This window comes from Indicator indicator, chromosome 10, assembly GCF_027791375.1.
Source record: "Indicator indicator isolate 239-I01 chromosome 10, UM_Iind_1.1, whole genome shotgun sequence".
Lineage (NCBI taxonomy): Eukaryota > Metazoa > Chordata > Aves > Piciformes > Indicatoridae > Indicator > Indicator indicator.
Genome location: NC_072019.1, coordinates 4,111,365 through 4,255,543, shown reverse-complemented (window position 1 = coordinate 4,255,543; position 144,179 = coordinate 4,111,365). Strand labels below are relative to the sequence as shown.

General features: G+C 40.4%; 1 protein-coding gene across 1 annotated transcript; it reads right to left on the bottom strand.

Annotated features, from left to right (window-relative positions):
- Positions 1-47,253: 47,253 nt before the first annotated feature.
- NR5A2 (nuclear receptor subfamily 5 group A member 2) lies at positions 47,254-124,669 on the bottom strand. Its single transcript, XM_054384092.1, has 6 exons — positions 124,551-124,669; positions 123,204-123,345; positions 119,882-120,528; positions 85,183-85,302; positions 72,142-72,289; positions 47,254-47,501 (listed from the first exon to the last, which is right to left on the bottom strand). The coding sequence occupies exons 1-6, from the start codon at positions 124,653-124,655 to the stop codon at positions 47,254-47,256; spliced, it is 1,410 nt and encodes a 469-aa protein (XP_054240067.1). The 5' UTR covers positions 124,656-124,669.
- Between the last annotated feature and the right edge of the window lie 19,510 nt (positions 124,670-144,179).

Sequence of the window (144,179 nt, the reverse complement as noted above, 5' to 3'; positions counted from 1 at the left end):
AAAATGGAGATCAGCCAGGCAATTTAATATGTGTTGCTTTCTTGCAGATCCTGATTTCTGCAACCCTTACATGAAACAGTATTTACCTGAATGAATAGTGCCATTGTACTTATTTGCAGAAATAATTGCTCTTTGGTTTAGTGAGGGTGACAAAGTTGAGCTTTAATTTACAACATCTAGGACATATGCTAGTGATTTTCTCTTTGCTGCATATAAAGAGAGTCAGCACAGAACTATATGGAGAGTTTAAGGTTGTTCTGTGTTGGTATCTTCTGTCTGGTTCTGTGGTGTTAAAGGAAAAATGTTCTTAAGGCAGCATTTCCATTGTATGAGAAGGTTTGTCTAGACTTGTTAAAATAAGGATATATTTCTGTCTCTTCTTTAAAGAAGCAAACATCCATGCCTGAGAAGTTTCTGATGCTTGGAACTGCTTCTCATTTTGAGGAAAAAAAAGAAAAGAAATGGGAAAAAGCAAGTATAGATTTGAGAGAAAAAAAATGTTGATAAAAGGTTAGAATGAAATACTAGCTTTTGAAGAAACAGTGAAGTCAAGGTTTTTATTGAGATTTGCAGTGACCATTCTTAAGCATACATGTTGTGATAAAGCCCTACTCCTTTATCACACCTCTCAGCTCTATCTGTTCAATTTATTCATATCTGTGGGTAGGCTCTTCCTAGTCACTCCTTCCTCTCCATCTTTCTTGAAAATATCAGGTAATAGTGTTGGGAAAAAATCCCGTTTGGGGTAATAGAATGTGATTGCTTCTCGAAGCAACTCAGAAGTGATCATATGTGTGACTTTTTTAGATAAGGCAAACCACTATGCAGCTCTGTTTGTGAATGGCAGGCAGCTAGTTACCTGCCAGAGCTTTAATAAGATGTTTTAGTTTTAGGTGTAATTACTGAGCCAGTAATATGCTATTTGCTAATTGTTGTGAAGCTGATGAATGCTATTCAAATTCATATAAAAATATCCAAATTGTTATCTAAAAAAAGTTCCCAGAGCTGAATGATGAACATCAGAAAACATTCCTTCACAACAGTTTCAATTTTCTTAGCCACTTTACACAATTTTTTCCATTGCCTCTAAGAAGAAATGTCTGAAGTCATGAGATAAGAAAATGTAGGGGTTTACCTTGGGTAAAACCAGAGTAAATTATATAAACAGGGTCATTGAGGCTGCAAGAATTCCTATTAACATTTGAATAAATGAAAGAAAACTGTCAAGCCTTTTGCTCTCATGATAAGTGATGGGGGCTTTCCTTTTTGATAGACCAGAAATACTTACTCTCAAAACCTAGTTTCGTATTCTTGTTTATGGAAGAATAGAGATTATTGAGAGAGCAACAACATGTGGCAGTCTGGAATTCTTGCTGTTAGGTGCTCAGAACAGAGGCACCTAACTGTAACTGTTGAGTTCTGTTAAAAAAAGAAAATAAGTTTTTCATGGTGGGAGAACTTCTGCCATTTTTGTTTGAGTGAAATGCAGTTCTGAGCAACTGTGCTCTTTGTTTTGAAGTCATGGACTCACCAAAACCCAGACACGAATGAAAGGAAATCTTGTCCTGTCCCAGTAAAAAAGGCCTTCTTTTCCCCTCAAACTCTGCATACTTACTTTGTCTAAAAAGTCAACTTTAAATAGTTTTTCCATTGTGAAGGAAAAATACAACATAGAAACAACAATAACAATCAGTGACACTTAAAGGTGCTATTTAAGGAGACATGCAAAACAGTGCTGCAGCAAGGAAAATTTAGGTCTGTTTCTGAAAAAAATTACTTTATTTGTCATTCTGCTTGCCATATCAGCTGTCCTGTATCACCGAGTTTGCTCTGTAATTTTAGCAAGCTGGCCAACTACCTGTTTAGTATTTGTTTAAGATGATAAAAATTTACATTTAAATTAAATTTAGATAATTTCCTTGTAAGTATTAGAGCATTTGGAGAGATTGGAATACAGTGGCATACTCATGACATCACAGTAAATGGTAATTTGGTCACTTTTCAGAAATGCTGTACTGTTGAGACATGTTAGACCCCCTGGGACTACAGGGGTTCAGTTGCTGACAGTGTGCTGCATGGCAATGACAGCTCTATTTCCCCTGTGTGTCATGGTATTCAAATACAGACAAACATGATGTTCATGCTGAACCTACCTCCTCACCTGTACCAGGTGTGAGATCATCTGTTGTTATGTTTGGGGAGGAAAAGTGCCATTCAGCTCCAGAGGTTGAGTAGCTGCTGTGTTTAGTGTTTTTCAAGAGTTGCTCCTTCTGCCTGGACCATTCTGGGAGCTGCCCTGAAGGAATAAGCATGGAGCAGCAACAGTATGCCGAATACCATGCTGTGAACCGTTTGGACTCCTGCTTACTTGGGAGTAGAACCCTGCTAAAGCCCTGCCTGAAGGGACCAGGTAATTTTGGTAGAAACATCCCTTGAAACTCTGTTTATTATGCATGCAGATGAAATGTTTTGAGACAACGAGCGCCTATTGAAACTTAGACTGGAGAGAGCATTCCCTTAGGTTGTCTTTTGCAATTGCAGGGAAAACATGCTTTTAATTCTTAGTATTACACATCTTTGAAGCAAAACTCTTGAAGATGTATGTTTAAAGCTATGTATCTTCCTGGGCTTTCATGTGGGCAGAACTTTAGCCGCAGTGTGTAACACGATTTCAAATTCAGATTGTCCCTTAAGAGACTTCCAGTTCTACTGCACTAACTTGGTTGTGAGCAGCCTTTTGCCTGTGAGAATCCAGGACAAATGCATGGGCAACAGTGAGGAATAGTGAACGCTAAGGCTTCAAAGAAAGAAGTGCAATCCTCTAGCTATGAAAGTATTAAATAAATCTCTGTGGCGTTTCTAGTAAGTGGACTTCCTTGTGCGTTAAACTGGTTTGTAGGGGTAGAGGTACATTTTATTGTCCACGTTTGCTTCCCTTCTTCTGCTGAGACAGTGGTGTACCTGTTATGATGGGAACATTTATTCACTTGGACTGAAACCATCAATTCATTTTTGCAGAGGTCACCAAAAATCCATCAGGTGGTAATGACACTCAGTCACTACTGATGTGGGCTGGACGTGAGCCAGTGATCTAGAGAAAGGCAGTCTAACCCATTACCGATCCCCTGGAGCCATTGAGGCCCCCACTTCTTGCTCATCTTTCTGCTTCTACAGCTCTCATAGGTTAATCTTTCTTCTTCTATGTCTAATGTGATAATCTTTCTTTTCTTACATATCTGCTTTTGACTTTCATGACAGTATGGCTGACAAACATCCTCAGCATTTTTCCTTCTGATGCAGAAGATATTAGTCAGTAGTGCAATGGTCAATAGGTGGAACTTAAAATGAGATTAAAAAAAAAAAAAAAGATAAAAATGAAAGAAAGAGCAAAAGGTAAAAAGCCCACTAGACAAAGGGAACTCCTGATTCTAGACTTGCACACTAGAGAATAATTCAGTGCTTTAAAATGTGTATCTTCTAGTAAGAATATGCATACGAAGTCCTGCTGCCTATATGCTGTGCCTGTGGTACAGTGTAATGTAGTTCAAGGTACCCCATAACAGGGAAGCAAAATAACTCACCTCAGCTGCTAGCACCTTGGCTTGTGCTTTTCAGGCTCTAGCGTTCTTGCCAGTGATGTTGAAATGTTCCAGGTCAACTGAGTGCTGAGAATAGTCCCACTAAATAGCAACAGTCTTTCAGCCTGGTGGGAACTGGGTTAACTCAGGTGCAGTGCTGTACTTGGATGCCTTGTGGTGTTTCTGTCAGATTGTTCTTTAAGACTTTGCTGAAAATCTATGTGTCTATGGCCCAGGTGATAGACTTTGCTGAAAATCTATATATCTATGGACCAAGTGATTGATAGATTTTGCTGAAAATCTATGTGTCTATGGACCGGGAGATAAGAATTCAGATTTGGGTTCAAAACTGATTTGCCTGGGCTGTGCTCATTTTGAGAGAGTAAAACCCAAGAAGTTTTCCTGGTTTTGTTTGTTTAATTGTTTGTTCTTACTGCTGTACTATATAAATGCACCCAAAGGAATATTTCTGAGAAAAGTTGCAAAAGAGGCTATAAAGTATTGAATGGTATAAGTACATCTTCACTCTGGAACAGGGTTTACAGCCATCCTGAGAATACTGTGTTGCTGCTGGAGTCTACCTAGTTAGGAAGAGAAATATCCTGTGAGGAATTAATAACTTGCAGGAGTTGTGTGAATACTTTGGGAAGAGTATGTGTGCTGCAATGCTTAGCCCTAGCAAATCCAAGTCTATTTTTATAGGCTTTGTCAACATATGAAACCTCCTTGAATTAAATCTTGATGCATCACCTAGGAGTAAAAGGGATCCTTTGACCTTTATTGTGCATTGTTCCAATGAGCATCTTCCTTTGTATCCTGTACCACTTTCCTCCCCTCCTTCCCTTCCAAATTGAAGAAACCAGGGCCTACTCTTTATTTAACAGAAATTGTTTTAAATTAGCCTGGAGGTGTGGTTACTCCTGTAATTCAGTGCTTGTAAACATATGATCTTACCAATAGAACGGTGCAGGGTATTTTAAGCTGATCTGAAGTGGGCTGATGCCAAGAATCTTTTTGCAGGAATAATTAAGTCTATTTTTCAATGTCATTCTTTGCTCTATGCAGCCTCAGTTATGAAACAGTCCTGAAAATTATCTTAAACCTTCCGTGAGGAAGTAAGTTGGGACTGCTGAAAATTAGTGCTCCAGCAAACACAGCAAGACTTCTTTCACTGTGTAAGCAGCCTGTTATTGGAAATTTCGTTTAATTTACATATAAGAAATCTGAAATGACTATAAATGAATTGGTGCAAAGCTAATATTATCACCGCTTCCCTTTGGCATTTTAGTACATCTTGTATCTTTTCAGGAACAGTTTGCACTTATCTGTGGAGCTTTAAATACGGTCCCAGCAAATAAGCATTTCATTTCAGTAAACAATCCCCCGAAATAGAATTTTACCTCAGGTAGTTTGTTTTTAATAACACACGCTGCTTCTTGGAGTTAGATTCCTAAAGGAGCCATAAAATGAATTTCTATCGCAACATCTGACTTCCTTTCTTTCTCAACCTTTTAATTGGGTTCTCTGTAGTTGCAGGTTAGCTTCTGTTTATTCAAAACAAACCAAAAGAAAAACAAACAAACAAACAAGCAAAACAGTGGGGAGGAGTCGGGAGAAGGAGTGCACACACACCGAGATAGGTATTCAAATTCTAGACTGAAAATTTGGGCTCCAAATTGACTTTTTAATTTTTTTCTTTTTTAATTTTTTTTTTCCTTTTTAATTTTTTTCCTTCCCCCCACTTTTTTCTTTTTTCTTCCCCCTTTAAAAATTTTTTCCCCCTTTTTTCTTTTTTTCCTTCTTTGTTCTTTCTTTTTTCAAAGACAAAAGTGCTGACTTCTAAGGCATTAATTTCAAACTGAAAGTGGTGTGAAGATTGGTGTTGGGAAGTAGTGTGAAAGGATTTTCCTGGAGAGGTGAGAATATGCTCACCTCAGGTTCTGCAGCAGAAAATTCCCCTATAACTTGTATCTTTTTTTTTTTTTTCCCATACATATTTTTGGAAAACACCTCAGCCTGCTGTTAGTTTTCTCGCAGGAATTTCAGCTGGGAGATTTTTCTGAACGAAAGGGGGAAAAAAATCAATTGTCTGTGGATTCATAGTGTTTGTATATGAGGATTAGGCTGATGCAGATTCACAGGCAAAAATCAATATAGATTTTGGAAATCTCTTCTGCTAACGATGGAACTGATCATGCAGTTCACAGACTTAATTATGTATCTTTTTTATGACACAATAGCAATAGTTCTTTACATGGACATACAAGTTGAATTTAACCTTCACTCTGTACTAATTTTTTTTTTCTTGCTGGGAAAATATAAGTAAAGTCCTAAATATTATTTGTTTGGTCAAGGAGTAATAAACATGATAGGCTGTTGTATAATTTGTTCAAAATAATCTTACCACAAGGAACATAGAATCAACCAGGTTGGAAGAGACCTCCAAGATCATCCAGTCCAACCTATCACCCAGCCCTATCCAATCAGCTAGACCATGGCACTAAGTGCCTATTCCAGGCTTTTTTTGAACATCTCCAGGGACAGTGACTCCACCACCTCCCTGGGCAGCCTATTCCAATGGGCAATCACTCTGTGAAAAAACTTCCTTCTAATATCCAGCTGTGTCGGTGTGAGCTGAAATTCCCCCCCCCCACCGACAATAACCAGGCTAGCCCAGTCTGGAAGCAAATGAAAGCTATATTTACAAGCAGAGAAATGCAATGAATATGTACAAATATACAAAATTCACAACATTTACAATATATGTATATAATCAACAGAAAAGCACAACCAATCTCCCTTTGCTTCCCCCCAAGGGGACCCTCCCAAAGGGGCCTCCCTCTCCCAGGAGCTTCCCCCTCAGACCCCCCTTGGACAGAAAGCAGAGTTAGTTAGAGCAGAAAGTTGTTAACTTAGCTGCCAAGGTCAGTACGTGTTATCTTCAGCCAGAAGAGAAGAAGAAACAGCAGCCAGACAGCCCAGCAACTGCCCCCACTGCCGAACGCAGAATGTGCAGAGTGCCTACTTTGTTTTGGGTAATAGTTCTTAAACATTTCTATCTATCCAATGGAAGTGTTTAGAACAATCAGTATTTTGCTTTCTTACACCCAATAGTGACTTATTTATACTCTTTCACTTTCTCTGTTCTGAACTTTGCAAGGAAATATTAAAAAGACAGTTTCAAACCATCACACCAGCCTACACCTCCCCTGGCACAACTTGAGTCATTAACTTCTCCTATTTCTCGTCTTCCAAACTAACAGATATAAAGAGTATTTCCAATGCAGTGTTCTCTATAGAAGTTGCTGCATTAGACAGAGGGTTGTGCTAATTAGAATTATTATTGCTCAGATTTTATGCTCTTATGCAATAATATTGCAGAGGCCTTGTAATTTGTGTCTTAGTTTAGGGTGAGACAGATTTGCTCTTTTACCTCTTCCAAAAGGGGTAAAAAAATCCCCTTCTCACCCAAAGGATTGGATAGAGTGGGAAATTTTAAATGGAAACGCTATTGATAATTACATAAAACAGTGCAAAGCATATAAAATACATAGAATGCATAGTCTGGGTTTAACACAGAAGCTCATTAAGCCAAATCTCCATACAAACCTCCCTTTAAACCAGGCCAATAAACCCAAGCCTTCATGCCCGACCTCCTTCCACCCGTGCCTCTCTACCCCTCATACCACACCCATGTGGTGCAGCTAAAATTTGGCTTGGCAGCTCCAGGCCTAATTGGTAGCATTGCCAAGGCCAACACCAGGCCTCCCTGCGACCCTGTGCATCCTCCTGGGAGGAGAGAGGGAGGGAGAAAGGGAAGAAACCTGACTCTGCAGCCAGTTTTATAGGGAGGCAGGACTTATGGGAATGAAATACACCTTCTGGTCCACCTCCTGGACACTCTGGACCTCCTGGAGTTCTGTACTTTGTGGTTTCTTAAAGGCACCCAGCCTCTAAACCATCACAATCGGAGAGTAACAAACATTTCTCAAGAGGAAAGAAGGACCTCCTTCTTTTGAAGGGTTGTATGTTTCATGTGGGATCACCCACCTTATAGTGACGGTTACAGAAATGCAGTGAAAATGCTGGTAGGTTTCTGCGCCCACAGACTGCAGGATGGTGCTCCAGGATGGAGCTGTTTGAAGGCACATAGAATGTAGACGTGATACTCACCCCAGTAAACACTCTGTTCACCATAGGCATATTGGTGGTTGGAACAGAAGGGGCAGCCCTGGTGACTGCTTGCGCTGCCTGCCATGCTTTGTTTTGAGACACGTGAGCCCTGTTGGTATATGGCAAATTTCTCTTCCCAGAAAAGGTTTTCCTTCCTTCTTCCAGTTTTTGAGTGAGTAATCTATCCTGAGTTCCACTGCATATTCTGTTGAATATCAAATGATAAGTCAAATTTCTACCTTCCCAACCCTTTCATCTCTCTTTCTTCTACCTCTCATCTACCCACCATGGTAATAATCACTTCAGCTGTTTCTGCAATGGTATCTGATTCAGCATTAAGGTGAAACATTCCCTATGGTCTTGAACAAGGTGGATATATTTGAAGCCAGTGTCTCTTGTGATGTTCATAGAACAAGCTGAGAGATTTTGTTGCCAGCTTTTCTGCTTTGATGCACCTGAAAAAAAAGATAGTTTAGTTGGTACTCTTTAAGGGACGAGTAAGGTTCCCAGCAAGCATATATCAAAGAAACAGATTTTTGCCACCTATGAATGACATTTTTTGGCTTGCGTATTGTTTTTTAAATGTAAAATGTATGTGAAAAGAAACATCTGGGTTAATTTAATGTGTTGCTGAGCTGGAGATGTAGCCATTCTTTGTTGCTCCCAGAATAATGCAGCATATGGCAGTTATTGCTGGATTAAAGGAAAAGACCCCATTTTAATTCCAGCTGTGATCATGTGATGGTTTGTGGTTTGTTTTTTGGTTTTTTTGTGACTTGCAAAGGCTGATGAAAAATGGATTTAGAATATGGGATTTGAATTTTATGACCTTGATATTCTCTTAAAGGGGAGCTTTAAATTGTCAGGTCTTTATAGATTGTGTGACTGCACTGGAGCTATAATGTTAATGGCAATTGGGCACAGCTGTTGTTGGTTAGGATCATCTTCTGGAGGACACTCCACCATGTGACTGCACAACAGAGAGAAATATAATTTGTTACGTGTTTAGAGTAGTTGAAATTCACCAATTAGGCCTGAAATTGTCATTTTGAGATGTAATGTGTTTATAACATAGAATGTGCAAAAGATGTTTTAGCTCATGATTAAGAACTAAAATGAGGAGGGAAACCTTAGAGATGATGATAATTAAGCTCAGATGGAGGAAAACTTTAGATGGAAGAAATTTAAAGCTCTACAGCCTGTTCAAAATTGTAGTTTGAGTTTTCCTTGTATCGTGCCATGGAGTGGCTGAAATGATCAGAGGGACATTTTGCTGTTCTGGTAAGGGGTTTACAGATGAAGTAAAGTGAGCGGATGGGAACTTCTGTGCATTTTCAAATATACTTGACGTTGTCCAAAATGGATGCTTCCAAATACTTTTCCCATTTCCTTCCTACACTTTTCAAGCATAAACTTCTGCACTTGATTTTGCTTTTTTCTTACTAATTTTTGCATAATGAATAGTCAAATTCTTTCTCTCTTCACCACAATCAGATTTTCCTCGAATGAGGTCAGTAGCAGATTCTTTAAGGTAAAATGTTCCTGGTCTGTTGCTTATTTTTTGGTGTGCATGCACTATTGTCTCTCTTTAAACTTTCATTCTAGTGTATCCAATGCTTTTCTGTTGTTCTTTGCATGTTTTTCATAGAATAGAATCACAGAATTGTCCGGACACGAAGGGACCTCAAGGATCATCTAGTTCCAACCCCCCTGCCACGGGCAGGGACACCTTACACTAGATCAGGTATTTTCTTCATTTTTACTGTTACTTATTCCTTTTCTTCCCTGTCCCTTCAGAGGCATCTTCTCTTCTGCCCCACGAAGGTTAGAACAAAAGGTCTACATGGTATTAAAAATAGTATTTGTCCAAAAGAGGCGAATCTGTTTTATTGCCCTAAGTGATATTTTAAGGGATATCTGTGCAATTCAGTAACTTGAACAGGAAATTTTCCACCCTTGTAACTTGTTATTGGAAAGTGATGAGATGACATTCAAGGATTCTTATGAATAATAACTTACATTTGGGAGTAATTTAAACTCCAGCGATATTTAAAAAAAAAAAGAAAAAAGTTTATTCTGAATTGATATAAAAGAATCAATGAACAGAACAGAGAATGTTTAATAAGCTTACTGGAGGTCTGCAATGCTAGGACTTCTTCCCAATGATTTAAAATGGATTTCTTGTTGCTTTTCCAAGGTTTAGGGGGATTTATAACTGAAACCAAGAGCCTTTTTAATGCTTATTTCTTAATACTTGGCATCTCCTTACTGTGGTTACAATGCCATCTATTTGGATTCAGTACAAATTAAAAAACACAAACAAAACAGAAGCAAAACTTCTATTTTCATTCTAAATGCCTCAGTGGTGTTCTAGGAGTATGTGCTTTCTTGTTTAGAATTCAAAGCAGGTTGTGGTTAGTAATTGTGGCAGAACATTTTCCTCTGCAATAGTTGTTGGATCATCCTGTAGTGAGTGGAGTCCCTGCTACAGTTTACGCTGCCTGCGCAAGGATGTGGAAACTGTGTGGACTCTTATTCACAGGAGAGTTTCCCATGTGCAATTATTTTTGAATCAGGTTTTATACCCTCCACCCTCCTTTTTCTAATTTGGGCACGCTCTTAGGAAGGGTAGAAATGTAGTGTATAAGCTTTCACTTGAGAAATGCCAAAACTCCTAGAACTGCTTTGTCTGAAGAGCTGGGGCTTGAAGAAGAAATACAAAGCTAGAAGGAGTTGAAAGTGAAACAAACTGGGCAACACATGATAGCTTCCATCTGAGACTGTCTTATGGTTCTGTACATTCAGGAAGAACAAATATAGTAAATAATGTAAATATATGGTAGTGCAAATGTTGAAACACTGTATTACCTTCCAGCATTTGTATTGCTTGGCTACCCTGCACTTAATTTAAATTTAGAATCTGCTTATTTATTTTCTGTTTTGCTTAAATCTTATGGGCTTGTGAAGGTCTGAACCCTATAATATTGTGTAGTAAAAGTAACTCTGACCGAAAACCACAGGCTTGGGGTGCTTGTGGAAAACTAAGCTAGTTAGTTTCACTTTTGTATATTGCATTTTAAATTTATTTGTAGCATACATTTTCCTATACAGAATATTTTCCAGATAAGGATTGTAAAAAGCTGCCAAAAAATATGTTTTCATGTGCAAGCATACACGTGTTGTCATAACTGCCTTGGATAGTCCCTATGTTTAATGTCTTCTCATTGTGCCGTGTGAGGCAGGCATTCAGTGATGTGGCAGCTTTAGGCTGATGCCTAGGGAATTTTCCACAGATTGAGTAGAAAGTGGTAGAATGTAAACCAATTACCACTGGACATAAAGGGAAAGTAATGATAAGGCCTAAATAATCCCATTGCACTGATAACTAACATAAAGTTAGTTGTATAAACTAACTCTCTTTCTCAGCTCTTCACTTTAGCAGATACTTGCTGGTTGCTTCTGCTGGCTTGCTGCCCCTGGCTGTGTTTCTTTGTTGTGGCTAAGTACTAACAAGCTACTCTCTGGTCTTTTCTCTCTCTTCTCCCTTGTACAGGGGTAGGGGGTGGAAGGGAGATTGGGATGGGGAAGCTGTTGGTAACCCCCTGGTTGTGTCCAGGGGGTTCTTGTGCTGTTTATAAATTGTAAATACATGTACGATACATGTAAATATTGCATATTTTGTACATATTCATTGCATTTCGTATTTCTAGATTTTAGTCTGCTTGTAAATAGAGCTTCATTCGCTTTCCAACTGAGCTGGTCTGGCAATTTGGTTTTGGGAGGGTAATTTCATCCCACCACAATCTTTTGCAGTCACAGTCTTTTACAATGGGATGGATGTAATTCACTTTCAGGAGGCTAAAATGCACAAATTTGAGCGCTGCTGCAGCAAGACTTCCACTTCTACCCAGTTTTGCCTGTGATCGCTGGTACTGATGGTGTGATCAAGAGCTGTGTGTACTGAGATGAAGCCTCACCCCTTGCTTAATGATTTTGGCTCTGGCCTGGTGACCAGAGGAGGCTGTGGAGATCAGAGCCTAGCCCTACACTATTCAGTCATCATGTGTGAAGTGGGGAGGTCATTTTTCCGAGTGTATGGAGTATAGGATGACCTGAACCAGCCATCTAGGCTGATCCCTCATGGATATTTTACAATTAAAAGTTAATTTACTGTTGAAGTCCTATAGGAAAAAAAAAAAACAAACCAAACCAACCAACCAACCAAAACCCCAAACCAACATGCAAAATGCTAATGTACAGATTAGTGTTGTGGGAGGAAAGGCAGCATAGAAGTGAGTCCTAACTGACTCATGCTGCCTCTTGCTGGCCATCAGAGATGTCCATTTTGTGTAGCAGCCATGTGAATGTTGATTAAAAGGAAGCATAAAAAAAATTAGCAGTAGTTTGTTAAAATGGCATTGAAGGAATTGCTAAATTTGCTTAAGACCATTTCATTAACTGTTGTGTGTCATTTGGAATTACCTGATACTACCTAGATTTTGCAGTATTTCTATTGTAAAGGTGACTCATTTCAGACACTACTTTAGCTCTGTCTGCGCCTGGATTCAAAGTGTGTGTGGCGCCTCCTGAAAACCTACCTGCTTTGCAGTAGACACTTCTCTCTTACATTTACTCACATAGAAGTGGATATAGTGTTCTCTTCTGAAATTTTTGGTCTGACTCCTGTGACTCTGACTCCAGTAAGTAATGCCAGTAGCATGGGTAGATGGATCTGACAGGGTTGAGAACTAACAGCATGTCAGACGCTTTTCTCCAATGAAGGCTATAGATCAGAGCTAGGAATCTGCTGGAGCCGGAGAGGGTGACAGGGGAATAACATCCCTTTCTCTTCCATCGACAGGGGTAATAACTCCTGACTCTCTAGGGACAGATTGTAAAAGCCAATAGCCAGAAGCTGTGAAGCAGGGAGGGTAGAAGAATTGAAAATTAAAGAGGGAGTGAAAATTTTGTGTAAGGCTTTAGTGAGATGTTGGAATAAACCATCAAGTGTCATTCTTTTAATTGCCTTGTTGGTTCTTGCAATATTAGTTTTTATTACTTTATAAATATAAAATATTAGTAAAAGACTAGTTTAAATTATTAAGATGTACTGTGCATGTTTTTATGTGCAGCTAGGTATCATATATTCTGTGCTAACCGTTGTCATTGAAAGTGTGTAGAAAAAATGTTTTACAGGTATTGCTTTAAAAAACTTTTAAGAGTAAAAAATGTTAATATTATTACTGTATATAGACATATTTTGAGCCTGACGATGCTGTACATTGTATACAAATCAGATCATGAATTCAAGTGGCTCTGTGATTTATAGTTGATATCTCCTCATATGTAAAACTGCACATTGTTGAATCTTCCCTAGTTCACAAGCATCTAAACTTTGCTTGTGTTTATGTCCAGCAGGAGTGTCCCAGTACTACTAGATTTTACTAATATTATGATACCTGTGTTATGCCATGATTCTTTCATTCATCTCTTATGGGGAGCAGTAGCTTTTAACATTTTAATGACAGGCTCTTAAGGATGCAAAACCATAGTAAAAAAGCACAGCTCCCTGACTTTTAAGCAATAGAAGTGCTTAGAAGCATTTTTTATATGAGTTGTTCTTGCTTAGTTTTTAAACTGTGACTGGTGTTTAGTTAAATCTTTTACAGACTCAGTTCACTGAAGGTGACAGAAGTACTCACTTGAGCTCAATGAAAAGTAGACATGACAGTAAATTTTTCAGTCAGAGACAGGAGATCTTGTTATAGGAGTCAGTATGGGGGTCAGGGCAGAGCCTGTTGATGATTGAGGAAAAGAGAAGTAAATTCATTCTGCTTCAGGCACTTTGTCAAGTGCCAGTAGCTTACCATTGAGAACTAGTCACCCGTTCTAGTCTTACGGCCCTAGAGGTCACTCATTTGATATAAATCATAGCACTGCATAGGCTCAGCAACCTATTGCCATTTGAGATGAAATAAAAAAAGAGAGGAATGCTTCATTCTGAATTGAAATGACTGTGAATATCCCACCACATGTTGCTGTTTAATGCAATATGTGGCTAGATATTGATCTCTAAAATCAAGTCATTAAAATGTGCAGTTTTTGTTTATTGGAATGAAGCAATTAAATGGTTCAGTTATGCCAGACCTTACCTTTTCTGATGAAAACTATTGATTTCTTGCCACAGCTTTATAAGCGACAATGTTTTTGATTACTCTTGACAAACCTCCTTGGAGTGTTAATTAAAATTGTACCAGATGAGCAGGTGTGGGAGATCATTAGATCGCCCGGATCACACACTACACTTCATATTCTGCAGACTTGCATAATGAATAGGGCACAAGAGGGGAAAAACAATATCTTCATCAGCAGAATTAGCATCTTCTCTCTCTTTTCTTTTTTAACTAGGTGACATTACATTTTACAGTACATCCATTTGTCAGCTATTGAATGACTCCTGCTGCATCCGGTTTAATTCAGTTTCTTTGGAAATATTACATTGCTACGCAAATGCAAAAAATATTAAGTACTTGGCTGGTTTGTGTGTGAATGCTTACAAAGTCATGATACCCACTGCATTCTTTCAAAAAACAAAGCAGAAACTTTAGACTTTTTTCCTAGATAAGACATTTTTAACAACATCTGGATTTTTCCTAGCCTTAACTGCAGGATGGTATCGAATAGTGTTGAGAATGACTGATTATATTGGTTTTGAAAGAGCAAATTATTTCAGAATTTATTAATTTACAATAGATTTCTTGTCTGATGCAGTATTAAGAAGCTGATAATTTCTCCACACCTTAATATTATGCTAAGACAATAGCAGTGCATTGCATTTGTTGTACAATACAAGGATGGAGTGCACTGCTTATTATGAAGCCTGCTGTGATGGGTAAGCTCGGTTGGCTGGATAACCGTAAGGGCAAAAAAAAGGGAGTTAAAGCAACTAAGAAAATTAAAGATGTATTGTAATTAAAGATGGGATGTGCGTTTGGAACAGCGGAGAGAAATGTGCAAAACATCTGATCACAAATGATTTGGCTTGCAAATAAATAGCTTCAATTTCCATTAACATCACAGTTGAAGCTAGACATCAGCAAGCTGAAAGGTTGTGTGATGTGCTTGCAGCTCAGCCTGAAGTTTTACTGAACTGACCGTTTGGGTCTTGCTTTTTTTTTTTTTTTTTTTTTGTCTTTTTAAACTAAAAGGGGGATTTTGTTTTTTAAAGATAGCAGCTTCAAGTAATAATTGGCAAAGGGTAGTGCTTAAGTCTTAGCAGCATTGGAGCAGGTATTGAATAGAGCCAAAGCTAGACATTATATGGCCTTTGAATTAAGTTGCCTTCTCTATGGCTATTTATCTTTCTGAAAATTAGATAAAACTTGTGTATGGCTTTCAGTTCAGTGGTATTGCATCAATTATTTAATGTTTATAAACTGATTTGAAATCCTAGCATAAACGTAAATTCAAATCACAAATGTGATCTACATTCCTTAATGCTTAACTGACTGTGCATTATGCTCTCCAAAAACTCTCCAAAGTGGAAGTAATGGTGAAAAGAGGCAATCTTGTGTTAACTGCTCTGAGTGCAGTATTGTAAAAGCTAGCACATTACAATGATGGAAGAGAAGGTTTAGAAGTTACCTACACATTGAAAATGTAGATATATTATTGTCTTTCAGCAGAAATCCACCTGAGTAACTTGAGGTGTCCCATTGATTTAGGTGAGCAATATAAATGAGCTTGTGGTCTATATTTCAGTGTTGGGATTTGATTGTGTTTTTTTTGAGCTTGAACACAGAATGTGTTGATCACCTTTATCTTTTTTTTGGACCTGATTCTGTAGGATGTGGATATTTTTGAAAGTAAAGCATTCTTTGAACTAATGAATTTACTACTTGCTGACTTCACTCAGAGACATTGCTGCTTCTCATTTGAAAAGGATGACGCTCATTCAAATGCATGTAATTTGCAGGACAATTTTCTGCAGGCTTCAAACATAATTTGGAGGCTTCTCTGCAATCCTTTTAGAAGATGGTATTTCTGTTCCTGGACTGTAATTTCTTTTGGGTTTGACTGGGGAAAAAAAAAAAGGAAAGAGGAGGTTATTTTCAGACAGTGACTGAAATTGGAATATACATAGTATTTGCTCGGTAGCTTCAATGTGGATTAAACAAGACTGACTCTTGCAGGGTGGTTTAATGTGGATACCTCTGTAACAAACAGTATCACCTGGTACCTTTTGCAGTAGCCTTCATGAGAGGCTGGTAAACAAAGTGGAATGGAAACTTTAATACATCCTGTCAGCCCATGTCAGAACTGAGGTAGAGAAAGCTTGGAGTGTTTCTGCTTGTGTGCTACCTTTATGGTGGATAAATAGGTTACTGCAACAGCTTGTAGGAGTCAGACTTACAAGAACTAAACTTTGCAGCAAAAAGCTACTTACAAAGGAAAAAAAATATTAAATAATCTAACAGTTATCTGAAATCTAACTGAAAGAGAAAGAAGATCATATACTGTGAGCATCTAGGGTATATTTTTCCATGTTATTCAATATTTCTGTTCCTGTTGATTTGAGATGTGAAAAAAAAAAGATGAATCATATTAAAATTTTCACTGACATTACAGAGTCATCACATGATTTATTAAATAATAATACTTCTGGAGGTATAAAAAGAGTTTTGCACTACACGATCAACATCCTAAGGGAAGGCTGAGTGAAACTATTTCGCTTTTGTACTCTAAAATTGAAAATACCTTTTTTTTGGTATGTGAATGCATCCAAATAAGCTTTCAGATTTCTGCCTTTTCTGCTCTCTAAAAGTATTAACTGTATAAATCTGAAGAGTTTATGTGAAGGTGCATAATAGTAGTAGTAATGATGATGATGATGATAATAATAATAATAATTCTCCTTTACATAGTTTCTTTCAGTTCAGAAGTTAAAGCTCACCACAATCAGTGATTAAACATGAAATGGTTAGTGTGCCTGAAACAGAACTTTGATCACCCACAGGGGATGCATCTCAAACTATCCAAAAAGTAGGTACCATATAATCTAGTATATTATTAGATAAGGAGGGGGGAAAAAAAACCACAACCCTCTGTGCTTCTAATTGTTGATTTTTCTATGTTCAGGTGACAATTTCATCATTGTGTTTATTAGTAACTTATTTTCTTTTGTGTAACTTATTTTCAAACGACTGCTAGCCACATTGCATGTGAAATTAGTGAAACCTGGAATCTCTCAGGATTAGTGGTTCTCTTTATTCTTTGCTCCATATTGAAAATCGTTCCTGTCAGCTGATGCGCTCCCAGCTGCCTAGAAGAACTTTGGCATAGTTTTCCTAACCTTTCAAACAGTAAAAGCAAAACTCTGCTTTGATTTTTTTTTTTTTTTAAATAAAATGGGGGAGGGGGAGAAAAAAAAAAAGCCGGAGGACTTTGGCCCAGAGCCATTAAGGATGCAGGCAACTGTGCTGTAGTCTGACAGCATATTCCACAAAACACTGAAAAGTTCTCCTCATGGTCCCTGGAGTCGGCTGAGGCACTTTGCTTGTACTTAACATATATCAACTGTCACCCGACGGCAGTCAGCGTTGAACTGAACACAATGGAACATCCAGATGGTCTAAACAAAGCGAACAAATGTTCACTGCTATTAAAAGCTGTTTACATCAACTTCCAGTATTTCATGTGCTGAAGTTTATATTGTGTCACTGCTGGGGTGCTTAGTTCCATCCTCGGTTCGTATCGGGGATTTCTAACCTATTGTTGCTTACGTGTTAAAATAACATTGGGAATATGCCTTAAACACAAGCCGCTGCAGTGACGGAGGGGGGTGGGGGGGGTTTAAATAGGAAATTGGTCATTGTATGCTAATCACAGGCTTTCAAATATTGTAATTGACTGCCCCATCTAATTTCCTCTCGCTTTTCTCCCAGCGTAGCCTCCTTCCATCACCTCCCCCACCAATCACGCGTGGAGCCAGTACCGTGCGCCGTGTCGGCTCCTCTTGGGCACGCAGCTGATGGCTGCCCGCCCGCACCGCCTTGCTGCCTTAGCAGAGCACCACCGGTGCTCACCGGCCGCCCCGCAGGCGTGTTAATGCATGGCAGTTTGCTTTCTTAAGACCCTGAAAGACTCTGCTGCTGTCTTATTAGTGATTAAGACGTGTAACTGACAAACGGACACTTTAAACCTCCTTCCTCTGACCCTTGTTCCTGGTGACCACTGCACTTGAAGTCCCTATCCCTGCCTTCCGCCTGCTAAAAGAAATTAATTGGTGGGACACAAGCTTAGCTCAGTCTATTGTTTCTCATTGAGCTGCAGTGAAATTCTTAGGAAGGCTGTGAATGAAGAACCATTTCCCAAACAGTGCTGCATTTTGCAAGCCTTGTTTCTGATTAATTGTAGATATACCATTCTTGAGAGAATGACCAAAAATAGAATCATAGAACTGTTAGGGTTGGAAGGGACCTCAAGAATCATCTAGTTCCAACCCCCCTGCCATGGATAGGGACACCTCCCACTAGATCAGGTTGCTCAGAATCGCATCCAGCCTGGCCTTAAAAACCTCCAGGGATGAGGTATCTAGAAGCCACCTCCCTGGGCAACCTGTTCCAGTGTCTCAACCACCCCTCATGGTGAAGAATTTCTTCCTGACATCCAATCTGAATCTACACATTTCTATTTTTTGCTCCTTTCCTAGTCCTATCACTACCTGACACCCTAAATAGTTCCTCCCCACCTCTCTTGTAGGCCCCCTTCAGATATCACAGATACTCCCTTCAGAAGGCCACAGTAAGGTCTCCTCAGAGCCTTCTCTTCTCCAGACTGAATAGCCCCAACTCTCTCAGTCTTATATAATAAAATGAAAAAAAAAACCAAAGCACTTGAAAAACATTTCTAAGCCACAAGAATATAATATTGAAGAATATAATATTGGCATTCACTGTTTCCTTATAATAGCAGTTGTTTTTATCCCAGCATATGACATTCAGCTGCTTGTCAGTGATAGCACTAGCTTCCACAAGATGGACAAAAATGGGTAGATTTTTTTCCAAGAGAGAAATTCTGTCACACTTCATAGGTGTTGGATAAATAGGGCTCTGCAGCACCATGCAGTGCTACTCTGAACATGTTCTGGAGGTCTATGGAGTACACTAGTGAGATTATTTCTAAGATGTTTATACCATGGAGAAGTATTATAATTCTCATGGTTAGTTCATTTATAAAGTGGTTAGGGAAATTATCATCCTGAATTCAGGAGATTTCTTTAAGAAATGATTGATATTTAAAAAGGCACTCCTTTTTTTTTTTTTTCCCCTGGTTTACAAATAGTAGTTGTTACTCTCTAAGGCTGCTAATTACAACACCGAATACGAGAGTTTGGATGCTACAAGACTTTTACTGTAGTATTGAGAAATATGATGTGATTTGTTACGTTGTAAGTGTGATTTTAACTGCCTCTGTAAATGTCTGAATGAACAACTGAAGCTGTCTCAGTTTTGCTTGGTGTTTTTAAACACTCACGAAGCAGAAGTACTTGTAGCAAAACATGTCATGTTTTACAGAGCTTTTTCCCTTCCCAACAACAAAATGGAACCATAGTTTAAGAGAACAATACTGAATTTGCATATCTAGTTTCACTTTTAGTTTTGAAGGTGGTATGGCAAATAATGCATTTTCCTGGTGTGTTCTACCTGACAATCCCTGTGTTGAATACAAGACCAATGCCTGTTCTCAGAAGCTTTGTATAGGAGGTTCCCAGATCCCAATTTGGTACACATAACTTTTTCAAGTCAGTTCCATTTCATTCTGAGCTTTAACAAAATATTTCACTTCAGGCTATTGATTTGAAAATCTTGTTTGTGGGCTTGTTTTTTTTTGGTTTTTGTTTGTTTGGTTTGGTTTTTGGTTGGTTGGGATTTTTGTTTGTTTTTGGTTTTTTTTTTTCCCTAAAATGTTGTAAAGAACCAGAACAAACTCCATGTTTTTCACACTTTGTTATTTTTCTGTTGCATGGCTGAATCTCCTTTTCATAGTACTGTTTTACAAAGACAAAATCCTTGGCTTGGCAAACGTCCTTAGGAATAAAGATAATGCTGGTCATTTCCTTTTGAGTTCTGCAATACCTACATCATTACAGAGGTAAAATGGCTCCTTACAGGCATCTTTGTCTGTGGAGCGTAATATAAGGGGTCTGATACTTCTCTGTCTTCAAAGGTCTGTGTTTCACATTACTGTCCTGAGATTTTTCTTTCATTTTCATGTTCCCTGCATCCTTGAACCTGGAAGATATACAGCACTGCTCTGCACAGAGATTGCCTCCTGGCATAGTGGTCAGCTTTGCTTGCAGGATACATGCTCTTGTAACAACAAGGTAAGGTTTTGCACAATGAACTTGCACAACGTTGAACTTTTTTGGCATTGAGGCACCAGAAACATATGGAGTATACGGAAGTAGTATGACCTAGTGACAGTGGTGGATATAGCATTTGAGATTTCTTTTCTAGGAGGTCAAGCTAGTTCCTGTGTTATGTTGGAACATGACAACAAAAAGACACTAATATTATTCTGCATTAAAAAATGATTAATCTCTGATGTTTCCATTCCAGAGGGTCTGTTGCCAAAACTATAGCAAGTGGATACAAAAGGAAGTGTTTTGCAATAAAGGTGACATCATTAATATAAGTATTCCACTAAGCAACACCTTTCTTGACCATGCAGAATGTTTGATAAAGAAACATTTTACTTTACAGGAGGGAGCCTCGAGAGGTATCAGGGTAGAAAACTCTTACAAAACCACAGTTCTCATGTTTGACAGAGGTCAAACATTGTGCCCGCTGTGGATGAGCCATTTGGAGCCAGATTGTCAATCCAAATGCAAGCTGCTCTGTTTCCTGTTTATGCCTGTGCAGAGTTACACATCCTGAGTCGCTCGCCTTCAGCTGCAGGTTTTTCCGCACTCCCTAGGAGATTTCTTCCTTAAAATGGCTTGTTATTTATCATTTAAGAAAGCCATTGGAATTTTGTTAATTCCTGTTTTACTTAGCACATGCAAAACTGTATCATTAGCTAAAGGAAGGTAGCGTTAAGGTAGTAAGAGTTACTGATATTACTAATTAAATGACCGTTGGAAAACAACGTCTGATCAGACTATGCCTGAACATGGAGAACTGATGCCAAGTTTACTGCTTCACAGAGGCCTGGCCTATTGTATATCTGACCTGAGGTTATCAGCAATTAAAACCTGGTCTAGTAATTTAAAAATAAACTTTTTGTATATTACATATCTACATTTTGCCATCTGTCATGAGATTAGTTAAACATGTTTGCACCATAAAGAGACATGCTTAGCAGAGCAGTTTGCTTTCTATGTTTATGAAATTCCTCCATGGACTGAGATTGTTAGGATTTTTTCGTTATTCAGCAGTATAGCTCCTAAACACTTGTCCATTTGGCTGTTTTTTGACTCCCCCACCTCCCATCCAATAAAGCAAACTGAAAGTCAAACATACTTGAAAGTTCACTGTGCTTTGTCTTTTCCCCTTAAATCGGAGCACAACAGAAATAGTTCTGCTTATGGCCAGGTTAGTCTTGTCAGAGTTCTGCATTCACTGCCAGGCCTTTCTTTAAAGCTTGAGTTCTACTAAATTTAGTGGGCTTTCTTATAGGCAGCAAATAGCTTCTGTTAATTACCTGCATGGCAGGCTTAAAAGCTAAAAGAGGGTAGTTACTGAGGAAGGAGATTGCTAATTATGCCTCACTTCCAAGCAAATGTGGATGTTATTTGATGAAATGACTGACAATGAACTACATACACATCCCTCCACCTCTTTTGTTACTTTAATGTAATTAGAAATGTAATCTTTAATGCATGCTACACTGATTTATATAAAAGCACCAGGTTGAAGTTGGAAGAGATTTTATTATTCTAACAGTAGACTTCCATGCAAAACAGCTGATATCTGGCATGAACAGCATAACTATATAATAAAAAAGGCATAACTGCAACAACAAAAAGCATTTTGCATATTTTCCACAGAATTAGGAGGAGTCAGATTTTCACCATACTGGATAGGAGCAGGATTGGACATGATCTTCAACCAAGGTGAGTTGATCTAGTTTGAAACTTAATGGATCTTTTGCCTTTCACACTGTCAAAGAATATAGCCTGTGAGATACTGATAAAGATTTTGACAAAAACATCCAAGCACTTACAATGAAAATTAAGTACTTCCTTTGATCACTTATTTCTAGTTTGTGAATACCTCTGTTAAAATTGGTAACCCTGTCTTAGCTTTCTAATATGCTGTATATCACTACGGTATCTAAATACTTGCCAATTATTTGGTTTAATTTCATGATACACTGTTAGAAAAATCTCATTGTTCCCATTTTACAGACTGAAACTGAGAAACTTTGTATGGTGATGTAACAGCGTGAGACTGTTGAAACATGGTTTAAGCCCTTCATTTTTCCAGTCCCAACTGTGAGATGGGCTCAGCCATTCACCCTGCAAACTTAAGTACCAAAGATTCACACCTGACTTCTGTTCTGAACTTTGTCCCCAGTCAAAACTCCCTCCCTCCCCAACAAAAAAGAAAACCCAAAGTAAACAAAAATGCCCAAACAAACCACCCTGAGCCACAAGTCAGCATTGGAAAAGTCATTACAGAAAATATCATTCATATACACAACTGAATGAATTCCTTTTCTCCCAAGGGATGATTATATTTAATGATAGAGTAGAGCTGAGGTTTGAAAATTTGATTTTAATAGATGTTAAACTAATCATTAAATGCAATCAAGTTTATTTCCTATGTTATTTGAAGGCAAAAGGGTGGTCAGAGTCTCTTTCCAAACATTCCCTGTTGTCTTGATAAATTTTGTTGAACAGCAGCTGATGAGAGTATTTCTGTCTTGAGTTGAGTGAGTATTGTTTGACTATAATTCTCTATTTTTATCATTGTTTATTGTTTGTTTCATTATAGCTGTATTCGATGTAAATTGCAGAAAATAACACTTTAAACCTTTTTTCCTCAATTGTCCTCTCAGTACTTGTAAGACCATGAAAACACTCTGCAGTAGTGCCATTAACTTTAGAATGGTTAAGCAGCGATTCCCTTGATGACCATGTTGGCGTTGTGAGATGCATTGACACAGATGTTTTGTCCATCAGGCCAAAAGAACATCCCCTTTAGGGCTTTTCCCCACAGCAATCAAAGCAGAAGGCAGCAAACCAGCATTCCCTTTAGAGGATGTAGCACAAAATGGACTCAACATTTGTTAAAGACCAAGACCTGGTACTAGTTCCTTTTTGCAAATATGTTGTAGCGTGACTGGTTTCCTACAGGGAAGGCAGCCAAGGGGAAAAGTACCAGACTGCAGTATCAAAAATGCATTGCTGCGTGTAAAGCTCCTCAGGTGTTCAGAGTTATTGCTGGTGGAAGCTGGCCCATTGACCCTTGTGCACTCTAGCTGGGTAAACCTGCAGGCCTTTGCTAGAGTATGCTTGCAGACTGAAAGGACATTGTGGAGAGGCTGGTGCTGGTCTCTTCTCACAGGTAATAACTGAAAGAATAAGAGGGAATGACCTCAAGCTGCAACTGGGTAGGTTTAGACTAGACGTTAGGAAATTTTTTTTCCCAGCAAGGGTGGACAGGCATTGGAATGTGCCGCCCTGGGAGGAGGTGGAGTCACCAGCCCTGGATGTGTTTAAAGGTGGTGCTTGGGCATATGATTTAGGGGTGAACCTTGTAAAGTAGGGTTTTTGGCTGGACTTGGTGATCCTGAGGGTCTTTTCCAACCTGAATGCTTCTGTAATTCTGTGAAAGGTCTCAGGCTTTAATTAAATCCAGAATGCATGTAAATGGCCTTTCCAAAAGTTTTAGTTAATGTAATTAATATCAATCTGAACATAATGCCTTCCTTTATTTAGGAGTGAAAGAGCTGGTGGGAAATATTTGTGTGTTTGAAAGTTTTAAAACATGGTATCTGTTTTCCTCATGATTTTCACTAATATTTTTCTTTCACTTGCAGCAAACCCCATTTTGCCTACAAGAAGCATATCAGCTGTCTTTTCCTGGAAGAAAACTGGCTGGCATAAAAGCAAAGAGCCTGTGGATTTGGCAAGGTGATAAACAGAAAGATTGTCACTAGTTTTAAAAGATTCCTCTTCCTTTTGCAGTGGAATGTTGCGTGATGCCTCTGGTTGAGAAATTTGAATAGCAACCTTATTTCCGTGTACCTTGGGATGGCTTGCTGGAGACCACTCGAAATTTTACTTTAAAAATCAGGCAAACAAAAAGCAAGGCAAGCAAAGCAAGTTATGTTCACAGCTTTGTTTTAAAATATTATAGATGTTTATTTAATAAGGACTCAGTTTTACCAGCCTCTTCTTTGTAGAATTCTCATCTAATCCGATTATTTGACAAAGGGTAATTTTGTCAGCTTGCTTTGCCTTTGTTTGCTGTCTTTTTCCTTTTTTTCCTTCTTCTTTTCTTTTTAATTTTTTTTTCCTTACAATTCTTAACCTTTCCATACTTTCAGTGTATTTTTAAATTATTGCAAAAATCCCCCTTCCTTCTCCTGTGGCTAGCAGGAAGCCAGCAGGATACCAATACTGCTTACTCACGGAAATTAAAAACAAAACAATAGGTAAGAAAAATAAAGAAATGGAACAAACAAGAGACACTCTCTTTTCTGTTAAGGCTTAATGTGTTTTGCATTGGTTATTCAATATGCTGGAGCTTAAAAGATTGTAACTTCTCCATGAGAGTTTCTGCAGAACTTCTCCTTGTTCTTTCAGTTTCTGCAACTGAAATACGGTGTTAAACTGCTAGTCCTGTCTGTATGCCCATAAAGTGGGTGGAAAAGCATTAGGCCAGCAACAGTAACCCTGCAGCCCAGAGTCCATATTCAAAGTGTGATAGTTCATAGGAAAATGTGATCTGTGTAGTAAGTTTTTTATTCATATACCCCTACAGACAGCAACATTGATGGGACTCACCCGGTAGGCACAGGTGTTGCCAGGTTGTCTGGATATGTGTATTTATCATACCTTCAACATGTGGTGGTCTCTGTCATGCTCCTGTCAAGTCTTTCTTGAGGTGTTTGGGCTGTCCTGTGCTTCTGCTCCCAAGCAGAGCCTCAGTGCGTGCCTGGGGAGCACTTTTCTTTGAGTACACAAGCCCGGTCAAGGGCACAAAAACCTCCATGATCATTTTGAGCATCAGGCTTCAGGTGATGAGATTCATTAAGATTCATAAAATTCCATGGCTCTCCTTGTTTATGTTTTGTTTTTGTTTACTTGCACACAACTGCTTTAGTAGGCAATAGATCTCAGAAAAATACTTGAATCACTACCCCCCCCCCCAAAAGGAAACCTCAGATTTTTTATGCAAGTAAATAGTTTCAGGGTTTTGCCTAATATTATGTGAATGCATTCAAATCAGATGAGACTCCAGCTGTGCTACAGTTTTTAACCAAGTCCAGGGCACAATGGTCTAATTAAAGTTCCCTGAGCTGATGGCAATACAAGTTAGATGATGTTTAAAAATCAGCTGGGTAAAATGCAGAGTCAGTGGTACATCAGTTGCAGATGTCCTCTGGGCTTACAATACAGAAAACACCTCTGCAGAAAGCCTTGGTAGCTCCTCCAGAAGTTTGGAGGTTGTCATCAGGCCCCATTCCCTCTTCTGTGCCAGTCTGGGAGCCTGGGCCAGGGGAAGTAGGGGAAGCCTCACGTGGCACATCACTGCTGTTGTGCTCATGGCTGCAGGCCAGAGTCATGGGCTTAAGACTGGACGGATTGGTCTGAGGAGTTGTCCCTCAGGACATGAATTTTTCATGAGCAGTAAAACCTTTTTATGGCTTAACTTTGTTCCCTGAGCTTGCAGATTGCAGAGGAACAGGATGTTTATTGTATATATGCTGGCTGTTCCCACTGAAGAAGGGATGCCTCTAGGGAGGACACAGCTCCTTTCTGGAGGCTGTGCAACTGTGCCTTGCAATGGTGTCATGCAGACACAGGTCCTGAGGACCTCCAGCAGGAATGGGGTCTACACTTGGGAAATCTGTGCCTGGCTGTCTTTGTTTCCTTTTTCAGCAGCAGGAGGTATATTCTTTCCTTCCATGTTTGGTACTTGCCTTTTCCCATTGTTGGCAGGTGTGTTGCTGAACTCCAGATCCCTGTGCCGCTCTGCTCAGAAACCTGGGTTTGATATCTGACCCTGCCACTAAAGCACCCCAGGATAGTTTCATTCCCTTTGCCTGTTTTAGCTCAATTATCTCCTTTGAAACAAACAAACAAACAACAGAAAATCCCCCCCAAAAAAACCCAGCATCCCAAAACATTATCACTTCCACCTTTAAAAGCTCATACTGCTGGTGGTGGACTCTGGGCTAGGAGCAGCATGATTCAGATGAGGATTTCATTAAATTCCAGTCCTGCCTGTGCTTGTGATAGTGCTTTCATACAGCTTTTCAGGAAAGTGCGTGCTTGTTCCTCTTGAATGCACTAAGAATAGATTTTAATGCAAGTCAGGTTGCCTTGTTTAATCCTCAGGTCAGCATTGTCAGATGATGTTTCAGATATGGGATGTGGTCAAAGCCTTCTTATCACTAGCTGATGGGCTTGTGTCACATGTACTCTATAGGTGACTTCATGAAAAGGAGTAAAATTTTCTTTTGAATTCAAAATCACAAAATACAGTTGTTGGAGACATTAATAAGTCTTGGCCACAGGTTTTGTGGCATGGGCCAGCCTCCTATTAAGGCAACCTAGAAAGTCAACTTTCATATGTATCTCATGGGCTGAAAAAACAAGCTTTGTGTTTTCTTGATAGCTGGGCAGTGTGAGGGGGGTAGAATTCAGTGCATAAATCTAAAACCCTCTGGAAAACATTCTTTATAGCTCCAATAAAGTCCTCTAGCTAGTTCAGTGTTTGCTGTTGACACCAAAGACACCTGAATATTCCTTAATGCGCTGAAGTGTCCCAGAGGGTCACCAGTAAGAATTGCACATTTTCTGGTATGGCACACTGTTTTAAAAGGTTCCTCTCTGTTATCATCTTCACTGCTGTCCTGCAGATGAGAAACCAGGCAATTCCCTGTTTGCTTTATGCCCTGCCTCAATGCAGTGGATGTGCCCCAGAGTGATGCACTCCAAGTATCGAGTACAAACCCAGCACCGGAGAGAGAATTCGGCAGGAGCTATAAATTCTCTCTTCTCCAGAGGTTATTTCTGCTCTCACCCTTGCTGTGCAAAACTTATTTCTGTGCTTGGGTTAATGTTTAGGTTTTCTTTGTAAGTTACCTTTTATTCTAAAAACCACATTGAAATCCTCCTGTTCGCCTGTTAAATTTGTGGGTTCTGTGGGTTCTGTATATTGTACAATATCTTTTAAGGGGGGGAATTCTTTTTTGAATTATAGTTCTTCAGGTGATTTTCTCTATAACCTTCCCTGACAATACTTTCAGAAAGACAGTCCAGCATTGGATTAGGTGCTGCTATTTTATTATTTAGTGTCCTGTATTTAAAGTGCAATTTCCTGTAATTTTAGTTTATCCTGCATGTATGTCAGACTATGCATCTTGGTACAGTATCTGTTGGCTGCTAAGACGCTGTAATTCGGTAGTATCTGAGCTGTTCTACATTTCTTTCACACAGATGTGTCTTGATGATATTTCTGTTGGTATTTATTCTCAAAGAGTTTATTTGTGTAAAGATTAGGTCCTGGAGTTGGTTGGTAGATTTCAAAAGTCATCACCTTGGAGACAGTGATACTTTAGATGGCTCCCCAAGCAAAGAGCATCTTCTGAGCTGGGCCTGGACCCAGGAAAGGGATATAGAGGACAGGACTCTGTTGCCCACTGGTGGGTGGAGAGTGCACATCTTGCCTACTGCCTCCTGCCTTCACTCCAGCTCTGCTCTCAGGTGTAGCTGGAAGGACAGGACTCTATGGATCACCTTGCCCTGGGATGCTTGTTGAATGTTGAGGACTAAGCTACTGGACAAGGTAGGAGATGAAAATAATTTATTTTCCATTTCTGTTCTGCACTTCCCAAATTACCCTGTAGCTTCCCCCAGAGTCTCTTAGGTTGGCTATGTTTTGTTCCTCACTGTTCTCATATGTGTAAAGTGAGGATTCACCCAGGTGAAGTGTTTTGGGGACCTACAGGGAAAAGAGGCTGCATGGATGCAAATAACTGCTTTTTTTTTTCCCAGGTTTGTTACACAGCAGTTGATTTTATACTAAGCAAAGATATTTTTATGGGGCTTTTCCCAGCCTTTGAAAATTGAGCTGTGTTTTCTCACGAATCCCTTACTCTTCTGTTGTGTGGGTGTTGTTTTTTCCCCTCTGTAAAGACTTGTGGTTTTCAAATGTGTATTAGTAGCATTTATCCCCCTTTCCAGTAACCTTATGACTACCTGTGTTTTATGTTTCTGAAAGACTCAGCACTATGGGAAAATACAGAATGCTGTGTACCAAAGCAATAGAAGAATATTAATGCAGTCAAATAAAGGGAAATAAAAATTGAATGCAGACTCACATTTGCCTGCAAATTATTATAATGTGTACAAGTGTAATTTAGTAGTGAAAAACTTAAGCATAGCTTAGTAATGATGTATTTTATCCTGTATGCAAGAAAACTTTTTTCTTCAGAAATACAGTTGATATATTAGGCAGGGACAATAGTGTCTCTTACAGGTAATGTTAGACCATTTAAAAACATTAATGTAGAGAATCTTATAGATAAGACTAGAAAAAAAAATGGTATTGATAAAATTGGGTTATTTATCTATAAATGTGTTTCTTTATAGAGACTGAGTGTTTGTGTCTTCAGGCAGACCCATCCAAGAGAGGAGCTCTGAACTGGGGATGCAATTGGAAACCGTAAACATTGACTTCTCTCGGAGGCCTCTGCTTGGCCTCTCCTTGTCTCCTGTTTCTCTTCTCTTCTCTTCTCTTCTCTTCTCTTCTCTTCTCTTCTCTTCTCTTCTCTTCTCTTCTCTTCTCTTCTCTTCTCTTCTCTTCTCTTCTCTTCTCTTCTCTTCTCTTCTCTTCTCTTCTCTTCTCTTCTCTTCTCTTCTCTTCTCTTCTCTCTTCTCTTCTCTCTTCTCTCCTCTCTTCTCTTCTCTTCTCTTCTCTTCTCTTCTCTTCTCTTCTCTTCTCTTCTCTTCTCTTCTCTTCTCTTCTCTTCTCTTCTCTTCTCTTCTCTTCTCTTCTCTTCTCTTCTCTTCTCTTCTCTTCTCTTCTCTTCTCTTCTCTTCTCTTCTCTTCTCTTCTCTTCTCTTCTCTTCTCTCTTCTCTTCTCTCTTCTCTTCTCTTCTCTTCTCTTCTCTTCTCTTCTCTTCTCTTCTCTTCTCTTCTCTTCTCTTCTCTTCTCTTCTCTTCTCTTCTCTTCTCTTCTCTTCTCTTCTCTTCTCTTCTCTTCTCTTCTCTTCTCTTCTCTTCTCTTCTCTTCTCTAGCCTCCCTGCCTTGTGCCTCTTGCTTTCCCCCTCCCTCCTTGGTAGTCCTTGCTCCTCTTGCATTGTTTCAGGTCTGCTTACCTGCCCATGGAGGTGGATCCCAATGCAAGCACATGGCACTGGCTTCCACAAGACTGAATGTGAAGGCACTCCAGAAGCACTGAGCTGAGGATTGCCAACACAGATAGCATTGGGCTCTTACCATTTTCACAGTGGCTTTGTGGCCCAGTGTAAATTCTACTGCTCTGTGCAAGGACAAAGGACACACAGAGAGGCTACAGGAGCTGCCAGCACCATCAGCACATGCCACACAGGCTGCAGGAAGGACTAGAGAGAGCTGTTGAGCTGCAGTGACCTGTGTGCTGAATTCAGCTGCCTCTTGACAGCAGGAGCTACAGGACCAGGGAGAAGGAGGGCAGAAAGAGTCTGTAGTTTATAGGAAGCAGCAGGGATGTAGAAAGAGACCATGTCTTCTCTGGAAGGAAAAACTTGCTGCCTTGGACATGCTGCGGTGTTGAGTGAGCAGGGGAAATGTGCTTGAGAAGGGGGGTTCTTGGCTCAGCTGTAGGGGTGCTCATGGGAACTTCAGCCAAGTGCTTTGAAATTAACTGTTCTTGTTTCCTGTCTGGGAAGAGCTGTGCCCTTAGGAAATGGGCAATGCTTTGAATTTAGAGGCCTTGTGTCTAAGCTAACTTCTCTGATGCCAGAAAAGGAGGAGCCCAGAGAGTGTGGGGTTGAGCAAAGGGAGTGCAGCTGAAGGCTTTGTCTAGGTTACTATTGTGTTCTGCAGTAATTGAAACACCTGCATAATTGTGTTTGAAGTACTTAAGGTGAAATTAATGAACAATTTATGAATAAATAATAGGAGGAAAGATTCACATTGTGGCCATAAACATAACTTTGGATGAAGTTCTTAAACTTTCACCATTGTGTGTTGGGCTCTGTAGTCCCAAAGAACAACCAAGTGGCTTTCATTAATTTTTATTTTCCTTTTACCATGCAATTTGCACTGTTTGTCAGGGGTGGGACATTAGTCCATGGAGTGGTGGGCACCTTTCCTTGTTCAACCCTTGTGTGGAATTCCCTTCTGCCACCAGTCTTTGAACCTGGGATATAAGGGCTTCTGCTGTCCCCGCTTCCTGTGAGAATCTTGATGTGTTTCAAAGCCCCGCAGGAGAGAGGGAGAAAAAATAGAGGCAAGCAAATATTAAAATACCTGAAACCTTAACCTGTAAGACCTTAACTAAAAAAGAGGGAGCTTCAGGTACAACATTTGCTGTTACTGATTCTTTTAGGAGCTCCCTATCCATGCTCTAGTTTCTCCTTTGGCTTATGCTTAAAGGAGTAAGAGCAACAGAGAATCCCAGGTTTGAAATTTTCCATTGTTGATGTTGCTTTGGTTTAGTTTTTATGAAAGATTTTTGAGGAAGACACTTTTTCCCCTCATTTTCCTTCACGTTATCGGTGAAGATTTTTTCTTTTTTTCTTTTTATTTTTTGTTGTTTTGTTTTCGCTTGTGTTTTTAACTATTTTTCCTTTTGTTGTTGTTGATTTTTCCCCTCTTTGTTTCCATATCATAATTTTATTTTTAACTTTCTGTCTTTATTCTACTCCAAGTACTTTAACTTTTAAAGCTTCTGTTATGGTTCACTGTGAATTCTGCTTTTGACCTTTGAACTTTTGCAAAATCCTCTTTCCCAAAACACACTCACCTGATCTGATTTACAGTAAATCTGATTTATTTTACTTTTATGATGAGGCATGCAGCCTCATTGGTCAGGCTGGGTTTAGTGTAGTTTTTGGCAATCATGCAAAAAACCCCATCTAAAGGACACCTACATGTTCTGGGTGAAGAGTAGAATGCAATTCTTTCATATCAGAGAAACTAGAGAGTGATTTATCCATGCAAACATAACCTGTATTGCTAAGAGGTTGGTATTCCTGTCTGCACTGACTAAGGTGTCATAGTATCAAGGGAAAAGATCTGATAGAGATCATCAGTTAAAGGTTTTCTTACAGGAATGGAAACAGGGTGAAAGTTCTCTCTTTTTAAGACAGTTTTTTCACCCCTGTCTTTCTGCAAATGATCTGTTAGTAATTTAGAACATGCTAGTGAGCCATATGTCGTGTTGCTGTCATGAAGCAGGTAAATAAAAGATTGAATTTTCATTTCATTGAGGTTTTACATAGATTGCCAGCAGAGGAGAGTGGCTGGTGGGTAGTGGCTGGTGTGTACGTAATCAAAGTACACATCTCTGGGTGGGGCTCTGAGCAATCTGATCTAGTGCGAGGTGTCCCTGCCCATGGCAGGGAGGGTTGGAAGCAGATGATCCTTGAGGCCCCTTCCAACCCTAACAATTCTATAATCTCACTGATTTGGTGGAGTTTTTCTTATCTCACTGCAAATGTGAGAAGAGCAGGGAATTTCTTGGAAATAAATTCCATCTCTTCTCCAGCAATGCTTTTTTGAGCAAGGCTGTCTTTTAGAAACTCTTTCACAGAGCCTTTGCTGGCCATTTTAAAGAGGAGATGGCTGTGTGTGGCATCTTGCTGTGACTACAGAGTGGATGGTCACTGTGTGCAGGGGCATAGGGCAGAAAGCAGGTACACACCCTGTAGCAGGTATCACTCCCTTCCTCCCCAGCTATATGTACTCCAGCACAATTCACAGTGTGGCTTAGGGTGTATTAGTTGTGGGCTGTGAAATAACTTCCTAGGAATATCAGCATTTATCAGTGCATTAACTACAGTCTTCTGTCCCCCACTGCTATTTCTGAGATAATTACAAAATATAACCCAAACTCAAATGATGTAAATAAGTTTAAAACCCCATGAGCTTATAATGAGAGCTTTCTGGCTGTTGCTATGTTTTGGAGCAATACATTGTCCAAGATACAGCACTACTATGATGCATTAAACTAATATATCATAAGAGTGTCATAGCTTTGATGATGTATTAATGTAATATATCGTTAAGGTGCCATTGCTCTTATGATGCATGACTCAAAACATTACCAACTGGTTGAGTTAGCACACAAGCACATCTGTGTGCATGAAGTAGTGTTTCTATAACTACAACTACAATGAAACTTAAAAAAAAAAAAATCTTTCACATGCAAGGACAAGTTAGGGAGATCTGAAAACCAGGGGTTTCAAAAGAGAGGGTTGAACTGTGTGTGACCAAAACCTGAGGTTGGAGCTGCATGCTTTGAAAAATCTTTGTCTGAATGTACAGAAAATACAGGGAGGGGAGGAGAAACTGCCTTTAGTGGAATCAATGGCAAGTTTTCATTCCTTTTCAAAGAGTAATGTGATATGTGCTATAATACACAAAGCAGTTCATCATTTTTCTGAAATGTCTTGATGTGATTTTTTTTTTTTCAGAGTACTTTTTGCAGTTTGCCTTACACCTTGCAATTTGCCACAATATTTTCTGGGGAAATTAGGTAGAAGAGGTTTTATGCAGACAGAAAAACTCTTTTACCTTGGCTTTTATTTTTTTGCTATTTTTTTTGTTGCTGTGTATGTCAGCTATTTCTGGTTTTAGAAAGAGAGTAGGATAGGTTCTGGTGAGCTGACCAGAACCATCTTTCAGCAAGGTTTCTTTTTGCCACACTTCCAGACATATCCACTTTTGGACTAATGTTGGAGAAGCATTCTGAAGCAAACTGAAAAATCCCCCTCACTCTGAACTTGATACGGAATTTGAACAAAAGTCATTACAAACCATGTTAAATACTTATGATGATGTTAAATACTCATCACCTTGGTTTCTAATGAAAGGCTTTAGGTGTTAAGTGGGGCTTTATTCTTCTTGCTTCTTCAACTGCACTGTCATGTGGTGGATGTTATTGGCTGCATGTATATCTGAGTGGACTGTATTTGTTGCCTGCTTTTATTGAAAATCCAGCTCACAAATGCTCTGATCTTGCAATGGTACATAATTACTAAATTTAAATATTGATATTTAACCTAATTATTCTCTCTTTCTCTTTTTTTTTTTTTTTTTTTTTTTTTGCCATTCATAGAGTTCAGTGCAAGGTTTGTCTCTTGAGAATTTTTTTTCTTTCTCTACCATGTTTAGAAACAGAACAGAGGCAGATGTAAGTTACCATTATTTGTTGAACCCATTGAGTTCAGGAATATTTCCAGATGCTAAAAAATCACCTTTCCAGTGTGAATTGCTCTTTTGGTCTTTATCATGAGAGGCCTAAAGCATCCACTATAAAAATCTGGATTTCTCAGGTTTCGCCCCAAGCACTATTTGCAGAACTTTGCCCACATTCTTACAGCACAATATCTTGACCACTACATGGCATTGACATTGTTAGGGTTAAGTGGGGAGGAGATGGTGGATGCTCGGACCTTTATTCAGTGGCCTTCATCTTCCTTTGCCATTCAAGAAGCCCAACCATAGCAAGTACTGAATTTTCAGGAGGTCTTCATGAAGGAGTGTGTCCAGCAGATTGAGGGAGGTTCTCCTCCCCCTCTACTCTGCCCTGGTGAGACCTCATCTTGAGTACTGTGTTCGTTTTGGGCTCCCTAGTTTAAGAGGGACAGGGACCTGCTGGAAAGGGTCCAGCTGAGGGCTACGAGGATGATTATGACACTGAAGTACTGCCCTATGAGGAGAGGCTGAGGGTCGTGGGGCTTTTCAGTCTGGAGAAGAGAAGACTAAGAGGGGATTTAATAAATGTTTATAAATATCTGAGGGCTGGGTGTCAGAAGTGGGGGGACAGGTTCTTCTCACTTGCTCCCTGAGATAGGACAAAGAGCAATGGATGTAAGCTGCAGCACAGGAGGCTCCACCTCAACACAAGGGGGAACATCTTCACTGCGAGGGTCACAGAGCACTGGAACAGGCTCCCCAGAGAGGTTGTGGAGTCTCCTTCTCTGCAGACTTTCAAGGCCCAACTGGATGTGTTCCTCTGTGACCTTAGCTAGATTGTATGGTCCTGTTCTGGCAGGGGGGTTGGACTCGATGATCTCTTTGGGTCCCTTCCAACCTCAGACATCCTGTGATCCTGTGACTACTTCACAGTCATTGCAGAATTGTTGACCCAACCTGTATGGCAAGATCCTACTACTGGGCAGTTTTTAACTGACTGTACACAGCTGAGATTGGACCTCCAGCTACGCCAAACATAACCTGGAGAAGACAGTGGTGAATGGTCTTGCCAGATACTGTGTTACAATGCATTCACAGTGCTTAGCAGACTCCTTTTTCTCTTGGCTTCATTGTCTGGTATTCTGACACTCTCTGTCGTAGTTACTGCCATGGTTCAGTTCTCCTGATTCTGTCACCTACCATTCTTGCTTATTTTACTGGAAATTATGATGTTACTGTGTATTTCAGGTATCTGTCATAATAAGAAGCAATTATAGTTGACATTACCAGCAAGGGATGCTAAAACAGATCTGTATGCATAGGTTTGCATCCCTTCAGGCCAACAGAGCAGTGTTTTGTAGCATGAAGGCTGGTATTTTAAAGTGATGTTGCCATATCCCAAGATATGGCTGGTTTTGTGTAACATTTTTGTCTTACTTACAAAAGCCTAGATGAAGCTTGAAGAAAATCTTGGGAAGCTGGTTGTGAGAAGTAATTTCTCTGTAATAAAATGTTATGAGAAAAATTGTATTTAAGGTACATTTCTTTGGATATTTTTGAAATTGGGATTCCAGCAGTGGGCTCCAGCCTCTGCAGCAGGACTGTGCTCTGGCTGCTGCATGGGCCTCACACCCTCCTCCCTTAGGCAGAAAGGGAATTTAGATTTAGGTTCTTTGGTAGCACAGAACCACAGACTTGCTTGTATTTAGTTTGGGAAGCCATAGATATTTTCTGCCAACCTGTGCTGTACTGGAGGAGTGCTTTGTTGGCTGAAAGTTCTAGGAGAGATTTTTACTGTAATGATTGTCACACTGTTACTGATGTGGAAACCAGAGACAAAAGATACAACCCCCCCGAACCTTTCCCAGTGGTTTCTTCAGTCATGATGTCTTCTGCGTTTCTTGTTGACTTTGATGGCAGCTCAAGTAGCATAGCTGAGGTTGTTGTGATAGGTCATAGGCAATTCAAGAGTCTGGCATATTTTGTGTTAAGAAGCAGTTCCTTTCACTCTGGTTTCACAGATTAATGTTTCCAAAACTTTTGCTGCGTGATGATTTCCTTCCACCCATGGCTCTCGGCTGCAGGTGGGCACAGTCAGACTCTCCTCACTGCCCCAACCGGTGCTAGGGAAGCACAGACAGGCAGTCTCCTGAGGGGACATATCAGAGCAGAGGAAGGGGGCAGGGGGAAGAGACTGGTGGCCTCTGTGACTCCTTACTTGGAGATGTACCTGTAGTAATCATAGAATGGTCTGGGTTGGAAGGGACCTCTGAAGGTCATCTAGTCCAATCCCCTCTGCAGCAAGCAGGGCCATCCTCAACTAGATCAGCTAGTCAGCAGCTGCACTGGGGCTTGCACATTGGCCAGCTAATACCAAATTTTCTAGTGATGGCTACACTCCATTTAAAGCTCAAAAATCAAACCAAAGTGATGTTGATGGCTACTGAGTTAGGTCTGAGCTAGGCTTGAGCGTTTGTGGTGCAGATAGGTGGGAAATGAACAGGACAAAGGTTAGAGGAAGAGTGGGAAGCACAAATTTTTGTCAACTTTATAAGGAATATTGTCTCATTTTTGAAAAGAAATTGTGTAACTGGTATGTTTCAGTTAATTTGTCTGTCTCCACTCCAAGGCTGCAGTGGATTTGGAGAGTGAATGCTTACAAAATCTGTGTACAATAGTACTAGTACAATGCAGGGTCCTGTCAAATTTCATAACATAAAGCCGTTGATGTCAGTGCTATTTGTACATGCCAGTGTCCTAAGTACCATTACAGCTCTGAGAGTGGCAGTGTGTGGTCTTCCTGAAAATGTCATAAGTTATTATGCATATTATTAGAAACTGCCATGTACCCCTCTTTAAAAAGAGAGGCTGGTCTTGGAAATCAGAAGAGCTCATTTTTTTATCTATTAGCTACACAAGGAGTTCCTTATAACTATAACCACTGACCCAATGAGCCAAGCACCTCCATCAAATGTTTCACTTAATGATGTCTTTTAGTACAGTTCAGCAACCCAATAGACAGAGTACCTGCATGGTGAGCTAAATGCCTCCAGCAGTAAAACTTCCTGTGCATCAAGTGCTGTGAAAATGCTCTCCTGTGACTCAAGGAGTTTTTTTTTTCCTTTTTTTTAGTGCAGCTTAAAAGAAATTACAGAGTAGCAAAACAAATCAGGAGAATCATTGACCACAAACCCACAGGTAATAATCAAAGATCGATGTGCTCAAGAGAGATATTCATTAGCGTGTCAATATCACCAAGCACATCTCTATGCCCCCAAATTCAACAACAAATACAGAATAGACCTTGTCTTAAAATAACTACTGAGTGATTGTTCTCTTAAATATAGTTCAACTTGGGTCGCTTTTCTTTTTCTTTCTAATTTTTTTTTCCTTTCTTTTTTAATGACTCCACGTAATCCTTCTCCCTCCTAGCTCTCGCAGAAAAACACACTCTGGGATTGATTAGCTGATGGAGTTTACATTTTGCAGTGCATTAGAGTGACCGGAAACCAAATGAACTGTTATGTGAATGGCCTATGGAAATAAACTTTTGTTTAATAAAGTGAGCAATTTTCAGCTTCTTTCCCTGCTCTAATTGGAATTAATTGCTTGTTTACATTTCTGTTGTGGCTTTTCATGGCTTCTCATAAAGCCTTGCCTTTTAACTTTTCTGTTCTAACAACTTATCTGTGCAACAGGTCTGCGAACTACCTTTTAACGGTTCAGCCTGTAAAAGGAGAAATATTTCCATCAGCAATCTCATGTTGGTTGTATCCATCATACATGTGCCATGTAAGTGTAAACCAGCCTGGGCTGAGGCACAGATACCCTTTTGTAGTTTCTGAGGTACCTGGTGCCTGTAGGAATGAAGCATGGCAAAGGTCTAAAACTCAGGGTTTTAATTTCTGGGGAAGTTCAGAACCTTAAGATCAGTTTTGCAATGCAAGCTCAGTTTCTTGGAAGAGGGCCTACTTAGTTTTATGTTAATAAAAGATGTGTATTTGGCTTTGTGTCAGAAGTAGGAATTCAGAGAGTTTGAAAAACCTTTGAAGACTGTTACAGCTGTAATTGGTGTGTTTTGTCTTGGGTGGAGAATCTGAGAGGTTTATTTCTAGAATATACACTTTTAAGGGCAGGAACTGTTACTCATCTGTGTTTGGAAAGCAGCACCAACACAATCTGGGTAACGATAATACCACAGAAAGCTGAAAGAACAATTAAAGAGTGGAAATAATGACCTAGGGGAGGAACAGTTAGCATGCTGGCCACTCCACATTGTGCATTTGAGAAAATCAGAGGGGAGAGAGAGACCAAGAGAGTTGCTACAGAAGCTAATATTCTCAGAAGCAGCACATTGAGATCTCTGCTTACGTTTGATTGAAATGATATCAAACAACTTGGGGAAAAATCCTTTGAAACAGAAATAGGGAATTTGTCCTCATTTGTGTTTCCTCTCAGGAGAGCTTGCCTCTTTTTTTAGGTTCTTTCTCCTTCCTTCTTTAGCACCTTGGGACATGGGGAGTCTGTCAAAACTCCATCCCCAAAACTAGGCTTTATTTGTCAATGCCAGGAGACATGCACAAAAGCTGCCTGCTAAATCCCACCTCTCAAGGCTACCCTTCTGGAGCAGCCTGGGTACCCTCGAGGCAGCCAGTCTCCCTCTACAGTGGATAGCTACACTAGTAACACCTCACATCCCGATGCCACTTATCAGCTCTTCCTTGTGTTTATTAAAGGTTTTTAAATGTTATTGTGACAAATGATCATGTTAGTGGAACGGGGCAGGATGTAGGTCAGCCTCAGTTGTGCGTTACAGGTGAGAAAATAGAGGCAGGGCATCCCAGGGATTTTCCAGGATTACAAAGGAGTTTGTGACTGAAGAGAATGAGGGATTCCTGGGTTGTCTGCTCTGCATTTCCAGGAAGCATCTCTCATACAAACTGTACCATGCATCTAAGCCACACACAGCTCATGACTAACAGGTCTATTGAAATAGATTATTATTATTATTATGATTATGATTATGATTATTATTATTATTTAGTATTATAATCATTTATTATTGTTGTTGTTGTCATTGTTATTGTCATTAATATTATTATTATTATTATTATAATTTATCTTCAAAAAAGAAAAAGATGCAATGAGACTTTTTGCTTCTTTATCTTCTGGAACATCTCAAGTATGTCTGTGCATGCTTTGGAATGCACAGGTTGTTTTTATTTGCATGTTGTTTTTATTTATTCCCCCCCCCAAAAAAAATAATTCTTTAAACTACAAACAAATTATAATTTTCTTCCTGGCTACATTAGTTTGTATTGTATTACTTAGGGCTTTCATGACAAGGCATGAAAACAAAGCCAAATAACTACAAAGTAACTCCCAGGAAGAAAGCAGGGTTTTTCTGGTGTCCTTGGCATCCATTTTATCACCTTAAAGCGATCACTTCCTTTCTGAAGGGTTTTGTTTGTTTGTTTGGGGTTTTTTTTGCTGTTGTTTATTTGTTCTGTGTATATTACTTCTGTCTGTAGCTCTTCACATGAAATCTACTTCCAAACAGTGCCAAAGTATTAATGTAACAAATGAGGTGTGCAGTAAGTTGGGGGTGAAGCTTACAGTTACTAAGTGATTCTTTAATAAATTCAGTTATAGTCTACAGATTTGTCCTTGTTTGATACAAGAGCTGCCCAGGGCAAAAAAAGGACAGAAAGTATTTTACCCCACAGGAGTAAATAAAAACACTCCCACAGAACTGGAAGTTAAATGGAAAATACTATTTACAAAAGTAACCAGAAGTACAAAAGATAAAAATGCACAAAGGAAACATATACACAGAATCAGCCTCGGCCCAGTTCTCCACCTGGGCCAACCAGGCCTCACTATGCCTTAACCAGGCCAAAACCTTCTCCCCCACACTCAGCCTCAGTAGGCCCTCAGTAGGCCAAACTGCCATTGGCCTCAGTAGGCCCTGTGGCATAGCAAGAAATTATCTTGCTGCAAAGGCCACAGAATGGCCACCCTCCCCCACAGGCCAAAGAGATAACACTGGGAGGAGGGAGAAAGAGAAAGAATGGGCTGTGAGGTCTGCTTGTATAGGGATTGCAGGATTATGGGATGGAATAACAAAAACTAGGATATCCTGCACCTCCCCCTGGACTGTCTAGCCCCTGGAGGACTTTTTATCTCTATGGTAGGACACTTAGTCCTCAACCTATAATGATATTTGAAAATAGCTATTTTCTTCACAACTCCCGCACCCAGTAAATGGACAATGACTCTGTGTTATTGATTACTTCCAAGTGCATAGTTGTAGAGCAGCAGGTAATCTCACTCCATCTACCTGTCCATTCACAGGCTGTGCAGTGCTCACTGGCAGTGAGTGCCCCTTGATGGTCCCTCCTTGATGTTGTTGCTCCATCCTGAAAAAATGCAAGATGCTGTTGATGCTGCTCCACAAGACTTCCTCAGCACACCAGGTGAGGCACCAGGCAGTTATGACAGCAAGGAAAGGTGTCTTTATTCTGTTATACCAGAAAGTACAGTGGGTTTCCTTTTTAGTTTCCTTTTTTTTTTTTTTTCCTGCAGGATGTCCAAGGGGTAAAGTTGTGGCAAAGTTTGGAATATATTAAAAAAAAAAGAGAGAAAGCAAAATTTTGTTCCCTTTTCTCTTTTTGGCAAGGCCTTTTTTTCTTGATAATGTTGAAAATTGCTAAATGTGTTGCTGGAGAAAAAAAAAAGTCTGTCTTAATTTAATACCAGTCCCAATGCCGCTCCTCTGTTTAGATTGCACTATTAATGTTGATGTGCTGTTTGTGAACTAAAATGCTTGGATGTTTCCTATTTCCCTCTGAAAACATTGTTTGGTAAGAGTTGTTGATTATTTAGGGCTGTTGAGTTGGTCATTGTAAACCAAGACATGGACTGACTGGTGACCTTGTCTTGCTTTTGGCTGGGGTTACTTCAGCCTGATCTGAAGCAACTGGTCCAGCAGATGCTTTCCTGTTTTGACACTTGTGGTCACTTTGCTACTTCAATACATGCAGACAATATTGTGTCCTTGACTTTTCCCCCTTCCCAACATATAGGTAACTGTCCTGAATATTTTCATGCATTTGATAAAGCTGACTTGTGAGATTTGTGATACAAAGAAAAGGAAAATTAAAGCAGAAGTGTTTAACATGAATTGGGGTGGAAGGAATCTGAGTGTTACAGAAGGAGTGGAAAGGCAGCAAGAGGCTCAGGTGAAGAATGAGGGGGTCTGTCACTGCGAGCAAGTGAAAAGGATCAACTGGGTTTTCAGTAATGTAAGTCAGCAGAGAAGGGAGACTGAAAAAAAAGAAAGAAACAATAATTGTGAGGTGCAGCCCAGAATCCACTTCTCCAGGGTCAGCACCTCCTTCAGCTTCAGCATCTGAGGTTCTGCATTCAACAACATGCAGAATTTGGTGGGAAGGTTGCAATTGCAAATCTGAGTGCTGTGGGACTCACAGGAATACCTTCTTAGGAAGCATAGGACATCGCTGTAGAATATTTCAGCTGAATTTGACACAGTTTGTGAGGCAGCAGTAGTGTTTGATTTTTAAATAAAAGCACATTCCAATAATAAGCTTCTGTTTTCACAGCGTGAGTTGAATGAATTGATTAAACATATTCAATCAATTATTCCATGCCATGTTTTCCTCTGAAATTTATATGCATTGTAAAATAAAACTATGTTTATTAAATGAAAATTAAACCCAGTATCACTTAGTGTGACAGGTCCCTAAAATACATAAATGATAATTTATGCAGGCCTTGTTAATACTTCAAAGCAATGATAATAATCCAGCAGATTTTATTTATTTATTTTTTCTTTACATTAAAAGTGAAGAAAAATTAAATATTTATGAAACATAAATATCCTTGTGTCTCCACCATGTCCATGTGCTTCCTTTTGATTTTCTTCTCTTTTGGAGCTATTCCTCCACTCTTACCTCTGTTGCTTTCTGCTGTAGTTGATGGACACTTGCAACACTCCATATTTCTCACTGTGGAATTCAAAGGCAGGCCATCCTACAGACCTTTCCTTAACATACAGCTTTGCTATAGGAAGAACTCTGAAGAACTTCCCTTCTTTGATACATGTGGATCGATTACAAGTAGCGAAGAGCAGAACAGCTATAGTGATATAGTGCAAGATCACCACAGTGTTGATTAGAAAGGGCCTCCCACACTCTTATTCTGCTTACACCAGTGGAAGGGCACTACTGTGAAATAGGGATTGAGTGGCATGGATGACTGAAGCTTGGTGTCCCCAGGGGGTGGTGCCTCATGAAATATTTTTTGTAGGCACAGAAGTACTGCGCATTTGGATGTGCTTCAGGAATTCCCACAGGTGACATGTGGTGTGTGTGCATGCATCTGTAGGCATGCCAGCAGCTACTGAATGGCCGCCAGCACTTTCTGTTTTACAAACAGTGACTAGTTTGGGGTCCTTCCCACAGACACACTTTATTCCCTCTGGTGCAGAGTCCTTGTTTTACTGTATAATTGCAACTGACAACCTGGATTGGTAGTATCCACTGAACATTCGGCAGCATCAGTTGCAAGGTGATTGACATGAACGCTGCACAGGGAGGCTCTTGTTGAGTGAAGGTTTTGGTTTGCAGCATCTTGATAAACAATTGGCGTTACTGGAAGGGTCCTAACATTCTGAATCTCAAAATAAGAGTCATTTCTTTTACAGGGACCTTACTGATCCTAAAGCATAGGAAGAGCAAGATGTGGATGGCCAAAACTGTGACTCCAATGTTAGGTTTTTCTGCTGTCTCAGACAGTACTTTATTACTTAACACCAAGGCAGGGCACCAGTGGTCTGAGCAAGGTACTACAGATGAGCCACCAGGAGTGTCATCGGGAGTTTGCATTCCACCATCTTGCTTTACTTTGTGCCTGAATTACCCGCTTGGGTGTGCACAGCACAAGCATGGCACAAACTTCCATCAGCCTGGTAGTTAATATAGGACTAAAGGGAGGTTCCGTGAATAGGAAATAGCAGCCAGGATCTTCTTGGGCCAATGTTGAAAACTCACCTAGTATTGCTAGTCCAAGACTTCAAGACTGTCAATAAATTGAAGAAGATCTTTTTCTGCAGAGGAGCAAAAATAAGAGGCTTGGAAAGTGTGTTCGATGAAGGGAAACTCTCTCTTGTCCCACTGATGTGTGCTGGACCAGGTTGTATCTAGCTGCTACTGTTGCTCTCTTCAGCTTAAGTCCACAGACATCAGGGTAGGCATGTCTGTCTTCCATCTGAGGGTCAGGCCTTTATCATTTAGCAAAGATTTCTCATATCACTGGTGAATCGCCATTAGAGAATGAACCTTTTCTCTACAGGCTTGCATGCAACTAAAATTGCTGCACTGGCATGTGTGGGCTCATGCCAGCATCACAGGGTTATATAGCTCTAGGACCTGATGCCTCTAAATGTTTATCTGTTATTTTCTTGGCTTGCTATTAGTTTAATGCTCTCTGCCTGCCCTTGCAAATTTTGGCAGATGCACCTCTATAGAAATTCCCTGGAAAAAAAAAATCAGCAGCTATATTGGGGAAAGTAGACATATTGTTAGAACTTTGGTGATGTATCTAGATTATGGGCTTCAAATTAGGGGTTAATAAAAAGTGTTATTCAGTATTCCAGGAAACTGTCAAGATCACTAAGTATTGTACTGACTTGACCTGTGTTACATTGAACTCACTCTTTCCATGTTTCCAATAAAAACACAGCAGATTGTTCCAGAACCAGTGTGAAACTCAGTTAAAAATAAACCCTTCTGATAATTCAGATGTGTGGTGCATGCACTAAATATATCACCCAAAAAGATAACTCTAATAAGGAAATCTATCTAAAATATATCAACCCTGAAATCTCCCTTGGGTCTTACGCAAAAATCATGTTTTTTGGCTACGATTCCTGAAAGTTAAAATAATCCTTCTTCACTTGTAAACCACCTAATCCTATTTGGTTTACTCTGTTCTTATTGCAACACTGAACCAGCTTTGTTTTTTTCAAGCGCAGGATTTGTAAATAACTAATTATAGCCCTGTTTTTTCCCCTTGAAGCATTAACATTTGGCACCTCAGAGAACAACCCTTTTTCAGCTACCAGAGAGTTCAGGGGAAGTGGTGGACTCAGTCTCAAAACAGTAGGGTACTGCTGACAAGCTCTCTTGGACCACTTCACCTCCTGCTCTCAAGCAGCAATCAGAGGAGCCAGAGGGCAACTTTAGGAAAATGTTTTTCTCTAGTAGCAGTAACATCTGCCTCCTTGGCAGCCTCCGCTGGCAGTTGTGTTGGAAGCTGTGGGTTTGCCCCTGGCCCTGCCGCCTATTTACATTGCTGAGAGGTTATCCTGAGCTCCACTGGATCCTGTTACCTGATTTTCTTTTGTTCTGTCATTTTCCCTCAGTGAAGCTTTGGCTTCTTAACTCTTTATGGGTCACACGTAGAGTGTGTAGTATGAGATGGAAGGTATTCATTTGAAAGTATTAACTGGAAATTTCCTTTTTTTTTAGGAGATTCAGCTTTTTTCCTGATCTGTTTAGCTGTATTTATTTTGCTTCTGCCTAGACAATTTCAGCATCACTCTTGCCTTTTCCTCTTCTGAGTAACTGTTTTTTGGCTGGTGCTTCAGTTCAGCGGAATGATGTTATTATAAAGACAATTGTAAAGTAATTGGCACGGGCATAGCAATATTTATTGAAATACTGGAAAAAAATAAAATAAGATTCCATTGATGATGAGAAACTCCTGGCAAGAACTGACATGACAATATGTATTTCACTGATACAGTAAGAGAACTTCAACTTCAACAAGTAACTCACTGCACATTCTAAGAGTTGCATGGATTTAAATCCAAGGCAGCTGCAGAACATCTGTAATACAAATAGTCAGACTTTACAGATTGTCTGTTTACAAACACAGAACAAGTATAATAAACCAGCCAAAGCCAAACCCTTTGAATTTTAGTCTGCTTTTACTAATATGTCCTGTAATCAGTAAGGCAGTCAGAAGTAAATGTCTGGTTGCAAAGCAGTTAACAATTAACATGAGGGGTTTGGGTTATTTTTTGTTTGTTTGTTTGTTTTGGGGTTTTTTGGGTGATTTTTGCTTTGCTCTCATACTTTGGGCAGTCTGATGGGATTCTTGGAACCACAGATGTGGGCAAAGAGATGTTAGTTTATTTGAAATAGTTTCCATTAAACAGTATGACAACTTGTTCTTTTCTTCTGCTTCCTTATTTTAATTCCCTTGTCCCGTAGATAGATAACAGTGCTGTGAATATAATTAGCAATAGTTTTTAAGCTTTCCCCCCCTCCGTATTCAGTGAGATCCTCTGTAGCATTTCAACAGGAAAAAAAAAAAAAAGAGAGAGAAAATACACAATGCAAACACTTGAAATGTGCTTTGTTGCCTTCCACACCATCTAGTGGAAAGTGTCCCTGCCCCACAGGGGGGGTTGGAGCTAGATGATCCTTGAGGTCCCTTCCAACCCTGACAATTCTGTGATTTCTGTGACTGTTTTTCTTTCAGAAAGGAAAAGAAGGACGACACTTGTCTTGTACACGTGGGTAAATGTATTTCACAGCCACCATCAGTTACCACCTGCATCTTTTAAATTCATTTGAGGGAGAGGGCTGCTGTTAAATAGTGTTGGCATGTCTGCTGTGAGTGGGATGGCTAAGGAGCTGTGTGTGGTTTGCTTTTGGTCCGTACGGCAGCGCATTGTTCTGTGATATGAGACAGTCATCTAGGAGCCACAGACACTCAGCTCTGCTGCATTTGTACCCTCTGCATGGACAGAACCTTAGAGCTGATTAATACAGGCAACTAAAACAGTGTGCTTTGTACTGATGCAGATGTAATTACTGATGTCTTTGGTTTACAATGTATGAATACTTGGCAAAAAAAGTAGGAGAAATGCACCTTTTCAAGTTCACACGAAACAGAAAAAGCTGTAACTCACATAATTTACAATAGATTTAAATAAACTACATTTAGGATTATGAAGATTTACAGACATTTAATCAAGTGAATGATCTTCATTTGTAAAGACCCTTATGTGTCTCTGAACTATGTTCCACTAACCTGAAGACATGCTACAGTAAACACATATATTTGGCTTCTTCATTCTGGCTATATCTTATATAAAGATGAAACCAAAGAACAATAAATTAGCATCATAATTGTCTACAGTGAAAACTATCATATACAATATAAATAAACTATTCAAAAGCCAGCAATCTTCATGATAAAAAAAAATTAAAGGATTGGGATTTTATACAGTTTCTACAAGTGATTGTGCAGCTGATAATCTCAAAAATTATAGTCAAAATGAAACAACCCTATTGATTTTAGTGTCTCACGACATACAGTAATTAAGTACTGGTAAAATAATTACCAATTTAAAAGAAACAATAAGGAAATCACTGCTCTGCAATTTTATCACAGTTTTTTCCCCACAGGACCTAAAGAATGTAAACACTATGTTTTTGTTAATGTTAGAGATTAATACTTTGTTTTAAACCTATGTTGATCCACACTTGCACAGTTACCTTTAAGTGTAATGAAAATAAGGCAAGACTCATAACTGTGGCACTACATGTTAATACTGATACCTTCATTTGGACAGAGAGAGAATTGTTTGTTCTTCTCTAATATTTGTTCTGCAGCAGACTTTGGCCTACACAGACCTAGCAGTATCACTCTTCACTCTTCTTTCTTTGCATGAAAGATCTATATTACCTAATCTCAAAAAGGAAAAAAAAAAGTTTCATTAGATGTTGGATATTTGACTTAGAATTTAGCTTTTTCTTTATTGGCTATTTGAAAGATAATCAGCTTCATGGCATCATCATGTCATGCAATTAGTTCTTCTATTCTTGCATCATTAAGTGCATTTTTTTATTTTAGTGTTGTAACATCAGTATTCGATGTCCTAAGAATTTATCTTTTTTTTTTCTCTTGGTCAAAGAAGTTCTTCTTTCTGATGGCTAAAATATCTCCATTTCCATTATTTGGAAATGGCTGTGAATATACAGCAGAGCTATCTTTTAGCCCCTGCCCTAGTTAGGTATATAGTTGAATTGGTATCTGGTATCTTAGCTATTTAATAGCTATCCAATAACAGCAGTAGAAGAGTGATACTGCCTGATAGAACAACATGAACACATGACAAAACAAACTCCAGGGCACAGTAAGGATGCCAAGCTAGCTGGATAACAGACTCTTCATAGTAGCTCTTTGCAGGCCTGAGAGACCAACAGTCAAAACCAGCCTCTTAGGATTTGGTGGCGATACTACAGAGCATGTGGCCTATGACAGCTCTCTCTTACAGATTGTTGAATGGATGCCACAGAAGAAGTAAGTGTTGGGTCCTTGGAAGGATGACAGAAGATGCTACAGAATGCAGTTTTGCATCTGTTAGAACTGTTTTAGAAGTCCTGCTATACAGTGAAGGAATTCAGTGCACACAAATTCCCCACTATCCTAGCTTGGTAATATGGATCAGTTTTTTTTTTTTTTCTCCTAAGTTTCTTCATATTGGCAATCAGCAGAGTTAAATATACAAGTATCATTCTGTCCTTTTTTGTATTGATATTGGTGATGGTATCCACTTAGTAAGTTCACTTCCCTCCAGTATAAAGTCCCATGTAGATTCCTTTGGGGCTGTGTAGCATATGATTCACAGTTTGCAATACAAATACCCTGATACATCACTTATTTACTATTAGTATTTGATTATTATACCATTTTGCAAAGTCTTAAAACCATGGTTTAATTAGTGTTGCTTGGAGCAGTCCAGAATATGTTGTTTGGGGTTTTTTTTCTTTTTTTTTTTTTTTTTCTTGAAAGCAGAAGCTCTAATGGGTATAATTTATGCTCTCTTTGCATGCAGCATTTCAATGAGAAGGTTATTACATGGCACATCCCCGTTCAGGTGTTTGTAGTAGAGGTATTCTTCGGCCTGCATGCTGATGGCCCGGATTTCTGGTAGTCGCAGGAGAAGCTGCCCAAATTTGTCTGTTTGCTGTGGGTAATTACACATTGTGTAGTCCAGCAGAGCAGCATTCACTTGTTCCTGAACACCTTCCACAAGCTGGAAGTTCTCAAGGTTTTTAACATCTGCATGATAACAAAATAAATAAAAAAGAAAGTAAACAACAAATCAGTTGCATCTGAATTCCTGTTTCCGAAAGCAGTGTTTCACTAAATGGATGTATTTTTTTTCCTCCTGACAAAAGCATACTTTACAAGCTGTTGAATATTCAGTGAACCCTTTTGCCAACTTTCCTGGGAAAATGATTACAGAAGAGCTTTAGCGGAGTGTCTTGTTGAAATTCTGCATATCCCTCAAATCAATTAGACACCAATGGAGTCTAAGCAAGGTCAGCTCTTTTCATAGCTTACTAAAAGAAAGGTTGAGGATTCCTTAAGTAGAAGACCATAATATATTGCTAGCAAATGAGTCCCAAGAGGAAGCCCTATCTTTAACCTAGTATGTTACACAATTCATATAATTCTGTATTAATTTTTCTGACCCAAGGTGAAATCTGTGTCCAGGGTATGATGTAGTTAATTCTAATAAAAAGTGACAGGGTTCTTGTTTCTGTTTGACATTTTCTAAATGATTCTGAAAGCCTTTGACTTGTCTAGCCTATGTTAATGAACCATCTGGTACACTCCAGTGACTGCCAAAATAATCTTCCCTACTAGAAACTCTCTAAAATATATATTTCACTGACTAATGACCTTTATAAAATGAAATCATTGTCCTTTGGGTGGAATAACAGATAAGAATAGTGCCCTTTAACCTCAATATGGTGTCTGAAATCCAACACTGTTCTTTCTGTTCTTTTTTTTTTTTTTTTTGTATTGGGCAACGGGGGCATTTACATTGGTAAGGCAGGTATAGTTTGTTCTCTTTGCCTCTGTTTGGTTATATTCTGTTCCTATACAGTGAATCCAAACTCTGGAAATGCTAGAGAGAAATAAATGCCAGTCTATTAACTCCTCACTTTTTGCTTCCTTGTGTAAAAATTTCTCTGATGGCATCGTCTTTCAATGTGTCAGGAGAATGCAGAAGTTATTCTAAAGCTTGCAAATTAGAGTGCTGCTATAATGCGGAAAGAGTGAGGTGATCAAAGTGCTCTTGCTGGGTGAACTTGTTTTAGCTGGTGTTTGATCATTTATACCATCAGTAGAGTGCTGCAACACAGTTTCTAGTAATGCTAAAACACGGTGATACTAGGCATAATTATGCTGTAATTCACGTGGAATACAGACTGCTCTTCTGCTCTTCTATGGATGTTCTTGGAGCACAGGAGAAGGGGAAATTGGCAGAATTTGGTTCATTGTAAATGCCAGCCTTTAATTGGAGGGGAAATGAGTGTTTTCCTTTGCAAAACAGGAACACACGTTGGTCCCCAAGTCCATCAGCAGCCTGGGAGGCTGTGTAAATTTGGTCTTACTGTACCTTTTCCTAGAAGTGCTTTAAATACAGCTAATACTGGTTCCTGCATATAACCACGTGCTGGAACATGAGGGAAATGCATGGAGGAGGCAAACATTTTCTTTAGGACAGCAAGAATGCCAAGGATCCCAGTAGCAGCCCAGGGCAGCACACAAAGCTTCCAGGGCTTGAGTGACAGGCTTCGAGCAGGAGCCTCTCTGGAATGTGCTGGCTGCCAGCTGCACTTCAGGTTCACTCTTGCATGAGCTGGACTGAGTGCTTCCTGCTGTGGCTGTTGCTGCCTGCCTCTTTCATGTCCCAGTTTCACTCTGAAAATGAAGCAAGAAGCTCCCAGATTTGTGCTGCTTGTTTGGGAACTGGGGACATCACCTCTGTCCAAATTTTGCTCACTGGCTTAAGGAACTTGCTAGCAATACTTGAATTATGATGGCTGTCCAACAAGAATCATCTGAACTTTGCATTATCCACAGTGAGGAGAGCTGGAAACTTCAAAGCTGCTATGCCTGGTCCCTTAGCTATTCAAACTCATTTATCCAAAGTCTTTTTGCTAGTGTCTCTGGAGATCTTTGGATAAGCATGTTTTCCTGGATTACACTGGACATTTTCTCACACAAATTACACCTGTTTATTATTTTATGTACCTACATACAACTACTAAGGTATTTTTGTAGTGAGTGTAACCTGGCTTAAAAAAAAAAGGGTGTTCTAAGCATATTTTTGTAGATTAAACTGTGTTAAATAGCAAGACAAAAATTTATGATTTTGGAATCAGAATTTGAAATTTTTTTCCTGTTAAAAATTCTTTAAATATCAGATTATTTTTTAAGAAACTGTTAGCTGATTCAACCCTCATTAAAAGAAAAGGGTATCTTTCCATTGTTGTCTGTTTTGAATCAGACTGTAAGATTAAATTGTGCTGACCTCCTGGAAAAGCAGGTTCATTCTTATTTTTCCTCTGTAAGTGTTACTGCATGGAATATGGATTCATTGGCAACATCAAAACATAAATTTTATAAAAAAATCAAGAAGAAACAATCTAAGAATTGCAAATTTTCTGTGGGGTTTTTTGTTGTTGGCTGGGTTTTTTTTGTTTGTTTGTTTGTTGTGGTTTCTTCCTTGCAAAAGTTATTAATTCAATGTATGCTTCACGCATTCTGTCTTCAGCTTATTTCTATTGTATTTCAAGTCAAAATGAGGCACAATATTTTATCTAGGTTACTCTCATGTAGAGGCTCACTGGCTTTGGGCAGTAGCAGGTGTATTTGTGTATTGTATGGGTGTTCCTATATGCTCATTTGCTATGTAGCCTAGCTGAATGGCATGGAAGTAGCAGAACTATGTGGGAAGAAGGTCAGTGCTGGTTTTCTTAACTCATTACTGTAGACAGTTGTTTAAGTACTTGTGCATGGCAGCATAAGCACTGAAGTCAGATGTAAAAATTAATTCAGTTAAGTCTAACAGTAAACAAAAAGTAGGTTTTGGCCTTATATACCCCATCCAGCCTGAGGATATGGTTGTAATGTCTTTCCTCTACACAAATTCTTGATAGTTGTGGTGAGGCTCAGCCCTTATAAACAAGATGTTATTAGTTAAGCAGTGAAAATACAGATAATTTTCCTGACTGTTTCTATATTTAATCTGATACTCATAGTCCAAATGATTACAGGTTAGGACATCACTACACAATTAATCTATGTGTAAATCTCTCTACGAGTGTGATCATAACAGTGGGGATGTAGAGGCAACCTTATGACCAGTTCTGTCATTTTGGAGTGAGTCTTCCTGAAGCAAGCAAGATTTTTGCATATAATTTTTGGTAAGTGCTCTCACCTCACATGTATGAACAAAAAATACTGAAGTAAAGCAAGTAAGACAAACTGAACAGAGAGAGAAGGCAAAGGATTGTGCTGAGATCACTGTGCAAAGCTCCACTGCAGTGCCTTAAGCTCTCACGTTTTTTGTGTTGTTAAAAAAGAAGTTTGCCAAGCACATAGTTGCAGTATAAGTTACATAGCTGTTTTTGAGAGAGAGAGAATCACAAACTCTTGCTCTACTAAAGATGAATCACAGCAACAAAGGGAAAAATGTGAGTATTACGTTATTTCCAGTAGGTCTAATATCTGCAGGTAGTAGAAAAAATGCAATACAGTTTTCACTTCTGGTACTTAGTAGTTAGCTGATAGCAATACAAACATCATTAAATAATAACTGGTTTGTAAGTAGATGGGTTTGGAGTTTGTTTTTGTTCCTGGTATTTATTATATAACTCTGGCTAAAGGTACGTGATTTAGTTTTCCAAGTAATTCCTTTTTGATAATGATCCTTCGCATGCTAATCAGTTTACTTGGTGAAACACCAAGCAGTGCTGGTGTAAGTCTGCTGAAGGCAGTGGTGTACAATGAGCATGAAATCTGCTGTTGATGTGTGCAGCACAACAGTCTTTTACGCCTTCATACGACTCTTCCTTCCTGTCTGCTCTTTCAGAACTGGAATGTCTCTTATCAATCCTTACATCGGTTAGTAACAATTTAAAGTACACATGTTTAAGCTTAATGCAAGAAATAATTTTCCAAGGTTTAAACACTTGTAAATTAAATGAGCAGGAATAGGTCTCCCCCTCCCACCCACACACCCTTTAAATCCTAGCAGCAAGAAAAAGCGTTTTGTGTTGCTACAGTAAGTATCAGTCTCTTATCTCTTCTACTTTATTCACTCAGGGACTAATTACCAACTTTTTACATGAAACAGCCTTACTGTGAGCTCACAGTGGGGCACACATCTTTTTCTATCCTTATTGGAAAGTAAACCCTTAGGTCTTCTGGAATATATTATATGTTTTACAAGACATAGCAATTGCTTTTCTGTCAAACAAAGAATTTTTGTTCTCTATAGCTTATTTCTGACGATTAAGACAAAAACAGCATTATAGTGTGTCAAGATCTGCTCTGCAGTCAGAGTAAAAATCTGCCAGTATTCCCAGAAATCCTCCCATTTTGATTATTTTCTCCATCTGCTATAAAGCTGTGCATGAAGCTGAAATTGCACACAACATTCAGCCTGAGGAGAACACTTTTGCATATTTTCCCCAAAAATGGGTCTGGTCTTTAGAGGGGGAAAATATTTAGGTTTCAGAGAGATTTTCTCCATCTCATATTCCAAACATGAAATACTGAAGATTTGGTGGTCTACTAATCTGTAGAGAGCTTCCTGTGGTCTGGGAATTTCAAAAAGAAAAATGAAACAGAATGAGAGATTTAAATTTGAAAAGTAGTAACTCCTTAGGAGCAGCGTAAATATTTCCCAAGGAAAGGCACTTAAATTCTGCTGCTTGTGCCTTTTATCAGCTGCTCTGTACATGAAAGGGTTGAGGAGGTGTGCACACAGCTCAGCTGCCTCTCTGCCTTTTACACCATTGTGAGTCCTGGTATTGAAAGGATGAAATAAGGTTGCATTTAGGCTTCTCTACGGGGAGAAATTTCTCACTTTCCTAAGACTCGAAACAGTCTTAGAGATACATCCAGGCAACAGGAATCAATACCAGCCCAGGGTTGAGCTTCCTCACCCTGAATGGACTGAAGAATCCCATCATTGAAGGACTTTATGAAAACCCAACCAGTCTCAAAGCTTACTAGCTCTTTGGAATGACTGTTAAACATGTAGGTAAAATATGATGTCTTAGAATCATAGAATCGTCATAGTTGGAAGGGACCTCAAGGATCATCTAGTTCCAACCCCCCTGCCATGGGCAGGTACACTTTCCACTAGATCAGGCTGCCTAGAGCCACATCCAACCTGGCCTTAAAAACAGCCAGGGATGGGGCTTCCACCACCTCTTTGGGAAACCTGTTCCAGTGTCTCACCACCCTTATGATGAAGAACTTCTTCCTAATGTCTAATCTAAATCTCCCCTCCTGTAGCTTGAATCCATTTCCCCATGTCCTATCACTACCCAACACCCTAAAAGTCCCTCACCAGCCTTCTTGTAGGCCACCTTCAGATACTGGAAGGCCACAAGGTCTCCTGGGAGAGTCTTCCAAACTCTATTAGTGATGGTATTTTTGGCCAGGATGGCCTTCAGGTTCATTCTCCAAGAGGTCTGTCTTTTCAGCCAGACTGCATAGCTTAAATAAGCAGCATTGCCTTTGCTTAGAAAGCTGTTGTTTTATTTATTGAAAGATACACTGTGTTCCTTCTCAGCCTCAAGATGGGATTACCCTCAGGGGTTTTGGTGTGAGGTCAGTTCCTGTTTAACCTTTTAAGGTGGAATATGTTAATTTTTATGAAGGTTCCCCCCCCCCCGAATATTTCAAATAAGAGGGACTACCCAGGAGGAAAGTGATGTTACCAAACCTTCCTCTATTTAAAATATAGCTTTTTCCTAGCTTCTTTGCCTGCTTTCTGCCAGCCTTGCAAACCCTCTGAGCTCCAGAACTTTAAAGACAAGTAGATTTTGACATGTGCTAAAAAAGTTTTGAAGGCAAGAGTAGTAATGGGTGATAAAGTGCCAATCTCTGGAAATTACCCACAATTCTCCTTCACTGAAGTGAATGGCAACAACAGTGGTTCCACATTGCACATCTGTCACAAAGGCAGATGTAAGCTATTCTATAGCTAAGCCTTCTTGACAGACAAAATACTATAATGAAGGAAGATTTATGGTAAAGATAAGCTCCTTACTGCAAAATTCTCCTCAGCTTTATTACAGCAGACTTGTGCTGAATATTATTTGCTTAGAAGTCATGGGAAACAATTTTTGATAGATGTGTTTGGTAATCAGTGGCAAGGTGCTATATTTAGTACTTCCCACACCTCAAAAAACCTTTACATTAGAACAACAGAAACCACTTTTATTTTCTTAAGATTCCCAAGTCCAAACCAAATGCATAGAAAACTTTTCCCATTCTTTAGAATGATTCTCTTTTTGGCAGTAATTAAGCAATAATCGATCTCTAACAGTTTTCATGTTCTTTTTCAGTTTAACATAAAATCAGATAAAGAGCACACTGTTTTGAAAATCTTGATTAAATTTTTTTACAGCAATGTACTTCACACCTAAGTACCAGACAAAATGATTTATGTTTTTCAAAGTGAGCATTAAGATGCTTATGAGAGAATTTGTAATCTGAAACCTATTTCATCTGCTCAGTATTCAATCTTGATGGACCTTTGGTTTGTTTCAAAACATCTCAGGCTCAATGAAAACATATTTTAGTGGTGTTTTACAGCGGTAGGCATCTTTCCAATGTTATTTAAAATACTGAAGCATATTCTTCTATTCCAAAGAGACTGCAAAATGACAGATTCCCACCGACAATACAGTGTCCTACTATCTAAGAACCATGCTTATTGACTTCTGTGAAGAATGTTATGAATGCTTTTGCTACTGTTAGCTCTGCAGTGGAAAGGGAGATATGGGGAAGTAAGCTGGATTCCATTCTTGTGCAACTGTAAAATTATTTTAGTACATTTTAATTGTTTCTCTTCTTGCAGTCTCAGTGAAGACAAAGAGCAAAACCTGATTTGATCTCTGGAATCTCTGACTGGTGTAATTACTGAGTCATCACTCAGGAAAATAAAACAGTTTGATTTTCAACAGCTCAGGCTGAATTTCAGACTTGAAAGTTAAACAAACAAACAAAATCTCCACCTGCTTCTCATCCTGGCATCCCAGGAATCAACATCCTTATTACTTGCAAATGAGGTATATCTGATACCACAGTCACTGAAACAATAAACCAAGATCCTGCCAGGCCTCTTTGGAGGAACAACTGCACATAAGTTGTGGCCCAAAGTCCACAGCCAGCTACACCCTTCAACAAAGTCCACTGGTTTTCACTGAGACTCATGAGGGAAAAGCACAGTGAGGGATGTGAAGAGCCATTTGGCACACAAGGCTGATGGACAGATGCTGGGGACAGACTGTAGACACCACCCCAAGCAGTGGTTCCATTGCTGGTGCTTCATTTTAACCATGCTTAAACTCCACTGCCATCTCACTTTTTTTCACTTTCCCCTGCTGATGTCCCAGACTTGCTCCTGCTTTGGGTCTCTTGCTCCTCTGGGTCTGAGAGCAGCCTGCCTATTAACTGAAGGCTTGTATTGTAGATACTTTAATCTACATTTAGGCATTCACTGACAGGATTAGGTTCCACATGAAAGAGTAGATGCTGCTTTCTTTGTAGACATGACTGAGGAACAGGAATTTGAACAACACTTGTTCTGTTTTGTCTTCAAGGAAATTCCCCAAACAACTGGAGTCTCCCACCATGCCAGTGGGTGGTCTTAGCTACTGCTAAACTAAACTTCAGTCTTTAGGTTGAAGCTGCACTGAAAAAAAATAATCCTAGGTGATGTAATCCCAAATTTGTAGCCTGCCTTTGTAGGCTGGTGGTTAGGGAACCTGCCTGGGCTGACATAGGTTTCTGCTTTCTGCTTCCAGGTTTGTTTGTATATTTGACCTAGTGACCACCTAAGGTAAACAATAGATCAATCCTAGAAAAAATGTCTCATTCCAAGTCTCTCTTTTCCAGGGAAAAAAATGTGTATCCACTATCCTGAGGAGCCATGGTCACACTTGTATGCTGGCACCTGTTGATAAACTAGGGCAGAAATGATTTAGTGAAGGCCTCACAGATAAACTGAGAAAGAACATGACTCAAAACTCATTTTTCCTAACTCCTCATCTAATCTCAGGTTCATATTATATAGAATTATAGAATCAGTCAAGGTTGGAAGGGACCACAAGGATCATTTGGTTTCAACCCCTCTGCCATGGGCAGGGACACCCCACACTAGATCAGGCTGGCCAGAGCCTCATCCAGCCTGGCCATAAACACCTCCAGGGATGGGGCCTCAACCACCTCCCTGGGCAACCTGTTTCAGGGTCTCATCACTCTCATGGTGAGGAACTTCTTCCTCACATCCAGTCTGGGCTAGCACTGATGGAATATTCAACTGGAATTATTCACTTAGAAAACTAGTATGTTAATCATCATACTATCAGCTGGCTTATATATATATGTATATATATATGTATACATATTTGCTTAAGTGCAGATATATAGCCACAGCACTAGTTTATATCACACAGTTACCAGAAAGAAAAAAAGTATCATATTTGATAAAAGCAGAAACTAAGCTTCTGATAAGAGTTTGAAAAATTAGAATAAACAGTAAATTTACTGAACCAAATGGTTTCCCCAGTTAATTTCTGAACCATCATTTGAATTTTCAATACACATGAACAATACAGGATTGTTGGTGTTTAAGGGAACTATCTGTCAGTGTCTACAATTTGTAGGGTGTGAATAGTTTAAGATGCCATAAATATTTATGAAGTTCCTGCGAACGGTGATAGGGACATCACACAAAATCCTTGAAGTTATGAACTGAGGCAGAAAGGGTGTTTTGTGAAACTTGTAATTATAGCACATAATAATAATGTAGAGAGGAGCAAGAAACAATCTGAAAAGAACAGTATTTAGAAACAAAAGGAATTAAAATATTAAAAAATATTTGCTAGAAAATATTTGGTCTTCTTTTGCTTAGTCATTGGCAACTTTTCTGAATGATTGGATTCATCACACTCATGAGAAACTTGCACATTATCTATCCTTTCCTTGTCTATTCTTCTCCTACTACTCAGGTACTGTTTAAAAATAGGAATAATGGACCAGGTTAATCTCAGAGGTATTTCTACTGCTGCCACCAAGGGCTGATATAGTCCTAAAAGGAGAAATATAAATATTTTCTGGGAAAATATTGAATGTAAATTTCTACTGAGGTTAAAACACAGAAGTGCAGCTGCCACTGAAAGCCTTTTGAGAAGCAGTCTGTATCCTTTTATAAAGCCCATCTGTCTCTGCAGAGTATAAAAAATGCATGATCATAAAAAGCAGTACTCCTTAGGGGAAAAAATCTCTCTGTACTAATCTTGTAGTCACTTTACAAAACAGTTTTTAATCCCAAATTTGCATTTGATTTTCAGTCAGGAACTTCTGTGGTTTTTACAAAGTTTTCTTATTCCATTAGAATAAGATATGAGGTACAGTTTGTTCAGGTGGCAAGTCCAGACTATGAATAAACCAACGTTATCATATGAAAGAGAATTAAACAGGCAGATCCAAGTGGGGATATATTAAGCCAAATTTAAGCTCCAGTAGTTGAATTTAGCCTGTACTAGATGTCTAGTTTGCCTCAGGATATATTCAGCTTTCCAGCTAATCGACTGAGGAAAACTGCCTCAGGTATGATAAAATTTACAAGAGAGCTCAGTCGAATAGCTCTTGTTATAAATACTAGCTTAAAGGCATTCTTCTGGTCTTTGGGATCAGGACTGTATTTGCATTTAATTACTGTATTTCAAACTTTTTTGAACTTGGTTAAAATATTAGGCCTGCCTGTTATATCATTAGAGTGCTTTCCAAATAAGGGTAGAATTTCATATTATTTTTTTGTTTTTAATTAGTGAATTTTGTTTGACTTTTATCTTTTTGTTTAGATCCCAAGTCCCACAGGAGCAAAAATTATTAAACTACATCCTCTTTAAAAGAAAAAAACACAGTGAAACAAAGGTGTTTTAGTGACGTGATGATCTAGGAGGTACAGCACTGTACTATGACTTTCTGTCAACATAACTGACAATTAAATCAGCAGGTTTTTTGCACTGTTTTGAGACAAGGCTCAGTGTGTGACACAATTAACCAATCCTATTTCAGACATACTGATTTCAAAACCTTATTTTTCCTCCTGAGACTTTCAAAGACTAGTTTTTTAAAGACTAGTTGCTAGTTTTATGTGCCAATATTTGCACTAGCAAGGTTTTTTTCACTGAACAAAGTTGTTATCAGTGGAAGCTCATTCTAGTTTAGAAAGAAGAGGGAAAAGAGAATCACCTCTGCCTGTGTAATAATTGGGAAGTAGAATCAGTAAAGAACTGTTTTCTTAGGTAATTTTTTTTTAAATAACAGAAAGCAAAATGCATTAATTTCTCAGTTCTGAAAGCGCTGCGGTAGATCCAATTCCATGACTCTTATCAACCAAACATTTGAATTCTATCATTATTATTTAGAAGAGCTAGACCCCACTTTGGGCAGTTACAGTTATTTACTGTGTAAATACAACTGCAGCTCACAAGGTCCTTGATGGTACAGTGAAGCTGCTGTCTCTCAAATACTGAATTAGCATTGACAAAAATTTTCTAGCTTAGATGAAAAGTGACAACGAGTTTGGTTCTTTCATCTATGTGTGTGTATCAGCTATAAGATCATTACCACACTTAATTTGTTCAAATGCAATAGACCATGCACTGGTGCTCCTCACTGAGTGACAGCATCACCAGTAGCCATGAGACAGGGCTCCTGTCCCATCCTCTCTGTCTCCCTGGCTGGCCCAGGCTGCTGGGCCTCCTGCTAGGTGGTGGAAAATAGCAACGCTTTGCTCTCCTGTGCTCTCTGTCTTGCTTTCATGGACAACAAACACAACTAAGGTAGGTAATTTTCTGCTGCAGTATTTCAAAGCATATTGTTTCTGACATTGCCTATTGATCTGAGGGGAAGGTGCAGGTTTCATTTTTTACTGTGAGACGTCTGCGCTTAGTTGTGGAAGTGGTCTGGCAAACAAGAGTGACAGAAGCCCAAATGGGGACATCTGCAACTACAGCAGCACTCTGCAAGTGTCAGTGCTGACGTTCAGGGCACACTGGAAAGGCCTGGCAGCTTTTGGACTCTCTCCCAAAGACTGTGATGTGTATACCACTCTTCTTCATCCTCCTGCTTCCAGTTTTAAACAGACTAATATGAAAACTAGAGGAAAGCCTATCTGAAAGTTCCTCTGGAAACATGGGTACTTATCAGCTAGACAGGGTAAAGAAGTGTGGGACAGAGGAAATACTCTTACACTTGCATTTCAAATATGAGACTCTTAAAAGATATTTATCAGCTACCTCTGATTTCCAGGCAAGATGCTCTCATCAGGAAGGACTGGAGGCTCTCAGGTAAGGTATTGCCTCAGCACATTTTTAACATTTCAGCAGAAATAAGTCAGGTAAACTCCAGATTTCTGTTCACTGCTCATCTCAGGCTCAAATGTTTGGTCAGATATGGATGAGATGCTTCCATGGGTTTAATATCAGGAGCAGGAATTAAAGGCCTCCAGACCCCCATTAGCCTCTGGCTGGAGCTGTCCCTAACACAGTTCCCTGCACAAGGGCTGATGCAGTTTTTGGTCCCCTGATGCCACATGGCAGATGAGGGAGTCTGTGGTATCACTGTAGTACCTCTTTCTCCTATCTGTTTAACACAGAGATTATTGGTCTGATCACCTTAATCAAAGCCAGCTTAATTTGGTAAGATACAGAGTAGATCAACAAAGTTCTTACCACTTCTGTCCAATCAAGCCTAATGAGCTTACAGTTAAGCACAGCCTGGCAATACTTTATTTATTTTGATATTAATTTCCTTTGTAAGCTTCAGGTTTAAAAAAACCCACACAGATCCCAGCACAGAAAACACAAATTAAACCTGACGCCTGTGGAAAAAAAAAATCACACTCAGGAAAAACTTGACACAGAATCCAGTGGTGTCAAAAATCCTAGATATTTGTTGTCTTAAATTCAGACATTCTTCATTTAGACCAAAATAACAGACATTTACAGTCTACCTCACTGCTGGTAACTATTTAACAGCTAGGTGCTCTCACAGCATGGTACTCTTCATGTGCACAGTAATGAAAGTTCGCTATTGATTTTTCTGTAGCTGCTTGTAACTATTATAGTTGATACATCAATAGAAAAGGAAAGCACAATGTTTCACAGGAGGCAGAAAATCAGAGAATACATGATGCTGTGACAGTAAATCATGGCATAATCTCAAGAATTGATAGATGGTTACTGCTAAGTTGAAACCCATGGCTTTCTCTGAAAAGACTAACCTATAATCGCCCAATATGTTCTAGCAGACTGACTGCCTGTAATAGTGGTAAAGGACACAACACAATGTTTCATCCTCAGAATAATGGTTTCCAAGAGCCAGGTTGTTTTGTTGGGGTGGAATTCGGTTTGAGTGTTGTTGTAGAAGGAGGGAGAGAATGGTTCAAATTCTTTTTAGGCTAATACTTAAAGGTTGTATGAAAAAGAATTTTTTTTTTAAGTAAAGAGCACAGAAGCTTTTTGTGAGGAAAAAAAAGAAGAAAAAACAAAGAGCAAGAGAAGTTGTCATTAATTTTTAACTTGCAAAAGTCTGCAGTTAGTTGAAAAGGAAACGGGAAAGAGCTGATTATTCTTGAGATCAAAATATTGGAGCTGTTTTGTCAAGAAAGGCAAATGCAGAGAAAATACATTTACCATGGCTGTTTCCAGTGCCACAGCATCCTGAAAGGCAGCCAAAGGCATGTAAGTAATTGAAAGCTCTTTTAAGTGTCTGCATCTCTCTGCTGCCTTTTTGAGGGGCACAACAATCTCTGAATTTTACAGTATGCCTAGTGAATTTTTAGTAGGATTGTTCTTAATTGCTTTGTTCTCCCTTTGTTCCCTACTTCATCTCTGGTAGTTTTATCTATGGTTTTAATTGATTGTGGGAGTCTTTTTTCCCTGTCTCAAAACAAAAAGAGAAGAAATGCAGCTAAGAGCTGGCCAGCTGGAGCACAGTTAGCAGTCTGGATGACACTGGCAACCTCTTAGCAATGTTCCTCTCTGAAAGAATATTTTCGGTGTGCAGTGCTGTTTTCCAGTACTTCTTTAGGGGATGTGAACCTGATACCTGTCCTTTTCAACCCTGCTGGTGACTGCATTTTCTAAATCCAAATGCCTTCCTGAAGAGGGCTGCTTAGACAAGAGGAAAGGACTTTCTGAAGCCATCACCCATCCAGCCTGCCTCAGACTGGGCTTGAAGAACAGTCTGTATCATTTATTCTGTGTAGGCTATGGGCTTTCCCCCAGTGAAAGACTGGATAGCATCGTCTATCTTATCCTGAGCAGTTCAGTGATCTATATTACAATTCTGGTGTTGGGAGAGAGGAAAGGTGCTGCTGTAGTGTCATTCCCCATTCTGATGTTGAAATCTTTCTCTTTCTTGAGATGAGACTTTCCTTCACTTGTAAGCAGAGGTTTGTGCAGTATGTTTAAAATACACATCAAACCCTCCCAGTACTGAAGATGACATTAAATGTATTATTTTCCTCATTAATCTTTGAATAATCTTATAAAGAACAATTCCTAAAATATCCTTAGGAAGATGGTCATGTGCAGATTAAACTTAGCAAGCCACATGGCCTGTTTTGGGGCTCAGTCTTTCAGTTTGTCCCATGCTTGATGACTATGCACAGAAGCAGAGCAATACAGGGGACTCCTGCTCTGAGAGGATCATCCAGTCTTGGCAGCAGCTTTGCCAGAGCCTAGGGAATTGCTCCCCTCCCCTTTCCTGCCAGCAGAAGTCACTGGGGGACACACTGGCACACCAGAACACACTGTATTTCTGCACAGTCCCCTTCTGCTTCCCAGTTCATGATCACAGCTGCAATCAAGGCTGGACCATAAAGTTTGTTTCTGAATTTTCCTTCTTTCCTGTTTGCTTCTGTTTCCTTTCTCTCCAACTCTGGCTTGGCTTTGATCACAGTTCCATAGTTTCTCTTTCCTTCCTGGCTTTTCTCCCCATTTTTCTTGATTCCTTCCTATCTCAAGTCCTCTGTTCTCTGTGTCTCTGATTCATGTTACTGCTGCCCCTCATTTTCATCAACTGCCCCGGCTTCTGCTGGCTTCTGCCTGGATATCCTCTTCCCTGCCACTCTTCTCCCATTACTCCTGCAGATTCTTTCTTGCTGCCTGGATTCCTGTTTAATTCTCCTGATACTTCTTTTCATATTTCTTTACAAGATTTCACTTCTCTACTTTAACTCCCTCAGAGACAGCCATTGCTTTAATTTCTCTTCCAGTGTCCAATCTTGCACAAGCAGCAAAAGTGTAAGAAAAAAAAATTATTTGGGGATAGTCTACAGTGAGTCTCCAATAAATGGCTGACAGTCACCCACATAAAACCTTCAGGTAAGAGCCTGTGTGATATGTGTTTTTAGCCAGAGAAACATGAAGAGTGGGTTTAAGCCTATACATTCTCATTTGTAAAGTATTTAGTAAGTTATCTGTTACAAGTGCAAAGTGAATTTAGCCATTATATTCCTTACTGTGTTCAGTGAAGCATTTAAGCACATGTTCAAATTAAGACTATAGGGTGGTCTTACTGCCCACAAGGTTAAGGATATTCATTCATGTCTACATCTTAATATACAGCCATTTATTCCCATGTTATGCTGGGTAACTTGGCTAACAAAAATAGACACTGACGTTAAACACTTCTGTGAATAGTAGCAAAAAAGGCTCTATATAATCCCATACTTCCTCTGTTGCATATATAACACATTCAAACTTGCACCTTAAACATCTAAAATGTATATTAACAGTGGGACAGAAATTGCAAAAGTAGTCCACAAGTAGGGACAGATGTAAATGTAGGTTATGTGCAGGTAACTGTTCCCCCTCACAGGAGGTGTTTAAAAGCCATACTTACTAGTATTCTATAAACATATTAGAGAGGGAAAAAGTGCAGGGCACGCTGATTGGGTTATTCTGAAATCCCCACCGTCTCCACACAAAGGCAGCAGCACAGAATACAAATATTACTTGGTACTCATGTTTCTAATTACTTGCGAGATTTGTATCTAACAAATATATGACCTAATTTTCTCTCAACTACCTAATCCTATTGTTCTTTCAAAACCTTGTAAACCATGCATTTTAGAAAAGGAAAAAAACCCAACCAAACAACAAAACCCAAAAAACCACGAAAAGTACCTGCTGAAGACAGTCTTTTTTTGGTGTGTTTTTTTTTTTTTCCATGGCTTGCAGCTCTCAGACAAGTAGAAAACATAAACCAGTAGTGATCAGATTGAATCAAATTCATGCCTCAAATAATGCCACTGTACTCAGCAGTTACATGAGAGATGAATTTGCAACACTCATTGCATTTTACCAAATCAAATCAGGACAAATCAAGAGTGATTATTACAGTTCCTCTACATTTAATGGAGTTTATTAAAAAAACCTCATCCATGAAACAGAGGGCTACCTCTGGAATTTCTGCAAGAATTTTATCATTCATGACTCCTACACTCAGGGCTAAAATGAATGATTAAAGACTATTAATGAAAAATACTAGTTTAATTCTTAACTATACCTTATAACCCTAGCATCTGTGAGATGGACACTGTGCTAACTTCTTTCGTATTGCCTGCATGATGTGTGGAGCCTGCACGGGAGGCTGGACTAAAAACTGTCAGCTCACTGGGTAGCAAATTGTTCTTGGGGAGCAAATGGTTCTTTATCAAAGTTGTCATTCCAAACATGATTATTTAGCATCTGTAAGAAATTTAAGGACTGATCTGATTTTTAATTGTTTGGCTTTGCTACAAGTTTTGACAAAATATGGTGAAAGGAACGTGTCTTTGGGTTTGTTTCTTTATAAAGGAATCAGAAAAAGCAGAGAAACAAAAGAACAGGGCAAAAGAAAATCCACTTTGTCCTGCATGTGCTAATATGCTAAAACCAGCTTCTGAAAATAGATTTTGCAAAGTTTTAGACCCTTACATGAAAACACAGTAAAGAATTACTTTCGTATTCCGTAATTTATAAAGAAAAGGATCAAATTTTCTCAAGTTCTATACAGGGTATTTTAAATCTGATTCCTTTTAACCGTGGTTTTTCTTATTGTATCTGTAGATATTTCAAACAATGTTGTTTCAATTTGGTTGTACCTTACATAGTATCTTTAATAGTCTGGATTTCACCACTGTTTACAAAGGTAGATAACTATTGTTTCCATTTACCAGATACTGTAGTTGAGATACCATTTAAGAGACTTCAAAGCTCCATAGTCAGTAATAGAGTCAGAAGCAGAATTAAAGACAAGAGAGTTGATTTCTCTATTGGGCAATGCTGGCACCATGAAAGGAGAACGCCCCTCATGAGATGATTCTGAAATGAGATTTTGTCCATATTCATTTGCTTTACTTTCCCAGAGGATTAAAGTCGAATAGTTTAGCTCTTCTTGTGGTAGAATGGAGTAGCCTGGCTGCTTTGCTTAAGACCCAGAGAAGAGTTAAATGGTCCAGGAGTAATATGATTATTTCACTATTCTCCTGGCCCTCATCATCTCTAAGAGATTTATTCCTACTTTCCAAGGCAATATGGGATATGCAGCACCAAGAGACTGTATAAAATGGCTGACAACTGCTCACATCAGAAGTTACCAAATTTGGACTTGGCAAATAGAGAAAGGTTTGTAAAAACAGTGGTATTTAAACTTCTTGCCTATGAAAGTTATCCTCATGGATCTAGGGAGAAGAAAGGACCTACTTAAACATCACTGCTACCTCCTTTAGCCATCTGCTCAGTGCAAGCCATAGATCTTCATCCAGAAGCTGGACATCAATCCAGTCTGTAACTTTTGATTGAGCTGTATCACAATAACTTTAAGAAAGTGGTCATCTTGATTTCAGATTTCAAGAAATATCCTCCATCATACTCTGAGATGAGGTCTTCCAAAAGATATTGACCTTCACCTTTGTGTTTGTCTGTTTCTAATACAATTAATCCTGAGCTAATATTACATAGTTGATCCTGAAAATGTGTTCTCATTGGCTTCCATGGCATATGCACAGGAGCCACTGTTTACTAGTTGAAACTTTTAACAAACACCACGTTGCTTCATCATAACACATCTCAATTACCACAGCAAATGGGGCTGCCAAGGTACCCTTTCAGCTCATTGCTTCCCTATCATTTTGCATCTTCCCTTATCTAGGCTACATCCGACAAGCTGTGTTCACTTTCAAAGTCTTGTAGCTGTTCCTTCCTTCCCTATCACCAGTTATTCAGCATCATGAAGCCATGTCTTCCCTCTGACTTGCCTGCAATGCTATATCCATTTCCATCACTTTTCCAGAGCAAGTACTTCTCTTTCTCTGCTCTGCCTCTCACACTTAATATGCCAGATCTATTTACATGCCTTCTTCATATTCCCTCTCAAAACTTTTTGCTGTGAAATTTGAGACAAGCCTGGGCTGTAAGTGACCTGGAATTGTACCTGTCATCCTTGCACTGCCTGCCAATCAACAGCTGTTCATCATCACACATGTTAAGGGAGCATGTTAAAATATCACTTGCTATTAGGGATTCCTAATCATAACATCAGGAAGTTTTACTCTTAATAAGTTTGTCACAGTGAAGGGATCATCCTAGCTAGATGTCTCATTCTACATTCTCTAATTTGTGACCTATCTGCAGAGGAGATGTTAATTTCAAAAAGTCTATTTGAAATCCTGTTAGTGCAGCAAAAAATAATCAAGAATCCAAGGGGGCAAATAGTTTGTAAGAAATTAGCAAGTAGAAAAATGTCCTTAAATCAGTCTTGGTTTTATCTATTAGTCATCTGTCAGCCAATAATGATATTCAGTCCCTCCCTTGTTATAAATACATATTGATTATTTTTAAGCTCTCAACTTCAGAATGAGTTATATCTGGTCGTTTCACTAAGAAGAAAAAAAAATCCCTAACACCTATTATACTGCATTTAATTAAGACAAGCAGCAGCTTTATGTACTGTTATTTGCTTCTGCCAAGTCTCTATGGTATAAATATTGAGCAGTCACATCTCCAGAATACTAATCGATCCTTCTTGACTTACAAATGATTACACAAAGTTTAGGAGATGTTTCTTTGCCACTATTATCCTCTGATGCTCACTGTGGTTAGATGTTAGGGTTGAGATATGAGCCTGGATTTGACAAGTGTGCTGTAAGTATTTTTCTAAATTGAAATGTAATATGGGGAAGCCTGAAAGCCCTGACTGAATGCTAATTGTACAGGACCCCTTGACTGCTCACTTACTGGTGTTTGCCAGATGCAATCTTACAAGTACACCTGGGTAGCAGATTGGAGGAATATAAGAAAACTGTGAAGGGATTTAATGAAACCATCTCATAATAACTACCCAGTGATACATGTGTATTATAAATAAATATCTATATAAAACCAGCTGTAAAATTAGTTGTGTATTTTAGAAACTACCAGAAGTAAAAATGACTAGAGTGACCACTTAGAAGACTGCTTTACACCCTAGGTACCCTTCATCAATGTGAGTAAGAAATGAACACATTTGTGATAACAAGTTCGTCCCTGGACCTGTCCAGCTCCATCACCAGCTTGCACTGGCTTGCCAAAGAAGTCTGCCATGTGATGCTTTTTCTTCAAATTCACAGCACCTACTTCAGATCTTTGTGAAGACAAAGTTGTTGTGAGCTTGGTATCCTGACAAGCCACCACCACCTCTTCAAGAGTCCCTGAAAACTACAAATGGCTCACAGCTACCCAATGCAAGCATGAGAATGGCTGAGCTGCCACTCAGGATCATCTAGATCCCTGGCAGTGCCCAGGAGCAGGGAATAGTGTAAGAAGAAGAGAAGTATGGAGCAGCACCACCCAGGAGCAGACACTCGAACTGCAGCAGCCACAGTCTAGCAAGAGCCAGAAGTAATAGTTCACAAATTTCAGTGGATTTTCTTCCATTATGTTTTCCAGGTGACTTTGGTAACCTCAGAAACTTTCAGCATCCCCTGCATCTTGGTGCAAGGAGTGCAAGAGCTGGGTAATACATTGTGCTGAAGAACGAATTCCTGCATTCTGAGCCACTTGCATGGTAGCCTAATTAGTTTTGTTCTACTACTAAAATACCAGAATGATGGAAGGAAGAGGAAGCTTTCTGGCTAATTCCTGTTCTCAGTAAGTTCACATTTCATGGACTGTACTTTGAAAAGCTAGTGTAGTCCTACTAGAGAGTGTAAAAGCAGATCTATATTTGTTGAAAGTATAATTTGATTATTAGGAAGGCTACAATAAAGATATGCCAAAACTTGCCTTTGTTCTGATAAAGTCTCCTGCCTCACTAATTCCTTTATCTGATTCTCCTTTCTGTGCTTTTTAACATTAGTTTTGTTTTGTTTTGCAGCTGCAGAATGTTGTATAACTGCATCAATGTGAGTTACTGGAACCAGCTGAAACACAGCACAGGCAGGTTTTGTGCTGCTGCTCCTTGGGTGTATATTTGCGGGAAGCTCCGTCTAGTCCTGTGATTGGTGAGGGTACAATCTGCCTTGAAAATGCTTAATTTCAGCCTGTTTCATTTGAATGAAGATCTTAACATTTCTTTTCCAAAAATGCAGGTGATGGAGCCCAGTACCTCCAATACCTCCTCCCATCTCAGCTCTGACACTTCAGGTAGAATAAAAAGAAGGAAAGACCAATTTTTTAATATTCCTGTTATTTAACAGAAACAGGAATGGAGTGTTGCAGATTCAGATGGATTTCTGCTGAACCCTTAAGTAAGGCTGTGGTTTGTTTGAAAATGGACTTCTCTTTTTGTTGGGCTTTTGTTGTTGTTGTTTAAGCCAAGGCCCATTGTTTGCACTCCACAACGATTGAACGTTTGCCATTTCTACAGGATCCTCTTGTCTCATGTTAAGTGAGATGTGAGATCAATAGTGGCTCTGCAATTATTTGTCCATTGATAAAGCCTTCATTTCTTAAATGAACTACATTTATCTGTGTCCTGACAATGATAAGGGAGCAGTAGCAGTCAGCTGCTGCCTAGTCTAGCATTTACCTCCACAGGCAGACAAGTGCCTGGACATGGGTCAAATGATGTCTAACTTTCTTCCTATTGGCATTTCACTTTACAAACTGCTCTAATGGGAGGTTTGACAAATCATCCTTGCCGAGTTCAGATAATAAAAACTAGCAGGACAAATGGGAAGTTTTGGAAAAGAGAAAACAATGGCTGATTTCAGGTTAAGTGATCAGTCTGTAAAGCTACCAGATGGTAAAATGAAGAGATCTGCTGCATCAGAAGATGATGGAAAGTATCCCATGTAAGACACTCATTTGGTTCTTCAAATATCATTAATTTTAAATTTAATTGCTAAAAAAATCCATGAACTTTATTCTGTGATAGGAAGCACATCAAAGAAAAGAGTTAGACAGATTTTGGGTCCAGTAGAAACAATATGAAATTCTATTTGTCTTTAGCGATGCCAAGATTGCATCTCAGTGGAGAGTGCCAATCTATTTCAGCCCCAGAATCAGAGAATTCAGCAGCAAATGTGAAGTTGCTTTGTTTTGTTAGAAATTTTGAATTCTAATTTATGACAAAGAAAGAAGGGTGTTTCCAAATTAATTTCAAATTTGGTGATGAAAATTAAAGCAGGTTAACAAACTGACACATCTGCTTTTTCTGCCTGCAGAGAGTATCTTCATTCAAAACAGCAATTAATAAAGACAAACAATTTGTGCTTATTTTAGGTATAATTTTTGATAATGCGTACCATAGGCTATACTGGTTATATACTATAGAAAAAATTAGGATATTATTACTGGGGGATAAGGGTAAAAAAAGTACATTATCCTCGTTTTGGGTATCTTAGGGGAAACCAGGTATCTTTATTCTCATTTACAGGTATTTTGATAAACGCACACCTGTGTGATCAGCATCTTTCTTAGGTGTGTTGTTCCCATGTTTTGGATAGGAGCTCATAAATGAGTGTTGAAACTAGGTTTAAGACTCAAGTCTGTTGAAGATTACTTCATTCTTCCCTAGTTTTGCAATGTGTCCCTGGCAGCTAACTTTCTATCACTTGTGAGGTTACAGTTGCTGAATTGTCACTGCTCTATCTTGGTTCTTTTTGCTTGAAGGAAACCTGTCAAATGCAACTAAGTAGTCAAGGAAATGTAGGTTTTAATCTCTCTTGAGCTACTGTTCTTTTTTTGGTGTTTGTTTTTTTTTTTTTTTTAATCCACATATCTGCATGATGTGCACAAAAACTTGGCTGATATACCTGAGTTAAGTTGTGGTCCTTCACTTCCTTGGCTGGAATTAAAAGGAGAATAATTCTATATATGAAAACCCAAGAATGGTGCCCCAGAAAACAGGAAATCAAAGAAAAGAGTGAAACATATTTTGGCTCCAGTAAAAATAATATGAAATTCTATTTGGCTTGAGTGACTGATTTGTTCTCTGATTTTTTAACCTGAGGGAGCACAAGAGCTGAAGGACTGATTCAGCTGAACTTTTTATTTGCTGAGAAGAACCTGCTCCTCTCCAGGGACTGGCTTTGACTGGACTGCAAGATGGCATGAGGAACCACAGAGGGTAACCAGTCACTGAAGTATGACGATCCAGAGAGATGAAAAGCTTTTATGTACAAAGAGGTAAGAACTGCCTAGTCTTAAAGACTTTTGCTTTTCATAAATGATGAAGGGAATTTAGAAGTTACTTAACTCTACATTCATTGTTACTATACAGAATTAAACCAGAGAGATGCCACACTTAAGAAACTAGATACCAAACTATCTGTCTCACTGAGTATCTACTGAATCAACTGTACCATCATATAATTGGCAGTGTTGCATAGATGGGCCCAGACAGACTAAATGGCCCACCGGAGAAAGAAGTTGAGCTCCTGTGCCTGGGCGCACCACTCACTGGAGTGGGTATATGCAGTTTGACTGCAAGAAGAGTTGTGCACTGCACAGATACATAAATATGTATCTTTCTAAATTTCAACAGCATCGTTTTAAATGCTGTCATCAAAAGCATTTTCTTGTATAAGCCCTTTGGAACCTTTGACAAGTAGATAAAGAACAAGCACCTCTCGTTTAAAACCTAGCAAGCAAAATGGTTATGATTTAGTTGTGTTTTGAAAAATTTTTCTAAGAGGTTTGGATTTTGAACACTATTTTACTTTACCAAGATAATCACTTCTGACATGTCAGGCAAAAGTTCTTTGCCCTGAAGGAGACTGCCACCTCCTGAAGAGACAGACAATCCGCTACAGGCATGAATAACAAACAGCTTTAGAAGGCAGTCTTGTAACTGAACAGTTAAGAAACCCAAACAGCTTCTCAATAAATTAACTCTGTGGATTATTGACTATGTGTTGCCTTTGAGAGGGTTTAGATTAGACATTTGTTTTTTCAACCAAGCAGTAGCATAAGGTTTTATTGGTTTGGTTAACACTGTGGTGTGAATGTCCTTAAAAGCTGAAAAGGCTGGTATGTCTTTAAGTGCCTTTTATTCCATTAAATGTTACAGGGCCAGATTTTCAACAAGAGCCAGCTGAGGTTTTTAAAATATTTGGTTAAATGATGTGGCTTTGGTATTAAAACCATTTTTCTGTTGAGATGCCTAAAAGACACAGGTATGTGCCAAATTCATACAGATACTTAAGTACAACAATTGCTCCCAGTTATTTATGTAGTATCTGATGCTTAGCTAGTTTTGTATATGCAAGTGATGTGTCTACACGACTCCTATTAGCAGCAGAATTGGTTCTGTTTCTTATAGTAGCATAAATAAGAGAAAAAATGGATAACCTGGATTGGTATAAGCTTGCAAGGTATTCCTGGCCAACAGCTTCAGACGGTGAGAACACCACTTAGGAGAATTAGAAGAGCTAAATGTGGAAAAACAATTCCTAAATCAATGCTGAAGACTAGAAAAGCCTTGAAAGTGATCAAACAAAAAGTCAAGTAAATGTGAGAATTTTCCAAATGCAATTGACTTATTTGGCTAATTTAAAATATCACTGAATTGAGATGAATTCTCTAAATATTTTCTCAGAGGAAAGCTATGTTCTTTAGATGTTTCTGTCCTACTGTCTAATGACTGAAAAAACCTACTTGTTAGGAATTAGGAAATCTGAATTCTTGTTCTTCCTCATACTGATTCAGAAAACAATTTCTGCAACAGACAGGTTGCTTTGATTTCTCTGAATATAAGACATGGAAAGCAACAAAGCTCTGAATACGAAATGTTGGTAGCTACCAAGAGCATCCAACATCTCTACCTAGGCTATAGCACGACATACTTCTCAACAGTCAATTCTGATAGCATTGCTCTAATTTTAAAAATAATTCTTTTTCTTTCCCCCCCCCATGTTCTGAGTCCTATGCCTCTGAAGTATTGCCTTTTATGCTTCCTTTATTTAAAGACAACTTCATCTGAAAATTTCCAAAGCAGGTTCCAATTCTATGAACACCACATGGAGGGACACATTTAAGACAGTAACAGTGTAATCAAAACTGTTAGTTTTAGTCTAATTGCAATTGTATTATAATAATGTACTTGTAGAATTTTCTTCCTTTACAAAAGATTTTTTTTTTTTTGCAATGGAAAATTAAGGAAAAGCTTTACTAAATATCACCAGTGCACATATTTCTTTCATTGTTGCACTTGGCTCAACTGCTCACTCACTTTGTAGACAAAATACCTTTTCAGCAAAACAGTTGGCTGTGGAGGTATGATTTGGTCTGACATTGTTTATGTTTTCAAGTCTCTCCTTTCAACTGTCTGCCAGTAAATAAAAATTCACTTGTCCAAAGTTTATTTAGACCAGCTTTATTAAGTCAACAGAGTCCAAACCTGAAACAGAGAAAAATCTGTTCCTATGAAGTCAACAGGAATCCATCTCCTCAAGCCCTTTTTTTTTCCTAGCACTGGAGATTCTTCTTGACTGATTCATTGGAGGGCACTGGTTTAACTAATTTGTCTTGCATATGTATCTTTCCCATTACGTGTCCTCTCCACTAGTATAAAACAATCTTCCCTTTAATGGTTACTTCCTGTCTGAAAGCTGTGATCATTAACATGCACTTTAAGAGTTCCTTTCACTTTAAAACCTCTAAGATACATTCCTGATTTATGAGTTATGACGTGACAACCATCATATGCAAAGAAGATTGTTTATACTTACCACAAAAACCTTTGAGAAAGGGATACTTCAACCATACCCCCACTCCATTTGCTTTATATAACTATATTAACTATCACAGGAGAACATGTCAGTCTGTGTTTCCCACTGTTCTCTAGACTTTCTAATAGCATTTTATCCTGAAATATTCAAAAATCACATAGAAATACAGAAAGCTTGTAAACAGTCTGTTAAATCACATAGGTTTCAGGAATCATTTCCATAGAAAACCACTTTTAATCCTTATACACAGTTTTCTTGAAAGGGCTAATTAAAAAAAAACCAAAACCAAACAAACAACAAAATCCAAACCCAGATTACTGTGAACCTCATTAAATGTATCTCAAAATCATGTTTTTTCAGGAAAAAAATAAAAGCAAGATATTTCAGCGTTTTTAGGAAAAGAAATAACCACACTACTCAGTATGAAGCGTGGAGTGTACTTACCTAAACTAAACAGCACCAGGAATTTGAGGCATACAAACTCTCGTAGATCAAACTGCAGGGAACGAAGCTTTGCTACTAACTCTTGTGCGTGGCTCATCAGATTGTTCAGGGTGGCTCCAGCTTGGGATGCTATTACAGAATAATCCACCTGTGAAAGAGAATTGCACTGCTGTCTGGTTGTCACACCTGCAGAACCACTTCAGGACCTTTCAAGCAATCTCATACAACTGGGATACAGCTGGATAAAAGAATTACTCTCAATCCAATGATGTTAGCGAGTCAAGGTGATTTTATATCTAAACCGATTTAACAGTGGTCTCTATTGAAAAGATATGATTAGGGGACTTAAACATCTCCCCTGTGAAGAGAGAGAAGGAGACCTGGGGCTGTTTAGTCTTGAGAAGACTGAGAGAGGATCTGATCAATGTCTATAAATATCTGAGGGGTGGGTGTCAAGTGGAGGGGACCAAGCTCTTTTTGGTGGTGCGCAGTAGTAAGACAAGGAACAATGGATACAGACTTGAATATAGAAAGTTTCACTTCAACATGAGGAGAAACCTCTTTACAGTGAGGGTGGTAGAGCACTGGAGCAGGCTGCCCAGAGAGGTTGTGGTCTCCTTCTCTGGAGACTTTCAAAACCTGCCTGGATGCATTCCTGTGCAGCCCGCCCTATGTGATCCTGCTTTTGGCAGAGGGGTTGGACTCGATGATCTCTGGAGTTCCCTTCCACCCCCTAACATTATTAGACCATAAGTCTGCCTGGTATGTCATATCAGTGAGTACTAGTTTGTCTGTGTTAGCTTTCTTTAAGAAGCTTTATATATGAAAACTGCATCTGACACTGGTAGCTGTCCCCATATCAGCCTGCTTTACTCATTTGGTGTCTCTAGTTCTCATTGTAATTGCATGACCTTAGGCAGAAAGACTGATGAAGTGAGCTCTGTGCCTATACTGTGTGTAGCAGCCCAGTGGGACATAATGGTATTCATGGGAAACAGTCCAATGTCTGTAACTTAGCCAGAAGCACCTATTCAAGCCCCAAAACATCAGTGTATTCCCACAGGAAGCAGAGATATTGTGTGGGCGGTTTTTGTTCTTCTTAGCTACACAAAATCCTGGTATTTGTTGGATATTTATTTTGGAGAGTCCTCCCCTGCTAGTGAAGGAAGAACAGGCAGGTGCGACAGGGGCCAGCTGCACTTGCATTGTCCCAGGCAGCAGCCACAACACACAAACCCACTTTCTCTGGGGCAAGAAAAAAGCAGGACTGTTCTGGGGGTCTGCTGTCCCTGTCATGCTGCCTATTGGTCCTCTAGGGAGGCTAACCTCTATATGAGCTTTCCAAAGTGACATTTGTAAACACAGATATCACAGAAAGCTGGAACTAATGCACTGCATTAAAAAAGGGAATGTTCCCAAGCTTGCACCCCTGGGCAATCCTTGAACCTTGGGCAACCTCCCCACTGCTTGCAGACTGAAACTTTTCTGGCTAACGTCAGTCCCGTTAAGAAAGTTTTCATGCAGATGGCTGTATCAGCCTCTGCCACTCAGAGATATGCACACTTTGTCATGGGGTGGTGACCAGTGGAGAAGTGCTCTGGTTCCACAGCCTACAGGAGCACTGTCATGTGGAGGTGAAGCTCAGGGCTGGGGTGAACTGGCTCTGAGACAGGACTGGCAGCTGTGTGACCAGTGAGCTCCAGTGCAGCAACAGCAGCATGGAGCAGGGTGCAACTGGTGTATCAGGAGCATGGGTGATCTGAGCAACTACTTCAGCTGAAATGCCTTTAGCTTAGTCCTGTTGTCACCAGCATGCTAGGTATCCCCTACAAGTGCCACTGTCCCATGGAAATGACCATGTGCATTGTTTACACCTGTGAGGAACCACTCCTGACCAACTGGCTGAGCCTTAAACAGATTACTGACATGTTTTCAATACCTTTCTCTTTTAGGAGCCTCCTTAACAACAGGGAAACTACACTTCATGCAAGTGTGCATAAGTAAAGTCTACCTCTAAACAAAGACTAAGAACAGTCCTAACTGCACACTTGGAGTTAATGATTTGCTTTAAGGTACCAGTACTCCAATGCCATCTTTAAGGTCTCCCATAATGAAGTAGTTCATGAAGAATAGTCGTGTACCACCAACAGAAACACAACAACACTGCAGAATGTTGTTTTTCCAGGCACCGATCCCTTAAAATCTATTTTTTTTTAAAAAAAATGTTAAGGAATCTGTATTTTGAAATGTGTCTTTTCTTTTTAAAACCATTGAACTGATTTTGTTCAAGTTTAAACAGTAGTAAGGCAAGAAAAAAAAATGGAAAAAACTTTAAACCTGACAAAATTTCAGCCAAGAAAGATAGAGAGACGACTGAAAGGAACTGAAAATAACTCCTCCTAGCTATGACCTTAATGTAATCAATAAGTTACTGACTCTTAGTAAGACATTTTATTTATGTGTACTCTTAGTGTTCCCAAGACATTGACTGAAGGCAATGTACAAGAAAGATGAAGTTACACTTTTTGTGTATGGATATTAAGAATAACACTGCTTCAACTCTGTGAAGCATTTAAAGTTGTGCTTATACTTCAGTTAAGTCAATGGATTAAGCTTAAGTATCCAATGAGGTAGGTTTTATTGCACCCTTTTACACTTGGGAAAACTTAGTGACATTAAATTGCTTAACTCAGGGACAAAGATATCTGTGACAAAACTAGGATCTATTCTCTGGAAATCTCATCCAAACCATCTTTCATAAACTGCTTTCTAGTTCATCTGTTATCTCTCTCTCTTCTATAATATACTTATACATGTTTCTTTATATATAAATATATATATTCATAAATAAGACTGAAAAAAGCAACCTATTTCAGCTGTTTTTAACTTGCATAACAGTCTGACACAGTGACATGATTCAGCTATTTCATATTAAGAAACTGATCACATAAATATCAACTTTAACAACTTAATTTCCCTTTTGTAATTGTAAAAAAAAAAGGGGGGGGGGGGTAAACAATGCTCAAAATCCCTCACTGAGGTTCCAGTTTGTGGGAGAAATATGATATTCACTTCATAATAAGAAGTTGTCTGGATGTCAAGAATATCTGTGGCCTTAGTGCAGCGATTATGCCATAATGGAAAAGCCCAGTAGATGCCTGGATCTCCCACCATCCCTCTACTGGAGAGCTCTCAGGCAACCTGCTACTCTTTCAGGTGCATTTAATATTTGCAGCACCAGCAAATTTGTCTGGGAGGCAAGTCCTCATCTGCCACTCACCAAGAGCAGGCTGTATTAAATTTTTATATTTATTGACATTTCATTACCATAATTGACTGCAGTTGGTTCTCTAGTAGAAGGCACAGGGCTGCCTCCTAAGCAGGAGAATTGGTCCCTTGAGCAGGATTTGCAATTAAAAACAACACAGAATGGATTTTTTTTTTAATTGTGTAAATATGATGAGTTGAATTTTCATGCTTAACTAGAGAATACTGGGTGTGCAGAAGGCTTTTTTTCAAGAGTGAGCAAAATTTTAAGTCAGTGGAAAGACGACCCCCCAGAGGTGTCAATCAGGTTATACAAAATCAACTGTGCATGAAAAAGCCTCACTTAAGGTCTGTTCTGAAAAAGTGGTCACATTTAAGAATATTCTGTCCTGCTTGCTTGGTCCTGTATGCAGAAACTGATACTAAAAGATATCTTATTTTACCTTCCAGTTCATGATTAAAAATGCTTTTAAAAGACAAAGATTAAAACAGCCTGGGGTGAAATGTTTAATTGCATACTGAAGTCTTAGCATTGACTTTATATCGTACAATTAATTTCATTTGTAAGAAAACCCTGAACAAATCCACAAGCAAAATGAATTAATCTTACTTCTCAATTAATGCTATTACATTTCACAGCTGATTTTGATGTTGGTATGTTGACTGGCATCTTTGAAGGCAGAAGCTTTGCTGAAGCTTCCACATAACCTAATTCAGAAGTTAAAGGACAGGCATCAAGTTATGCCTGCACAGACAACTGGAAGTGTGAATTCCTCATGCACCATTATACAGTGCTGTCTTGCACGAGTAACATAGTAATGATGAAGTAATGAGAGAGGCTTAATTGGATTAGCTTGGGACCAAAGCAATGCAGACTGAACAGCATGGAATAATTTACACTGCTTCGGAGGCTTAAACTGGCATGTTTAAGGTTAGTATGGGCTTCACTATTTATGTTATATTGCATATGTGCTATAGCATACCATTTCCTAACTGAAGTACCTAAATCTCCAATTAGATATTCAAACCCTCTGCTGTGCTGCCACCTAACTTGGTGCTTAAAGTTCTCAGCTCCAGCTTCCACCAGCCTTTCGGGTGCTAAACTGCTCCTACATGTGCCTGGGACTACCCAAGTCATGACAGTGGTAAGTAACTGTGTGCCTGGCTCATGATATAGCTCTTAGCTTTATGGGCTATGTGGCTTCCATCTACCTAAGGTAGCAAAAATGCCAAAGGCAGGATTTCTTCAAGCAGGCCAGTGGCTGAGGTACAGGAAACTGGGGGGCAAACCTTCAGTCTAAAAAAGTGTATTATATAAGGCTATAGGCTGGCAATCAGAGGATCTTTCTGAAAGTGAGAAAAATGAAGTTTCTTCAGGTAAATCTGGAACATCTTGTGGGTATCTTCTGATCATGAGTATAGGGCAGAAAGAAGGGGACTTTTGGCTTAATTTGGAGAGGAAGGATTTGCTTGATGCTTAACTCTAGGAGGAAACTTCCAGCTGGGAATCCCAAGTAGAAAAATGTGCTTCCCTTGGACAGGCAGCATTTTTGTCACACCTCTGAAGAAAGAAATTACTCTAGGTATGCTCCTAGAGCATTTCTCAAGGCCACCTCTTACAGTTACTACCTAGTTTGTTGCTGGCCTTCTCTGCTCCCTGTGTTGCTGAGGCAAGGGCCAGTCAGATGAGGCTGCAGGCTCTGTGAGAGGGTAGGGCAGTAGAGAGGCAGTAGCAGCAAAGGAAAAGAAATTAAAGAGATGATACTGTTAGTAAGAGGGTCATAACTTAAATGGGACTGCTGTGTGTTGTGAAGCTTCCACATAACCTAATTTAGAAGATAAAAGACAGGCATCAAGTTATGTCTGCACAGACAAATGGAAGTTTGAATTCCTCATGCACCTCAAACACATGGCAATACTGCATATTTTTTCAAAATCCTTTTCTTGGTACAGTTGAGAATGACTTCAAAGTCCAAATCACTTTAATGTCAGTGAAAGCCAGTTAGGCTGGTGCTGAATGTTTGTGAAAATAATACTTGGAGTTTAGTAGCATTTACATATTCAGCTATCAAATGATTTATCAACTAATAAACACAGAAGTACAAGAGGTGGAAGTGACTAACTTTGTGGGGTTTTTCTCACATGAAGGCCTCATTTAACACAGTGAGATATTGTCCAAGGCAGAACAAAAGACATCTTTTTTTCAATATGAAGCTACACCCTGGGCTAAATAACTGCTGAGGCTGAAGGCCAGAAACCCAGGAAGCACTTGAGGTTTTTTGTTTTGCAAATGATTTATCATGTTAATGAATGATTCTGGAAGCCAAATCCCTGGTTTCACTAGGCTTAGATGGAAACGTTCTGGTGGACTCAGGTGATGGCTTGTGGTATCTCTCTAAGCTCACAAAATGAAGCCTAACATTTAATGGTGGAAATAGTTCCTTCCTTCTTCTTAAATGAAGCTGCATTTGATTTCTACGACATGATTGTATGGTCAAATGGCATGTGGAAATGTTGTGTGAAACTGCACCGTCCCTTTTCAATGCTTCACCAAGCTTGAAACAGGCTCTGGAGTATAGGATTAGCTTGATTTTACTTGTTGATGGCTGTTACCAAGTACCAGCTATCACTGGATGCCATTCCTTTCAGCCAGGACAGGAATTGTGCAAGTAAGGAATAAAGCCTCTGCTGTGGCTGTATACAGTGCCTGTATACTGTGCAAATGTTCTACCAGACTAAGGTAACTCAAGCTAGTCAGAGACTGATTTCATATATTCGTAAATTAGGTCACTGTGTTTGAGGCACGAAGACAAAGGAGGCAGTAGGTGCCTACTTGCAGCAAAAAGAGCATCCTGCTGCTTCTTGCCCTGCTGCACTCTACCCTGGCCAGCACAACTGGCTGCTGCTGCTGAGGGGCTGCTCCCTCACCACTCCCTCCTCGGTAACAAATTGAATGGAAAGCCTGGGGAGTGGCTTGCAATAGTTTGCTCTGCCGGTTGAAATCCTGACCCTGTGAGAGCCTGTGGGTTGGCTCTAGTCTAAGGTTATGTAAGTGGATGAGCCTCCCAGAAGTGTGCATTCAGCACAGTATGTAGCAAGGAAGTTAATTTACTGTCAAAACCACAGTTACTCTTCCACTGTTTCCTGAAATCTATATTTCAGTGGCAACTACAGTGGATATTAAACTAATTTTGAACGTTTCACATAATTAATACTTTCATTAAGAAACATTCAAAGCTGTATTTGTGTTATGTTTCAAAGCAAATGAAGATGGAAATGCACTTTGAAGAGGAGGCCATATACAGAAATTGAGGAGGACTCAGCATGGAAAAACCCAGCAGATATGCTTGTGTTAGGTTTGGGTATATTAATTAAATTTGTGATGACTTATACAGCATAAGATGCTTGTCATTTTAACATGATGCACAATAATAGAAGATAATGAATTAAGCTGCCAGTGGACCTGTCCCCCAGGATGAGGTTATTGTGCTTGCTAATTAGCTGTAATATGCAAATAGTCACACTCCCAAGTACTGCATTTCCTTTGTCTAATTTTTCATAAAAGCTAGTTTATCTATGCCCCGTAGCTGACCATATAGAGATTAAATTATATTGGACATAATTATGTTACAAAACATGTCATAACAAAAGTGTTGTTAAGTTTCATCTGGATAAATTTGTAATCAGAACTGTTAATTTTTCCACTGTAGTAGTAGTGACTATAGTGTTCTTCAAATTGCTAGTATCAAGATATTAAAAGTTATATTCAGAACATAGCTAACCTAGAGTACAATGGAATCCTTTTATTTACCAAAGTGTTTTAATGCCCTCTAGATTTGACCCCCAAATGCCAATACCTTTTTTCTGCCTACTTCTGCTGTAATTAAATTACTAATTCGCAAGAATGTAAGACGTAATAGCTTTCCATTAAGTATCTACTAGCTATTTATACCTATACCTAGCCTACATATTTTTAGTAATTTCTTAGGATGCTAGGTCCTTTCCTTTGTCCCTTAGAAACACTCCTTCCTCTAACTCTCTTGTAACTTTGTACAACAGCAATACTCCTGAAAGGAGCATCTTTGTGATACAGTCATCTGTAGCCCAGAGTTTGAAAGTTCATCTGCCTCTTAGGTGGCAAGGTCATCTTTGAACCTGCAAGTCTGTTTCCCAGACAAACAGATTCTCCAAAGGCCTCAGCAGATACAGCTACATGGGGATAATGAAAGCCTTCTTTGCAAGTGGGTAAGTGAAAGAGAGATTTTATTGCCACAGAAAATTCCCCCGCTGCACATCACCTCCTTTTTAATACAGTACAGCTGAAGAATCTACAACATAGCTCATCTAGGGAGAAGTTCAAGCCACAAAATTTTGATCAAAACTGCAGTTAAAGTTTTATTTGCTTCAAAACACAATGCTGTCAAGACCTTGGTTATCTCTCATGCCCTTTTCTGGTGCTATGCTTTAGAATGCAAATCCAGATGGAAAGATGTATATGTGTGGTGACTTTAAACACAGTTACAACAATCTCAAAAAAAAAAAAATCAGAGATTTAGGCATGGTTTTGGGTAGCCTTTTTAATCTGAAAAGCTGTGACCAAACTCAGCAGACAGAAGAACTGCCAACAATAAATGTAGGTATGAACAAAACGAGCAGCTTGTGCCTGGACAAGTGAGACTACAGTTCTTGTGTTGTGTGTTGACTGCTGCACGAAAACACATAAACAATCATCTTCTGTGCAGAGCTCTAGTATCTACAAAAGGCAAGTGCTAAAGTTGTAGGAACTGAAGTTCTGTAATTAGAAATGGTCTGTTAAATTACATGCCACATGGCAAGCCTACAGAACTTGGAGTGTGGAGAGCATATTGACAATGATTAACAATTAACCACCACACTGCAAATCACTCCTTAGCTGTTTTCTATTATGAAATTTGGAGAGTTGTAAAATGCATTTGTGCTACTTTATTTCCTTTTGAAATGGTAATTGCTACTGCTGAGGGGCAGTACTTAGTGCAGAAAATGAAGTGTGCAACATAGGGAGGAACTTGTTTCTGAGGAACTGCTGAGGAATTGTAATGATCTGAAAAAAGTGCTTTCTTGAAACATGCAGACACAAAAGAGCTTAATTTATGAAACTCCAACCAAACAAATAACAAAACAAATTAAACCACAGTCTTTCTTTTGTGCAAGGACCAGTGCTTAACACTTTGTTGCTGACTGCACTTCTTTTTTCCCCCATCAAAGTGGGAGTAGTGGATTGACACTGGGTAAAACTCATAAGCCAATGGCTTGAGGGAAATGCAGATGTATGGAAATGTCATAGGAATGCCCTAAGGTAACAGGTTTTGAGCCAATGTGTTTGAAAACTATTGAGCGTGCTCCTACCTACTAGCCAATTTCACATACTTAGTGTAGAACTGACAGTGGTATGGCCCCAGGGAGCTGGATGAAGTTTGACTTTTGTGTTTGAGGAACAGAGGCTGTGCAGCCTAAATGGAGAAAGCAGATATGTTCTAATTAAGTGGTGGTAAGCTTCCCCCTTGCAGCTTCCCTCTTGATTGTGACTGTAAAAAGGACTGTGTTTATGAGTAGCTTTTATGGAGGTATATATTAAGGAAAGCAAGAAGTGAAGCTTCTGAGGTCTTAAATTTGCTAACTTGTGACAATAATCATAATCTCTCAGGTAATAAAGTAGGCTATCTGGCTCAGCTCCTCACTTTAAAGTTAATATATTTGAAAGCCAGATGATTGACTGTCATTTTGTTCACAGTGCTTTGCTGGTAGCAGTAAATAAACACATCTACAGCTCTTTTCATCATAATTGTCAGAGTGCTTTCTATACCTTAATCAACTAATTTTTAGATTGTTGATGGTGCCATGATTATTTCCCTTTTTCTGCTGAAAGAACTGAAAGGATCAGGGCAGCAACCAGAAAGTATCCACCAGAAAGTATCCAACATTTAGTGCAACAGAAAAGTCTCATAATGCCTGGTTCTGGAAGTGTGGCTTTCCACAATTATGTTAGTTAACATGGAGGAGACAGACACAGTAGTGATTGTCCTAACTAGCTTTGTTTCTTAGAGTGACAACAGGATGCTCCATCTTGACACTACAAAGCAAGAAGGCAGTGTACAGCAGCTGAAGCCAAGAATGGCTCAGAACAAGTGACTTAGAAGCATTGTCCAAGCATGTGGGGGATGTTAAAAAAGTTAGTGTTCAGCTAGAGCTGAGACTTGCAAAGGGATGTCAGACTGCTAGTTAGGGGAAGAACAAGGCAAATGTTAGACTGCTACTGGATTCAGCTGGTGACTTAGTGGCTGCAAACACAGACCACAAGATGAGGTACTCTGTGCCACCGTTGCCTTGGTATTTACTAAAATGTTCCCACAGCCTTTGTGCTTTGTGCAGGGCTCAAGCAGGAGAAGAATGACCAATATTGAGCATAAGGTCAAAAAAAAAAAAAAAAAAAAAAGAGATTTAGACTACAACCTAAGGAAAAACTTTCTCCCCATATAGAGGGTCAGGGAGTGGCACTGGCTGCATAGGGAGGTGGTACAGTTTCCATCCTTGGGGGTTTTCAAAGCTCTAGTTGATAAAGTTCTGAAAAAACTTGTTTGAGCAGAGGGGCAGACTAGAGATTCCTTAAAATTCCTTCCAGCCTGGATTCTGTGATCTTAAGATTTATGGCTCTGGCAATTCTAGGTATTTTAAACCTGGTTAGAACACACAGCTTTGTCCATCTAAATTAAAGAGGTTCTCCAATGAATTATTTTCACTCATGAAAATAATCTCAATAGATATGTTTTGAAGTAAATGCTTTTGAGTAACAAGTTGCATCCAACATGCACATTGGCTTAGTAGCAGCACTTCTGCAATAACTCAACTACCAGTGGGCTTTCTGTGACCACATGTGCCATGTACCACCCAGTGAGAGTAGGCACAGTCAGTGCAGCTCTGCCTGCTCCCGGAAACAATTGGTTTTTTAAATCTGGAGTGAAGTGGCATTATGTGTAGATTTCAGACTTGTTCCAGTTTAAAAAACAGCAGGCAAAGACTGCATAGTTACTTCAGGTCTACTGTCTCCCTATTTCTCAAGGAGAATCTGTGGTGGAGTATGTTCTCCAGCTGTCAGCAATTGTAAAATGGGAAGGAGTCCATCCATGAGGAAACGGACTGTTTGCTGTTGTAGTATGGCTCCTTGGTTCCTCGATGTCCTAGCAGCCCAAATGCAGAGAGGAATGTCCAGAGATTAGAGGATAACCTGGGAGTAGCTGCGTTGACTTCAAAATTCCAAACTTTGGCATAGGAACGTGAAATTGCATGGGAAAGAGGATGTATTAAACCTATTTGACAAACCCAGGGCAAAAAGGGATGTATACAGTCCAATTTAGCCAAGTTTTCAATTTAGCTAGAGACTATAATTCTGCCTGGAGATACACAACTTCTGAAACCAGCTGATGATTTGCAAGCAGTACATTTAATAGGCATCCTGCTACCTGTTGTCCAACAGTGATGAAATGCTTTGCTTTGCCTTGAGATCTTGTACAACTGAGGGGTTTTTTTTGCAAGAAAACATAAAAGTGGCTAATGAAGTAAGAATTATTACTGTGGAAAAGTGGAGAGAATAGCTAGCATTTAAGAGTATCTAGAAGATGTCTCTAATGATTTCTGTGGGACTTCAGCACTCAGTGCCTTCAAAAACTAGCTAATCATCTAACAAGTGAGATTCTAATTTGAGAGTTCTCAGGAAGAGAAAACTGTCAGTATTCTTATAGCTTTATAAACAAAGGAATAAGCAAGCACCCTGTGTGGTAAATAAAATAATTGCTGGTACAATCATCCATGGTTTGCAGATGATGAAATGGAAAAGGGATCAATCATTTTCTCAATAGCACCAATGTAAATCAAGAATAACACAACTAATTATAATATCTAATAAATATAATAAGCAAGTACAACTTTATCTCAGATAGCTCAGTGACTTTCCACAAAGGTGTGGGAGTCAATTCCATAGACAGAATCTGAATCTTTTCCTGGACAAGTCAATCATTTCTCCATTCTCCTGTACACCTTTTAATTATAAATGCAAACAGTTATTTCTCCTTTTCATTCTCATAAGTGCTTGTTCTTAATGTTAAGAAATAGCTATGGTTTAAAAATTGTAACTAAAGCTGTAAGCTCGTTACACAACATGCAGACACAAATGTAGTGTCTCAGAAAAAGGAGCACTTTCTCACACATGTATAAATTGAGGCAGCTCAGTTTGTAGCTACTTAAATACCAACGGGCTGTTGTTTGCCTTCACTTTGCATCAGGAAAATAATATACAGGCACTCTTCAGCTTCTCTTTGATACTGTGATTTTTTTTTTGTTTTGTTTTCTGCTAAAACCAGAATAAGAAACTCAGGAATAAGTTTCTTATTTTATTGTGAAGTTCTTTGTGCTTTGGAAAGGATAAAGGAGACAAAACTTTCTGTTTCCCTTGGGTTTTCTCAGAGTTTTGCTCGTATTTGCCACATTATTGCTTTTGTATTTTGGGAGACCTATGTATCTAATACCTGAAGAAGATCAACCTTTGGAAAGCTGTGCAGAAACTGCAGGGTGCATAGCCTGGGACAGCTCTTGAGACAATACCTCAGCAATGCCAGCAATTGCCAGCAATGTGTGCCTGCAGCCCAGAAGGCCAACTATATCCTGGGCTGCATCAAAAGAAGTGTGACCAGCAGGATGAGGGAGGTGATTCTCCCCCTCATGAGACCCCACTGTGTCCAGTTCTGGTGCACCCAGCACAAAAGGGACATGGAACTGCTGCAGTGGGTCCAGAGGAGGGCCACAAAGATGATTAGAGGGCTGGAGAACCTTCCCTATGTGGACATGCTGCAAGAGTTGGGGCTGTTCAGCCTGGAGAAAAGGCATCTCTGAGGAGAATTTAGAGCAGCCTTCCAGTACCTGAAGGGGGCCTACAAGAAAGCTGGGAAGGGACTTTTAACAAGGGCTTGTGGTGATAGGACAAGAGAAAATGGATTGAAGCTTGAGGGTAGATTTAGACTGGATATTAGGAATAAATTCTTTACAGTGAGGGTAGTGAGACACTGGTACAGGTTGTCCAAGGAGCTCATGTATGCCTGCTCCCTGGAGGTGTTCAAGGCCAGGCTAGATGAGGCCTTGAGTGACCCCCTGTAGTGGAAGGTGTCCCTGCCCATGGCAGGGAGGTTGGAACTAGACGATCTTCAATGTCCCTTCCAATCTAAACCATTCTATGAATTTATATCCTACAGACTGAATATTTCCTTGGCTGCCCAGTTTCTCACACATTCCCATGCTTCTCTAAAAGCAAGATATTTCTGTGGTAGTAGCTGCAAGTTCTCTAGGCTTCTGATCCAGCCAGTGATTCTTTTGAGTAAATCACAATTCTGAAGGGAAAATAAGCTATAATTGCCTAGACCTAAAATATTTGTTCTGGGAGTGTTGTTGCTGTCAGAAAGCATTTTAGCCCCAAGGAAATACAACTTTTTGATAAACACTTCTCATGTGCTAGTTTTCAATCACTGAAGTCTACAAGTATATTTGGAAAACAAAGTGCTTGTGATTAAGTCTGCTTCTGTAAGTTTTACTGTAATCAGCAGACTAGGAATAGAGGGCACAAGTCATTTTATCTACAGTAGTTGTGGAGAATCTCTGAGAACATAGAGTGCTTCTGAACTAGTTAAACTCCTGCTATTTGACAACAATTATTAAAAAGCCATCAATACTTCTCTGAGCCCACATACTCACTTGTTGCCCAGTAACTAGAAGGATGGAGCCTTCTTTCCCGTGTACCACTTGCCGGTAAATGTGATCTAGAATTAAGAGTTCGCTCCAGCAGTTCTGAAGCAACTTCATTTGGTCATCAACCTGTAAAGCAAACACAAACGGTGGTGGCATCACTCTAGGAGTTAAGTCTTTTATCACACTATGGACTCAGTCCTTCCTTAAGCCTCTGGTTACTGTTATGAGAAGAGAATAGTACCAAAAATTATTCATCCACAAAATTTATATTCTTAGCTAATAAATAGGACACTGCTGAAATCCTTATCCACAAAATGTGTAGACTACTTACAACTGATTTTATCCTAAGAAAGCAGAACAATGGCATTCTTATGCAAAGTAATAATGAGAGTATATTTATGAAATGCTTGTGGAAATGGAATATTATTTTTTCCCCAAAACAAGAATAGCAAAAATACTGCTGATGTGAACTTTCCCATACTCCCCATCCTAGAACCTCAGCTTCTGTAAATACTAAGAAATCTGCAGATTCAAGAGCAACAAGCCCAAGGCAAAGGGAAATGTGAAGAGTAAGGTAAATAGTCCCTCTAAGAACAGTTGTGGTCCTATGAAAAAATAACACTTCATAAGTAGAAGCTTAACAATTTAAGGGTGGCACTGGGAGGGCAAGAAAGGGCTGTGCACAAGGTGGTAGTGAGCACTGAGCCCTTATTTGGCAATCGAAAGGACATACTTGGCACTCAGCACACACAACCTACATTGAGTTTTTCTGCAGTGTTATTTGGGATGTACCTATTATAAGAAAAAAAATTAAAAACAAACAACAAGAACAGAATACATAAGGAAAACTATAACCAAATGTCTGTGCCATGATCGTATCATAAGGCTGCAAAATCAAGCAGAATTAGTTAATGCTGATATTAAGATTGTCTGCCCTATTTGTATTTTATCTTCAATCTGTGTTTCTGTTAGAGTTTAATGCAGACACAAAAGGGCTGAATTAATGTTGTGCAAAACCACTCTCAGTTATGATATTTTGAATGTTTTGCATACTTTGGCTTTCCAGTATTAAGAATAATCTTTCAGCACAGTGGCTGTTCTACCTCCAGTCCCAGTTAACAGGTAACTCCTATAAGCTACACATCCATTGGCAGTAGAGATGGAGGAAAGAAAGAGGTGTGGACTTTGTAGATGGATGTATTACTAAGTCGAAGTAAAGCTTTCACCATCTCAGCCTTACTCTGTCCCTATGCTGCCTGTGCCCATGGCAATTCACTTCTGTATGATCACAGAGAAAGGCTGATTCTGTATTAAAGATCTTTTCCTCTGCCTACAATGTGTACTTGGCTACAAAACCATTTCAACCAAGTGACTTGTTAGCTCGAGAGGACAGTAAAGGCTGACACGGACACACACACTCCCTGTCAAAACTTGGGCCAGGTTTAAAATTAGGCATTGTTTGAAGAAAATGTTTGAAATGTACAGCTTCTAGTACTCTTGCTTTTTTAATGTGATCTCCTCTGCACAACAAGGTGTTACAGAAATTAAACAAATCATGCTAACATGGTAATTTAATCAAAAATTAGCATTTCACTCAGAGTTATCACAGCTTACATCTGAACAAAACAAACTGTGAGACAGTTTAAATATTCAGCATCCATGTTATAACAACTAATACCTGAATAAGAGGTCAAGCATTTGATTTTATTATAAATTGCAAATTTCCAGCTAACCCATCTGTCTCAGCCACAGGGTTTTGAAAACAAACTTCTCTGTACAGGTTTGGCTTTCTAGAGACCCCAACAGCAGCTAGTTTGCAATCAAAGCTTACCTCCCAAGTTTCATCATATCATTACCAAGCCTGTGCTGTGAGAACAGTGTGAGATGGCAAAATCACACAGACAAAAATGTTTTGCAAATAGTCTCTCCCTGCTGTTCTACAAGACTCACAAAACTAGCAACAGCAAACATCTGCTAGTGGTTCACAAAATCTACTCCATATTCATTGTTATTTAACAAGCAAAAGCCTATAAAATGGATAGCACAAAAAGCACAAGACACAAGAGTGGTCAGGTATTGGAATGGGCTGCCCAGGGAGGTGGTTGAGTCACCAACCCTGGATGTGTTTAAAAGTGGTTTGGATGTGCTGCTTGGGGATATGGTTTAGGGGTGAACCTTGTAGAGTTATCGGTTGGACTTGGTGATCCTGAGGGTCTTTTCCAACCTGAATGTTTCTGTGATTCTATGAAACACAGTACTGCCTTCTGAAGATTGTAGATCCAGCTACTTTTCCCATTCTAAAAAAGCTGGTAAGGTAGTAGAATACTTCCAAATTTGCACTAGGAAGAGAGATGACTTTAAGGAGGGTCATGAATTGCTAAAATGTAGGGCAAGTGATCAATTCCAGTCATGTATATGAAAAAAACCGAATACTTTATCTCTGCTAATGTGTATGAAATGGAAAATAGAAAAACAACATTGATCACATTGAACAAAACCAGTAACACATCACTTCTCATGTTAGAATGAACTTCATGATGTGTAACTTCAGCCAGAACGGTGAGGAGAGAGAAGTCAAGGGAAGTTGGTTGTCAGGTAAATCCTTGAAGGTGAGGATAATGAGACTGGGCAAGATGCAGACTTAAGGAGTTTGTGTGACAGCGTCTGATGCTGCTGGGCCAGAGAAGGAGCAATTACTTTGTGGCAGAAAAGCAAAGGTGGTTGTTGCCAGCACAGGCAGGAGAAGTCCCCAGAGGTGAAAACTGGGTATGTATATTGTCTTCTTGCTCAAACAGCAGGGATGCAAAGGAGCAACAAGGGACAGATTATTACATGGCAATAGGTAAATCCCATTTCCTATACCATAATCCTACTTTTGCTTACAGGGAGGACAAGGAAGCATGTCAGAATTTGGAGTTATCTGTAACCTTTTATCTCATGCTCTTTGGACTACTTGTAGCACATTGAGAATAAACTAAGGTGTAACTCAAGTGTAACTCAATTTGCCAAAAGGGTCCTCCAGCATCTGGAATCCTGATAGGTAAACAGGTAGAGATGGGGAACAAGATACTGCACAGTCAGTTTGTCTGTGCAGTATTCACTGACAGGTATTTTGTGTACAGGTACATGGCAGAACGCAATGCACTGTATTCTGATAAGGCTTTAAGATTTGCCCTTCCTGCGCCGACTTGAAAATGCATCTTCAGTTGAAATGTGCACAGTAGCAGTATTAATTGACAATATTTCAATATCATGACCTCTGTGAAAGAAACCTTTAATGCACTCTCCCTTTTTCTCCCCCTCCCCAGGAGGAATCTTTATTTCTGTGGCCTCCTTGCCCCAGCACTCAGGAAGAGCTAGCTGCAGCCTGCACTCTCCCCTTGTTGTCTCAGACATCGGCCATTCCAGCTCTTCTCCACAAAGTACCAGAGCAGAACCTCTGCACTTCTGGGTCAGGAGGAGGGTTGGTGAAGGTGGGTCAGAGTGCAGCAGGAGGGTCTATGCTCCAAGTATGGGAGGATCACTGTGCTCCCTACTTTAGCTTATTATTCAATCTCAATACAAAATAGTGCTCCCTATTTAAAACCTTTTAAAAATCAGATTTGTCAGAAGAGAAAAACTTAGAGATATGTCTCCTCTGCCAAGCCCATTGACCTTTTATTTTCCTCTGGAGGTTTAACAGAACCATGGAGGCTGGTGGAACCGTGGCACTTCTTGGTGTCCACTGTGAAAGGAAAGATGTATATGGTATTGCTAATCTGCACAGTGAACTTCATGCTGTTAAACAGGTGAATATAGGTTTGCACACAGAATTCCCTGTCAGCACGCTCAAGTTTCTCCATTACCATCAGGAATTATAAGGTGACTTTAGATCACTTTCCTGAGTTCTCTGCTAACAAGGATTAGAAAACAGGCATGCAGGAGATGCAAGCCATGTAGGACATTTCTAGGAGTGGAGGAAACACATTTGGTTTGAATTGTACAGGTCTGATCCTGAGCACTGTGGTGACACACTATCTCTCAGCAGGACAAAAAGATGGTCTGGGGTTAGGGATGGTGGTGTCACATTTGTCTGCTAACCCCCAAACTCACAGTCACGTGTGACCAGCGCTTTTCATATGGGACTCAGTGGGACTTTATCAGGCTCCCTGAGGCCTCTGTTGATACTACAATACACAATCAGGCATTATCAATTGTAGTTAAAGGAAGGACTTATCTCAGAAATGCTGGTTACTCATCTGAAAAACTATTTGTGCTGATGTTATAGATGAGGAAGGCTTGTATGACACAAGAGTAGTATTGTTGTGGAGTGTATGCTTCCCACAGCACAAAACGTTAATCATTACGAACTTTTGTTTTCTCTGAAGAACACTGAAGCTGCCAAATAGTAAAATGAAGAATAATGTGTATGCTCTGCTGAAATGCACCTTAATCTTATCAAAACCACACGGTGTCTTTCTTTTAGGAAAGGGTTTCACAATATTTAGCATACTATAACCAACAACTACAGATTTATTACAGATTTTTCTTCCGAAGAGGTATTTGCAGCCTGACACTTGATGAATTACCTGTTAAAAGTTTGGGGGTCATGTTTTTTTTTTTTTTTTCTGTGTGATGCTCTAAGTTAAATATTTTCTCTATAATTACTGCTGCAGATTCTGTTAAACAATGCACTCACCTTTTACCCAGTCTACACCTCCCTTTCTGAGAAGTTGGAGAATCCTTTTTCATCTCTTTTCATCTGCATCAACTTGCACTATAGCTTTGGGCTTTTCTGCTACTAAAAATTTAAAAGTGTATCTAATGATTAAAAAAAAAGAAAAAAGAAAAAAGAAATGATTGAAATTTATGTGACAAAACCATGTTGGATTCAGCTGAATTGTTTTTACTTCTGCTTCTAGGAGGGAATGCCAATATAGAAATAACATGAAGCGTGCATCACACAGTGCCACTTTTAAATTCTATGGCCATTGAATAGCCATTTCCTAGTGAATATGAAGTGATTAAACATCTGTCTGATTTGTTCAGCCTGAAGCATACAGGTTCAAGGGATGGTCGAACTTCCTTTCAAATGTAGTTAGGAGATCACAGACAAGTCATTATAGACATATAGCTCGAGCTGTTCCTCCATTTTCTTATGCTATGGTGAAGCAAATCGCTCCAAATCAAAGTTTTATAAGACAAGCGCACTCTAGAGACTAATTTTTACTCCTGAATGCACGCATGGTTTCCAAATCGTTACACAGGTAAAAGAAGGATTTGGACACTTCAGATGGGTTGCTGCTAACAGTGGGAAACATCCTGTGCAAGGCTGCTGTCAAAAACCAGCAGTTAAGAGGCAACACAGTTTTAAAAGTAAACGTACATCATAACTTTGAGAATCAGTGAATGCCCTAATAAAACACGATCACTGTGTATAAACTCAGTAATAAAATGCTACAAAGGTCAGGAAAATATGATTTAATATTAACTATGATTGTTCCAGCTTTTCACTAGAAACCTGGTGCATTATAAAGTTTCTAGGTAAAGGCAGGGAACCATCTTTACAAGCTTGTGCTGGGTTAGATGAAATGTCCTATTGCTGATCTAGCGCTAGTGTGAAGTGTAAAATCTGTCCAAACTTGGTAGCATTTTACCTTTTGTGTGACTGTAAAAATGAAAGGAAATACAGAAATTCTTAATATCTGCCTTTTCCTGCTTCTTTACAGCATGTAAGGAGGCAGTTATCAAGGTGCAGTTATATTTGGTGTGTGCCTCTCTCACTCTGTGTGTATACCTCTTCCTTCCATAACTTCTGAATCTATCAGTCAGATTATTTCAACAGAGTTCATCTGTCCAGGATATTAATTTTCCATATTTCTTGCATGAATCAGTACCCAGATAAAGGAAAGGAACTGTTTGGTACCATGCTGAAATAAATGCTAACATGCTCACCCTTTATTCAACAGTGGAGAACTGAGAGAGGAAGAGAGAAGCATTAAAATGCTTCATTAACTCCCTGCTCATGGAACCATTAGTATTTGGAGTACCTACCCACTTTTTTTTTTTTTTAAGGCCATAGATAAGGAATTTAAGAGCACAAAGCAACATTATATCTTTGAAAATCCCCATGCTCTTACCCTTCCAAAATGTGAAGCAGTGAATATGTGGTACTCTGAACGACATATAGGGTTCCCTGCTTAGTAAATGCACATGGGGAGAGAGATGGCTTTGCAACAGCTTCTCTGCTCTGACAGCTATAGGTAAGATCACTGTGGAAGAGGGGATCGAAGCAGCGGTGACCAGCCATTTCCCAGTTTCATTGCTAATCTTCCACTGAGGCAAAATACTTTAACCAAAAGCAGCCTTGTGCATCAGTTCACAGGATGTTAGGGTTGGAAGGGACCTCCAGAGATCCAACCCCACTGCCAGAGCAGGACCACAGGATGTACTGCAGGTCAGACATGAATACATCTAGATGGGTCTTGAAAGTCTCCATGGAAGCAGACTCCACAGCCTCTCTGTGGACCTCACAGTAAAGAAGTTTCTCCTCATGTTGAGGCGGAACCTCCCGTGCTGTAGTTTATATCCATTGCGCCTTGTCCTATCGCAGGGCGCAACTGAGTAGAACCTGTCCCCTTCCTTTTCACACCCAGCCCTCATGTATTTGTATACATTCATTAGATCCCCTCTCAGTCTTGTCCAGACTGAAAAGCCCCAAGTCTCTCAGCCTCTCCTTATCAGGCAGTGCTCCAGTCCCTTCATCATCTTCATAGCCCTCCATTGGACTCCCTCCAGTAGATCCCTGCCCCTCTTAAACTGGGGAGCCCAAAACTGGATGCAATATTCCAGGTGAGGTCTCACCAGGGCAGAGCAGAGGGGGAAGAGAACTCACACTCATGTTTTCTGGCAGGGCTATAACACAAAGTGCTGAGTCTAAGGGCTTCAAATTACTGAAGGGAGTATAAGCAAGCAGCAGATGGTGATCCTACTAAAGAGTAAGACCTCTCTTCTTTTATGGATCTTTGGTCTTCATTCATCTCTCCCCCTCCCCCCCCCCCCCATTAAGGAGAAGGTAGACAACAAATCTCAGTTCTTCAAACATTAGTTGCAAGGGCTGTTATAAAGAAAACGTGTTTGCATATATATATGTGCATATACTTTGTGTGTGTGTGTATATATATATATATGTACCAAATGCAACATATAAGACTCCTATTTTTTTCTCCTTTTCCTCACATTTGTCTTTGTGCAAACTGCATGAAAATAAGTTACTATTTCACAGTCAGCATTATTTCTGATGAATAATAAATGTGTTTTTCTTAGGTTCTTTTTGGGGTGTGTTCTTTTTTTTTTTTTTAACTGACAATAAGAAAAGGATTTCTTTTTAGTCCCAACTGAAAATTTTGCTTACAATGCAGTGTTTCTTCCCTGTCAAAGTGAATGCAAAGATAAGGAAAGAGTAAAATTAAATTTTCTTAGCATCTGTTTCACAGGGTGAAGAAGGTGGTGTCTTCTTCAGGACTGGACGCATAGAAACGACCTTCAAAATCCTACTCCTGTGAGTAGTATCTCTACTGATGGTAGTACAGCATAAGTTTATGTATAGCTGGGTCTAGAATTTTAGAAAAAGATCAGGTAAGGCTATGTAGTTTGTGCAGCAGTTTTGGTACTAAAGCTATTTTGTTCCCTTGAATTACAGCTTTTTTTTTTTTCTGATGTCAGCAAACTAACTGCAAAAATGTGCTGGGCTATACTCTTAACTCTTGCATGAGCATTAGTCCTTTGGCTTCCACGTAAACAAAATTAGAAATTAGGCCCACTGGATTCATTGTGAGCCTTGTGGGTCTGATTTGCCTTTTCAGGATGCACATGATGTCCTCTGGGGAATAAGAAGACAAGACTGAATCTAGTAAATTTTATGGTATTGCTGGTGCATTTATTCTTAATATATTTAATCATCAGTTTATTGTACAATTAAAGTCTCTGTGGTCTTCTCCAAGTCACATATATTTCAGCGTTATCTGAAAGGATTTCTAATATGTAATACTCCTTTCCTGTTGGGTGATTTATTGGATAAATTATTATTTCATTTTTCTTACAGCTACTTCATTTTTCCAGCTGATGCTTGTTGGAAGCCTGCAGGTAAACTTTACCTCCTATATAAACTCTTATTTGTAAAACTTCTTTTGAAATTCAGCAACATCAATTTTTGACAGAGATCAACACAACACACAGGGCTGGAAGGTTAATATTAAAGACAAAGTCCTAGTAAGAACTAAATGTATTTTCCACAAAATAAATATTCTATTAAAACTCAATCAGCTAAGTATAACATGGAAAATATTTTTAACTTGTGACACAAGAGATATGCTAATTTCAGAAAGACTTTTTAATATGGTAAATCAGTCAGAGTAATCTCAACACACTTAGGGTCCTGTTCTTTCAAGTGCTGTATACCCCAGAACACTGGGGTTTGCATACATTAATACAAGAGTTACTTAAATTTGCTCTTGTTTAAGTTACACTACATGGTTACTCTTCTGTTTAATAGGGTTTGTGTTTATTTCCAGCACAGCTATTCAAGAGAGTGAGGAAAGGGGCAAGCCATAAGAGAAGTATAACCTTCTGATTTTAAAAGGTCACACCTACAAAGGTTGCTTTGTGCACAGCGTGGGACTGAATTCACAGTCTTACCAACGGGGATATGCAAATCATCCTCTGATATCATGACTGAAAAGGAGTTACTTGAGCATTACAGCAGCGTAAATCAGAGAAGAATAATTTTCCAGGTAAGGATAGGTGATACCCAGGGATTGGACACTGATAAATCACACAAAAATCTAACATATTGGACGGTCTATGCCATTTCTAGCTATCATCAAATCAGAGGTTTGTGTTTCACATGTTCTTTTCAAGAATTAATATATGTTGGTTTATATTTTTCTTTTCATAGTCCTCTTAACGCTTTTCACAAATATCCAACTAAGGGCAGATATTTCCTTCTGCCCATACTTGAATCACTGAAACAGATGGATCTGAAGTCTAAAGACTGGGAGCTATGGTGTCCTAAACAGGGCAGAAAGTCACCTGTAACACACCTTTGTCAATAGAGGCTGGTGTTATTGTGGAACACTGCACTTAACATACAAATGCATTCCACTGTGTTTTCCTCTGTTTTGTGGCAGAACAGCCAAGAAAAAAAGCTACAGCAAAAGCAGCAAGAAATCATGAGAAACAGTATCTTCAGTGAAGATGTGAAAGGAGATGATATCCTGATGAAGGAAGAAATAAAGGTCATCTTACATCCCAAGGGCTGGGGTAGTAACAGTAAGTCATTGGAGCAGAAATTAAGCAAGGAAAAAGAACCAGTGATAAGGGAGAAAGAGAATTCAGTATTATGAATGGAAGTTGTTATGTATGAAACCAGTATCCATCTGACTTGATAGAAAAAAATTGCTTAAAGACACCACTAAATGATGGTGAAGTCATACAAGAAGGTTGTGGAGAAGTAGTGAGAACCAGAGATGCATGACCCAAAAAGCTACAGCACATGGGAATGATCCAAAAGACTTACTACTTCTCTTAGCTTAAGAGCATTGCAGGAGGTTCTTGGTATGCAGCTACTACTACCTAGCTAAATCCTTTCAGCTAGGAGCATCATCTTCAAAAAAATTAGCTCCTTTCCTGACAAAGTCAAGTGTAAAAAAGCAGACAGAGCCATGCTATTAAAAATCACAGGAAGTGTTGATTGAATGAATGCTTTAGGAATAGGCAAGTTTGTATTAAAATGTTTTTCCATTTATCCTTTCTTTTGGCTTTGTTTCATTTATTCCCTCTTCCTGTTTCCTGTATTCTAATTTGGAACTCTCTGAAGTATCATTAAAATAAGGTTGTCACAACGGTACTCAGGTCCTATACAGGCATTACCACTGCATTTAGGATTAATATTAATGTTTAAAAACATCCCTGAAGAAACAATTTTTATTCAGTCTACTTGTTATGTCGGTGAGAGAAACTTTTGCAGTATAAAATACAGAATGAGCAGGACCCTTACAGCGAAGTCCACCCTCAGTGTGTGGACTGTGACACAACTCAGCCAGCCTGTGACTGTCTCTACGGTCATAGCAGGATGCAACTATCAAAATGCTGAGTCATTAAACTGGGTTCCTACATGCCTGCAACAGAAGATTAGCAGTGAAATCAGGAAAAAGGGAGGCAGGAGCCTGTACGTCTAATTTATTAGTTTTTTCTTAGCTCGTTTCTAGATGACTGCAGGGGCAATAAACAATAAAATCAGGTTGCTCTGATTACTTCCTGTTCACTTGCCAGTGTGCCATGCACTGCAGCTGTGGCTGCTAAGTTTTAACCAGACTGGCAGAAACTCAGTCAATGGAACTTGCAAGAAAATGGCAACTTTTTCTTCAAAAACCTAATTTTTTGCGTAGTTTGTATTCAAGTGTCCCACGATCTACTTCTAATCTAGAGATGAGTAACAGTTACTTTGGTTTGTAATTAAGCTTAATATGAGTTTTGCTTTTGAAGATGTACCATGACTGAAATACTACTTTGATACCCGAATGTAAGAAGATCTATTGATTAATCCCAAATTTATTGCAGACTTATCAAAGAAAAGTGCAGCACGACTCTGCCTCTAATAAGCATTTCTGAGGTGTATTAGGACCTTTTTTAATGTGGCTCCATAAGTCTATACCAGGGCAATTCTCCTGATACATAAAATAGCCTGAATAATTTAGAAGTATAAATGAATGCAAGATTATACAAATATTCACCATCATTTCACTGACAGGTAATGGACTGAATTCTCTCTTTGGCTCTCTTCTTTTTTTTTTTTCCAACTGATTTGCCTGAGGGCCTGTTTCTTTCAGCATATAAGGTCTTCAGGGAAGGGGCTGCTTATTGCTGTTTTTACACAGTACCTGTTTATGTTAGCTAACAGTAGAAAAGGGCAGCCTGCCTGCGTGCAGCATGCATGCACACTTTTCCATATGCATCGTAGCTATCTTTCAATTTCAACTGCCAGCCCCCCCCAATAAACCCAGAATGTCCAGTTAAGTAATACAAGATATGATTAGTGAGGCACACTGTCTTGTTACATTAATATAAACATCATCTTAACACTGCTATCAGAATATTTTGCTCAGTATAGTTTTGTACTGTGCCATTACAATATAACCTGACAATCTCTGTAACACCAGCATAGGTATGGTATTAAAAAGTATGCTGAACTTGGATGGTATACAAGATATTATTTCATTATAAATGTCTTTGAGAATGATTTTACAATTCATATGCAGACAGAAATACAAAAATGCCTGGGTTTCAGCAGAAGACTCCAAGGAGCTGATCTTTAGTTTTATTGCTTTGTATCTGTGAAGGCTCTGATAATGCACACATCTTTTAAGTACAACCTAACATAAGCCAGCTTCTAAATTCAGCTCCTGGCGACAGCTCCTTTTGTATTTCCTCTTGCATGAGCACACATAGCACCAAAATCCAACCTACTGTGTCAAATATATGCATTTTGCAAATATATGACTACCTGATAAATGGAGTTGAATCTGTTTTTTTTTTTTTTAGGTTACTTTTAACAACTGAGAAATGTGCATGGTTTATTTTTTATCTCACACGTTGCGTGCAAATTGCCTCCTTCTACAGTGTCATGTGCATATGTAGTTCCCTGAGATGTCTGAACTAGATTCACTGTGAACTTACCCAGAATATGCAATTAAAATGTAATTCATTTCTAGATATCATCAATATTCTGTCATTGCGTAAGGGGAATGGACTAGATGACCCATGAAGTCTATTTCTACTCTCATATCTATTATGATTACCTTGTATTAGTAAGATTGCTTTTTAAGGTCACTTATATGTGGTGGTTCCCTTTACACAAATGTTTGGTACATTTGGCCATTCATGTGCATTTCTTCATGCTCTGTTCAGAACGAGTTCAGTACAGCTAGAGCACAAAATCAAGCAAAATCCTGCTATTTTGTTGTAAATAATTCATAAAACAATGTTATGACCCTTGTTCCCTGTGAGACATCCACATTAATGAGCCACCCAAATGAAGCAGTGAAAACATCCACTTCTCCTGCCATGGGTGTGCCCCTGACAGACTCCTCAGGGTCAGAAACCCATCAATCTCTTTTCACACATGAGCTAATCAATTCAAAGAGGGAAGTGCCAATGAGCTATTAGATCAATATGGTGAAGTATGGAGATTGATCTTATCCCAGAGTGACTACATTAACAGACTCGTCAGTGTGACCTCTGCCCTGCGGCGCACATTATACAGGATTGCAAGTCTAATATCTGAATGAAGACCTCAGGTCATTGCTTTTAATAATCTGCTTGGCTGAAAGAATTAGAAGTAAATCTGTAAAGGGATGACTAATGAAAATACGAAGTGCCCTCTTCTCCTCTGGTCTTGGAACGTTTGCAGAAATCACGCCTGCTCTTCACAGCAACCAGCATCACTGTGTGACTGTCTCACACAGAAACCTGCTCACGCCTGGCTACCAGCATTGGAGATAGCAGCTGTAACACAACCAATGGTATCTGGCTCTCCTGCCACAAAAAGTATTGAAGGACACTGAATACAAAACAATCAAAAGCACTAGCTGTGTCAAAATCGATTGCAGTCTTAGGTGAATTACTCCAGCTGGTTTATGTCAACAGATACACAGATACGCAGATATACAGATCGAGAGCTGTACTGGAGTCCTGGTGGTCTGAATTATTTAGCTGGTCTAAGTGGGATCACAGTATCTGCCACTGTTGTGAGAACTGAGCACAACACTGCCACGTGCTGAGCATGCTGCCTATCAAGCAAAACAGTTCCAACACAAGGTCCAGTTCTGGGACTCAGTCTGTTTTCAGACCTCGGCCAAAGGCCAGTGACTTCAAGAGGAATCAGCCTGATCAGGGGAGCCTGGCTTTGCAATATTTAGGAACAGTACGTGCATACAATCCTGGAAGAGTTTCCTGTCCCTTAATCAACCTATGCTGGTAAGTGTCACCAGCTTCACAGGAAGTCTGCACATGAAGTGACCACAACTAATACTTAAGAGTAACCACGTAAGACCTCTTATTTTAAAGACTCATCATTTTGATAGTTTCAGAGATACTGAAAAAATGTACACTTTGCTGGTTCAAAGCATGATATTAATATTATTAATATTTTTAAAACCTCAAATAATCTCATTGCAATGAAATATTTATGTATGTAACACATTTTAATACGGTGTTTTTATGATACCAGACATTTTTATTGTTCATTGTATAATTGAATCAATGAATTAGAAGAAGGTTGCTAAAAATGGATTGATGCATTTTTAATGAAACTGAATCATATAACTTCTGTTATATCACTGAGAATAATGGCAGATCTATCAGGTTTAAACAGATAAAAGCTTTGTGAGTTTATCTGAAAGCCCACATAATGGCTCTCAATTAGTTGCGGACTAGAAAAACAGATTTAGTCATCCCACTCAGTGTTTTAATTCATTGTTTATATATATTATCTCTCTTCCACTCTGTGATCAGATCACCTGTCTAATCATGAAAATAGGAATCTGTTTAGCAGATGCATCTATTTCCAGTTGTAACAGGCTTCTTGAAAACAATGCTTTTTCAAAGTCTAGATGGAAGAACCAAGCTAGCCATACAAAACCTCTGGGAAACATTTGTGAACTCTTAGGTTAATAGACAGGAGAACTGCTGAGAACTTTGTACATCAATAGTGAGAATGTGAATGTTACAATGCTTGCACAGTGCAAATCCTTAATTAGCCCAGCAGCCTAAATTGTAAATACTTTCCAGGTAGAAACTGCTATGCTTAAAAGCACCCCAACAGAAAATTCTTATATTAGTATAACAGTGATCAAAATTTTAACACAGCACAAAATGTCATACAAAAAGTGAAAACAGCAGTTGCAAACCTGGCTCTGAATCCTACAGAAGATTATGGATTCTTTGCAATGTAGCATTTAACTTTCTAGTGTTTTGTAATGGATACAAAAATAGGTAATGAACTTTTGTATTAGTACAAGCTACACATAGTGTAGAGAAGAGACTTTGTAATGACACTCTTAAAAATGTATTTGAGCTTTTCAGTGGGAAGTATATTATCAAACTACTTTTAAAAAGAAAGGTTCCTCTGTCTTTAAGCAGAAATTGAGAGGGAGTTTATGCGTATGTACACAGGATGGTACACAGGAGTATGGTACACAGGATGATGTAGTATTGCTCAAGGACTAGTGTGAATTTTGAGAGACCACATAATTCATAGTGGTGAACCACAATTAAGTAAATCATGCCACCAAAATGTACATACATTTTTTTTTCTACTACTAAGTTGTGGTTTTAGCACCATGTCCTTTCCAAATAAACTAAACAGCTATCCTATAATCTAAGTTGTTTATATTTAAAAAGGTTTTGGAATTCTGCTATTATATCTGTCTCATAAAGCTAGGAATTTAGTACCCATCCAGTAGGACAGACTTCATATCAGCTGTGATTCAGAAAAACACCTTACACGTTTACTGAAGCATTCTCACTGACAGGAAGCAGATGCTTATATATTTTCACTAAAATTAAGATGATTCTTTTGAACAGGTGCAAGGGAAAGTAAACTTAGAGCATATACTGAACTAAAATACCATTTCCATAAAACTTTTTAAAATTCAGTGCCTCACACTCAACAAGTGCTAGAAGTAAATGCTGCCTCCCAATGGAAATGTGAAGTTTGTTTCCCAATAAAAGAATTTCTAGTCCTGTTGTTTCGTCAGATGTTTGGTCGCTTCTATAGTAAGAACGGAACAATCTTCATTATGGATTTCACAATCAGATGGTTTGTTTTGTGAACTGCAAAATGCAGTTTCTGGTGTAAGAAGGAAGTTTTTCCCCTTAACAGCTACTTGAAAACTAGTCAGGAATATGGGGAAGAGAAAATGGATTAGTGGTAAAGTTCAAACAAGATCATGAAGTTCATGATAAATACAATTTATCTTATAATTCTCCAACTTGCTACATAGCTCCACAACTCAGGACTGCGAGTATCACTACTAGACATAATCTCCCAACAGCCACATCTGTCTGGTCACAGAAACTACAGCTGCAATAGGGGTATCTGTTAGTGCATCTATTTACATGGGTGTTATACATCTGAGTACAAACAAATGATTCACGTTTTATAATCAACGAAACCTATCGCTAGCTTCTGTGTAACAAGAGAATGTGTGAATGGATCCTTTTTGTTAAAAACTCTCTTCTCAATTTGGGTTTGACCAGATCATTTTTTGAGGTCCCTTTCAACCCCTAACATCCTGTGACTCTGTGATTCTGTGAATTTCTCTGCCTGCAAGCAAGCACTTACAGGCAGAAAACGTTCATGAACACTTCCAGGACAAAATGATAATCTTCTGGGAAAGTAACAATAGAGTGAAAACACAGGTCTAGAATTGAAATGCTACCTCAGCCTCAACAGAATAAATAATAAATGCTTTCTAGGTAACTGCTGCAGCTCTTTTGATAACATATGTATTAATAAATTTAAAGTGTCTGTTGATTGACAAGTGTTTTGTGGCCTTATATGGAATTCCAGTAGCTAATTGTGAAAGCCTGACTTGATTCATCAGTTATTACATAAAGTGCCTATTGTATGCATAAACATAGGAAATCTCTTTCCCCTAAGTTACTGTCTAAGATAACAAGCCCAAAACTTGGCGAATTTGAAACAGAAAGGAATGGCACTATTACACTCTTATTGCATATTCAGAACTCCCACTGAATTTATCAGGGAACACAGAATCAGGAGCCCGGATGCTCTGACTGAGTAACACAGGAGAGGCAGTACATGCTATGTTGTATTTGTTATGCATGTAATATTGATTTAACTCGTTCTTGCTGGTCACGTTTCAAATTCATTTCATGTTTAGGAGGCAGGAGAGAGGAGAAAGTATCCCTGGATTGATATTTGCAAGACATTTTTATGCCTGTTGAACACAAGATTATCTGATAAATTAATAAGAACATGGCTTTTGAGTGCAGGAAGAATAAGCCTTTGGAAAGGAGCAAGAGCGAGGTTTGTATTTGCTTCATTCCCCACCCCCTGTATGTAAAGATTGGGAGAGTATTACAGAACAGAATTGCTAGTGTTTATTTTAATTTGTGAGGTGCAAAGCACAGTAAGGTAATGGATAATCACCCCTTGCATTTAGAAAAGACCATGCTCTTAAACAGAATACAGCAACAGGGAAACTAGAAATAGATGTGACCAGACACCTGCTGACAAACAGTGACAAATCCCACTGACACTGCAGTGACCCCCAGTAAGTCAAGATTTAATTAAGGGGTATAATTAAGTCAGTGGAAGAGAACACTAATGAGTGGTGTTTTTTTATATGGGTAATTACACATAAGAATACAAAGTAAGTTAGGCCCCTAAATAAGTCATTAAAATGAGCGGTATCGAATGACAATCTTAGTTTTAAGTACTTCCTTTCTCTGCAATAATGCAGGTTGAAATAACACAACTCGTCAAGCACCTGCACACATCTGCTAACAAATGCTATTGTCCCAATCCTGCATGGCTTTAAGCATGTTGGCAACATGATCTTGCTGGCACAATGCACACCAGTAAGGCTAGGTATGCGTGGGTTTTCTGGGCTGTCTGTCATGTTTGCATATGTTCTGTACCATGCAGGGGTCACTTCAGCTCGTTTTCTAACAAATGCCATTCTGTTGCTATTCTCTTACAAGTAACACACCCTCTAGATTTCATTTGTCAAGTGTGTTGATTACAAGGGAGACATACATTAGAAACAGTTCCTGTGATTGTCAGCATAATCATAGGGCACCATATACCTTTGCAATCAGACAACAGGGATTTCTTATGGCAGTGCTATTTTATCCCTGATCCAGTTCTCTGGAATTTATTTTGGGAATCTTTAGGCAGTTGAATTATGAAATGGCTGAAATACCTGTGTCTGCATATCTGCTTGTGTTTCAAACAGAAAAGTATCGTAAAGTAGATTTACTGGACCAACATGTTAAACTGAGGTGAAAAACATCATCATGAATAATGATCACAATGATAGGGGAAAAAACAAATTTCCTATGGTCTTGAAGACTTAAAAGAATGCCTGTGCAGTTTGGGGCCAGCCCTCTGCCGGGATTACTCTATCTGCTCCCAGCTGGTAGCCTGCAGTTCATGACAGCCTTTTATCCATTATCAAAGCAACAAGTGGAAAAGCAGATCCTCCTGCCTGCTAACACTCCGCTCGGTTCTCTCTGTAGAATTTCTGCTTCTAAATCTTTCCTTTTAACAAGTCCTCAGATTTCCTTCCTACTGCTGCAGGAGACACTAAATATGTCTCTCAAGTCTTTAGCTCACTTGTCTAACTTAAACTCTGCAGGACACTAAAGGATGAGAGAATAATTGCGTTACAACAGGACATCTTGTACAGGAGCTGACTAAAAGGCAGAACGAGCCTGGTCCTGCTCACATTAGAGTGCTGGCAGTTTAGCCATTTAGTTCAGTGATGGCAAAATCAGATCCTAACTGTTCAACTTGATACCAATCTAACACTTCAATTACAATTTCAGACTGAGACATGAGTTAGGCTTAAATTTAATCTACTAACCTACCAATCTGCTTATGTAAAGTACAAAGTTTTACTGTAACAAAAGCAAAGCAAATTACATTGAAACTTCTGCTATATGTACTCCACTTTGCATTTTTAGTAGCGTAGGAAGAATTTTAAAATGTAGAACTTGGAGATATATAATTAATGAGAATTCTTTCAAGCAAAGTCTACCCACTGAAACTGAACAGCTTTTTGTTACTGAATCTAAATTAATACTCTCTATATAATAAAAATATACATTGCATGTTCTGTAAATCATGCTGTCATAGAGTAACAGGTCTTAGAAACACAACCCTGTAAGTTACTATAGGTATATTTTTAAAATCAAGGTGACTTACAGTGTTACATAGACTACATTAAACCATCAGATATGTTAAGGGGGTTTAATTGTTTTAGAGGCTTTTGCCACCAGGGTCCTCCGTGCACAGCTAGGTGCCTCCTTCAGCCAGGCACAGTGAATGGAGCAGGGGCCAGATCCTGCCAGTGCTCTGCCTTGTCTTCAGTCCTATTGTCCTTAGCAGAGCAAGACCTCTGTATCTAACTACTGATTTAAGCCAAATAGGGTTTTTTAATGCATGTGAAAGCATGGTTTGGCTCTGGGTCCTCTGACACTTTGCTAACATGTAGGCAGTAGCGTCTCATTTTGACAAGCTACCCTGAGGTAGTTTTTCTGGATATGGCCCCAATAAACATAATCTGAGTCACTATTTTATATTTTTCCCTCAAGTTGGAGTCCATGCCAAAACCCTAACGGAACCAAAACACAATAAAAAAAGAGAGATTGTAAGAACTATGCAAACTATTTCCCCTGTTTTTGTGTTTCCACAGGCATGTGCCACTTAAAACCACAGGGTTAGGTGGAGTGGCTTCTGCCTGGGCTGTAGAGGCACAGAAGGGTTAGGTGGAGTGGCTTCTGCCTGGGCTGCAGAGGCACAGAAGGGTTAGGTGGAGTGGCTTCTGCCTGGGCTGCAGAGGCACAGAAGGGTTAGGTGGAGTGGCTTCTGCCTGGGCTGCAGAGGCACAGAAGGGTTAGGTGGAGTGGCTTCTGTCCGGGCTGCAGAGGCACAGAAGGGTTAGATGGAGTGGCTTCTGTCCGGGCTGCAGAGGCACAGAAGGGTTAGGTGGAGTGGCTTCTGCCCGGGCTGCAGAGGCACAGAAGGGTTAGATGGAGTGGCTTCTGTCCGGGCTGCAGAGGCACAGAAGGGTTAGATGGAGTGGCTTCTGCCCGGGCTGCAGAGGCACAGAAGGGTTAGGTGGAGTGGCTTCTGCCCGGGCTGCAGAGGCACAGAAGGGTTAGGTGGAGTGGCTTCTGCCCGGGCTGCAGAGGCACGGATGCATGATGGGTCCCTGACATCTTCTTCTCCCCCATTTTCATCCCCGCCGGGCCGCCCCTGCCCAACCGCCTGTGAATGAACAGAAGCCGCCTTTCATCCCCCACTTGCCCGGCGCTTCAAAAGGAACTACCCAAAATAGCAGCCACAAAAATCCAGCCGCCTGCCAAAGGGCCTGCACACGTCCCATTCTCACAGGCATCTGAAAGGTTGGAGAGCTCAGCAAAAATTTTATGTACGGGAGCAGGCCCAAGGAAAACTCACACGCCATAACCAATTGTGGACAGAGGATCATCTATCAGCAGACAAATGCAGGAACTCCAGAATGTCTCTCCTCAAATGAAATAATATATCTTTGAAAGCCAATGCCCGTTTTAGGCCTGAGGCCCATATATCAAGCCTGAGAGGCTTGTGGATACGCTCCAGGGCCATTAACCTTCCACCTGTTTCCCCTTGTCCTTCAGGATGAGACCCTGCCCTTGATTTTACTCCCTTCCCCTGTTCATCTTCCGACAGAGTGTAAATGTAAAGCAGAGGGCCTGCGAAATAATTCAAAGGCAATGGACCAGGGACATGGTTACAAATCTCTGCCACTGGCACTGTGACTTATGCAGGCAGTTTGTCACACATGAGCCAGGTGACCTCTGTGACATAACAGAGAAAAATATCGCCCGAGATCAAAAGATGAGATTCAGAGCACTCTAACTAACTCTGGTGTACACAGCCTTGCTACGCAGTGGCCAAGAGTTTCCTCTCTTAGGAACGCTGCTCGTTCTGCTCACTAGCAGGCAGGCCACAGTCCTGCTAATTTCAGTAACCTCTTCTTCTCTCATCTCTATGGAAATCTTTCCGGTAACCTGAACATCAAAATTTCCCTACTTCTGAAGCCCCTCTTTTTCAAGAAAAATAATTAAATTGACAAGGAGAGACAGCAAAATGCCATTCAGCATACAAAAATTAACACACAAAAAGCAGTATTGTGGAAAAAGGTGGCCCAGCCATTTTTTGAAATGAGTCTCTGTTTCAGTCTAAGTAATACTAATAATTTTGTATGAGCACCTGCTATCTCCACTATTGCAATGAGAAGTCTCCCAAGTCTAAAATATTTGCCATGATGGTTAAAATAAGAGTAAAGTTAGTATTAAAAACGACTTAACGCACCCAGATAACACACATCCGTATTCATCCATATTTTACAAAGAGATGTACTACAGAACCAGAATAATTTGAAACAAAGCCTAATCAGATTGATTTCTTCAAAAAATCTTGAAATCATTTCTAAAGCTTTGTGCTGCATAAGAAGTTTTCCAGCTGTTTTGTACATGCAAGACTTCTTTTCTAGGTGCAGATAAAAGAATAAGGCCTAATACAGTGTTTTTCTTTCACTCCTCATAACCTAATGGTATGTTTGGTATGGACATTTAATTTTGTCTATTTCATAAATTAAAAAACAACAAGCACTAGTGTCACAGTATTCCTGGCATGATGATGAAATGAGAAATACTACTGTAGCTAGATCAGCCTAAATCCCATTCTAATCCTAAATCACTTTGGCACTTGCCAACATCTAGTTGATGAAAAACTCAGTTTAACCCATGAATGTATACAAAAATACACATATACAAGCACACACATAAGAATTCATCATACTGCTTACAAGTGTCCTAAACATTATCTCATCAGCTCCTTTATTCTGGAAAATTTTGCAGAGTTCAACCTTTCACCCAAAATCATCTGAAGAGGTACTGTTTCACTATGGCAATATATCTAAATTCACTACATCTAAAACTATAGAAAGTTGAACTATGGATAGGACTTGAAGCTAAATCATGCAGTAGTTATAAGGAAATGCACATCTGAAAATAATTTCATGTTTCCCATTGACTGAAGCCTGATGCATAACAGTAAACGACTCTGTTGCAGAGGATTGCAATGGTAAACACAATAAATGCAAAATTAGTGTTACAAAAAGATTACTGTGCATTTGTCAAAAGAAGAGAGCTGTTTGGTTTTACAGTGCTAAAATATTTTGCTCTTCTTCGGCTCACATGTTTTTTCTTAGTATCTCTAAAGAAAGCCTGCCAAAGGTCTACCAGCAGCGAGCCACTACATGTAAGTTTTGTCACTGGTTTCGGTGAACTCCAATTCAGATCCCAGTTGTCTTCATTTTTCAAAATACCTAGAGTGTTGCTTTTTCATGTAAAATCCAAGAGTTTTGGCAGTCAGATCTGTAGCTCTCTTTGACACTCCTACTGAATATATTAATTTCTATTTATGCCTGATTTCATTTAAGCTTTCTGCATTTCCCTTTTTAAAAAAATATATATATTTGACATATCCCTGAAGAAATTAATATTTAATGTAAAGAGCACCTAGTCCAATCCATTGCCTGTTACAGTAAATATGATCTAGTGCATCTGTTTTTGTAATATTAGTGAAATCTGGAAATCAAGTCTAGTTACCACATGCTATTCTAATAGAAAATTTTGCACATTTGAGTGTTTGATCAGTTCTGAATGCCCAAATGGCCTATTAGAATTTTCAAGGCATAAAGAAACTACTTTAAAATCGTATTGAATGTATAAAAATACCGTTGTGTTTATAAACATTATAAATATATGCTCAAATACATAGAATAATCCTAAATAAATAGCAACTTTACAAATACATCCTCAAATACATAGAATACACTCAAATAAATATAAGCTTTACAAATATACACCCAAATACACATGGAATTATTTTTCTCCTTTGTGTGCCACCATGTGCCTTCTATGTAAGCACCTACTGAGCATCAAATCTTTTATAAGATGAAAGGTTACAGCACAATGTCTTGTCTTGAGGAAAAAGCCTTAAATTAATTGGTTGACATATCACACAGACACTACAAGTCTGGTTAATTGTATTTTTGAATGCTTATGCCTCCCTGATTCGGTCACGTGAAACAGAAGAAAACAAGGAGTATTTAACATTTTAAAAATAATAATTTTGGAACATGAATCATTCCTTACATTCTTTTCCAGCTACAGACAATTTCTGTTGGGAAAAGTGCCACACAGTATCGACAGTGACAACAAATTGTATTGTCCGGTGAACATCTGTTTCCGACTCCCACACTGATATTACAGGTTGGATACTTTTGATTCAGTCTTCACAGGCTGCCCGACTACAGAGGAACTGGAAATTACTGGTATGTTCAACTTTTATTATTGGAACACAGGAAAACTTTATCATCATGCTGGGAAGTTCTGTGTGTTTTGAAATATTGGAAGGAGGGTTATGCTAGCGCAGAAACCCTCTCGCAGTGGTTCTTAGGAAGAAGGAGAAAAGTGGCTCCTGGTCATTGTATCTTTCAGTATATGCAGGTATGCAAGTCTGAGATGAAAGTCTTGAAATGGAACAGTGTTTCTGTTTTCAAAATGCAAGGTTTGATGGTGAGGGTTTGGGTGGGGATGGCATTTTCAATAAAATCAGTGGCACTATGAAAAAAGGACCAGATTCTCCTGATCTTGCTCAAGATGTAGTACCATGTCCCTGTACAAAATATCTCTGAAATTCAAAGCAGTTTCTATAGGGCAGGAAAGGCTCAGGTTTAGTACAGGTTGCAGGACCTAGCCCTAGAAAATGTCAGTCTCAAAGAAAGATCTGATCTTCTCTAACTCGTCTTTATTGCACCAAGTCACTATGATACCAGCTTACAGAGAAAGGCCAAGGTAACTAGCTAAAACTCTTACTGATAGAAAACCTGAAGGCAAGACTGAGCAGCCTTTTAAAAACTCAGGGGAGTTTGTGAGAATGATCTATGCCATTCCCCCACCATCCCCACCCCCAGAGTTATGCCACCCTTTGTTATTCAGCCTGGAGAAAAAGGTGAAAGTTCCACTTTGGCTGGCACAGGGAAGAAATGAAGATGCGTTCTCGACAGGCTCTACATGCCTCTTTGATAAAGCTCCAACTCCTGATCTGTAAACACACCAGCCAGTGCTGGAATGAACTCCTGAAAATGCTGCTCTTTTACAGAGAAAGAGAGAGAGAGAAACTCTACTGAAACTCCAATTAACACTAATTAGAGTTGCCAGCATGCAGAGGAATCAAAGGCAAAACATGTAGAGCCCCCACTGAAGTCAAAAGGAGAAGGATATGCCTTAAAGGAGAAGCATGCAAATTAAAAATATAAGCTGTTCGGCCTCACCAAATGAGCTAGCCATGTAAACACTGACACCAAGGTATAACCCTTCCTACTGGGAATACTCACCCTGAAAGTTCATTCTTACTCGTGAGAAGGTGTTGTCTTTGACCACACTTGCAGAATGAGAAACTATCTTGTGAACAACAGGTCCAAAACAAAGTAATTGCCATGTGTTTATTTCTGCTTGAAACCATCAGTATTGTCGTTGCTATTGTTAATAGTCTTGTTTATTCACTGCATTACAAACAAGGTCCTGTGTTTTCCAAGTCCTGAATCAGAAAGGTAGTTTTAAGTGATTCTCGATTTCTCAAAGCCTTAGAAAGTCTGAGTAGAGTCTTTGCAACTTAGCCAATATTCAAAACACTGCTGGGAGATTCTAAGTCTCAGCTTCAAATGTAGAAAATCACCTGATCTTTCTTGTCGTGAGTGCAATATGTACTTATATATGGACTAACCTAAACAATAGTCCAATAGTATTTGTCTGTGAGTAGTGTGCTTTCTGTTTCCCTCTCTTCTCTCCGTATGTTAACAGATGGAACATCAGTGATTTTGGAGTGGTTACAAAAGAAGCTATGTTCTGATGACCTGTGTATGAGCTACACAATAGTTCTTGGCTTCCACTAGCATGCTAGATGGCTTGAACCACCTAAATTAGTCCTGCGCCTCCCAGCAGCCTGTCTACTACATCCCTATCATCTCCCACCAATTATTTTTGATGTCAGTGTTGTAATGCTCTAAAACAGACAAATGGGAGTAGAATTAGAAACTTTGGGCAGTTATCACCTGTTTTTCTCCCTGCATGTTTTTGCTCTTACCTGAAGGAAAGTTAATAGTTTGGTTTAACTATCTTTGTGGGTTTACTGTGACTTTTCAGGAGTAGCTAGATGGAAATGAGACTGCTGGCCTGTCCAACTCACCACTCTGAACCTTTTTCTCAAAGATTTACAAATTTTCCCAAAAGAGTTCAAAAGGAGTTTAAGGGGTTGGCACTGAAACGCACTGGATTTGAAGATCTCTGTGGGGTAGCTCAGTGGAGCTCAGAGACAGAAACATCTGTAGTTACTGCCTGCTATATAGTGGCTGTGGAACTAACACTATTCCTAAGAGAAAGGAAAAGAGAGGAAATAAGTAGCAACAAGGGCATTTAGAAAAAGCTTGTAGCAAATGAAAGAACTTGACACACAGAGCTTTACAGAAGCAAACAGCAAACTGACAGATGTTGTGAGTAAAACCAGAAATACAGTATTCAAGATCTGAACTTGCACTTCTATTTCAGACAAAATTTTCATTGGCTTCAGTACAGTTTTTTTCTGATCAGCAGTGCAAGACTGGCCCATGAGAATAATCTGACTTATGTTGAAACTTACTATATGGAAGCCTGTCTTGTTCAGCTCTCTATTTAAGGACAGTCCATAGTTGTAGGCACACATTTATTTCCTTTTACAGGGAATTTTGGTCATAGCATGGAGATAAGGATGGTTCCCACTACTCTGTTACTGTTTTCTCCTCATACCTTAAAGGGGGATGAAGTAGATTAGGGGATGACTAGACAGCTCTGTCTCTACCTCCCCTGAAGTGCCAGATTAGCCCTCAGACTAAATAAGAAGCTGGTACACAAGGGCTGCAGCAAGCTGCTTCTCAAGTCATGGGGGATTATGACTCAGCACCACCCGTCACTGTATCTGCTCATTATTCAAGACAAATTGCAAGCCTGCAGTAAGTATTCCCCAATAAATACCAAAAGGTATCCAGATGAAACAAACAGCCAGTGCTGACTGTAACACCAGAATAAAGATACAATTCTTCGTCACATCCAGTGATGTTTCCTGTATTCAGCAAACATGCCAGTAAAAGAATTTCCTTGGCATACAGACAACCTGGAAATGTCCTTTTAAAAATCAGTTCATACCAACAGGACTCATGAGCTAGCTGGAACCGTTTCCTATGCTATGGAAAGAACATTTGAATAAGGTTAACCAAGACATTTCACCCTCCCAACCTCCCCCCTCCCCATCTATTTCTGGATGTCTTCTTTTGTTCACCCTTTGCTAATTATAGTGGCCTTGCTAAGGTGATATTTATAGCCTTAAAAGACTTGCCTAACTTTTAGAACACTTTATTCATGTATATTTCCTGTGTTTATTGTTGCCTTTACTCATTTTTTAAATTAAATTCACCTGATCCAAGATTTTATTTAGCAACAAATATCAAAGTAAATCTTCTTTCAACAAATGCAAGAGCTGTATTTAGATGTAAAAAAAAAAAAAAAGTCATTTTTCTATTTCTGAGTGTCTGAAAACAAATTTTGGGTTCTTTCCCTCTCCAAGTGATGAGTATGACAAGCGATTCCAGAATTAGACAAAAGGAAATTTCTTTTTTGTCACCACAATGTGATTATTTGGTTTCTTACTTTACTCATTTTTTTTTTGTCTGTAATGATTGCTCTAACAACTGGGGTGTTTCCAAGACACAGTGTTAAATATTTTCCAAGACTGCCCTGACATTTATCTAACCACCTATAACTGAACTTCTACCAGTTACAAAAGTAGAAAAAAGACATTAAGGATGTCCACCTAAAAATTACAGCTTTGCTTTCCCAGTGGCATAATATTTTGTCTACTTAGTTTTCCTTAATTGCTCATAAATCTACCGTTTTATTTCTTCTGCAGTTGCTCTCCAAATGAATCTGTAGTGATGCCAATGGCAACAACTTTCAAGCTGCTGTCTCAAAACAGCAAATAATGAACATGATAAGGAAAAAATTGGTGCATGTCTTTCAACTCTACTGAAAGTAGATGGATTTGGGGGAACATTCAAGGAAGGCATGAGACTAACTGGTGGCTCCTGTTTCAGCAAAGACCCTGTTTCCCTGCCAGCTGCCATCCATTCAGAGACACACAGGCAGAAGTGAGGGCACTGAACCTCTGTGTGGGACAAACCCAGGCAGCGATGGCCCATTCAACATGCTGGTGTCCCCACGCCTGTGTACATATCTCCATTTTACACACAAACACTGCTGCCTAGCAGGACCAGTTAAGAGACCCACTTCAGCCCACTCCCAAGGGTGACTCCCTCAGCCCTGTTGCCACCCAGTCTGTACACGTCTGGACCCGAGGGTTGGGGACACATCAGCCTCCCCTCCAGCAGGATTTGAGTGCCATGTGGGTACAGAAACAGGGGCAGCAGAGTAGCTGCCCAGGGGACAGTATCTTGCCTTGTGTATCACCTCAGACTGCCCACCCACATCCCTTTTACACAGCAGGGTCAATCTCAGGTCAGGGAGAAGGAAGGTGTGAGAGGCAGAGCCACAGCCCTGGAGTTAGCTGCTCTTTTAGGGTTTACTCCCAGAGCATACAGGACCCAGCTCTTTATCCTGATACAGAGCCCTGAGGGCACCTGCAGGCACTAATACGCTAATAGCCCAACCTGGCCCCCACCCATAACACCACTTAATCCCCAGCCTCAGCCTACCCTAGTCTGCTTCACAGGTAAACTCTCTTTGTTGCCAATGTGCGTCCTTGCCATGTTCCTCTTTCAAACCACACCTGGTCCCTGGGCTCATGTGAGGAGGTGGTGGTGAGGTGGGCCAATCCTGCTGGCACCCCTTAGGGTCTGCCCTGCTTTGAGGAGCTGGGCTGAGGTGACAGGGGCTGCAGCACCTGTCTGTTTCTGTGGCATGTAGAGAGCAAATGTTTCAGATCAATTTCACAATGTGGTAAGACAATGCCTTCTGATTCAGCCAACGTTAACTGAATAAACTGTGCCTTTTATTCAGAGGTGGCATGAAACTTCATCCATTAGAGGTTTCTTACTAGGAAAAAAATAATCAGAAAACAGTTCAAAGTTGTTAGATTTCAGTTTGCTTTTAACTGCTCTTTCCAGTCAGATGTGAGAGAAGTGAGAGAGATTAAATAGTTACTTTACATATCACTTTACAAAAAGATCTGTAAACAGAGTACCACATTTTGGACCTTGCCTCTGCTTTCACGTTGGCTGTAACAGAGTTCAGACCAAATGTTTATCACTCATTTGGATGCTTCCTGAATCGCAATCAAGTTTAAACTGATTCTTGAAACATTATTTGCTCGTATCCCAAAACTCTTTGTCAATAAATAGGTTGTTATGTTTTAGGAGTCTGAAAAATCTACTTGTTAATGCATACTGGCCAAACTTTGAAGTAGACACAAGATAGACATTTAAATGCATTCTGCCTCTTTTACTCTGTTTTAATCTCCTTTGTATAATAATTTTCAAAATGAAATGGAAAAGACCCAAGCCCTCGAGTACGTTCCTGTGTTTAAAAAGCTGTGTAGTGCACCCAACCTGTTTCTGAGTGGTCTTGCAATTACCAGAACAATTTGAAAGCTCTCAGGTTCTGCCTTTTCTCCAGTGATGAAGCTGATGACTGAATCTTGTGCAAAGCATCTCATTGGTGCTACTCTACAAGCAGTACGCAGTTATTCACTCTCCAAGGTTTTTGTCTTGCTCAGATGATGTGCTTCTACATGGCTGCCACTTGGCTAAACTGGTTGTTTCATTAAGCTATGAATATTCAGCTCTCAATCTTTATTCATAAATCACACTTTCCTCTGCCTTTCTTGTAATTTGTCAGCATTTTACAGCCCTAGAACTGAGTGGATTATGTGAGCTCCACAATGTTGTATATACAAGGATGTTAATCTCTATGAGATTATAGGATAACATGTTTATAGTCTAGAGCTTCAGCAGGACCAATAGGAAGTCTGTAGGTAACTTCAGTGTGATTAGGATTCATCCTTACTGTAGGTGACCCTGAAGACTAGAGGTTAACAAAAAGACATCCCTAAATCTTAAAAACCGTGATAGATTTATAGAGGCAAACTTTTAGTGCAACTAGGAACCATTATATGCAACAGAAATATCATACAGGTATCATACAAATATTCTAGATCTTTATGAAACAAGTTATCTTCCTGTAGAAAGATTTATTGCCTGGCTGTAAGAAATGTCATAATTTGCAGGAGGGAAAATGGTGCAATTTTGAGGCAGAAACTTGCAAAAAAATGGAGTTCTTTGCAAGTGAAGATCTGTCATTCTACCAACAAAACAGTGACATTCTTAAGCAAAACTAGGAAATACAGCTATGATTTTCCAAGAGAATGAGGTTGTTTCATTCTTAAGGCACAAAGCTCTTTCCATCATTTGATAAAAAAAAAAAATCCTCACAGCAGATAATGACAGGTAAAAACAATGATCTGGAAATAAACCAGATTATGCTAACATGGCTGAGCATTCACTGTTCACTTTCTTAGCCAGTGCAGCAGTCATTATTAAAATTCACTTTATATCTTTGGACTAGCCACAGCATGCAAGACCTAAAGAGCACTGTTTTTATTTTTCTCCCCTATCTTGTTCTACAGCAACTCGATACACTTTTCATAATCTACCCAAGTCACCTTTCTACTGTCACTGTTGATGATTTTCAAACTTAAATTGGAAACTTACACTTTGGGGGGGAAAAAAAAAAAAAGACAAAAAACTGTAATGTTAAACTTCTGGTTTGTGTAACATATGCCTTCACAACTCACAAATGAACATGCAAGTGCAGTTCTTGCTTCCCATCAAGGCTGCAGTGTCTGCTTCAGGCCATGTGGCAGGAGTGGCCATGGCTATCCAATTTCTCATGTCCATACTGCAGCCTAGTATCTCTCTGCTTGTCACTAGCATTAGGATAGGCTAGATAGCTTAGAACTGTTACTTGCTCAAATTTTCTCTAAGTAACAAAATATTGTACCAGTGTGGTGGCTATTAATGGCAAGCTGGGTGAGTTTTGCTACAGCGAACTGGTGACTACAGATCCACTCATGTGTAAAGTGCCAACGTTTCAAAAAAATACCTACATGGAGCATGGTTCTTAGTCTTATGATGATGCTGAGTACTGGGGGGTTAAATGAAAAAATGACCAAATCTAGAGTGACTGAACTCAGTCTTCTGCTATCAGAGACGACAATACTTCATGGCAGAGTAAAAGTGAAATATCCAGCTTCAACGTGCAAAGCGCATAGGAGAATGTCATCTTTCTTCTTACCCCTAGAGAAAGTGCCAGAGGCTTAGCACTGAACAAAATGTTTATAAAGGCTGCAAAACGTCACGCTCACATGCTGAAACAGAGCATTTAGTCACATCCTTTGTTCACAGGTGAACCAGAAGATCATGAAGTTAACTTCTAACAGTATTCCCCAATAAGATTCAGCTGTGTGGCACGTATAATCCCCTGCTTCATTTAACCCTGGTTTCTCTGCTGAGATTTCTTTCTATAGCCATGATTTCACTCTTTGTGAAATTACATAATGATTCTAAAGCAGAAAATTACTTATTTGGGTAAAACAAATACTTTTCCCTTTCCCCCATGCTTTCTTTTTTAAGAAATTTTTTTTTCAGATCCAGATACAGTTGAGACAGAGTAAAAACCAAGAGCTACACATGAAAATGTTAACTAATCTGATTACTGATATCAAGGGAAATCCTGGACCTCAGTTTCTGGCAGCTTCCGTGACTGAGAGAACATTGCAGAAGTTTTATTTCATCAGCTATGTTAGTTACATTTCCTGTCCTGATAAACACATACTACAAAGTCCAAAAGCACTTCAAGTTATCAAATTGACTTTGATTACTTAAGGTCTAAATAACATATCAACCTTTCATCACCCTGAAAAAGAACGTTTAAGGTATGCCACTGCTGGTTTTTTTTCCCTCAGAAAACAAATGAACAATTTTTTTTTTTAATTAAAAAAAAGGCAAACACCTCCTGTTTTCCTGTTCTTTGCTAATTGAGTTTAATAATCGGATTTTGGTACTATAGCTACTTATTCTCTATGCATTTTTAATACTTATTTAGAGACTGAACTTTGACATTAAAGCTGATGTGTTGAGTATTATATTGCTACATTTGGCTAAATAAGTTTAATGGAAAAAATCAAGAAAGTCCAGGAGTTCTGTTAATCTCATCCACAGAAAGTTTGCACTGCTATAAGAAATAATGTGAAACTCTGCTAATGCAGTTGTGCTTTTGGGAAATATGTAAGATAAAACTAGGCCTCCACTAGCTTATTAGCTGCCAAAACATCTGTTTTGCCACCTACAGTCGAATTTCTATATGATAGTGTCCTTTTGAGATATGTGTTTAAATCCTTGCATCTCTGAGGGCCACGTTTGCATCTAGTATAAGCATGGACAGCTTTACAATTACAGCAAGAAATCTGCCCCAGCACCCGTACAGTCTGACATCAATGGATGGCCAAAATTTGCAAACTCAGTGAATTGTTCTAAGATGAGCTTCTTTAACGTGAAGTACATCGACTCTTCCTGCAATGATTCACTAAATGGGCTTCTGCTCACATAGTACTTTGACCTCTGACATCCTCACTAAAATAGCCAAATAAGTCAAGGGAATATTTTTCCCTAAGTCACAAGTCCTTTAGTGCCCTTTTGCTAACTATCAACGTTTAGTTAATTGTTGGATCCTCAGCCAGGATAAAGTATCCTCAGGATTATTCTACAGCACAGGCTCTGCTTTCTTCCTGCCCCAAACAGAGGCTGCTTTCTTTTATAGGTTCAGGAACACCTAGCTTTGGAAGTAGTTGTTGAATTTTCCCTGATGCAGGCTGATGAGGAAAGACGAGTCCAGTGGAACTGTCTGCATCCTTTGTTAGGGCCAGGTAACCTTTGGACTCTAGAAACTCTTGCAATATTTTCTTTTTAGCTTTGTACAAAGACCTTTCACCTGACTAAGACGACTGGCTACAAATCTAGCATCCCAGGGCATTCCTAAGTTTTCTTAGCTGAGGATAAGATGGATATATCTTAGTTTTATATTTACTGAGCTTTCAACAACTCCAGAATAGCAAACAAAGGCCTTCTTTACTACTGCTCTTAGTACCATCCTGAGCTTACTGGGAGGTTCTCTCAGTATTCTTATTTCACCTGCATAAGAACAACTATACTGAAACATTTCTCGTTATGAATAAGCAAGTAAAAAGCAGTGTCAAATCCCAGAATCTATAATGTAATTACTAATTACAAAGTATTCTGACTTCACAAGGCAGATAGGTACGTTTAAGATTTTAGCAGGTGTTTAATTTAAAGTTACTAGATTGCAGCTGGCTGCTTTGAATCTTCCTCTGACATTACTACTCAATCTGACTAGTTTGCTTCATTAATATTTCCATGAATTTCTGATACTTAACAGGAAGATGGGCGAATTTGCTTGTTAGAAAGTATAGGCATCAGCTCCCAATTGCATACCCAAATTCATACACAGATCACATCCTGTAAAATGTAGTGCATGCTGAGAGCAGTTCTACCCGGTCAACACTTTCACCTTTCACTCTTCACATGCTCACACGAATATCACACTCCAAAAGGTGGGGAGCAGGGAGCAACAATTTGTAAAGCACCAAGTGAGATGATTGTGGTAAGTGTAAGCTGATAAATACTTAATGAAATATGTTTGTTAACACATTTGCAGACACATGGAAAGAAAAACAAACAAACAAGCAAACAAAAAACTTTAAAACTGTAGTTCACTTGTGGGTTTTTTGTTGTCTTTAGGGTAAATATGGCCTAAAGCACCCATGGACTGGAACAGCATTTTTTTTAATCATGTCCTGCTCCCTTTCAGTCCCTTCTGAACTCTACTAGCTATGTAGCTCTAGGTTTAACACCCTCTTATATGAACTGAAGAGACAAACATGTAAGACTAAATTTAGAAAAAAGTAAAAGGATAAAGAACGGGAAACACGCTGTTAAGTAACTCACAACTAGTTGCACAAAACATCACTTACGACAAAATCACGATGAATTTCATGCAAACCACATTTATAATTTTATAGTCTTTAGCTACTTGATTAATTTAGAAATCTCTGTCATATCCTCAGGTGTTATTTTTATCCCTTCCCCACAGATATTCAAGAGCAACCTTACAAAGATGCTTCTGCTACATTGATTAGAAGGATCTGAAACCATGGAGGAATAAGGAGCTGTGACAAGAAAAGGTTTGGAAACCCTTTGTTTAATTCTGATCCTCTTCTCTCAGCTGCAAAGAGATGATGTTACCTGGTGTTGTTAATGGTGTAGAGTCTGATCTAAGCATTTTTAGTACCTCTGGTTTTTGAAGTTGAGAGGCTTAACATTTTGTTTAATTCTTATCCTCTTCTCTCAGCTGCAAAGAGATGGTGTTACCTGGTGTTGTTAACAGTGTAGAGTCTGAGTACCTCTGGTTTTTGAAGTTGAGGCTTAAAATTTTTAGCATTGTGTGTAGTCTGGTCCCTAAATATTGGCTGTGGAAGGCTTTTCAAGTGTTTGATTAAGATTATGGAATGTTGTACAGTTTAGCTGAGCTTGCCGTATTGAAAGAACAAATGATCTGGATCCACCAGAAGGAATGAAATTGTCTAAACTCCTCAGATTCTAAGATGTAAAGAGCACAAATACTAGAGAAGAAAGTGGTGCCTTGTAAAGATATGTGAAAGTCAGTTCACTAGCCAAAAGCTGTATGTAGTAGTGAATTTCTGGAATGTCTGTATTTCTAGAAGTCTCTATATACATGGTAGTATATATCTAAATCCAGAGCCAGGTGAAGTTGGTTCTGCCTTTTCATGAGACAAGCTTCTGCATCTTTTGTGTCCATACTGGTAAAGATATATTGGTTGAAGAGTATCATCCAGACTGCGGTTGGATGTGAAGACCATCTCTAAAATTGTTTCCAGTATAGCATGCTGAATACTGTTTCATATATCTGCCTGTTGATGAAGCCACAGAGCCATAAAAAGTTAATGCTGTTTTCATATCTGCACTCAAATCGTAATTAGAATTTTAAGGCAGGTCATAATGCCAAAATTCTTACACTGAAAAGTATCTGATTCTCCAAGTCTCAGTGATTTATTGTTTTTCAAATTTTACTTTTTTTTTTTTTAAACATACTTACTCCAGACTAAAGTAATCATCCGTGTGTGGGTAGAAAACTCTGGTTTCTCTTGGAAATTTAATATATTTGCAGTTTGACTTTTAAAATTATTTACAAAGGGTAGCATGGCTTATGGCTTACTATAAAGTGTAAACAACTAGAGAGCAAAGAAAGATGTGACAGTCTTTTCCTCTCTTTATCCATTTTCCTCTTCTCCTTTGAGCGAATTTTGTCCCTTCTTTCCCTTTACGTAGACCAAGTTCTTAATGCTCCTGCAACCATTCTCATGAAAAACTGGAGAAGCTGGAGTTATGTATGCAACATACAGGTTGCTTTTCTTGTCATCAGGCTTTCTTTCATGTGTCCACATTATCATAGTTAAAACAAATACTGTTGTGGCAATTATCCTAATTGCAGGTTTTTAATGGGACCTCCCTTCTGTGCTCTTGATTCATGTAGATTCAATTCTAAGTGAACTTCTACAGTAACTGTTGTATTTGGATTTTATTAATTTATTATGTTCCCTTAACTCAATAGTTAGCAAGAAATTGTTTATGGATTTCAGCATCAAGTAGTTGTGGCCAAAACATCTGTGTAGCAGGCAGAGCCTCAGTAGCTAGCAACGTAATAGGGAGATTCAGACATGATTCGAGTTCATCATCTTGAGATTTTTTTTTTTGAGACTAGAGCTGTTTTATTCATGCCAGAGTTAATACCTGTATCACAAGAGTGGTTAAAAGATGGCAGGTTATCTCTGTTGTCTGATTCCAAATTTTGGGGTTAACATTTCAGACCTGACCACTACAGACCACAAAACTGCCTTAACAAAAAGTCTGAGAAATATACATGGGGGAATTTCTGGCCACTAGAGAGCTGTGCATGAAGATTTATTGAGTGCTCCGACAAAAGTAAAAGCCTAAAGGTCACTGTAACCAGCCTAGATTAAAAGAATTCTCCATGTATCAGTGACAATGAGACCCAAAAGGAGTACTTAAGTACAAAAGTACTTAAGGTATCTTCTTCCTCCTTGCTTTCTGTTCTATGTATATCCTGCTTAAGATTCAGCCTTCATGGTTGACTAAATACATGAGAATGCACAAAAGAGTATCCCTGTAGAAAAGTGAACATTCCAAGTATAGACTTCTATAAGGAGCATCCAGAGATGGGCAGAAATGGCACTCCCCCATATGTTAAATGAGGTAATAAAGTAATTACATAAATGAATGGACAATGGTGTAACAGATGTGCTTACAACTCTGAATGCAAGCCCAACAGTGAGCAATAGTGACAGGGAAGGAGTATAATTTATGCAAGTCCCTGTGGAGGTTAATAACAGTTGTGATAAACAGTAAAGTACAGAAGAGCTGAACTGAAACTTTAGTCCCTTTACCACAGGTAAATACCAATTAGGTGGAAGGCAGCTACAAGTTTCACCTCATAATAGTCTGCCTACTTCAAGACAGATAAATTAAGAATGAGATGCTTGGGAGAAAATCACACCACAACAAAACAATGAAAACCAACAAACCATACTTTCTGGGGTGTTTTTCCTGATTGAATTACAAAATAATGTAAGATTGTTACCTACCTTAAGTTCTCTAAAAAAGATGCTACTCCTAGCCCACTCAACAATGGAGAAGAGGGTTTGGTCAGCCATTTTGCACATAAGTCCAAACGTGTTGAGCTTCTCGTGTTTGCTTCTGTTGGCTTGCTCCTGCTGCAGATACGCCATGATCTTAGCTTGGACTTGTGGCTCATCTGGCTCACATTTCAGGAGTTCCAGTATCAGGTGTGGAATACTTGCTGGTGAGCTTGTTTGATAACTATCCATGTAGGAGTAGCCCATTATTGACTCTGGTGAACTAGTGTAAGGGTCAGGGTACTCAGACTTGATAGCACGGTTTGGAAAATGGCTGTAGGTCTGGTAACCTTGCAAGCTGCCATGGGGTGGCATTGTCATGCTAATTGGAGAGGTTACAAAGGGGCTTCTGTCATAGTCTGTAGGAGGCAAGGCAGTATGGTTCAGAGGTAGGCCCTTGGAGGCAGAATGGATGTTCTGGATTGCAGAGGATATTGTCAGGTCAGTCGGCATTGCTTGGATCACCTGAGTCATTGCCTCCAGTTTGAGTCCATTTGCTCGGATAAGAGCTTTCTTCTGCTGCTTCAGTGCCCTGTCTCTCTTGTACATTGGTCCAAACTTGTTTCGACCGCCACGCATTCGGTCAGCTCGCACAGCTGTTGGAAGAAAGGAGAAAGGAAATCATAACTAAAACTTGGAATCAGCATTCTGTAACAAAACATACATTAGGGCAGCAGAAAAGTGAAAATACAAGGTTTTTTTATTTGGTTGTTTTTTTCCCAAGTTCGAAGTATTATTCCTAAAGACAAAGATGATTTGGCTAAGCAAATATCACATGCATACATTACTAATATTGAAGGACTTGGTTTTATATTGATTAGGACACAGGGACAAACACAGTGGTTGGTTACAGGACTTTCACACCTGCTATGGGATCATGTGGAGATCTCAATGTATATTTGGGTTTATGTCAAGCTACTGTATCATTAAGAAACAAGAACTGATGTCCAGAATTTTTCTGAGATGTATCCAGTGGACCACACTGTCTCATTATAATCATTCCATTACTGCCTTCCACCCCAGCAAAACATCTGATATGTACATTATGAAATGTTCAGTTGTTACAAAAGGGAATATGTTTTTCTTTGCCAAAAGGAAATATTTCCTTTGATGATTCTGTTCAGGTCATTGTAAAAAAATGGAGAGATTTCTAGTTAGCTGAACAGCTCTATAGAAATGCTTAGTGGCAGTTGGAATGTGCAGAGAGAAAGCTGTCAGCTTGCTGCCTTCCATGCAGAAGGTAGAAGTGAAACAGAAACTATTGACACTGTTCTGGCTTGTAGTATCTCTGGAATTAGAAATAATTAAAACGAATCCACCTCAGCAGCTGTCTTGGGAGTCATTCTGGTGGTCTCTGTCACAGCAGTGTCTGTCACCATGGTATATATGTAAGGGACTAGTGAGGAGCTTTCACCAAGCCCACCTTGCCCAACGGCAATTAGATTGAAAAAGGAACCTTTGACAGCCTGGTGACATGTTGAGACTGCTGAGATTGCTGGAGGTTAAGTTCTTGAGCTTTTTATCTTAGGGATTAGTAGAACATTAAAAATTTATTATGAATGCTAGATACGCATAATACTGTACATTATCATAAGGACTTCAACGTTTAATGATTTTTTTTTTTTTGGTCCATGGTAATTTATGAACCAGACTTTAAGGCTATATATGTATTACTATCAGGGAAATACACATACAAATGTCACAAGTATTTACAATCATGGAAGCACCTGTTCTTTCAAATTCCTAAACAAAGGAAAAGAAGTTGTATGCATGTGTGGATAAGTATGCTGAAGTACATTTTCTAGAGTATCTTTCAAAGTACAGGCACTTTGCTTAAATTTGCAGTAAAAATACTGCTGCTAATATTGCTGTTGGACATCAATTTTAAACAAAATGCATGAAATTTAAAAGAGTGAAATCACCAGGCTGGTAAATGTAACTTTAAATCTGTATACATAGTACCCTTTCAGGTATTCTACGATTAGGAACTGTGAGCCAAATTGGATTAGCAAAGGCTTTTGTCTAACTCCTACAGAAATCAGGGTGAACTGCATGCAGCTGCAGAAGACAAAATTTGGTTTGGTATCATTGTCAGCAATTGAGAGGACTGAAAATGTATTTTGTCCTTACTCTTAACATGGACAATGAGAAAAGGATTCCAAATGTCCTGCTATTGTACTATTTGAATTTGGAGGAACATGCATTGATTCAGGATGTTTAGTGCAGTGTGACGGTGCTAGCAAACAGAACAGTACTGAATTCATCAAAGTGCAGGAGGATGATTCTTCTGTTTATCTTCAACTGTATCATCAGCTTTCCTTTACCAAACTCAGGTGATTGGGTCTTATCCTTTATGGTTCCCTTAATGGTTTATGGTTTCTATCCTTGGCCTGATTTTTCCTAGTTAAGTGTCTAGGGTAAATGTCACTTCAGTACAATTGCAAGAATGAGGAATTTAGGAGCTTGTCCTTGGTCAAGCAGAAATGTCATTTGCTGTGAAATATGAATTTTCATGTTTTATGTATCCAAGTCAGAATGAACTGTGTACAACTCTCAATTTGGAGTCAGTGATAATTTGCATTCAGCTATCTCAAAGGGTATGGTACACTTTTCATTGTTCTCTGTACTTGAGAAAGTGAAATGAAGCCAGAAAGAGTACTTCAAAATGCCTTATTCTCTTTCATTTGTAATAGCATCTCAGGTGTAACATCACAAAAATATAGGACACAACTTTAGAGATTATTTGGTTCCTTAATCTTAAAGGCAAGTCAATGTGAAGAAAACTCTTCTCTGTTTCTCTGTTTTCTGCTTTATTATCAGAAAAATTATATATTTATAAATCATATATATATATAAATCCTAGATAAAATATAAAGAAAGTCAAATCACTCTCCATAAGAATCACTTTTTTTTTCTAATCTGGACACCTCTTAAACATTTTGTGATTAACTTAAATCAAGCCTTTTAAAAAGCTGCAAAACTTCTATCTAGATTCATACACAAGCTTTAAAATAGTGAAATATCAAATTACACACATATATGAAAGCATGGATTATGGTTTTGACTAGTTGATAGTAATTTACCATTTATTCATTTTTTTATAAAGCACCAATTTCATTGAGCATACAAAGTCACCTTTTACTATCATTTCAAAGCCACACACACACACACAAATATATGTAGCATTTTTAAAGTGAAATAGCCAGTAGTAATATGGAGTCCTCATGGTCAATAGCGTAGTTGACAATATCAGCAAGACTATAGCTCTTACCTTCCAATTTCATTCCAACACTTAGGCATTTTTGAAATCGACAGTAAGGGCACCGTTTTCTCTGTGTTTTGTCGATCTGGCAATTCTGATTTTCTATACACGTGTACCTTTTGTTATTCTGGACCGTTCTCTTAAAGAATCCCTGTATGACAGATACAAAAGTTAGCCTGTTTTGTTTGAAGAGCAAGTTTCAGCACTGTACTTTATGGAAATCATTGCAACATTTTTTTTCCCCAGACAACACTCAAGCACTTAAAGTTATATAGTTTATTTTAAATTACACTGAGATGTAACCAGGAGAAAATCATCAGACTCCAGAGAAGGTTTTTCAGCATTAGTGCTGTTTTATAGACTTACATCAAAGCTCCGTAAGACAGCAGTCTCCTGTACCCCTAACAGTGGTAGCAGAAACAGTGAGACTGACCAGTTGCTTCTGTGTTCTTTAATCATCACAAAAATTATTTAAGCCTCCCTTTAAAACTAGTTTTTACAAGAAGTAAATAGGGACACTGTTGCAAAGACAACAGAAATACAGAGTACCTCTGACTACTGTACATCCCTCTTGTGCATGCTAGAAGAACAGTGAGTGCTTTTTTCTTCCTCATAGATGATTTTTTAAATGAAAATACAATCTAAGTTAATTTCCCCCTGCAACTGAATGTTTTAAATGGCATTGTCTTTACAAAGGCATTACTTGAATAACCATAAGAACTTTAAAATGTACATGACAAATTTGCCATTTCAGTCCTGTAGTACTGTGCAGATAAATTTTATCCTGCAAGACAGTAAGTTGCACTTACAAATATTTTTATTCTGGAAATTAGCAAATTATTGTAATCAAAGCATGTGTTAGTTACTTGACTGTGTGTCAGGTGAGCTCTGACAGCTATGGCTTGCATTAAAAAAGAAGTGCATGGTCATGATAATCACAGAAATTTACACTCCAATGTTGAAGGATGAAAAAAATCTTAAGAAAGCTGCCTCAGATTTTGTAAAGCTGATCTGTATTGAGGACACTTTCCCCACTTTATCATCCAGGAACAAAAATACTTTGAATGTACATAAATCAATTAAAATCAATATTTAGGACAGTTAGGAATGGAAGTTGTTCTAGAACTGTATCACTTCTAAACAGCTAAACACTTAAAAGCAGTAACTAACTCCAAGACAGTCCAAGCTGCTTCCATTTGTGCAGATGAGGTCTCTCCAAGACACTTCTAAAGCTTTTCATGTAATTTTTTTACATGAATGTAATATGAAACATACTAGAAATAAGCCAAATTATTACATGTATGTTTAATTATCATATTTTTACTGTACTTGTATATGAAGTAATTAGTACAGAACCTTGCAGCTTTCACAAGTGAGAAGTCCATAATGGTACCCAGATACTTTATCTCCACAGACTGGACACAGTTCCTCAAGGTCTTCATCGTAAGAGTAATTCACCATTTTAAACTGAGACACTGGGGAAAGGAGAAATAGCATGGTCAATTAGAATTTACATTAATAACTCAAATTTCCTGCAGTTGTTCTTAGTCGAGACAGAAAGCTCACTTAGGAACATGCCACTGCAAATTGGGGCGTGGGGGGAAGTTATAGTTTTAAAAACACGGCTTGCATTGAGACTTGCAACTTTTCATCATCAACAAATCTATGAGTGGAACAAAACCCCAACAGCTCCTCAGTTTTGCCTTCTAAATATTTCCACTTTCAGAGTGTCCTTAACCTAGTTCTTAGTTTATAGAATTGCAAACTAAATTAATTTCAAACCCGAAAATTATCAGGGACAACCTTTAAAAAAGCGGAGTGTCGATTGTGTATTTCAAGTAACTCAGTTAGTTTCCTTTAACGTCTTCTTTCAACATCAGCCTGCAAATATTTACTTAACCTAAACTTGTATCTCATAGAACCAGCACTTTTGCGTCGCTCTGCTTCCAAAACCAACCTAAAACGAGGTCCGCCGCGCTCGTTGTCTAAGAGGTGACCGCCACCTCTCCGAGCTCGCTCGCTCTCCTGCCCTGTCCCAGTCGATGTGGTGAGCGCTGCCCTGCCCGTAGTGCGTTTCGCAGCCGGCGGTCCCGCGGCTACGGGATAGACGCTTTTAGCGTCTGCCGGCGCGGCTGCCCGCGGGTGGGCAGCCGGCACCGCCGTCCTCGGGGTAGGCGGTCCCGACCTGCCCAGCCGGCACCCACCGGTACCGGGAGTTGGGCTAGAAACCTGTGCTGCGGGACCTAGTGAAGTTTCTGCCTTTCAGGGAGAAAGCGGGGAGGAGTCCGCCGACAGGAGGGGACGACGATAGGGCTGGAGAGTGTGGGATGGGGTTGTAAAACAAGCTGAATGAAGGCACAGAGCACGATCACTTAAGCCGGGATACAGCCCAATCAGCCGCTCTAGTTATTTCCCAAAAGAAACCTCGTCGCTCTCGGCGGGGTCGGTTTCTTTCGCCTTCCCTGCTGCTAAACCTCCGATCTGCTCGGCAAGCTCAGCAGCGGAGGGCTCCCGAGCCAGGCTAGAAGCGCCGAGCACGGTAGCGGCGCCTCTTAAGATTCCGCCTCTTTGCCGGTAATCCCGCGGCTGCTACAGTTCGCGGGCATCACGGCCCGGGAGATGTGCGCCCCTTCGCCAGGCCAAGGCGGTTGTGCCCCGGCGCTCGCGAGAGCTGCCCGGGAGTGTAGCGGGCACCGACCCACCGAAAAACACTCGGATAAAAGTCTCCTGAGTGACCCCAGCACGGCTGGAGAACACCGCCTGCCAGAGGCGTGGGGCGGACACGGGGCGGCCACAGGCGGAGGAGGAGGAGGGCCCAGCCCTCCCCTCTGCTCCCGAGGCTCCAGCGCTCGGCGCTGGGACGAAGTTCCCCTTCCTCCCAGGAAACTCTAAGTGGGAAAGCAGGGGTTTTTCCGAGCGCCGTGCCCTGGCACGGAGCCTCATCCGCGGGCGAGGAATAGGGCATGCGGGCAACCTTCAGCACCTCCGAGGCCCACGGCCCACCCTGCCCCTGCTTCTCAGCAGACTCCCATGAGGAGCGGCGATAATTTCAAAAGAGCAGCCGGGACGGGAGTTTCTGCTCCGGGAGAGGCACTCAGGGTGGGGCTGCCGGCTTCGAAGTAGGAGCCGACCCTCCCGCGGTGGCACTCGGACAGTCTTCGCTACCTCGCGCCGCGCTGCCCCGAGTGGGGCATCGGAACGGCCCCATCCCGCCCCATATAGGCATTTTCAGCGCCACCCCACTTGGGCATCCCGCTGCCTTCGTGGGTACCTCACAAGTGCGCAAATTCGCCGGGGCGTCGGGGCTCTCTGCGAAGTTACACAGCACTGCCGCAGGCGCTGTGCCTGCAGGCGCCCCACCCGCGGGGCAGAGCCTTAGGGGGCCCGTTTCGAAACGGTGTGTAGCACACAGGGTGTTTGGAAGGACTGCCCTGTGTTACTCGCCCTGCCGTAAACTTGAGGGATTTTGGGGGTTTTGGTTTTTTTTGCGGAACGGGGAAGAGACAGAGCTCCCTCGGATCTGCAGCGGAGCCAGTGTCCCCGAGCAGCAATCGGCGGGGCGTTTGCGCGCCGGGGAAAGCTCCCGCCGGTCAGATGCTTGATGGTTGCCCAACCGTAGTTGCACCTCCTGGCCGAGGCCTTGCCGTCGCCTCGGCGCTGGTTCCCCGGTCCACGGTGCCCGCCTGACCCACGCTGGAAGCTGGCCCGCGAAAGCAGGGGCGCGGAGCGGGCGGCGGCGCGGTGAGCTCGCAGGCAGCAACCGTAAACTTTTTTTGGCAGGAGGAAGGGGCAGTCTGCCGAGAGGGGGCCGAGTGTGCGCGGAGGGGGAACGCCGTGCCTTTCCCCCCTTACCTTGCATGTTTTCCGGCATCTGCCCCTGTTCCCCATTCGACCGGGCGAGTCCCAGGGCCTCCGTCTCCACTTTGGGCAGCATGACAAGGCGGCTGCGGGCCGGGCAGGGGGCTCCGTGTCCGTCCGCGACACCAGCACCTGGACACGGCAGCACAGATTTAGCTGGAGCAAGGGGCGCTCGGCGACAGCTGCCTCTTCCTCCTCCTCCTCTTCTTCCTTCCCTCTCCTCCACGCCAGCCCTTGCCCTGCTGTAGCAGGAGCACCGAGCGGACCCGGCCGCCGGGAAGCGCCGCCGGGTGCCCGCGGCTTGCGGGAGCCGCGGAGCGATAGTCGGGTTGCAGGCGACGGGGGCGGAGAGGAGGGGAGGAGGAGGAGGAAGACCGGAGGGTGCCGGGGAGGAAGATGGAAGCCCGCGAGCCCACAGCAGCTCCGCTCGGGGCTCAGCGCGGCGGCAGCCTAGCGCCCCGATCCATGCGGAGCGGCACAGTGCACAGGAGCGCTCTGCCGCCGCTGGTGCTGCTGGACAGGGTTCCCACCCCCGCCCCCTCCTCCCTTCCTCACTCCTCCTCCTCCTCCTCCTCCTCCCCCCTCTACCCCCCGCCACAAGTGCAGAGGTGCCGTGTCGGGACCTCTAGCCCCGGGCCCGCGGGGAGGCGCTCCTGGAGCCCGGGGACTGCAGGGCGCGGGGGGCTCCAGCGAAGGGGGAGCCCGACACTGCCCTTGCAGCCAATAAGGCAGAGGCGGGATGAGCAACACCCCCCCCGTATACACACACGCAGCATGCACAGAGGCGCACGGGAGCACACACTTGGCCAGTGCGCTCAACCCCTGCCCAGTTGTTAAGCCCTGCTGCGAGGTTTGGGCTGCGGCCACCCCTCCCCGCCCCAGCTGAGCCCGATGGGCCCCCCTCCCATAGTGTGCCTTCTTGCCGGCGGGCAGCCCCGTTCCAACGGCGGGCAACGCAATCCCTCCACTTCGCCAGCTGCGTTTGCAGGACCCTCAGCCCTCTCTTTCCCTCCGGGCTGGCAGGGTAGGCAGCAGAACCCCCTGCGCTTGGACAGTCCCAGCTCATGCGGCGACATTGCCGCCACGCAGCCCTAGAACCTGAGAAAAGCGGGCGAGAGCTCGCTGTACCTATTCAAGCGCTTTCGGTCTCCCTCCCCTAAACTTCTTGCGAAATCTGTCCGTGCTAGTTGCATCGTTTGCACAAAGCCAATGCCCTGGAAGAACCATCGCTAGGACAAGAACCTCCCGTCCTCGGATCACGGTGCAGCGAGCAGGTCTCATTTCCAAGCTGTCCCAAAGATCTCGTTTTTCGCAAGCGGGTGCTTCCGTGGCGAGAGCCCGGCTGCCCCGCGGAGCGGCAGGAGGCCCGGGGACGGCGGGGAGCGGAGCCGCCTCAGCGAGCTGGGCCGAAGGTCTGCCCACCCCCCCCCCCTGCCCTTTCCGACCCTCCCACGCTGGGAGCGTCCGAAAGAATCCGCGCCGCTCCCGCAGCGGCGCGTAGGGTTGACGGTGTGGGATGAATGATATTCGCACCTTCGAAAGCATACAAGCCCCCAGCCTAAGCGCTCGGCTGCCCCTTCTCCCCTAACACTTTAATCTCCGTTTGTGTATAGTAAAAGCTGAAAATACTTGACGATGAAAACTGCTTCCGATTGAAAGTGAGGCGCGGAACTCTCCCCGGTGCAGGGTATAGCATTTCCCATCGGCTAGGAGGGAGTTTGTAAAAACTGACCCTTGTTGTAACTCACTAAACACTTGTGATGGTCGCAAAATGACGAGCGGTGGGACAACCCCTCCAGGTGCAAAGAGAGGACTCGGCTGTAGTCTTTCCTAGACAGTTCCAATTTTTCGCATTTGGTGACTACAAGAAGAGACCTTTGTTCAATTCAGTACAGGTTCCGAGCCAACCCAACACCAGCACCACTGGAGTAGGAAATGCCTCTTTCCTTTCCTCCTCTGTGGGCAGTTTTAACATTTTGGGGATGAACTCAATGCTCGGACCTCTCGGGTTCCTTTCAAGTCTCCACTTTTCACCATTCCCCTCTGGGCGGGAGGGCGAGCAGACGGAATCTTGATCTGTATCAACACGTTATTTCTCGAGTTATAATTTCACAGTTTAGCGGTTCGCTGACGACTTAAGTTTTAGGACAGCAACATTGCGAGCTGCGGGAGCGGCTACGACGGGGTGGCTCATAAGCATCCCCAGGGAATGCCTTCGTCTCTAGGCAGAAGTATCCTGGGCTGAGACCTCCTCGTACGTGCCCTTGCGAAGTTATTCCCAGGTACATTCATTACGAACATCCCCTCTCGCAGGCGTCGCCGTGTGGCATCGCGCTGCTCCGCGCCCGGGGAGCTCAGCATCGGCGACGGCCGTGGCGCAGCGGCGACTCCTCTCCGCTGCCCTGGGCACAGAAAGGCTCCGGGCCTCGCGACGGGGGGTCTGCGCGGCATGGCAGGGCCACGGCCCTCCGGCCTTGACGGCCTGAAGCCGGGCCACTTCAACCTGCTGCTGGCCCGACGAGTGGCCAGAGGATCCTGGGGGAGGCTCTCGGAAGCTTTGCCTCCTCGCAGCCCTTCCCCACAGAAGAAGCGGGGCATCTTTGGTTGCCTTCACGACAGACCGTGGGAAGTTCAGTACACATCAGCAGGACACTGCCAGACCTGAGTTCTGGAGCCCATTGGGCTCCATCGGGGACAGAGACAGGTCCCTTCCTTCCCGCTCACCACCGCGTGGGTCACGCCGCTTGGCGACGCCCCGCAGGGGCTCTCTGTGCCGCCGCTCTCGTTATTGCTGCTCGGGGAAGGGCACCCGGGTTCTATGCGAAAAACAGGGAAGGAAACCTTCCCCAGACGGGGAAGGCGAAACTGGCCCGAGTGCAGCCAGGGCCAGGCGGGTTACGAACCTCGCCGGATCGGCTTACCTCCACCAACGCACGGCTACGGCCCTAGCACCGATCCTAGAGCTCTTCCCTCCTACTTGTGGGCTTGATGTCATTGCATTTGGGGGGGATTTGGAGCGAGTTCAAACTGTACATCGCTAAGACACTCCATGAGCTATCAGCATGGATGAAAATACTTTGGAATGGTTATTACACATCCACATCCTCTCCGAAATAACAGTTTAGGGCAGTACATGTTATAAATGATACCTGATCCCTTGTGGCTACATTTAATTTAACATGGAGTACTAGCTCTCACGATTGCCTTGAGCAACCTTAATTACCCTTTCTTCTAATCTCTTTCTCCATTCCTTACCAAGTTCTCCAAACTTTTTTTTTTTTTTTTAATGTGATTTCTCTCCTGAGTTTGCCTGCCTTGTTCTGACTTTGCCTGAAGGTCTTGATTGACGCGTGTAATTATAATTATAAAAGATGATGGCTCGGGGAGCCTCCAGCAGCCTTGATTAGTACGAGGAGCAAGACCTGGAATACTTTATACTTCCCTATTTAAATGTATGTACATTTACATTAAAAAAATCCCACGTCGAGTTTTAAATAATATGAAGCTTCTTCCGCCTCTTTGTTTTCAAGGTTCCTGTGTGATGATATTTTGTGGAAAGCTTCCATTTCTTACAGGTTCAAAGAGGCTACAGAACCTGAGCATTATTTAAAAACATTTTTTCCATAAACTGGGCATTTCTAACTTTGAGAGCCTGCTGGCTGAACAACAAACAGCGTGCTCCCTTCTAGTTCTGTGTTGGAAGGTGTCCTGGAGAAGGACACTTTCCAGCAAACTAGAGAAAGAGAACCTTTTTGGTGGAATGTTCAAGACAAACTTCGCAGAAGTAAATGAAATAAATAAGTAAATGGAGGACTAGAACTGGGAAGTCTAAATCCAAACGCGATCAAGTCTTAGACGGAAGTATTTCAGGAGCAAAATCTGCATCCTGTCCCTTCTTTCTCTCCTGCCGAGCACTCCCGCTTGTCGTCAGCCCAGTCCGCTCTGAGCAGCCGTTCATGAAAACCAGTGGTTTCAGCCAGGCACGGGGCGGGAGTCCCCGCCAGGAAGCCTGTCCTCGGAGCAGAGACACAGCATTGGGCATAGGCTGGCATGTCTCCGGGAAACGGCCTGGAGAAGGCAGCTTGCGGCAGGCACAGGACTCCTCTGCAGCTGGTAAAGTTTATAACCCCAGTTTGCTGCTTCACCTCACACACTTCTCACGCCCAACTTTACGACACTGTTTGCAACAGGAAAAGTTTGTCCATACCAGCCCTACTGTACTTTTTTTCTTTTTTTCTTTCTCCCCTCTCCCTCTCCCTCTCCCTCTCCCTCTCCCTCTCCCTCTCCCTCTCCCTCTCCCTCTCCCTCTCCCTCTCCCTCTCCCTCTCCCTCTCCCTCTCCCTCTCCCTCTCCCTCTCCCTCTCCTTTTTCCTCTCCCTCTCCTCTTCCCCTCAATAAGCAGATCAACACCACAGAACGAAGAAGTCAGTGCCTCGAAACCTTCGAAGTCCCGTAGGCAAGTGGGTCCTCATCACTTTGCCGAGGAAATACTATTTTACATTCCTAGGAATTCAATTGAGTGCAGTCTGTTAGTGCCTTCAATTCGGGCTTTAGAAAGCCCCTTCTAGAGAACTGAGAACAAAAACTCGGCTCCCAAAGAGCCCAAACACAAAGATATAATTTTTGGTTTGGTATCTTTTTTTTTTTTTTTTGTCAGCAAAACAGAGTGGGTACTTCAGGCTGAAATACTTTCTCCAGTAACCAGCACACCACAGAGGATCGCTTTCCAAATCCTATTGCCTTTTCTGTTTTCTGCTGCGAATCATTCTCTGTTGCCTTACTGAGATGTCGATCCTCTCTGGTCCGAAAAGGAGAACCATTTCCAAACAGTCAATTATTGACCGGGAAGCTAATTTTCAAGCCCGGCCAAGCTCCCTGGAATGCGCTGCTGCTTCGGAGCACCTGGCAGCAGCGGGATGCGAAGCTGGGGAAGACTTCAGAGTGAGGAGCGAGCAGGGCCAATGGGTGGTAGAGCATCGCTGCGATTGTCTTTCTTTATTGCTAAGTGAGTCATCGGTGAGGTGTCGTAACCCTCTGCATCTCCTCTTGCCGCTGTCGGCTGCGGCCCGCACGGCCCGGGGCGCGGGATCCCGGCGTTCCCCAGTGCCCATCGCCGCTCCCGCCCGACCGGGAGCCGGCACACGTGCGGGCAGGAACGGCGAGTGATTTTGTGCCGCAGGGCAGCTTGCCGGCGGAGATTTTGCGGAACACACCGTAAAGTGTGGAAGGGCTGAGGCCCCAGGGAGGTGCGAAAGCTGAGACACCCCTGGCGTCCTTCGGAAGGCGGCGAGCCCTGCCCACAGCCCGCGGGAGGGGTTCCCTGGATTAGTAGCAGCAGCAGGAGCAGCAGCGAACCGCAGCCTTGGCCGCGCAGCAGCCGCTTAAAGATCGAGTTTTGCATCAGGAACTCTGCAAGATTTTTTTCCTCCCGCTATATTAGATGAGTTCCTCTGGGAAAACGCCGTCTAGTCCCGCACTGCTTGGACCTGTTGCCGCTAATAGTGCGACAGGAAAACTTGCCCACTCTGATCGCCTCTGCCCACCGTGGGGATGGCCGTTTTTTCTCCCTATTTGGAGGCGACAAGCACAGGGCCCCCTCTCCTCGGCTCGGTGCCGCGGGGCGCGGGCGGCAGCGCTGCCGACGGAACCACCGCGGGGCCCCGCGAAAGGACGGTCCCAATGCTCGCCTCCGCCGCAGTGAACTCACCGTCCCTTCCCAACACTGAGAGTTATTTACTTTTCTGATGCGGCACTTGTTTCTGCCTGTGCTGCCTTTTTGTGTAGAACATATAGCTAAAAAAGCTAGAGCTTGATCTGCGAATAGAACTTCAAATATATTTGTGTATGAAACGAGGTTCCTGTCAGGGCTGAGCGCCCGTCTCTGTACCATAAGAGAGAATTGATTTCTATCCTGCACAGACAGGCTTAAAAATGAAATTTCTTTTGCTGAAGCAATTGGCCTTGGTCTGCTGGTGGAAAAAAATCCCCAAATGTTTCAGGTCTGCTTCGTCTTCTTCTCTCCCGCCCCTCCCCCCCCACCCCCCCAATAATCATGTTTTAAAGCTTGGAAAACTTTAGTAAAAAAAAAAAAAAGTAAAAATAATGTAATAGCTGACCTTTATAATGAAGAAAGTTTAAGATCACATATATATATATACCTGTGTACATATATATATATATATAGTGTAAGATTTCTTAATACACAAACATAAGATCATAAAAGAAACCATGAGAAGATAGGATTCCCAGGCATAGCTCATACTGAGAAATCTTGATAAGGATTGTGTACATCTGCATGCCTGTTCATTGTATATAAGAACATATTAATATATAAGGATGCTTGTCTGTGTAATATATATAATGTACTCCTGTAATATGTGAGTAAACTCTAGACATTGATAATCTGTCTTAAAAAGTTGTAACGGGTTTCCCCAAAAAGCAGCCAAACATAACTCCTGCTGCAAATAATTCTTCTCTTTCACCCTATAGAAAGAGAAGTTTGAGAGCTGACCTTTAAATTACCCACATGGACCAGTGGCTGGAGGCGTTTTGTCAGCATTGAAGGTTGGTCTCTGGAGACCACAGGCATGATCATTGTTACTTTGTCTCACATGTTTGGGTATTTTAAATTAGACTAATTGGAAAAGCAGGTGTAAATGCAAATACATCCCCTTTTGTATGGAGCTCATTTGCAGTGTAACTACAGGGAAAGTATTTAATAATATGGGAATAAAATGGATAGAAGTAAAAAATAAGTTCATGTCTTGCAGTAACAGTCCTCAGACTACTGAAACTGATACTCCTGTGGAAGCATTGCCTGAATTATTGCTATCCAAAATTCTAATCTAAAATTTTAAACACAGTGTTTTCTGTATTAGTATATAATAGTACAGTAATAACAGCAACAACAGTAATAACAACAACAACAACAACAATACACCAACCAATCAAACTTTACCAAACTCAAGAGCGCTAATTATAATACCTTAACCTGCCTGAGGACATGCATTAAAATTAAGATGGCAGTAAGAATTACACAAGCTGAAAAATTTTGCAGTAAGAAATTAGAAGTAGATTCTTTTCCTTCTTACATAACCATTTTTAAGTTATTGAAGCAGTTATTTCTGCTAAATAATCATAGCTAATTCTTATAAAAATTGCATATTGCCCCTGAGGACACTAAGACAAGAGGCTGATTAGAGGAAAAAATAAAGCTCATCAAATAGCTTTGTATTGTTCCAGAATCTGGAAGAAGAAAAAGATTTCACTTCCATAAAAATTTTTGAGTCCATGTGATGTTCTTTTATGGAAGACAGGATGTACTATTAAGATTTTGTAAATTCCATCTGTTTCTTTGATTATATGACTGTAAACCTAAAAGCAGGTGTCAACAACCCGTAGTGCCCACTCACATTATACCTTCAGGCTGGGACAGACCCACTGCTGTTTATATTGGTGGAGTCTGGTTTGCATTAATGGGAGCTAGAGGAGGTCCTCCTTGCTGGGAGAAAGTTAGGCCACTCTTGCTGTGACAAGTCACTGGTTTATACTGAAATCTAACTTATCCTCAGGTGGATGAATGCACTGGGTCCATCTTTGCAAAGCAGGTCCTTCCTGATCAGGGTACCTCTTGTCCTGTGGTGGGAAGCAGCAAGTGCCCCTAGCCTGAGGGGCTGGTGGCTTGTGGAGGCTGTGGCAGGTCCTTGCAAGCCCACCTGCTCTGACTTAGAGAAAAAAGTGATAGGAAGCACTGGGAAGGACTGGACAAGAGTGGAAGCCCAGAAACGGGATTTGCTCTTAATAACACTTGGCCCTGCTGCTAATTGTTTTTATGCCGAGAGGACAGCTTTTTCTTCCAAAGGATTAAGTGGAAGTAAGAACAGAATCTAGCTCCTTTCTATTTGGTTCCCCCACCTCCAAGCAGAGACTCACAGGATGATTCTGATTACATTTAACCCTCACAGGTATGTGGTGATCTGTTTACAATGCCGAGTTAGATTTGTGTTTAACGAATGCCACCATGGGCTCTGACTGTGCAATGTTGATGCAGGGGCAGAAACTTCCCCTGATCCAGAGCACACAGGATTTAAACCTCCTTTTTCTGGGCCACGCTTTGTGAGTCTGTTCTGATATATCCATGACACAGCACACACGTAGTTGCATTTTGGACGTATGGTGAGAAGAGTGCTCTGCTAACTTATGTCTCCCACCAATCTCTTTTTCTTCTCCACACGATTTAGGGAATCCAGACCTGCCAGTCCTTTGGAAGGCATGAAAATGGCACTTAGATGGTCTGAATATAACAGCTAAGAGTGTCTTATTTTTCCTTCTCCTTGGGTTGTATTCTTTCACCCTCAGAAACCTTATCTGAGTGACTACTCTTCAGATACATGAGATGTATTTTACTATCCCATGCTGAATACTGAGAAGAGAGGAGCAGAGGCTCCTCCAGCAGTTTTCTCTCCCCCTAAGCAGACAGAAAGAGGAAAAGTCAGAGCAAGGCCCCAGAGAGGGAAGCCCATCTGGGAAGCCGATCTTGCTCTCCTTTTTCATGTGTTTCTAGGGCCGTGGAGGAGCATCTCACACTCGTAGAGATGCACCAGAAGTCTTTGCTAGTATCAGCCTGCCTGCCCCAGGTATGGCCTGATGCTGGTCACAGCCATGTCCAACAGCCTGGGAGCACCCTCTGCCCTCTGGCTGTTGTGGGTGGGATACCCTGATAACACTGCTGGAGGGACCACGTGGCTCCCTCTGAGGAGAGGCATCAGGAGCTGACTCTGAAGCAGGGCTGGCACCAGGCACAGCTGGCCAGGAGTCAGGCAGTCATGGACCTGGTGGTGTTATCCATGGGGCATTAATCCTCAGCCACCTATTTGCAGCCCAGCAAACCTTGCTACAGTTGGATACAGTTCTTGTGCAGGAGGTGTAGAGCAAGTGAGGAGTGTGAGTAGGGAGCTCCTGAGTGCCAGGTGCTTGGAACACAGCCAGGTCCAAGGTGGGAGACCTTCCTGTGGGTACCCTCCCCTTCCACAGGAGAAGCAGCAGCTCCACCCAGGAGGTGAAGACAAGGTTTCAGCTATGTTTGAGGCTATTTCCTGCAGCTGTTGCTGCACCCTCCATCCCCACCATCCTTTGATGGCAAGGTGCCTGTATCACACCCAGCGCTGGGGTGAGTGCCTCGCCTGCCGTGTGATGACGCACTTCGTGGGCAAGGAGGGGAGAGTGAGCCCTGGTTCCCACACATGGGCCAAAGCTCCCTGCTTTCATCCTTGCCATAAACTCGTGCCTGAGGTACAGCCTTGCAAAATACTGGGCAATGTAACCTGCAGTGCTGCTGGGCTGGCTTGAGAAGAGCCTTCTGCTCCGTGAAGGAGAGGTTTCCCTTGGCAAGCCTTCTCCAGTCCCTCTTGTCCTGGACCCTGACCTGGGCACAGACTGTTGGGGCAGGGGATGCTATTGTCCCACCAAAAAAAAAGGTACTTTGCTCCCAGTGTCTGGTGAGAGGCAGAACGATTTGAGATAGGAAGTGCGAGGAGAAGGGTAGGGAGGTGGTGGGGAGAAGCACTTCCTGGGGCTCCATTACAGCCACTGCAGCCCTGGCAGTCTGGGGCAGCTGGCTGTGCAGTGCCCCTCACACCTGCCAGCCAGAGCAACCTGCACCTCCTGGATTTCTGATGGAGAGTGGGTGCTGTTCCCATATGTTACTGAAAGTACCCACTTTGCTGCTCTAAAGCCTCAACCAACCTGTATTATCCAGCCCACTACTGCATGATGATGATCTGTCTGCATTTTTAGCTATAGAAAAAGAATCTACATTTGCATGTGTATTACATGAAAGATCTGAAAACATTCCTGAGGTTTTCTTCAACAAGAACAGTCAGGCAGAAGCAATTTAAATCTATTTTTTTTTGCAAATGTTTTTAAACATATATACACAATTTCACACTTATTAGCAAATCTAATAAGTACCATTAGTTATCTGATTGCATATTTCATAATCACAATACCTCTGGCAAAATTGTCATTCACTGAATCACCAGCTGTTTTCTTATATTTTTATGTTGTATCATAGAGTTCTTTTTTTTCACCTAATTATAGGTGCAAATTAATCAGTTTTGTTGCCTTGCCCAACTGTAGCAATTTTTTCCAGTTTGGACAGCCACAAGTCTATTATATTTATGCAACCTTCAAAACAGAGAACTGTTACTTACCAGCTGATGTAACTCCATGTTTTATAGACTCCTGTATGATGGCTGTGTGGGAACCAGAAGACATTATTAGGTGTAAGTATATAGTACTCTCAGGTGCAAGGTGTACAGCATTGAGTACAAAAGAGGTGCAGCCTGTAAACTTTTCTGGCCTTGAGACCCAGGCTATAATAACCTTCAGTGAAAGTTACCGTGATGAACAACAACAACAACAAAAATATCCAAGAATTCAGAAAGTAACAAGCATGTCTTTGAGTGGACTCTGTACTTTTTCCAGCATTTAGTGACCTGCTGTAAACCATGTATCCCATTTCATGATACTCCCTAATCAGAAGGATTGGAACTTGCGATAGGTTTGGCACTGTCACGTGATTTTGTACAGCTTGATAAGAGGAGCCTGTTATAAAGTGACAGCAAAAGAGATAAGAACTCTTGGCAGATAATGGCAGATAAATGATTAACCTGGAGTGGAGAGGTGCTACGAAGCCTGGAGAGTGGGAGGTTGTAAAGCTGTGGGGTCATAAGAGCATACTGAGTGGATGAAAAGACATACCAACGTAAGTGTAATGACTATAAACTCAGACTTGTGACCTGTCTTCTTGATGTCATCACCTCTTTGCACAGTGGACAGCAAGCATGGCTGCTTTGGCTTCTGTCAACACTCTTTGGATGGCAAAACAAGCAAGCGCTAATTCCTTAAAGGAGGCTTCTGAAGGCTCTTGGGATTTTGCACTCTGAGTAACAGCACCAGCAAATCTCTGGTGGTGCTTTGTCAGACAAAGCCATTTTATTGCCTCAGTCCTCAGGCTGGAGCCTAGCTTGGGGTTGTAGCAATCCAGTTGAAAGCACACACTCTACTTTCTCAGCGGAGGGCTTTTACAGCGTGGTTAAACATTGATATCCCAGGATTGTGATACACAGGCAGCATTGTGCTCACCTTGGAGGCTGCCAGGCACAATACCCATTCTCAGCATGTCAGATGGCTCTCCAGTGTTTTGGTGGAAACATCACAAAGCTGGGCACTTGTGTAGATGCCCTGGAGATTTTCAGCTGTGAGTGGGTCAGATTCTGCTTTCATACCCACCAGAGGAAAAGCAGGGGCAGGCTGGCTCCCTGGGTGAGGCCATGCTGCATTTACAGCCCTCTTAGTGCTGTGTGGCTTCTCCTTGCACTGCAGTGCCACCGGCAGCCTTTGCAGCTATAGCTTAAGTCTGCATACACTTTGTGAGATCAGACTCAAGCCTGAATAATCAGATGATATTTGATATTTCAAGTCTCTTGAAAAATAGACTGAAGTTATTCCACTGTGAGCTACATCTGAAGCCTCTTGAAGTCAGCAGGAGGTTTTTTTCTCTTTAAATTTGTAGTGGGCTGTAAAGTAGCATATGCTCTTTTATATAGTTTGTCATGATGAATAGACTTTGAAGATGAATTGGTGGACAGGTTAGCTCATGCTCAAACTGAACTGCTTTTCAGGCTTGTGTTGGCCAGGAAGAGAGTTAGAGAGCTAGTCTAAAAATGGGGTTGATGTGGCAAACCATGCAGTGATTGGGCATTACAGGCAGGAACCCTGAATTATCTCTTGGTCTCTGCAGCACTGTCCCCATCTAGAGCTCCTCGTAGCAAGGATGGCAGACTGTAGAGGGAAGGCCTATTTCCAGATACTTATTAAACAACCTCCTAACAGAAAGGCTTTGGAGCTGGAGCAGAGCTTACTCTGGCTTGCCAGATGGTCTGGATTGTGTCCCTGTTATTAACCTACAGACAGTTCTAAGTGGTAGTGCTTGAAATCACAGAATGGATTGGAAGGGACCTTCAAGATAAATATCTGAGGGCTGGGGGTCGAGAGGGAGGGGACAACCTCTGCTCAGTTGTGCCCTGTGATAGGCCAAGGGCAATGGATGGAAACTCCAGCACAGGAGGTTCCACCTCAACATGAGGAGGAACTTCTTCACTGTGAGGGACACAGAGCACTGAAGCAGGCTCCCCAGAAGGGTTGTGGAGTCTCCTTCTCTGGAGACTTTCCAGACCCATCTGGATGTGTTCCTGTGTGACGTGCATTGGATTCTATGGTCCTGCTCTGTCAGGGAGGTTGGACTTGGTGATCTTTGAAGGTCCCTTCCAACCCTTAACATCCTGTGAGCCTGTGAACCGCATGTGCATTTTATACTCTTTATTTACTGTGCTGGAGTATATTGATCATACATTTGTTCACCCAATTAACAGCCACAATCAAAGATAGTCATTTGGTCTATGGTACATGAAGCCAGTTAAATCACATATATTTGTACACCCAAATCTTCCAGCAGTCAGGTTTCTCCCTTTTTTTTTTTTTTATAGTTGTAATTATACTTGTAAAGTGAGCAAATTGTACCAAGCCACCAATCTACAAGCCTGATCAAACATACTACGAGTGTTTTTTCAGGGTCACTGATATATTTTATCTGTTTAGGCTGAGTGAAAGCTGGAAGCCAGTTTCTACAACAGATTTCATACAAACCTAAAGAATTTGATCCTCTGTCTATTCTAATTCATCAAATCTATTTTCAGTTCTACTCATTAAAAAAATGAAAATAATAATTTATTTAGTCAGAAAAAATGTCTATGGGGGCTGGGGTTAAAATAAATGAGAAATGCTGCAAATGATCCTGTGGTTAGAAAGTTTCTCCTGTGTCATCAGAGACATTGCTGAAGTGCTGTTGGCCCATCTACAAGGGTCTCTGTAAAGGAATCTGCTGTACGTGGAGGAGAGAGATACTAAATCATAGGAAATATACAGAAACTTCATGCTTTTGGCTTCAAAGGCTGTCATTCCTTTCCTTTTTTGCATCAGTATCAAATGTCAGGGTCACTGAAAAATGTTCTTTTTTTTTTTTTTTTCCTTTCTGATACTTTGTCTCCGTGGATAGAGGAATGCATGCCAGGTGCATAACCAGACAGACTTTTCTTTGCCTTTCTTTATACCTAGTGCAGTGAGGGAAAAGCAATTCACAGGGAAACTCCAGGACAATCTATATCACCCTGTGATCCAACAGCTCAATATGTTTAGCAGTGTTGTGTTTGGGCTCTAGCTGAAGAAAGTACGTAAGGGTGTGCCTAATGAGGCATGTGAGTTATCCCACGGAGGCCAAGTACCTGAGTTTGTGGCTGAATACTTCTCTTGATCAGGAATTTTGCACTGTATCTTTTCACACGGAACTCTGTGATAAAGCAGCCACTGACCTTATTGGAACAGTTTTTAGTAATTGTGGTTGAAACATCATAAACTCAGTTTGTATCCTGGTGTTTTTCAGTTCCCCTATCTTTTTTTTTTCTCCCCTTCTTTTCTTCTTCTCTTTTCATCCTGGGAGGGTAAGGCAAGGCTTTTGAAAGGTAGTTTTATCATTTCAAACATGCTTTCTTATCCCAGGTCTTTCAGGGATAAAATTAATTGAAAACCATTTAGTGTCTTCTTTTATTTTTTTCTTCTTTTTCTTTTTTTTTTTTGCTCTTGCCAGTTCCTGTATGATGAAATTGTCCCTTGTTTGTCCCTCAGACAAATGTACCTGATTTCAAAAGCTTGGCAACAATCCCTCCTTTGACTCTTGCACATTAAATTGTTTTGCAACTACTTGCCACAAAAATGGAGTCAGAAGGAGTTTCTCCTCTCATAGGCATTTTCACAAGTGACATTTCATTTGGGCATGTAAGGATGTTAAGAAGCAATCTCTAGAAAGAGTCTGATGAATGAACAGTGACCTTTTCAAGGAGTTTTAATCCCTGACTTGTGTACATTGGTGCAAATGTATCTAGGTCAGTCAGGATTTTGTAATTTTCCGGTAACATTTTGGATGTTGCTCCTCTGAATCCAGTACATTCCTTAGTGTCTTTCTATCTTGAGGTATTGTCACTTTTATTATCAGTACATCTCAGAAAAGGCAAGTATTCAGCACTGCACACATCAAATGAGGGACATGAACCTGTACTGAAAGTCCAGGGTGAACGTGGCATTGACCATGGCATGGTGCCTACCAGGCATGAGTTGTCTGCTCCTGAGAGTACTCCAGTTGGTTTCAGCTGGAGGTTTGCTTAGGTGGAAAGAGATTTGCAAACTCTGATCTTTGATCTGGAAATCACTATTTAAAAACTCTTATTCATTTCAGTCCTTCTAGTATTCCTCCTGATCTATCACAGACATTTAAAATTCTTTTGGATGCTTCAGTGTATTTTCTCCACCTTCATGAATTTTATATTATTTTACACGTGCAAACACGAGGCATTTAAAAATACAGTTTAATGTCTTTTCCCCAGCAGTTCTGTAAAAGAAATTAAGGGAATTTGATGCATTTGGTGATCTTCTCTTTTTTTTTTTTTTTTCAGTGACGTAATTGCAGTACTGAAATGTGAAGTTCTAACTTTTAAAGTTGTTTCCACCAGCTGATCTCAGTTCCTGTTTGGTCTCACAGTATGACTGCATTATTAAATGTCCACTTAGTCTTTTTCTTACACACATATATTTTTTACATATTATGTTTACCACCTCAGTAACAGAATATACTGGCAGTAAAATACATTTCAGCATATGCTCCTCCTTACTTGTGATTTTCAGCATATTAAAATGCAACTCTGATGAGCAGAAGCATGGCAAGTTCTTTGTGGGTGATCAAAATGCAAACTGTTTTCCCTGATTACATTAATAGGATTAATATTTTACTCTCTCATATGTTTATGTTCTCTGGATGAACACAGTTCAATAGAAGCCATACCTGGAAATAATAACGACTTGTTGGAATTATAAAATTCCTTCCTATGACTTTTTTTTTACTGAATAATTGCTTAAAAATTTATTTCTGTGAATATTTCTGTGAATAGATTAGTATCTAGAGACGAAAGTAAATGCAGACATTGGTAAGCACTTTCTTAGGTTAAATGAGCAATCAGGAAACCTTTAGGACTCCATAGGACGAAAACTCAGTTCTTTGCAGAAGGAAGCATACAGCTGTGGATCACAGAAGTCCTCTTTTTTGGCCATAGCATGAACTATGGTGGGACACAGATTTAGTGCTAGCTCTCTGCAGTAGAGAAATAAAACATTTTCTTGGTGTGAGATGAGCTACCCAGGTAAATTCTTTCTGCCTGTCTGTCTACAGAAGTAGCTTCAATATTAATTTCTGGCTCACCTCCTTTTTCTTCAAGAATCTAATTTATTGGCATGCAAAGAGAAAAGATATTAATTAGTTACTCACATAACCTTTTCAAAGCTTATCTAGGAGATATTTACTAGAAATAACAGTAGAGTGTTTGACTTTGTGAGAAAATAACAGCTTTCCCTGAAACAGGCAGGGGGTAATTACATGCATGTATGTAGCAGTAACAGGTGTTGTGAACTCATCCATCATCTCACATAGCAGCCAGGAGCAGAAAGCAGTTTCTTCTTAGAGCACTATTAATAAAATATCAGGAATATATTACTTTGGAAGAAGGAGAGGAGAAAGAGACTTAAAGTTGATGTCAAGTGGAACTTAAAACCTTTTGAACTTGGTATTAAAACCTTTTGAACTTGACAGCTAGCTTCTCTGTCTTTTCAAGATATGTACATATGTGCAAGGATGATATTGTTGCTATCCCTGCCCCTTCAACATCACCCCTGCCTTCACCTTAGCTTGGGGCATGATGGAAATACCAAGTCTTACCTCAGGAAACGAAATCCTGAAAGATCGTGAGTGCTCTGATGAGTTTCTGACTAATTTCTCCTCCTGAAGGAAGCTGCATGCGTGCTACACTGCACTTGGACCAGCTTTACTGGAGATCATGGAGTAAGCGCAAATCAAATGCGCTAATGGAAGGTGAGAAGTCGGTGAGAGAAAGCAGCTCAGAGTGATGTTTCATGTGTAAGCTCATTTATGTCTGATTAACTGCAGAACTGCATGGAAAGTATATTCAATGGGCCATCTTCCAACCAGAGGGAGGAAGGGCTTAGTGCTCAAGTGGTGGGTCAGATCTGGTACAGATGAGTGCTTCCACTTCCTTCTGTCTTCCTAATGAGCAAATGTAGGTTTTGTCTCCATTTCAAAGACGACTTTCATTGGGAACTACACTAGACAGGAGGGAAAAGTGGGGTAAAAGCCTTTCAGAACTAAGGATTTCTGATAATTTTATGAGTAACTGTGAGAAATGTAGCACCTGGCAGGAGAGATAAGTAGATTTTCCTAAGCTGTGTTATAGGCAGGTAAATATTGCTCTGGTTTATGGCTCTAATAATTAAACAGAAGACTAGTCGTTCTCCTGGTAGTTTAAAACATAAGCTGGCTGTCTTCTGCAGGTATATGCTGACATCTGACCAACAGTGACTATTTTGGATGTAAGCTTCATAGTAAAACCCCATATGAAGTTCAATGGATATATTTCATAAGCATATACAGTACTGAAGAAACACTTTTTTTTTTCAGTTTTCTGTGGTGTAGGCACCACTCTTGGCAAATATTACAGTTCTTAAGAATCAGAACAAGCAGACTTGAGATCTGAGAAATACTCCATTCCTTCAAGAACACAGTCTCCCTAGTGCAGTTACATGAATAATAGATTAGTATAACATGTTAATTAATATTTTTATAACTTTTCATACAATGTGCCCACAGTTTGTTAGACAGCTTACTTATTTTATTTTATATGCTTAGACCACGGTAAAAAATGCAGATGACCCTGGAATTAGAGTGTCTGTATTTTCAGGGGGCACCTTTTAATGAGGCTGTTAATGCATCTGCAGTTGCATGCAAATCTTTAGCTCCTCTTCAGCCATTCTGTTTGTATAGTGCCTAGATCAGGCTGTCTCACATTCTGTTTGTATAGTGCCTAGATCAGGCTGTCTCAAACTAGGGCTTTGGATTTTGTGTCTTGACCTCAGAGCCAGCTGATTTTACTGCTTTTACCTAATGATTAC

Bases quoted from the DNA above. Each gene is read 5' to 3' on its own strand.
- NR5A2 (XM_054384092.1), bottom strand. From the start codon at position 124,655: ATGGTGAATTACTCTTACGATGAAGACCTTGAGGAACTGTGTCCAGTC. The intron at 120,529-123,203 runs GTAAGAGCTATA...TTCTTCCAACAG, and splicing joins TGTTGGAATGAAATTGGAAG to CTGTGCGAGCTGACCGAATG. The intron at 72,290-85,182 runs GTGAGTATGTGG...TCTCTTTCACAG, and splicing joins TTCTAGTTACTGGGCAACAA to GTGGATTATTCTGTAATAGC.